Source organism: Podarcis gaigeae (assembly GCF_964106915.1).
Source record: "Podarcis gaigeae genome assembly, chromosome: Z".
NCBI lineage: Eukaryota > Metazoa > Chordata > Lepidosauria > Squamata > Lacertidae > Podarcis > Podarcis gaigeae.
Window position 1 is genome coordinate 886,045 of NC_139691.1, and position 117,500 is coordinate 1,003,544.

The 117,500-nt window shown below is 49.0% G+C and overlaps 2 protein-coding genes and 1 long non-coding RNA gene across 10 annotated transcripts in view; 1 reads left to right on the forward strand and 2 right to left on the reverse strand.

Moving 5' to 3' along the window:
* The window catches only part of SPTAN1 (spectrin alpha, non-erythrocytic 1), a 228,963-nt gene extending 217,894 nt beyond the window's left edge, over positions 1 to 11,069 (reverse strand). Inside the window, exons 1-2 of the mRNA XM_083723192.1 lie at positions 10,888 to 11,069; positions 633 to 872 (exon numbers count right to left, since the gene is read on the reverse strand). Of these exons, the coding sequence (XP_083579318.1) occupies positions 633 to 869 (237 nt within the window). The 5' untranslated portion in view covers positions 870 to 872; positions 10,888 to 11,069. The remainder of the gene's footprint in view (positions 1 to 632; positions 873 to 10,887) is intronic.
* Positions 5,685 to 6,431, reverse strand: LOC310836121. 2 transcript variants are annotated; one of them, XR_014559868.1, is made up of 4 exons: positions 6,329 to 6,431; positions 6,081 to 6,227; positions 5,801 to 5,979; positions 5,685 to 5,731 (listed from the first exon to the last, which is right to left on the reverse strand). It is a non-coding gene; the product is annotated as an uncharacterized lncRNA (long non-coding RNA). The 2 variants fall into 2 exon arrangements; XR_014559869.1 differs by having other exon boundaries at positions 6,081 to 6,391.
* A 23,587-nt stretch (positions 11,070 to 34,656) lies between the features above and the next one.
* On the forward strand, positions 34,657 to 100,269 carry NR6A1 (nuclear receptor subfamily 6 group A member 1). 7 transcript variants are annotated; one of them, XM_083721788.1, is made up of 14 exons: positions 34,657 to 34,747; positions 36,679 to 36,723; positions 44,983 to 45,024; positions 45,177 to 45,233; positions 60,630 to 60,860; positions 65,312 to 65,367; positions 67,845 to 68,002; positions 77,309 to 77,539; positions 77,942 to 78,196; positions 82,917 to 83,038; positions 90,067 to 90,219; positions 90,730 to 90,814; positions 97,517 to 97,570; positions 98,912 to 100,269. In XM_083721788.1, exons 2-13 carry the CDS (start codon positions 36,696 to 36,698, stop codon positions 97,539 to 97,541), a joined length of 1,443 nt encoding a protein of 480 aa, XP_083577914.1. In that variant the 5' UTR covers positions 34,657 to 34,747; positions 36,679 to 36,695; the 3' UTR covers positions 97,542 to 97,570; positions 98,912 to 100,269. The 7 variants fall into 7 exon arrangements, with proteins under 7 accessions (XP_083577914.1, XP_083577908.1, XP_083577912.1 ...); XM_083721783.1 differs by lacking the exon at positions 34,657 to 34,747 and adding an exon at positions 35,424 to 35,695; XM_083721784.1 differs by lacking the exon at positions 34,657 to 34,747 and adding an exon at positions 35,424 to 35,695 and having other exon boundaries at positions 77,312 to 77,539.
* The last annotated feature ends 17,231 nt before the right edge of the window (positions 100,270 to 117,500 follow it).

Consider the following 117,500-nt stretch of genomic DNA (forward strand, 5'->3'; position numbering starts at 1 on the left):
AGGTGCCATAATAGATCCCAGTCGAGATTCTCCAATTCTCGCTCGATTTCTGCATTCTGGTGGGTCAGACTAGATGACCCATGGATCCCTTCCAGCTCAAAGACTATAATTCTCTGTCCAGATCCCACAATTTGAGAATCAAGATCCCATAATAGGCCCCATAACCAAAATCCCATAATAGATCCCAGTCAAGATCCCATAAGCAAGATCTCATAATAGATCCCAGTCAAGATCCTTTAATTCTCGCTTGAGATTCCGGCATTCTGGTGGGTCAGACTAGATGACCCATGGATCCCTTCCAGCTCAAAGACTCTATAATCCTCTGTCCAGATCCCATAATTTGAGAGTCAAGATCCCATAATAGATCCCAGTCAAGATACCATAATAGATCCCAGTCGAGATCTTTGAATTCTCGCTCGAGATTCCGGTGGGTCAGACTAGATGACCCATGGATCCCTTCCATCTCAAGGACTCTCCAATTCTCTGTCCAGATCCCATAATTTGAGAATCAAGATCCCATAATAGATCCCAGTCAAGATCCCATAATAGATCCCAGTCAAGATTCTCGAATTCTCGCTCCTGATTCCGGCACTCTGGTGGGTCCGACTAAATGACCCCCGGGATCCCCTTACCTGCAGGTTGGTGGGATCCTTGTAGCTCTCGTCCGAAGCCACCTGGAGCTTCTCCTGGATCCACTTCTCCAACTCGTCGGCGTCGCGCTGGAAGAACTGGAAGCGGTAGGAGTCCTCCAGCTTCTGGCGCCGCAGGGTGGACAACTCCTTGAAGCGGTGGTAGCGATCCAGGACCTGCTGGCGCCGCTCCTGGATGTCCTCCGCCGTCTCCAGAACCTTCACCCCGGAGAGATCCATGGTCTAGAAGGGAAAGAGGGTCAGGGGTCAAAAGATGGAGGTCCTACCATGGATTTCCCATGGAAATCTGGAAACAAGAGGAAAAGCGAGGGCAAAGGAAAGGACGTGAGAGGGCAAATAAGAAGAAACGAGAGGAAACGAGAGGAAGTGAGAGGGGCAAAGGAAAGGAAATGAGAGGAAGTGAGAGGGCAAATGAAAGGAAGTGAGAGGAAAAAAGATGCCAAATGAAAGGAAAAAAGGGGAAGCGAGAGGGCAAATGAAAGGAAGTGAGAGGGCAAAGAAGAGGAAAAAAGAAGGAAAATGAAAGGAAGTAAGAAGTGAGAGGGCAAATGAAAGGAAGTGAGAGGGCAAAGAAGAGGAAAATGCCCTCTCTTTTCCTCTCACTTCCTCGTTTCCCCTCACGTCCTCTCGTTTGCCCTCTCTTTTCCTCTTATTTGCCCTCTCCCTCTCATTTGCCCTCTTTTTTCCTCTCACTTCCTTTCATTTGCCCTCGTTTCCTCTCATTTCCTTTCATTTGCCCTCGTTTCCTCTCATTTCCTTTCATTTGCCCTCTTTTTCCTCTTACATCCTTTCATTTGCCCTCTCCTTTGCACTCTCATTTCCTTTCCTTTGCCCTCTCGCTTCCTCCTGTTTCCCCTCACTTCCTCTCCAGAACCTTCACCCCGGAGAGGTCCATGGTCTGGAAGTCAAAGAGGTTCTCCTGTCAAAATATGGAGGTCCTACTATCGATTTCAAACGAGAGGAAGTGAGAGAGCAAAGGAAAGGAAAAGAGAGGAAATGAGGGGAAGTGAGAGGGGAAAATGAAAGGAAGTGAGTGCAAATAAGGGGAAAAGAGAGGGCAAAGAAAAGGAAAAGAGAGGAAATGAGGGGCCAAGAAAAGGAAAAGAGAGGAAGTGGGAGGGCAAAGGAAAGGAAATGAGAGGAGAAATAAGAGGAAACGAGCGGGAAAGAGAGGAAAATTAAAGGAAGTGAGAGGGGAAATGAGAGGAAGTGAGAGGGCAAAGGAAAGGAAATGAGAGGAGAAATAAGAGGAAACGAGCGGAAAGAGAGGAAAATTAAAGGAAGTGAGAGGGGAAATGAGAGGAAGTGAGAGGGCAAAGGAAAGGAAATGGTGGCGTTGCTGGATGTCCTCGGCCCTCTCCAGAACCTTCACGCCGGAGAGGTCCACGGTCTGGAAGGCAAGAGAGGGTCTGGGGTAAAAAAATGGAGGTCCTACCATGGATTTCTCCCTCAAAATATGGAGTTCCATCTGTCCTCTCTTGTCCTCTTATTCGCTCTCTCACTTCCTTTCATTTGTCCTCACTTTTCCTCTCATTTCCTTTCCTTTGCCCTCTTTTCCTCTCCTTTCCTTTCACTTCCTCGTTTCCCCTATTTTCCTTTCATTTGCCCTCTCACTTCCTTTTATTTGTCCCCACTTTTCCTCTCACTTCCTTTTAATTTCCCTTGTTTCCTCTCATTTCCTCACTTCCCCTCACTTCCTTTCATTTGCCCTCTCATTTCCTTTCATTTGCCTTCTCACTTCCTTTCATTTGCCCTCTTTTTCTCTCTTTTCCTTTCATTTGCCCTCTCATTTCCTCTTATTTGCACTCTCACTTCCTCTTATTTGCCCTCTTTTCCTCTCACTTCCTTTCATTTGCCCTCTTTTCCTCTCACTTCCTCTCATTTCCTCTTATTTGCCCTCTCACTTCCTTTCATTTTTCCTCGTTTCTTCTCATTTGCCCTCCCATTTCCTTTAATTTGCCCTCTCTTTTCCTCTTATTTGCCCTCTTACTTCCTCTCATTTGCCCTCTCTTCCTCTCACTTCCTCTTATTTGCCTTCTCTTTTCCTCTTATTTGCCCTCACATCTTCATTTGCCCTCTTTTCCTTTCACTTCCTCACTTCCTCTTATTTGCCCTCTCTTTTCATCTTTTCCTCTCACTTCCTCTCATTTGCCCTCTCTTTTCCTCTCACTTCCTCTCATTTGCCCTCTCTTTTCCCCTCACTTCCTCTCATTTGCCCTCTCTTTTCCTCTCACTTCCTCTCATTTGCCCTCTCTTTTCCTCTTACTTCCTCTCATTTGCCCTCTCTTCCTCTCACTTCCTCTTATTTGCCTTCTCTTTTCCTCTTATTTGCCCTCACTTCTTCATTTGCCCTCTTTTCCTTTCACTTCCTCATTTCCTCTTATTTGCCCTCTCTTTTCATCTTTTCCCCTCACTTCCTCTCATTTGCCCTCTCTTTTCCTCTCACTTCCTCTCATTTGCCCTCTTTTCCTCTCATTTGCTCATTTCCTCACTTCTTTCCATTTGCCCTCTTTTCCTCTCACTTCCTTTCATTTGCCCTCTCATTTCCTCTTATTTGCCCTCTGTTTTCCTCTTTCCCCCTCACTTCCTCGTTTCCCCTCACTTCCTCTCATTTGCCCTCTCTTTTCCTCTCACTTCCTCTCATTTGCCCTCTCTTTTCCTCTCACTTCCTCTCATTTGCCCTCTCTTTTCCTCTCACTTCCTCTCATTTGCCCTCTCTTTTCCTCTCACTTCCTCTCATTTGCCCTCTCTTTTCCCCTCACTTCCTCTCATTTGCCCTCTCTTTTCCCCTCACTTCCTCTCATTTGCCCTCTCTTTTCCCCTCACTTCCTCTCATTTGCCCTCTCTTTTCCCCTCACTTCCTCTCATTTGCCCTCTCTTCCCCTCACTTCCTCTCATTTGCCCTCTTTTCCTCTCACTTCCTCTCATTTGCCCTCTCTTTTCCTCTCACTTCCTCTCATTTGCCCTCTCTTTTCCCCTCACTTCCTCTCATTTGCCCTCTCTTTTCCCCTCACTTCCTCTCATTTGCCCTCTCTTTTCCCCTCACTTCCTCTCATTTGCCCTCTCTTTTCCCCTCACTTCCTCTCATTTGCCCTCTCTTTTCCCCTCACTTCCTCTCATTTGCCCTCTCTTCCCCTCACTTCCTCTCATTTGCCCTCTCTTTTCCTCTCACTTCCTCTCATTTGCCCTCTCTTTTCCCCTCACTTCCTCTCATTTGCCCTCTCTTTTCCTCTCACTTCCTCTCATTTGCCCTCTCTTTTCCTCTCACTTCCTCTCATTTGCCCTCTCTTTTCCTCTCACTTCCTCTCATTTGCCCTCTCTTTTCCTCTCACTTCCTCTCATTTGCCCTCTCTTTTCCCCTCACTTCCTCTCATTTGCCCTCTCTTTTCCCCTCACTTCCTCTCATTTGCCCTCTCTTTTCCCCTCACTTCCTCTCATTTGCCCTCTCTTTTCCCCTCACTTCCTCTCATTTGCCCTCTCTTCCCCTCACTTCCTCTCATTTGCCCTCTTTTCCTCTCACTTCCTCTCATTTGCCCTCTCTTTTCCTCTCACTTCCTCTCATTTGCCCTCTCTTTTCCCCTCACTTCCTCTCATTTGCCCTCTCTTTTCCCCTCACTTCCTCTCATTTGCCCTCTCTTTTCCCCTCACTTCCTCTCATTTGCCCTCTCTTTTCCCCTCACTTCCTCTCATTTGCCCTCTCTTTTCCCCTCACTTCCTCTCATTTGCCCTCTCTTTTCCCCTCACTTCCTCTCATTTGCCCTCTCTTCCCCTCACTTCCTCTCATTTGCCCTCTTTTCCTCTCACTTCCTCTCATTTGCCCTCTCTTTTCCTCTCACTTCCTCTCATTTGCCCTCTCTTTTCCCCTCACTTCCTCTCATTTGCCCTCTCTTTTCCCCTCACTTCCTCTCATTTGCCCTCTCTTTTCCCCTCACTTCCTCTCATTTGCCCTCTCTTTTCCCCTCACTTCCTCTCATTTGCCCTCTCTTTTCCCCTCACTTCCTCTCATTTGCCCTCTCTTTTCCCCTCACTTCCTCTCATTTGCCCTCTCTTCCCCTCACTTCCTCTCATTTGCCCTCTCTTTTCCTCTCACTTCCTCTCATTTGCCCTCTCTTTTCCCCTCACTTCCTCTCATTTGCCCTCTCTTCCCCTCACTTCCTCTCATTTGCCCTCTCTTTTCCCCTCACTTCCTCTCATTTGCCCTCTCTTCCCCTCACTTCCTCTCATTTGCCCTCTCTTTTCCCCTCACTTCCTCTCATTTGCCCTCTCTTCCCCTCACTTCCTCTCATTTGCCCTCTCTTTTCCTCTCACTTCCTCTCATTTGCCCTCTCTTTTCCCCTCACTTCCTCTCATTTGCCCTCTCTTCCCCTCACTTCCTCTCATTTGCCCTCTCTTTTCCCCTCACTTCCTCTCATTTGCCCTCTCTTCCCCTCACTTCCTCTCATTTGCCCTCTCTTTTCCCCTCACTTCCTCTCATTTGCCCTCTCTTCCCCTCACTTCCTCTCATTTGCCCTCTCTTTTCCTCTCACTTCCTCTCATTTGCCCTCTCTTTTCCCCTCACTTCCTCTCATTTGCCCTCTCTTTTCCCCTCACTTCCTCTCATTTGCCCTCTCTTTTCCCCTCACTTCCTCTCATTTGCCCTCTCTTTTCCCCTCACTTCCTCTCATTTGCCCTCTCTTCCCCTCACTTCCTCTCATTTGCCCTCTCTTTTCCTCTCACTTCCTCTCATTTGCCCTCTCTTTTCCCCTCACTTCCTCTCATTTGCCCTCTCTTCCCCTCACTTCCTCTCATTTGCCCTCTCTTTTCCCCTCACTTCCTCTCATTTGCCCTCTCTTCCCCTCACTTCCTCTCATTTGCCCTCTCTTTTCCCCTCACTTCCTCTCATTTGCCCTCTCTTCCCCTCACTTCCTCTCATTTGCCCTCTCTTTTCCTCTCACTTCCTCTCATTTGCCCTCTCTTTTCCCCTCACTTCCTTTCATTTGCCCTCTCTTTTCCTCTCACTTCCTCTCATTTGCCCTCTCACTTCCTTTCATTTGCCCTCTCACTTCCTTTCATTTGCCCTCTCACTTCCTCTCATTTGCCCTCTCTTTTCCCCTCACTTCCTTTCATTTGCCCTCTCTTTTCCTCTCACTTCCTCTCATTTGCCCTCTCACTTCCTTTCATTTGCCCTCTCACTTCCTCTCATTTGCCCTCTCTTTTCCCCTCACTTCCTCTCATTTGCCCTCTCTTTTCCCCTCACTTCCTTTCATTTGCCCTCTCTTTTCCTCTCACTTCCTCTCATTTGCCCTCTCACTTCCTTTCATTTGCCCTCTCACTTCCTCTCATTTGCCCTCTCTTTTCCCCTCACTTCCTCTCATTTGCCCTCTCTTTTCCCCTCACTTCCTTTCATTTGCCCTCTCTTTTCCTCTCACTTCCTCTCATTTGCCCTCTCACTTCCTTTCATTTGCCCTCTCACTTCCTCTCATTTGCCCTCTCTTTTCCCCTCACTTCCTTTCATTTGCCCTCTCTTTTCCTCTCACTTCCTCTCATTTGCCCTCTCACTTCCTTTCATTTGCCCTCTCACTTCCTCTCATTTGCCCTCTCTTTTCCCCTCACTTCCTCTCATTTGCCCTCTCTTTTCCCCTCACTTCCTTTCATTTGCCCTCTCTTTTCCTCTCACTTCCTCTCATTTGCCCTCTCACTTCCTTTCATTTGCCCTCTCACTTCCTCTCATTTGCCCTCTCTTTTCCCCTCACTTCCTCTCATTTGCCCTCTCTTTTCCCCTCACTTCCTCTCATTTGCCCTCTCTTTTCCTCTCACTTCCTCTTGTTCCCTTTTATTTGCCCTCTCCTTTGCTCTCTCACTTCTTTTCATTTCCACTCTCTTCCTCTTATTCTCACTTTCTCTCGTTTCTTCTCTTTTCCTCTCCTTGGCACTCTCATTTCCTTTCCTTTGCCCTCTCGCTTCCTCCTGTTTCCCCTCACTTCCTCTCCAGAACCTTCACCCCGGAGAGGTCCATGGCCTGGAAGGCAAAGAGGGTCTGGCGTCAAAATATGGAGGTCCTACCATCGATTTCTAACGTTCCTCCCAATGGAAATGTGGAGGGGAAACGAGAGGAAATGAGAGGGAAAATAAGAGGAAATGAGGGGAAAGAAGCGGAAAAGAGGGGAAAGGAAATGAGAGGGCAAATAAGAGGAAATGAGGGGAAACGAGAGGAAAAGATAGAGGAAAGGAAAGGAAAAGAGAGAGGAAAGGAAAGGAAATGAGAGGAAAAAAGAGGAAGTGAGAGGGCAAATGAAAGGAAATGAGAGGGGAAATAAGAGGAAATGAGGGGAAAGAAGTGGAAAAGAGGGGAAAGGAAAGGAAATGAGAGGGCAAAGGAAAGGAAATGAGGGGAATCGAGAGGAAATGAGAGAGGAAATGAGAGGGCAAATGAAAGGAAAAAAGGGGAAGTGAGAGGGCAAAGGAAAGGAAATGAGGAGAAGCGAGAGGAAGTGAGAGGGCAAAGGAAAGGAAATGAGGAGAAGCGAGAGGAAGTGAGAGAGCAAAGGAAAGGAAATGAGAGGGGCCCGATCCCTTGCCTTGAGCAAATTCCTGCAAAAAGATTTGGGAAAGGGCAGGTCCCCTGCAAAGGGCAGATCCCCTGGAGAAAAAGATTTGGGAAAGGGCAGGTCCCCTGCAAAAATCCTTTGGGAAAGGGCAGATCCCCTGCAAGGGGTAGATTCCTTGCCAAAAAAGGGAGGTGTGAGGAGGTCAGGGAAACAAGTAAATGAAAGATTTTTGCAGATTCCCTGCAAAAATCCTTTGGGAAAGGGTGGATCCCTTGCAGAGATCCACTGGGAAAGGGAGGATCCCTTGCAAAGCTTTGGGAAAGGAAGATTCCCTGCAAAACGCTTTGGGAAAAAGCAGATTCCTTGCAAAACTTTGGGAAGGGCCCGATCCCCTGCCCTGAGCAGATCCCCTGCAAAAATGCTTTGGGAGGGGGCAGATCCATTTCAAGGGGCAGTTTCCCCGGCAAAAATGTTTTGGGAAGATCCCCTGCCCTGAGCAGATCCCCTGCCAAAAAGCTTTGGGAGGGGCCCCGATCCCCTGCCATGAGCAGATTCCTGCAAAAAAAAGATTTGGGAAAGGGCAGATCCCCTGCAAAAACCCTTTGGGGAAGGACTGATTCCCTGCAGTAATCCTTTGGGAAAGGGCAGATCCCCTGCAGATCCCCTTGCAAAGCTTACGGTAAGGGCAGATTCCTTGCAAAGCTTTGTGAATGGCCCAATCCCCTGTCCTGAGCAGATTCCCTGCAAAAAAAGCTTTGGGAAGGGGCAGATTCTATGCAATGGGAAGATTCCTTGCACAGGGCAGATCCCCTGCAAAAAAGCTATAGAAATGTGTTGATTCCCTGCAAAAATCCTTTGGAAAATGGCCTGATCCCCTGCCCTGAGCAGATTCCCTGCCAAAAAAGCAAATTCCATGCAGAGCTTTGGGAAGGGGCAGATCCCCTGCAGTGACCAGATTCCCTGCAAAAATGCTTTGCAAAAGGTCAGATTCCTTGCAAAAAAGCTTTGGGAAGGGGCAGATTCCCTGCAAAAAAATAATATTTGGGAAAGAGCAGATTCCCTGCCAAAAAGGCTTTGGGAAAAAGCAGATCCTTGCAAAGCTTTGGGAAAGGGCAGATTCTCTGCAAGGGGCAGATCCCCTGCAAACAAGCTATAGGAATGTGTGGATTCCCTGCAAAAGTCCTTTGGAAAAGGGCAGATTCCCTGCCATAAAAAGCTTTGGGGAAAAGCAGATTCCGTGCAAGGATCCTTTGGGAAAGGGCAGATTGTCTGAAAGGGGCAGATTCCTTGTAATGGGCAGATGCCCTGTAAGAATGCTCTGGGAAAGGGCAGATTCCCTGCAAAGCTGTGGGAAAGGAAAGATTCCCAGTAAAAATCCTTTGGGAAGGGGCAGGTTCCCTACAAGGGGTAGATTCCTTGCAAAAAAGCTTTGGGAAAAATCAGATTCCTTGCAACGCTTCCGGAAAGGGTAGATTCCTTGCCAAAAAAGCTTTGGGGAGGGCCTGCAAGGGGCAGATTCCTTGCATGGGGCAGATCCCCTGCAAAAAGGCTTTGGGAAAAAGCAGCTTCCCTGCAAAGCTTTGGAAAGAGCCCGATCCCCTGCCATGAGTAGATCCCCTGCAAGAATGCTTTGGGAAGGGGCAGATCCATTTCAAGGGGCAGATTCCCTGCAAAACATGTGTTGGATCCCTGCAGAAATCCTTTGGGGAGGGGTAGATTCCTTGTCAAAAAGGCTTTGGGAAAGGGCAGATCCCCCGCAAGGGGCAGATTCCCTGCAGAAATCCCTTGGGAAATGGCCTGATACCCTGCCACGAGCAGATTACTTGCAATAATGCTTTGGGAAAGGGCAGATTCCTACAAGGGGCAGATCCCCTGCAAACAAGCTATAGGAATGTGTGGATTCCCTGCAAAAATACTGTGGGAAGCGGCTGATTTCCTGCAAAAAAAATGCTGTGGGAAGTGGCAGATTCCTTGCAAAGCTTTGTGAAGGGCCCGATCCCCTGCCCTGAGCAGATTCCCTGCAAAAAAAGCTTTGGGAAGGGCCCAATCCTTTGCAAAGGGCAGATTCCCTGGAAAAATGCTCTGTGGAGGGACAGGTCCCCTGGCAAAAAGCTTTGGGAAGGGCCCGATCCCCTGCCCTGAGCAGATCCCCTGCCCTGAGCAGATCCCCTGCAATAATGCTTTGGGAAGGGTCAGATCCCTTGCAAGGGGCAGATTCCCTACTAAAATCTTTGGGGAAAGTGCAGATTCCCTGCAGAAATAATTTGGGAAAGGGAAGATTCCCTGCAAAAACGCTTTGCGAAAGAGCAGATTCCCCGAAAGGGGCAGATTCCTTGCAATGGGCAGATTCCCTGCCAAGAGTAGATTCCCTGCAAAAATCTTTGCAAAAATCTTTTGCAAGGGGCAGATTCCCTGCAATGGACAAATTCCCTGCAAAGATCCTTTGGGAAGGGGCAGATTCCCTGCAAAAACCCTTTGGGAAAGGGCAGATCCCCTGCAAGGGGTAGATTCATTGCAAAAAAAGCTTTGGGAAGGGCCTGATCCCCTGCCATGAGCAGATCCCCTGGAAAAAGGCTTTGGGAAAAAGCAGATTCCTTGCCAAAAAAGCTTTGGGCAAAAGCAGATTCCTTGCAAAGCTTTGGGAAAGGGCAGATTCTGTGCAATGGGCTGGTTCCCTGCAAGGGGCAGATCCCCTGCCAAAAAGCTTTGGGAAGGGCCCAATCCCCTGCCATGAGCAGTTCCCCGCAAAAAGGCTTTGGGAAAAGCAGATTTTTTGCAAAAAGGCTTTGAGAAGGGCCAGATTCCCTAAAAGGGGTAGATTCCTTTCCAAAAAAAGCTTTGGGAAAGGGCAGATTCCCTGCAAGGGGCAGATTCTCTGCAAACAAGCTATAGGAATCTGTTGATTCCCTGCAAAAATCCTTTGGCAAAGGGCAGATTCCCTAGAAGGGGTAGATTCCTTGCCAAAAACGCTTTGGGCAAAAGCAGATTCCTTGCAAAGCTTTGGGAAAGGGCAGATTCTGTGCAATGGGCTGGTTCCCTGAAAGGGGCAGATTACCTGCCAAAAAGCTTTGGGAAGGGCCTGATCCCCTGCCATGAGCAGATCCCCTGCAAAAAGGCTTTGGGAAAGGGCAGATTCCCTGCCCAGCTGTCCACTTTCCCCTTTTCTTGCGAGGAATCCTATTCAGACTAAGGGAAATTCCCTTAACAAAAAGGCAAACGTTGCCAATAAAGCTTTTAGGAAGGGCCTGATCCCCTGCAATCAGCAGAACCCCTGCCGAAATCCTTTGGGAAGGGCCGATCCCCTGCCGAAAAAGCTTCGGGAGAAAGAAGATCCCTTGCCAAAAAATGCTTCGGGGAGGGCCCGGACCCCCCCCCCGGCCCGAGCAGATCCCCTACCTAGATCCTTTGGGAAAGAGCCCGAGTCTTTGCAATGGGCAGATTCCTTGCAAAAAACGCTCTGGGAAACGCCCGATTCCTCCCACGGGCCGATTCCCTGCGGAAATCCATTGGGAAGGGGCGGATTCCCTGCAAAAATGCTTTGGGAAACGCCCTACCCCCCTCCCGCCACGAGCAGATCCCCTGCCTAGGATCCTTCGGGAAAGGGCCCGATCCCCTGCCCTGGCCTCGCCCAGCCGGAAGACAAAGGGAAGCCATTGTTGGGGGATGGGGAGAGATGAAGAGGAGGAGGAGGAGGAGGAGGATTAGCTCACCTTTTCCGGGCTTCCCGCTCGGGATCTGCTGGGGATCCGGTCGGTTAGGTGAGAAGAAAAGGCAAGGAGGGGAAAAACAGGGGTTGAAATTCGTCGCAAGGGGGGATATCTTCTGCGCAGGGGCGTCTGCGGCTGGGAGATAAGCAGCTGCTGCAGAGGCGATCCCGGGCGAAGGGCGGATCCCGGCTGAGCTGACGTGGCGGCGCGGGATTGGCCGGCGGCGGGAGTCGCCCACCCCCCGCCCCCTCGGCCGGGTTGAGCTATTGCAGAGCTGTCATTCGGCTCTCATTGATTGCGCTGGGGAATATTCCTATTTTGCTGGGAAAAGGCAGACCGGCGGGGGGGGGGGGAGAGGGTGACTAGAGATTTCTGCATTGCAGGGGGAGGAATGATAACGTTAGTGCATTCGTAGTATTCTTATTATTTTTATTCTTATTATTTTCTGCATTGCAGGGGGAGGAATGATAACATTAGTGCATTCGTAGTATTCTTATTATTTTTCTTATTCTTATTTTCTGCATTGCAGGGGGAGAAATCGTAACATAACTGCATTCATATTATTATTATTATTATTATTATTATTATTATTATTATTATTTTCTGCATTGCAGGGGGAGGAATGATAACATTAGTGCATTCGTAGTATTCTTATTATTTTTCTTATTCTTATTTTCTGCATTGCAGGGGGAGAAATCGTAACATAACTGCATTCATATTATTATTATTATTATTATTATTATTATTATTATTTTCTGCATGGCAGGGGTAGAAATCATAACATTACTGCATTCATATTATTATTAATTTTCTTATTCTTTTTTCTGCATTATTTGGCTGGGAAAAGGCATATTATTATTATCATTCATATTATTATTATTATTATTGATTTCTGCATGGCAGGCGTCTAAATCATACATTATTATTATATTATTATAATATTAATAATAATGATGATGATGATAATAATGATAATGATAATGATAATGATAATAATAATAATAATAATAATAATAATAATAATAATAATAATAATAATAATAGAGATTTCTGCATGGCAGGTGTCTAAATCATAACATCATCATCATTATCATCGTTGTTGTTGTTGTTGTTGTGCTGGACAGCCCAGAGTAGCTGGGAAAAGGCAGATCGATGATGATGATTAGAGATTTCTGCACTGCACGGGGAGAAATGATAACATTACTGCATTCATATTATTACAAACTCAAACTCACCAAGATATCTATAACACAATAATTTGTTACAGAATTAGGGATAATAGTTTATGAGTAGAGGTAAGTTTGTACGTTTGAGACTCTCAAGAGTCTCCTCCAGCACCAGAATTCAAAAGCATCCATTCTTCGGCGATCAGCCTTCTTTGTGGTCCAGCTCTCACTTCCATACATCACTACTGGGAAAACCAGAGCTTGAACTATACGGACCTTTGTCAGCAAGGTGATGTCTCTGCTTTTTAAGATGCTGTCTAGGTTTGTCATTGCTTTTCTCCCAAGAAGCAGGCGTCTTTTAATTCCGTGACTGCTGTCACCATCTGCAGTGATCATGGAGCCCAAGAAAGTCAAATCTCTCACTGCCTCCATTTCTTCCCCTTCTATTTGCCATGTCACCCCCCCCATGACATCACCAATACATCAGGGTTACATCATGAAGGGGGAGGTCTGGTGGCCTTAATCTGAGCACCCTGGACCCTGCCCCATGGTTCCCCTTGCCCTACACCAAACACCCATCAAGTGTAACAAAAGTGACATTTAGGGAAGTTTTTAATATGTAATGCTGTATTGTTTTAAACACTTGATTGGACCACCCAGAGTGGCTGGGGAAACTCAGCCAGATGGGTGGGGTATTAATAATAATAATAATAATAATAATAATAATAATAATAATAATAATATTCACATTTCCCACCCTTTTGTCTTCATCCGGGTTTGTTCTTTCCGGAACGGCTACCTGTCCGGCACTCAGGTTATCAGGATGCCGGGAATTATCCCTCAGGCAGAGGGGCTGCTGAGTAGCTGAGCTCACATGTCTATAGGAATTTTGGAAGTTTCCCCAGTGAGCCAGTACATAGAGACATCAGTCAGCAAATTCTTACATTTGGTCTCGTGCAGCAGAGGCCCTTTGAATAGATAAGAAGAAACTGCTAGGAAGTGTTTTATGGGGACAAATCACCAAAGTCACAAAAGGTGATTGTGCTGGTTTTGGCAGTGGGCTGCACGTGCGTGATATCTGCCGGAGGGGCAACCCCCCCCCAACCTATACATAAATTCCTGCAGCAGCTGGAAAACAAATGCTTACCCAGCAGAAAATAAAACTCGTCCAGGCAATTGTCTCTAGCTTAGGCTGACCTCCCGCAAAACACATTGCTGCATCGTGGGACAGCGAAAATCTGAAATAGAAACGAGTGCCTGCACTCGTTTTGCTAACTGGGGGGGGGGGAATGTCAATATATGGACGGACACACCTTTGTTCAGGGTCCTCCTCCTTTCCTCCTGCTTGTGAAGGGAGCACCTTGTTGCAACAGATCAATAAATACCGTATTTTTTGCTCTATAGGATGCACTTTTTCCCTCCTAAAAAGCAAGGGAAAACGTGTGTGCGTCCTATGGGGCGAATGCAGGGGGGGGGGAGGCAGGCAGGAAAAGCCCCCAGGAGCCACATACAAGCTCCATGCGGCTCTTGCGGGCTTTTCCCCAGGAGGGAGAAGGGACTGACTGGCCGCATCAGTCCCTTCTCCCACCTCGTAGAAAAGCCCGCAGGAGACACGCAGCCCCTTTAAAGAGCGTGCAGCTTCTGCGGGTTCTCCGAGAGGTGGGGGATCCATGCAGCCGATTCCCTCCTCCCTGGCTCCCTTTGAAGCAGGAAAGTGGGAGGGGAGCAGCTTACACTTGTGGAAAGAGGGCAGGAAATAGATGCCGGGCAGGAAGACACAACCACACTTTGACCACTGGAAAGTCCACCTCAGCCTCCCCAGATTTCCACTGAGACGGCCAGGCTAATCTCGATGGCCATAAGTCAGGCTCACCATTATTAACTGGACTTCGATAAGCCATGGTTCCCCTTCCTACCTTCCTCTGAGGCTCACTTAAAGTAGCAAAGCGGACAGGAGCCACCCGCTTTGCTGCTTTAAATAGCTTAGTGCAACATTTGATTCAGAATATTTTTTTCCGTCTTTTCCTCCTCTAAAAACTAGGTGCGCCCTATGGAGCGAAAAATACGGTATCAGGCTTACTAGCAGCTTTGCTTCTCAATAATCTCTGCTTGGCCTCTGTGGTTTTCTCCAACCGATGGAGACCCTGCAAGGGACTCTAGAAGGGCTCTTGGGTCCCCCATACAACATTGATGCCGAAATCCAGCATCGCCTGAGCTCAGCGGCGTAGCGTGGGGGGTGCAGGGGGGGGCGGCCGCACCGGGCGCAACATCTGGGGGTTAGGGTTAGGGGGCGCAAATCCACGGGTTAGGGGGTGCAAATTACTTGCCTTGCCCCGGGTGCTGACAACCCACGCTACGCCACTGCCTGAGCTCTGCGAGTGTGGCTTTCTCCCAATGGAAGTGCAGAGTCCTCGTTGAAATCTGAAATTATACCTACTTTTCTCCATTATAGCTATATTCCGGAGCGAGTGCTACAAAGCGTCCAGGTTTATAGTTCCAGATCTCTGGGTTGTGACAATAGTCAAACTTGTTGCAAAACCTTTACCCACCCACCCCAATACCAATTTCTCCATAAATTCATTGGGCTGGTTTATATGTATTATTTGGTAATAACTGTACCAATTTTTCTCAATGTACTAAGATGTAGCAGGAGCAGTGCTTTTTTTCTGGGGGGGACACAGGGGTAGGCATACCCCTAAACATTTTGTGAAACTTCGTACTTTTGTCCATTTACTGTATTTATTTTCCCCGATTTGAACTATAAAATGGTGGTTTTATTGAGTTAAAATGAGAATACTCCTAAACATTTTTTTAGGGGGAGGAAAGCACCGAGTATTAGGACGTATGTCTCTACCCCTCCATTATTTCTTGTTATTATCTCAGAAGCAGTTATAAGGTTGAACACTATTTCTTTTCTTTTATTCTTGGAAATTTTATTCACAACATAACATAAACCCCCCACCCCCCCAATACAGAAATCCACCCTCATTAAACGTGAACATAACATTCAGTAAGCATAACATGCAACAATATAAACAATGCATATAAAAGACTTCCTTTATCCTGTATCTGGCCTCATTATTTACTTCTTATAAGCTGTTTCCTTTATGAATAATTACTAAGGTTTTTCTAATTATAACTTAAATATCCACAAAGTCTCCTGCAGACATTAATCAAAACAAGTCCAGGTATGTATTTTAGGACACTGTTTTGTGAAGTATTCTCTGCATTTTGCCCGTGCTTTTTGAAACTCTTGTCTAATGTGATCTCTAATTGCCTCTGTTAATCTAGCCAGTTCAATATATAGTGGTACCTTGGGTTAAGTACTTAATTTGTTCCGGAGGTCTGTACTTAACCTGAAACTGTTCTTTTTTATATATATAAAATATTTATTAAATTTTTTTAAAAAATAAAGCATAAACAATAAACAACATTACTTGTGTCGTAACAAAGTTTCATAACTTCTTTGGACTCCCTCACGTCTCCCGCTCCCACTTACACCGTTAAAGAGAAATTTTTTCAAACAAATTATCATCTTCTTTACATTCTTGTATCCGCTCATTTAAATATAATCTAACACTTCTCCAATAAGTTTATATTATCCTTAATCTCACTTAACATCAAATTTAAATCTAAATTAGTGGTGGTCAATTATTTATGATCTAGCATCCTTCTTAACATTCAACCAAATTACAGTATTTTTGTAGATAAATCTTAAATTTCTTCCAGTCTTCTTCCACCCTCTCTTCTCCCAGGTCTCGGATTCTGCCAGTCATCTCGGCCAGTTGCATGTAGTCCATCAGCTGCATCTGCCACTCTTCCAGTGTGGGTAAATCTTGTTTTCCAGTTCTTAGCAATGAGTATTCTTGCTGCCGCTGTTGCATACATAAAGAATGTTTGGTCCTTCTTTAACACCTTCTGGTCGACAATACCCAGGAGGAAAGCCTCTGGTTTCTTAGTGAAGGTATACTTAAATACCTTTTTCAGCTCGTTATATATCATTTCCCAGAAGACCTTCACTTTAGGGCAAGTCCACCAGAGGTGAAAGAATGTCCCTTCATTTTCTTTACATTTCCAACATTTATTATCAGACACATGGTATATTTTGGCAAGTTTAACTGGGGTCATGTACCATCTATATATCATTTTCATTACATTTTCCTTCAGAGCATTACATGCGGTGAAGTTCAGCCCAGTGGTCCGCAACCTTTCCCAGTCCTCAAACATAATGTTATGCCCAATATCCTGTGCCCATTTTATCATGGCCGATTTAACCATTTCATCTTGTGTGTTCCATTTCAACAGCAAGTTATACATTCTTGAAAGTACCTTAGTCTTTGGTTCTAACAGTTCTGTTTCCAACTTCGATTTCTCCACCTGGAACCCTAGATTTTTGTCATTTTTAAAGACTTCTTTAATCTGAGCGTAATGTAACCAGTCTCGCACTTTATCCTTCATTTTCTCCAAACTCTGCAATTTCCAATTGTCTCCATCTTTTTCTAGTATTTCCCAATACTTTGGCCATTTGGCCTCCATATTGGGTCTTTTTCGGGCCTTAGCCTCCAGAGGCGAGAGCCACCTTGGAGTTTTATTTTCCAATAAGTCTTTGTATTTTGTCCAGACATTGAATACTGCTTTTCTGACAATGTGGTTCTTAAAGGCCTTGTTGATCTTAACCTTATCATACCATAAATATGCGTGCCAACCAAAAGAGTTATTAAAACCTTCCAAATCCAGAACATCAGTGTCCTCAAGAAGTAGCCAGTCTTTTAGCCAGCAGAAAGCTGCGGCTTCATAGTACAACTTTAGGTCTGGCAGGGCAAAGCCCCCTCTTTCTTTCGCATCAGTTAATATCTTAAACTTAATTCTGGGCTTTTTGCCCTGCCAGACAAATTTAGAAATATCTCTCTGCCACTTCCGGAAACACTCCGTCTTGTCAACAATCTGTAAAGTTTGGAACAGAAACAACACCTGAAACTGTTCTTAACCTGAAGCACCACTTTAGCTAATGGGGCCTCCCGCTGCCGCCGCGCCGCCAGAGCACGATTTCTGTTCTCATCCTGAAGCAAAGTTCTTAACCTGAAGCACTATTTCTGGGTTAGCGGAGTCTCTAACCTGAAGCGTATGTAACCCGAGGTACCACTGTACTCTTAACAGTTTGTCTTGCCATTCCTTTTTTGTTGGCACAATATCTTTTTTCCAGTTTTTAGCAATTAGGATCCTTGCCACTCCTGTTTCTTGATCATTGTCTGTAATAACATATTTTGGACAACCAAGCGTAAACGATTTAGGTTCCAAGAGTATGCCATGTCCTAACCTGGCAGTTGCTCTCCCCCCTTGGCTTTCAGATGGCTTTGAAAGAGGATTAGACAAGGCTTATCAGTGGCTACCAGCCCTGGTGGCTCTGCTCTGCTTCTGTGGTGCTTGAAAGGCAGTAAGGATTCTGAATATCATAGCTGTCAAGTGTCCCTTATTTGGAGGGAAAGTCCCTTATCCCAGCGCCGTGTCCCGCTGCTGTCCCTTATTGATGATGTCCCTTGAATTTCCTGGGTTTCAAAGGAAGCAGCTCCTCTCCCTCCCTCCCTGCTGGCCAGGGAGGAGGGAGGCTCCAACTGGGTTGCTTGGCTGCCCGGCCCACCCCCCTCCGGCCTCCTCTCACCAGTCTCAGCCCCTGGGAGCCCCTCCCCACCGGGACTGGCGGGAGCCTCGGGCCCTTCCGCCGCCATCCTCCTTGCGGGCGCCGAACTGAGCGTCTCTGCCTGGGGCCTCCCCTCTGCCCATCGCTCCCATTAGGCCGTACTGCGGCTGTGCCGCCGAAGGACCCGAATGAGATGGGCAGCCTGGCATGGTCTATGAATTGATGAGAAGCCTTGAGAGGAGAGCGAGGGCAACCATAGAGAAAGCAGTTCAGAGAGAGGAGGAAGAGGAGGAGGCGGAGGCGTGGGCAGGTGTTCCAAGGGCTACAAGGGAAGGACCACAAACACTTCTCCCATAGATTTGTAGTGGTAGACTAGCATAGATGGTCTGATCTGCGGGTTTACTTCGGGCGCTATTTCCCCCCCCCCTTCCTCCAGCCCCACCTGATGGAATTGAGAGCTGCAGATGGAGCACGAGAGAAAAGATACAGAACTGCAGCAGCATCTTCGTAGCTTGGACTTTGTTTTGCGCGAAAAGTGGTTGCTGCTTGTAGTTATTTAATTGCAGTGTTTCACTGGCTGGTGTCTTGAGCAGCAACCTCTGGAAATGAAGGGCTAAAAACCGGCGCTGCTCTCCAAAATTATCTGGTCCCTTTTAACTGGTTGAGTAAAATCCCTTATTTTCAAGGCTGCTGGTCCCTTATTTTCAAATCTGTAAGTTGACAGCTATGCTGAATACCAGTTGCTGGAAGAAGCCACAGGAGGGGAGAGTCCTGTCTGTGGGTTTCCCACAAGCACCTCATTGGCCTCTGTGAGAACAGGATGCTAGCAGGGCTAGATGGGCCTTTGGCCTGATCCAGCAGACCCTTATGGTTCTTAAATGCAAGGCCAGGCAACGTCCATGCAAAGATCCTTAAGTAAGAAACTATAAATAAAACTGCCAATATCATAATGCAGTTATTCAAAGCTGTAGTGCGAACCAGATTTGGAATACAGTAATACCTCTGGTTGATGCGGGTGGCGCTGTGGGTTAAACCACAGAGCCTAGGACTTGCCGATCAGAAGGTCGGCGGTTAAAATCCCTGTGACGGGGTGAGCTCCTGTTGCTCGGTCCCTGCTCCTGCAAACCTAGCAGTTCGAAAGCACGTCACAGTGCAAGTACATCAATAGGGACCGCTCAGGCGGGAAGGTAAACGGCGCTTCCGTGTGCTGCTCTGGTTCTCCAGAAGTGGCTTAGTCCTGCTGGCCACATGACCCAGAAGCTGTATGCCTCAGCCAGTAAAGCGAGATGAGTTGGCCACGACTGAACCTAATGGTCAGGGGTCCCTTTACCTTTACCCAATACCTCTGGTTGCGAACAGGATCCGTTCCAGAGCCCCGTTCACAACCTGAGCAGAATGCAACCCACGTCTGCGCATGTGGCGATTTGCCGCTTCTGCGCATGTGTGTGATGTCATTTTGAGTGTCTGCACATGTGCGAGCAGCAAAACCTGGAAGTAACCCTTTCCGGTACTCCCAGGTCACAACCTGAAAAGATTTAACCTGAAGCAAACGTAACGAGGTATGACTGTCCTATGTTCAGTTATGTTCAGTCTTCCGTCAAAAAGGAAGGGTGTTGCAAAGGTTCAGAAAAAGAGTGAGCAGAATTGTCAATGGGATGGAGGAAGCCCCCTCTGCAGAAAGGTGTGGGGCCTTTTAATATACGGTAAAGACAAGGAAGAGGCTTTTTTTTTCTTAAAAAATAAATGTTTAGGGGTATTCTCATTTTGACCATTTTATAGTTCAAATCAGGGAAAATAAATACAGTAAATGGACAAAAGTACAAAGATACACAAAAGGTTTAGGGGTGTATGTACCCCTGCGTCCCCCCAGAAAAAAGCACTGGTAAGATGCAACACGACAGAAGTTGTTGTTTTTTTTTAATGCATGACGTGGAAAAAGTGAACAGAGGAAAGTTTTTCTCCCTCTTACTAGAACCCGTGAACATCGGACAAGCTGAATGTTGGAAGATAAAAGGGAGGGAGGGACACAACAGCTGATGAAGGCTTTGGGTCTCAGAATAGCATCTGGTTGGCCACTAGGGGTCAGAGGACACTGTCCCATATCACACGGTTCTTCCGATGTTGGCTTCTGGGTTAAGTCATTGGCCTTCAGGTGATAAGTTGCATAGGAGCCAAGTCCAGAGGGCCAGAGGTGCTTAAAGGTGAAGGGTGTTATGTAGTGAAGTTTCACCCTGGGACAGCAGGGGGATACTGTATATAGTTTTCACTCAGGTCTGTAGATAGTTTTCACTCAGGTCCACGTCAGTTATTTTAGGCGGGAACTCTGGGCTGTTGTTGCTACAATGTTGACAGCCGGCTGCCTATAAAAGCAGGCCGGCTGAGCTGTTTGCAGTCAGTTCTATTCCAGCTTACAAAATAAAGAGCTACTTGGAGAAATCGCTGTGCCGTCTGTTATGTCAACCCACAACTTAACACTGGCGACGAAGATGGGATCGATGGACATCAGAGCACAGCCAGATGCGGCCAGCCTCTGAACTGAGCTGAATCACTGAGCTGAATCACAGAGCGAAATCACTGAGCGAAATCACTGGACAGAACCAATTCAGAGCTGACTGTTCTGGCTAGAGCACTGTGTTCCATCCATCGCCCTTCACGCCGGCATTGGAATCATGGCTTCACTTGTGCCTCTACCGCCGTTTGCGCCAGCCTCTGAATCATGGGATTCCTACCTCGCTCGGTTCGACTGCTACCTCCAAGCCAACGAGCTGACAGCAGTATCAAAGGATCGTAACCGGGGCCTATTCCTCAGCCTCTGTGGGCCTGAGGTGTTTGAGACGGCCCGAGCATTGGTTGCGCCTGAAGCAGTCCAGGCAACACCATGGGACACGATCCAAGAGAAGCTCCGCAACCACTACGCGCCAAAGCCGTCCAAGATTGCTGCCCGCCATGCGTTCTACCACCGGAACCAGGCAGAGGGGGAGTCAATCAACAACTACACCACCGCCCTGCGACAGGCTGCAATGCACTGTGAGTTCCGAGACTTAGACGATGCCCTGATGGATCGAATCGTCTGCGGGGTCCGGGACATCCATCTGCAACGGCGTCTCCTCGCCAAGCCAGACCTCACGCTGCAGAAAGCCATTGAGGAGGCTGTGGCCTCAGAAGCTGCTGAACGCTCCGCCCAGGAGATCCGCAAGTCCAGCAGCCCGCGTCTTGCTAGGGAGCCAGTTCCGGTGCATCATTAAGAGGCCAGCAGTGATGAGGCATCCTCCAGTGAAGGCGATGACGTGCACCAGACAAAGCGGGAGCGCAGGAAGTTCCAACAGAAGTCCAAGGGCCAACCGGAATGTGCCGGCTGCGGAGGCAACCATTCCCGTGCCAAGTGTCGATTCAGAGACGCCATCTGTAGGAAGTGTTCCAGAAGGGGCCACATCGCTAAGGTCTGCCGATCGGCTCCATCTGACACCCCCCCCTTCATCGACTCGCAAGTCCAAGCCTTCACTCCAGTCTGCCAAGGAAAGTTGTTTCGCTCTCACCAACTGCCGCTGCCCGTCTGGAACCACGATTGGCCAAACCGACTCACCTACGCGACGCAAGCTGAACGTCACGGTGCTCATTGAAGGAGCTCCATGTGACATGGAGATCGACACCGGGTCTGCCCTGTCCATCGTGTCGTGGAGCACCATCAAAAGACTGGTACCCAGAGTGTCCAAAAGGCAACTCGACTCTCACCGCGTACACCTGAGAGACTACCAGGGAAACGACATTCCCGTGGTAGGTGTTGGCCGGTTCCGGATTGCCTTCAAGGATTTTTCGGGCCTGCTCCGGTTGGTGGTGGTCGAAGGTCAGCGGCCAAGCCTCCTAGGGCTAGACTGGTTTGATGCCCTCAGCCTGGAAGTCACCGGCATCAACTGTATCTCTAACGGAGAGACTGAGGGTCTGGTCAAAGACTTTGCCGAGGTTTTTGACGGCACCTTGGGGCAATATACAGGTACGCCCATCTCCTTTAGCCTTGATCCACAAGTCGCCCCCATCAAGCTAAAGCCACGCCGGGTTCCCTTTGCTCTCAAGGCTAAGGTGGACGAACAACTGGACAAACTGATCACCCAAGGAGTTTTGGAGCCGGTTGACCACGCCAAGTGGGAAACCCCCATCGTCACGCCTGTCAAGCCAGACGGGTCGGTGAGAATCTGCGCTGACTACAAGTGCACAATCAACAAGGCACTTCAGCAGCACGCTTATCCGGTTCCTGTTGTCCAACACCTGCTGCATTCCCTGGGTGAGGGTAAAGTCTTCGCTAAGCTGGACCTTGCCCAAGCCTATCAACAACTGCCCGTCGATGATGCCACTGCTGAAGCCCAGACGATCGTCACCCACCGGGGGGCATTCCGTTGCCGCCGGTTGCAGTTCGGGGTGAGTGTGGCTCCTGGCATCTTCCAAAGCCTTATGGAGCGTCTCCTGCAAGGGCTTCCGGGCATGGTACCATATTTTGATGACGTCTTGGTGTCTGCAGACTCACACCAGCAGCTGTTCGAGCGCCTCCATGCCGTGCTGACCAGGTTCCAAGAGGCCGGGTTCAAGGTAAAGAGGGAAAAGTGCCAGATCGCCGTTCCACAGGTAGAGTTCCTGGGCTATCTTATCGATGCCTCCGGCCTTCACCCGACCACGTCCAAGATCCGCGCTATCCAGCAGGCCCCCACCCCAAAGAACAAGACGGAGTTGCAGGCATTCCTGGGGCTGCTGAACTTTTATAACATGTTCCTGCCCCACAAAGCCACAGTGGCTGAGCCTCTTCACCAACTCCTTAGCACAAAGACGCTTTGGGCCTGGGGTCATCGGGAGACGGCGGCCTTCAACGCGGTCAAGGCTCTCCTTTCATCAGACAGTGTGCTGGTACAGTACAGTGAATCCAGGCCGCTGGTCCTCGCCTGCGACGCCTCACCTTTTGGCATCGGTGCTGTCCTTAGTCACCGTTTTCCAGACGGAAGAGAAGCACCACTCGCCTACTTTTCCAGGACGCTATCTCCGACGGAACGGAATTACAGCCAGCTCGACAAGGAGGCACTGGCACTTGTGGCTGGGGTGAAGAGGTTCCATGAATACCTCTATGGCAGGACTTTTGACCTCATCACTGACCACAAGCCACTCCTGGGCCTCCTCGCCGGTGATCGTCCAACTCCACCGGTCCTCTCGCCGCGCATACTGCGATGGACTGTTTTCCTGGCTTCCTACCACTACCGGCTCGTCCATCGCCCCGGGAAATCGATGGGCCATGCCGACGCCCTCAGCCGTTGCCCTCTTCCAGCATTTGTGGAAGACCCGGCTCCAGCTTCATCGCTCCTTCTGATTGAGGATCTTCCGGCAGCGCCTATATCGGCTGCCACTGTGGCCTCCGCGTCTGCCCAGGATCGCACCATCAGCCGGGTGCTCAACTGGGGTGGCCACAAGGGCCTTTTGCATCAGAGTTCCAGCCCTTCGCAACCAGACAACATGAACTCTCAGCTCATCGCGGCTGTCTGCTGTGGGGAGACCGCGTCGTGATTCCCCAGGGACTCCGTCAGCGCGTCCTGGAGGCTCTGCACGTTGGCCACCCGGGAATTGTCAAAATGAAGGCATTGGCTCGGTGTTACGTCTGGTGGCCTAATATGGACGGTGCCATCACTGCCTGGGTGTCCGCCTGTCAAGCGTGCCAAGAGTCAAGGCCTGCACCACCGGCAGCTAAGGGACACACCTGGGAGACGCCAAAGACACCCTGGTCGAGGGTGCACATCGATCTGGCTGGCCCCTTTCACGGCCGGACCTTTATGGTAGTGGTGGACGCCTATTCCAAATGGCTGGAGGTTGCCCTGATGCCCTCCACCGCTACAGAAGCCGTCATCCGGGTGCTGCGAGGCCTGTTTGCAACGCATGGGTGTCCTGATATCCTTGTCTCTGACAACGGACCGCAGTTCACGTCAGGCATGTTTGAGCGGTATCTTTTGGGACTGGGCATCCGCCATGCCCTAACGGCACCCTTTCATCCATCCAGGAACGGGCAAGCGGAAAGAATGGTGCGCTCGGCAAAAGAGGCACTGGCGCGCCTGGACCGGGGAGACTGGCATGAGCGGGTCGCCGAATACTTGTTCGTGCAACACATCACCCCTCATGCGGCCACAGGGCGGAGTCCTGCTGAACTGCTTATGGGCCGCCGCCTCAGGTCACCGCTCGACCGGCTACACCCGGACTTTGCCGTGGCTGAACCCCCAGGCTGTGCCAACGCGCCACGGTCATTTGTCCCAGGAAACCAGGTCTTTGCCCGGAACTATGTGGGGGACATTCCTTGGGTGCCAGCCACAGTAGTGGGAGTCACTGGACCTCGCTCGTACCAGGTGGCACTCGAAGACGGACGCTTGTGGCGACGGCACATAGACCAGCTTAGGCGCAGGGTTGGGGACTTGGACACTACCGAGGTGCCCCCAACTGCGCTTGCGGCTCCAGAAGAGACACGTACAGATGGCGAGGCCCCACCTACACCTCCCTCGCAAACTGCCAGCGTGGAGCCGAACCAAGCCGCTTCAGAGGGTCTGCCAGACTTACCACAGACTCAGACCACTCCACTTGCGGAGGCTCCACCCACAGCAGCGGATCCAGGGGAGTTTGTTCCAACGCCACCTAGGGTCGCACCACAGCCTCAGCAAGAACTGGGTGGCCCTCCGGACTTGGCTACCAGTCCCCGGCGGTCTGGCAGAGTTTCCAAGCGCCCAACTTATTTAAAGGACTATGTTGTTGGACAGGTATCACTGTTGGTCTAAGTATGGGAAATGTAACTGATATCCTTTTGTGCCTAATTGAACCATTACGCGTAGTGCTGTATATAAGGAAACCATTACGATTGTAACTAACGCCTTATCTCGGTGGGGAGGGGTGTTATGTAGTGAAGTTTCACCCTGGGCCAGCAGGGGGATACTGTATATAGTTTTCACTCAGGTCTGTAGATAGTTTTCACTCAGGTCCGCGTCAGTTATTTTAGGCGGGAACTCTGGGCTGTTGTTGTTACAATGTTGACAGCCGGCTGCCTATAAAAGCAGGCCGGCTGAGCTGTTTGCAGTCAGTTCTATTCCAGCTTACAAAATAAAGAGATACTTGGAGAAATCGCTGTGCCGTCTGTTATGTCAACCCACAACTTAACAAAGGGTAAAGGGACCCCTGACCTTTAGGTCCAGTCGTGACCGACTCTGGGGTTGGGGCACTCATCTCGCTTTATTGGCCGAGGGAGCCGGCGTACAGCTTCCGGGTCATGTGGCCAGCATGACGAAGCCGCTTCTGGAGAACCAGAGCAGCGCACGGAAACGCCGTTTACCTTCCCGCCGGAGCGGTCCCTATTGATCTACTTGCACTTGGACGTGCTTTCGAACTGCTAGGTTGGCAGGAGCAGGGACTGAACAACGGGAGCTCATCCCTTCGTGGGGATTCGATCCGCCGACCTTCTGATCGGTTTCCCACAAGCATCTAGTCAGCCACTGCGAGAACAGGACTAGATAGGTCATTGGCCTTGTTTCGGCTAAATCTGGGTGCGGGGCTACCCTGCCACCCAGCTCGTCGGACTAAGTGTCCGCGGGTCCCTGCGGAAGAAAAATGAGCTCAGCCGGACAGGAGCAAAATGCGGAGATCCAAGGTTTATTGCGCAACAGGTTCAAGACGAGATTGAACCCCGAGAAAGGAGTGACATGAACTTTTGAAACTCCCTCCATGTCCCAGAATACAGTGCAAAATACATCATGAATACATTAAAGAGAGGTTGGGTTACACAGATTACATCATGAATACATTAAGGAGAGGTTGGGTTACACCGGATTAACATAAGGAGGAGGGAGGGGGGAATATGCAGAGCTGGAGATATGCGCAGATAAGCGCTTCCTGAGTGTATGCATAGTCTGTCACCTGGCATTGCCCGGAGGAAAGGTTTGGCAGAGTGATTTGACAGGATTAGGGTCTTGACACCAGCTAATGGCTCTTTCCACCTTCATAAACTTCATCTGCCTGGATGAACAAGGACTGACCTTGCCAGCCTTATGCTTTGCGGATGAGCATCAGGCTGGTAAAGGCTATGCGAGAAAAACAAACTGTATCGGACAATCAGTTCTTCTTCTTGCATTATGATGTTCCCTAAACAAACCTTCACTTCAAAGCCGCTCTGTTGTGTTCCTCTCTAAACACCGGCTGGAGGGATTGGGGCTTAATCTGTTTGGCCTTCCCAGGTGACAGAAGGGCTCAGCTAACATGGAAACTGTGATCCAAGGTGAAGCAGCTCAGCCAAAAAGCAAGGGGTAGGAGGATGAGAGAGACAGGTGTGAAGGTCTTTCCTATTTGTTGTTTTTGTTCAGTCGTTTAGTCATGTCTGACTCTTTGTGACCCCCTGGACCAGAGCATGCCAGGCCCTCCTGTCTTCCACTGCCTCCCTCATGTTTGTAGCTTCGAGAACACTGTCCCACCATCTCGTCCTCTGTAGTCCCCTTCTCCTTGTGCCCTCCATATTTCCCAACATCAGGGTCTTTTCCAGGGAGTCTTCTCTTCTCCTGAGGTGGCCAAAGGATTGGAGCCTCAGCTTCAGGATCTGTCCTTCCAGTGATCACTCAGGGCTGATTTCCTTCAGAATGGAAAGGTTTGATCTTCTTGCAGTCCATGGACTCTCAAGAGTCTCCTCCAGCACCATAATTTAAAAGCATCAATTCTTCGGCGATCAGCCTTCTTTATGGTCCAGCTCTCACTTCCATACATCACTACTGGGAAAACCAAGGCTTTAACTATACAGACCTTTTTTGGCAAGGTGATGTCTCTGCTTTTTAAGGTCTTTCCTATAGAGACAGTCAAAGACTCTATTGCTGCAAGGTTCTTACAAGCAATTTGTCCTCAAATATGATGCCCGACTGCCCCTCAGTGGCCAAATGTGGATTTGCAGCATGTCCTAACCCTGCTCTGTCTCCCTGAGCTGTTCACACTGTGCTGTTGTCATACATAACGGGCCCGCTTTATCTTCTGCTTTCTGTGCTCGTATTTGTGCATTCCTCCCCACCCCCCCATGGCCCAAGCCAGTGTCATAAGGATGCGGTCTAGGACCCTTGTACCTACGGGACCGCCTCTCCTGGTATGCCTTAAGGTCCATAATTAGCAACACCCTGGAGGTCCCAGCCCTAAGGAAGTCAGATTAGCCTCAACCAGAGGCAGGGCCTTTTCAACTCTGGCTCCGTCCTGGTGGAACGCTCTGTCTCATGAGACCAGGGCCCTGCAGGATCTGATCTCTTTCCACAGGGCCTGTAAGACAGAGTTGTTCCGCCTGGCCTTTTCCTTGGAATCCTCTTGATCTCCTCCCCCTCTTTCCTTTCTCCTTCTGTGATGGAACTCCTATCTGGGGACTTCCCTGGCTTTTTTCTGGCCCACGTTGGTCCAGTCTGGAGAGTTGGCCTTGGTGAAGATTTGACGTTTTCTCCAGGTGGCGCTGTGGGTTAAAGCCTCAGCGCCTAGGACTTGCCGATCGAAAGGTCGGCGGTTCGAATCCCTGCGGCGGGGTGCGCTCCCGCTGCTCGGTCCCAGCGCCTGCCAACCTAGCAGTTCAAAAGCACCTCCGGGTGCAAGGAGATAAATAGGGACCGCTTACCAGCGGGAAGGTAAACGGCGTTTCCGTGTGCGGCTCTGGCTCGCCAGATGCAGCTTTGTCACGCTGGCCACGTGACCCGGAAGTGTCTCCGGACAGCGCTGGCCCCTGGCCTCTTGAGTGAGATGGGCGCACAACCCCAGAGTCTGGCAAGACTGGCCCGTACGGGCAGGGGTACCTTTACCTTTACCTTTACCCCCCAAAACAGTTTTTGATCTGGTTCCACTGAAATGAGGCCGCATTTTAAGTTGTATTTTAATCAATTGTTTTTATACCTGGTGTTAGCCGCCCTGAGCCCAATCTTGGCTGGGGAGGGCGGGGTATAAATAAAAATTATTGCTGTTGTTATTATTATTATTATCTCTTAAATATAGAATAAATATTCATAAATGTGTGCATATCTAAATATATAAAACATGTGTCTGAAATAGTACAGGAGAGCAGTCCTGAAGCCATTTTGACTCTCCCAGTGACCTCAAATATTCCTCTGCAGTAAGGGAGGCAAATGGGGAAAGCCTTCCCATTGTCTTTTCGCTTACAAATCCTGTCTTAAAGGTGTTCTGTATTTGTGTCTGAATAGGGTAAGCCTGTGAAGGATTCAGGAACCAAAGTATTAACCATCACAAAAGAATGGCCAGGCTGCTCAGGTAATGCAATCAGTGACCATTATCAGGTATCCTGGCAGACAAGATTTCTGCTGTAGACAGCCCCCTATGATGTATGTATGATGGTTTTGGGGTGGCTAAGAGGTCTTTGGCTAAGGGGGTTGGGCAATGTCAAAAGTCTTTAAAAGTTCCTGGACACTTTTGTTCAGGGTCTCTCCCTCCTTGGAAAATGAAGATTTGCCTTGCTTTCACTGCATCCTGCCTCCATCCATTCTTCTCTGGCCGATTATGGACTTAGGGGACTCAAAGTCCCATGGGGAGTTGGGCAGCAAAAGCAAAACCCCAATTTCTACATCACCAGCATGACCTACAATGGAACTCACTGCCACAATACATAGTCTTTTTGCTGCTGAAGTTTTGCTATCTCGCTGTGCCTGTTTGTGGGCAGCTGTAATGATTTTGTTTCTATGCAATACTTTCTGGCTGCTTTAAAAGGGGATTAGACACAGGGGGCAAGATGGCTGTGTGTGTGTAAAATTTTGGCTTCGCACAGGGTGCTGCTGAAATTTGAAAGACCAAAGTCCACCTCTGCTGCCTGGCATCTCCCAGAGGCATCTCGTTTGTTTGTTTGTTTGTTTGCTTGCTTGTTTGCTTGCTGTATTTATGATCCACCTTTTTCTCCAAGGAGCACAATGTGGCATGCATTAATTCTCCTCCTCCTCAATTAATCCCCACAAAAACCTTGTGAGGTGGGCTATGCTGAGAGGCAGTGACTGGCCCAAGGCCACCCAGGGAGCTTCATGGCCGAGGGGGGATTTGAACCCTGGTCCCCCACCTGGCACTCTAAGCGCTATACTACTGTGAGACCGTTCTCTTTAAGAGGCAGAGGATGAAATGTTATCCGCTAGGAAGGCAACACAGCTTACTTTGTTTGCAAAGAGTTAGAAGACCAAGCTGGCATCCTCCTTGAGACTCGCCTATCCTATCAGAAAGCTCTCAGCATTAGTCACCCCAGGGGTTTGGTTTTCCTGTTGCAACGAATCAAAGAATGTAAAGCTCATGAAAGGGGGCTGTGGAATTGAGAAGCAAGGCTGGGCCCAGGGAGGGTCCTTCTGGGTTAGGTAGAAGCAGAAGTTTGTGGGTGGCTATGGAGCTACTTTGCATTAGATTTCTCCACCTGGGTGATGTCAGCCCAGTCTCTTGCTTCACATTGTTTTACCACTGCTAAGGCTGGGGAGGGGAGACCTTTTGGCAGGAACAGTCTACCGTCAGGAAGGGCCATTTAAATGTGGAAGGGGAGGGAGGGAGAGAGACCCACTGGTCACACTAATCACAAGCAGCCCCATTGAACTGAACATAAACGGAGGTGGCACACCACTGTGGAGGGCAGCAGCTGGCTAGTGCCCACTGTGGTGCCACCAAGCACCAGGCTTGGTTCTCAGTGAACCTTCTAGACAGCATCTTAAAAAGCAGAGACATCACCTTGCCAACAAAGGTCCATATGGTTCAAGCTCTGGTTTTCCCAGTGGTGATGTATGGAAGTGAGAGCTGGACCATAAAGAAGGCTGATCGCTGAAGAATGGATGCTTTTGAATTCTGGTGCTGGAGGAGACTCTTGAGAATCCCATGGACTTCAAGAAGATCAAACCTCTCCATTCTGAAGGAAATCAGCCCTGAGTGCTCCCTGGAAGGACAGATCCTGAAGCTGAGGCTCCAAGACTTTGGCCACCTCATGAGAAGAGAAGACTCCCTGGAAAAGACCCCGATGATGGGAAAGATGGAGGGCACAAGGAGAAGGGGATGACAGAGGACGAGATGGTGGGACAGTGTTCTCGAAGCTACCAGCATGAGTTTGACCAAACTGCGGAAGGCAGTGGAAGACAGGAGTGCCTGGCGTGCTCTGGTCCAGGGGGTCACGAAGAGTCGGACACCACTAAATGACTAAACAACAACAACTGTGAGACCAGGATGCTGGACTAAATGGGCCTTTGGTCTGATCCAACAGGGCTCGCCTGGTGCCCTTAAAATAATGAAATAATTTGTTGAATCATGGCTTGGAGCTCCAGGCCTTTCCACACCCACTAGCCCCCTAACCCATTAGACCTCTCCCTCTCACAAGAGTACTGCTCAGAGTAGCTCACCCCATTCTCCCCATCTTTCACATGTAGAGAGAAAATGTTGACCACCTGCCGTAGAATATATTCAGGGTTCTTTGCAAATTCTTGGCAAATATTCAAAATAGCTTTCCCAACCTCATTTGTATAACCATGGAAAAAACATCAAATGGTTTATATACCAAAGGCCTTGGGGTATAAACCACCTGGCACATTTTGCAAACAGCATCCATCACAACCGCAAGAAAAGGCATTTCTAAAAAGCCTTTTAGAGGATCCCCTCCACTTCAGCTATATTTATTGCTGTAAGCACGACAGCAACTCCGTTAGGTACGTGAGGGTAAGCATTATATCTCAACAGTGCTCAATGGAGTGCTGGGAAAGTGATGTTTGAGGCAGCCCAGTTTATGAGGTCATGGCTAAGTCACTGAGCTGCAACAGCCCTCAATGCATTACATACATTGGATCCTATGCACTTTTTAAAATTTACTCTGAAGTAATGGGACCTGGGTGGCGCTGTGGGTTAAACCACAGAGCTTAGGACTTGCCGATCAGAAGGTCTGCGGTTTGAATCCCCGCAACGGGGTGAGCTCCCCTTGCTCAGTCCCTGCTCCTGCCAACCTAGCAGCTTGAAAGCACGTCGAAGTGCAAGTAGATAAATAGGTACCGCTCCGGCGGGAAGGTAAACGGCGTTTCCGTGCGCTGCTCTGGTTAGCCAGAAGCGGCTTAGTCATGCTGGCCACATGAACCGGAAAAAACTGAAAACTGTGGACAAACGCCAGCTTCCACGTCCAGTAAAGTGAGACGAGCGCCGCAACCCCAGAGTTGGCCACGACTGGACCTAATGGTCAGGTGTCCCTTTACCTTTTAAACCACATGAGAAGATTCCCTGGGAAAGACCCTGATGTTGGGAAAGATGGAGGGCACAAGGAGAAGGGGACGACATAGGACGAGATGGTGGGACAGTGTTCTCGAAGCTACCAGCATGAGTTTGACCAAACTGGAGTGCCTGGTGTGCTCTTGTTCAGGGGGTCACGAAGAGTCGGACACGACTAAACAACTAAACATCAACAAACCCCATTGAGTTTTATTTGGGCTGGTTCCTAAGAAACTATGCTGAGGTCTGCAGCCAGAGTCAGATTTTAGTCAGGAGGGAAGGGGCGACTCCATGTCATGAGACAAAGGTTATTGAGAGCAGAAGCAGTCAAGCCTACACAATATTCACGCCTAAGCCTGCTAACTGCTAAGTCACTGTGACTCATGACTCATCTTGGGTGACGACTCACTTTCCATATAAAAGTAGCCAGTCTCTCTATGGGCGTCAGTCAGAGAGGTGTATGGGTTGTGTATGGAGTAGTCTGTGGAATACAGTGGGACCTCTGGTTGCAAACGGGATCTGTTCCGGAGGCCCGTTCGCAACATGAAAAGAGCGCAACCCGCAGCTGCGTGTCTGTAAGCACGTGGGTTGCGATTCGCCACCTCTGCGCATGCGCGTGACGTCATTTCGCACTTCTGCGCATGTGCGAGTGGCAAAACCCGGAAGTAAGCCTTTCCGGTACTTCTGGGTCGCTACAGGACATAACCTGAAAGAACGTAACATGAGGTATGAAAGTATAGTCATACCTCCTTTTGCATCTGGGATCCATTCCGGAGCCCCGGATGCTCGACAAAGCGCCACTCTGTGCTTGCGCGAAGCACGATTTAATGTTTTTGTGTGAAGTGCAATTTAGCGCTTCTGCACACGTGCGAACAGCAAACCCGTTCCGGTACTTCTGGGTTTGCCGCAGACATTCAACGAAATGGACCCTAAACGGGACAGGCTCAAAATAAGGTAGCACTGTAGTGCTGTTGTTGCTGCTATGTAAAGCTAAGGCAGACAGAGCGGCTGTCAACTGTCCCTTATTTGGCGGGACAGTCCCTTATCCCAGCGCTGTGTCCCGCTGCTGTCCCTTATTGATGATGTACCTTGAATTTCCCAGGTTTCAAAGGAAGCAGCTTGTCTCCCTCCCTCCCTGCCGGCCAGGGAGGAGGGAGGCTCCAACTGGGTTGCTTGGCTGCGTTGCTCACCCAATAAGGTGTCTAAGAACAACTGGGGGGGTGGAGTTGCATGCCTTGTGCCGATCAAATCGGCCGCGTTGCCTGGGAACTCACCTTTGCTCAGCGCTTCCCAGCGGAGAGGTGACGGTGGTTTTCTTTCCTGCATCCCCTTTGCTGGGTTGCTGCGCTGTGGGAACCACCGCTTGAGGCTTCGTTTGGCTGCTGGCTGGGCTTTCTGCCTTTGGCTCGGAGGGGCTCAGAAGTCGAACATACCTGTGCCGGGAAAATCCCTTATTTTGGCTGCTGATCCCTTATTTTCGAGGCTGCTGGTCCTTTATTTTCAAATCTGTAAGTTGACAGCTATGCTCCAAAGGGTACTTCGCCCTGCCTGCTCTCTCCCCTTGCTTCTGTGTCTTCTGGAGAAAGCTACACCAGGCAAACTGAAAAGCAGAGCAGCCCTGGAGAGGGATTAAAGGTGACAGACAACCTGCAGAGAAAACACTAACAAAGTAAAACCGGAACAGAAGAGAAAACTGTAGCTGGTGGGTTTTTTTTAAGGTGAGAAATGTATCAACCTAGGAATGTTGTTTTCAAAGGATAAATGAAGAAGAAGAGTTTGGATTTGATATCCCGCCTTTCACTCCCCTTCAGGAGTCTCAAAGCGGCTGACATTCTCCTTTCCCTTCCTCCCCCACAACAAACACCCTGTGAGGTGAGTGGGGCTGAGAGACTTCAGAGAAGCGTGACTGGCCCAAGGTCACCCAGCAGCTGCAGGTGGAGGAGCGGGGAAGCGAACCCGGTTCCCCAGATTACGAGACTACTGCTCTTCACCACTGCACCACACTGGCTCACAGCTGTCCATGGAGGCACAGGTCAATTCTATGTCCAGGGCAGCTGTTTGCCAGCTCCATCTGGTACGCAGGATGAGACCCTCCCTGCCCACAGACTGCCTTGCTTGATGAATGCTCTGGTTATTTCCTGCGTGGACGACTGCAATGCGCTCTACGTGGGGCTACCTTTGAAGGTGACTCGGAAACTACAACTAATCCAGAATGCGGCCGCTAGACTGGTGACTGGGAGCGGCCGCCGAGACCACATAACACCGGTCTTGAAAGATCTTCATTGGCTCCTAGGACGTTTCCAGGCACAATTCAAAGTGTCGGTGTTGACCTTGAAAGCCTCAGTCCAGTATTCCTGAAGGAGCGTCTCCACCGCCATCATTTTGCCCAGACTTCTTTCTGGAGACTGAAGTGCAGCGCCGAGGGCCTTCTGGCGGTTCTCTCACTGCGAGAAGCAAAGCTACAGGGAACCAGGCAGAGGGCCCTCTCGGTGGTGGCACCCACCCTGTGGAATGCCCTCCCACCAGATGTCAAAGAGAAAAATAACTGCCAAACTTTTAGAAGACATCTGAAGGCAGCCCTCTTATTGTATTTTAGTGTTATTTAGGGTTATTGTATTTTAGTGTTCTGTTGGAAGCCGCCCAGAGTGACTAGAGAAACCCAGCCGGATGGGCAGGGTATATATAATAAATTATTATTGTTATTATTAGGTTGACAGATATGGCTAGGACAACAGCTTTCAACTTTCTGATTTGAAAAGAAGGGATCAACAGCCTCACCTGTCCCGGGGACAACAATCTGGGATAGCAGCGGGAAGCGGTGCTGGAAGAAGGGAATTTATCGCAAAAAAAGGGGGAAGGTTGACAGCTATGGCTAGGACCCCCTTGGGGAAGCAGGAAGTGCTATACCAACTGCGCTGGCTCCCGGTGGAGTACAGGATCAGGTTCAAGGTGCTGGTTTTAACCCTTGAAAGCCCTATACGGCCTAGGACCCTCATACCTACGGGACCGCCTCTTCTGGTACGTCCCTTGATCCTCAAACAAAAACATCTTGGAGGTCCCGGACCACAGGGAGGTTAGGCTGGCCTTGACCAGAGCCAGGGCTTTTTCAGCCTGCGGCTCCAATCTGGTGGAACGCTCCGTCACAAGAGACTAGGGCCCTGCGGGACTTGACATATTTCCGCAAGACAGAGCTGTTCCACCAGGCCTTTGGCCAGGGCACAGCCTGACCCCCTCCTTTGGCAATCCTCACAGAACTCTAGCCCAATGGTTGCCATCAATTTGATTTTAGAATGAACTGATTTTAGAATGCAGTATTGCTTTACTGTTGTTAGCCGCTCTGAGCCCGGCTTCGGCTGGGGAGGGTGGGATAGAAATATATTTTTTTAAATTTTATATACACACACACACACACACACACATATATATATATATATACACACACACATATTTATATATAAAAATACACACACACACACATATAATATAAAAAGGTCTCAATCCCTTGTTCCCAAGATCATAACCATCAATAATGACGCGGCAATAATGAATCCTTCATGTCCTATCTGAATGAAGCTTGTACATATTCATGAGGGGGGCGGGTCTATGAATATGTAAAGAGAGGGCGTGGCCTAGCGGGCAAGGAGGCCCATTTCGGGAGAGACCATTTTCCCCTAAGCGGGGGGGGGGTCGGAACTGCGAAACCGGGCCTAGCAGCTTCGCCCCCGGTGCCGTTGCCCTAAATTTCTCAAAAAACGGCGGTTCGGTTTGCTCCTCTCGTTCTCCGTCGCCGCCGCCCGTTTCGACAGTTGTTTCATCCCGAAGCGGCCCAGAAGTATGTGGAAGGGTCCGCGCGTGCGCAGAACGGCCCGCTCCGCCGGCCTGTCAGTTAAGGGGTGCGCGTGCGCCGTAGGGCCGGCTCGCTTTGTTTCTGCGCGTGCGCAGTCAGCCCGGCGAAGAGTCAATTTTGCGCATGCGCAGCCAGTCCTTCTAGGAGGGCAGGCGAGGAGGTGGTTTTGCGCGTGCGCAGTCAACCCGGCGTTGCTAAATTTGCGCGTGCGCAGCCAGTCCTAGGAGAGAAGGCGAGGTGGTTTTGCGCGTGCGCAGTCAGCCAGGCTAAGTTAATTTTACGCATGCGCAGCTAGAACCTGTAGTAGGACAGGCGAGGTGATTCTACGCGTGCGCAGTTAGCTCGGCGAAGAGTTGATTCTGCGCGTGCGCCGTCAGTCCATCGAGCAGGTTCGGCGGGGAGGTGATTCTGCGCGTGCGCAGTCAGCTCGCCGAAGAGTTGCCTCGAGCAGGTTCAGCGTGGAGGCGCTTTTGCGCGTGCGCCGATCCCCCGCGCGTGCGTACCGCCGCGTCTCTGGCCGGACAATGGTGTCGGTCGGGGCGCGGAGGCGGAGCCGCGCGTGCGCCCGGGCGGGCCCCTCCTCCTCCGGCCAATCCGCGCTGTCGCCACCACCGAGGGGGCGGGACGGCGCGTGCGCAGTGCGGAGCGGCGCGCTGGGACGGGGCGTGGGCGCTCGCGGTCCGTCAGTCAGGTCGAGTCGCTCGGTCCTGTCAGGTCGCTCGGGGAGCGGCGGCGATGGGCGCCGGGCGCGCCGGGGCGCCGCGGCTGCAGCTTCCGCCTCCGCCTCCCACGCCCGCCTGAGAGACATGGACGACGAGCCGCCCCCGCCGCCCGGAGCCGCCTCCGGACCAGGACGGAGGACGCCGGGAACCCCCAGGCCGCCCCCACCCCCGCCCCCTCCGCCGCCCCCTCCGCCACCGCCGCCTCAGAACGGTAAGCTTGAGGGGAGAAGGAAAAGCAAGGGGGGAGGGGGGAGGGATAAACAAAGGGGGGGGGAAAGAAGTACAAGGGAATAAAGGGGGGGCATGGTGGGGAAGCAAGGGGGAGGGGGGAAAGAAGGGGGAAGGGGAAAACAACGGAAAAGGGGAAAGGGAGAAATAAAGGGGCAAAGGGGGGGGGGAAAGAAGGAAAAGGGAATAATGGGGGGAAATGGGGAAAGGGAAAATCGAGGGTGAAGAAGAAAATGGGGGAGGGGAAAAGGAAGGAAAGGGAAAAACAAGGGGGGAGGGGAAAGCAAGGGGAGGGGGGAAGAAAAGGGGGAAGGGGAAAAACAAGGAAAAGAGGAAAGGAAAAAGGGATCAACAAAGGGGGGAAAGAAAAGGGAAATGGGGGGGACAAAAAGGGAAAAGGTGGAAAAGAAGCAGAAAAGGGGAAAAGAGAAAAGGGGGGGAAGGGAAATAATGGGGGAAAGGGGAAAAAGGGAATAACAAGTGGGGGAAAGGGGAAAAAGAAAAGAAAAAAGGGGAAGGGGGAAAGAAGAAAGGGAATAACGGGGGGGGTTAAAGGAAATAAAAGGGGAAAGAGAGAAAGTAAAGGGAAAAACAAGGGGAGGAAAAGGGAAAAAAGAAAAGGGGAAAAAGGGGGGGAGGTGGGGGTAAAAAGCGGGGAAGAAGAAAGGGAAAAGCAAAGGGGATAAAGGAAATAAAAGGGGGAAATGAAAAATGAAGGAGGGGGAAGATAAAAAGGGGAAGGGAAAAACAAGGGGGGAAATAATAAAGGGGGGATATGAAAAAAGGGGAAATAAAAAAATGGGGGGGGGAAGCTTTTATTTCAAGAAAAAGAAAAAGGAAAAAAAGTGTTCCCCTTTGTTTCTAATTGTCAGTGGTTACAGTATCATAGCATTATCTTGTTATTGTAACATTGTAATAATATTTGGTTGTCATAACATAACATTGTGAATTGTTTTATTTCTGCAGACCGCAAGCCAAGTGACATGCGATGGGATGATGTTGGGAAGGAGGGTATGGGAAGAATATTGTATTATTTGAATATTACAATACAGTGGTACCTTGGGTTACAGACGCTTCAGGTTACAGACTCCGCTAACCCAGAAATAGTACCTTAGGTTAAGAACTTTGCTTCAAGATGAGAACAGAGATTGCACAGCAGCGGCACGGCAGCAGCGGGAGGCCCCATTAGTTAAAGTGGTGCTTCAGGTTAAGAACAGTTTCAGGTTAAGAACGGACCTCCAGAACGAATTAAGTACTTAACCCGAGGTACCACTGTATTAGAATATTGTAAGGGATTTGGCTGGCTCCCCCTCCCCGAAAAAAAGATTGGCAGGTGGACCTTCATTCATAACAAGAAATCATGGTATTATAATAATAATAATAATAATAATAATAATAATAATAATAATAATACAGTGGTACCTCAGGTTACAGACACTTCAGGTTACAAACGCTTCAGGTTACAGACTCCACTAACCCAGAAATAGTGCTTCAGGTTAAGAACTTTGCTTCAAGATGAGAACAGAGATTGCACAGCAGCGGCACGGCAGCAGCGGGAGGCCCCATTAGCTAAAGTGGTGCTTCAGGTTAAGAACAGTTTCAGGTTAAGAACAGACCTCCGGAACAAATTAAGTACTTAACCCGAGGTACCACTATAATAATAATACTTTATTATTTGTACCCCACCCATCTTGCTGGGTTTTCCCAGCCACTCTGTGTAGCTTCCAACAAAGACCAAACATACACTAAAATGTCACACCTTAAAAACTTCCCTGAACAATATAATATAATTGAAGTAGAATTTGGAAATGTATAGAATTAGAATATCTTAATAGATTTGCCCCCCCCCCCAAAAAAAATTGGTCGGTGGGTGAAGAAAGGGGGACATTATAGTTACAATATCATAAAATTAATATGTTATTATTTTGTCATGATCCACTTCCTTTCTATACTGCTATATAAAAATGTCAAATAATTGAAGTATCACAATATAATTTAAAACTATCTTATTATTATATAATCTGTAATAATAGATAGATATTTTTGTATTATCATGTAATATAAAACTGTCTTATTATTATATAATCTACAATAATAGATGCGGGAGGCAGTGGAAGACAGAAGTGCCTGGCATGCTCTGGTCCATGGGGTCGCGAAGAGTCGGACACGACTAAACGACCCAACAACACAACAATAATAGATAGATATTGTATTATATAATCTATAATAATAGATATTTTTATATTTCAATTTAATCAATATGTAAACTGTACGCTATAGAATATCGTACTGCATAGATATGGCTTCCCCCCTTTATCATTAATAACAATACATAATTACAACACCCTAATTTTATTATTTTATTCCCGTTCGTTTCTAGACTGCTCTGTCTTTTTAATTAAAAATCTCAAGGTGGTTTACGGTGCATGGAAATGTTGACACTGCAGGAAGGTGTCAGTGTTCCTAATGAGAAATTTTATAATTTATAATTAATTATACAGAGAATGAGAATATCATAATAATAGATCTGGCTCCCGCATCAATCAGCTCCATGTATAATTGTCATTTTATAAAATAAGCCTACATTTGCATATCCTCCATCCTTTCTCTTATGAATATCGAGATGTCCTGTTCAATAATAATAATAACAATAATAATTATAATAATAAGTTTTATAAAATAGGTTTACTGCCACAGACCCTCCAGCCTTTCTCGGATGAAAATTGGGACGCCCTGTTCCATAATAATAATAATAATTTCCATAAAATAGGTTTACTGCCACAGAGCCTCCGACCGTTCTCTGATAAAAATTGGGATGGTCTCTCCTTTTATAGGACCAGATCCAGAAAAGGGGGGCACTTGGAGGGTCTTCCTTATGCCCCCTTCTTGTGTGTGTGTGTGTGTGTGTAAATTCACTTGAAACCTACCGCATCTCCCCCTATTTTCTCTTCCTTCACTCTTCCCACCAATACATGTGTGTGTGTGTGTATATATACAGTCATACCTCGGGTTAAATATGCTTCGAGTTGAGCGCGTTTGAGTTGCACTCCTCGGCAGCCCTAAGTAACGGAGCGCATTACGACCGGGTTTCGCTGCTTGCGCATGCGCAGACGCTCAAAATGACGTCACACGTGCGTGTGCAGACGTGGCCGTCGCTAGTTACGTTTACCTCTAGATGTGAACGGGGCTCCCATTCGTATCTAGAGGTACCACTGTGTGTGTGTGTGTGTGTGTGTGTATATATACACACACACATACATATATACATATATATGTCTCTATGTGTATATTTTTTTTAAATTTTTTATTAAAAATTTTGTTAATACAGTAGAGAAAAGACAGAATAAACAGATAATAGACAGAAAAAAGAACAGACATAAAATTTAACATCTTATAGTACCCATCTTTTCTTCATCCTTTGGACTTCCTCACATCTTCCGCTCTTGCGTTCCAAATTTATAAAACTTTAGCCAGCAACTTATCACCTTGTTTCAATTCTTATTATACACATTTCCAATGTTTTACCCCTAACTTTGAATATTTTTATCTAGGTCTTAAATACCTAATTTTAACACAATATTTATTCAAAATTTATTTTCCTCATAAAATTCACTCATTCTCATAATCTTGTCAACTAACTTTATGGGCCCTGTTGTTTTCAAATCTCTCATCCTTCTTAGCACTCATATAGTTTACAATGTTTTTGTAGATAGTCCTTAAATTTCTTCCAATCCTCTTCCACGGCTTCCTCTCCCAGGTCTCGGATTCTGCCAGTCATTTCCGCAAGTTCCATGTAGTCCATCAGTTGCATCTGCCATTCTTCCAGCGTGGGCAAATCTTGAGTTTTCCAATACTTAGCGATGAGTATCCTTGCTGCTGTTGTTGCATACATAAAGAATGTTCGATCATTCTTTAACACCCTCTGGTCAACAATGCCCAAAAGGAAGGCCTCTGGTACTCTGTGTGTGTGTATATCAATTCACTCGAAATCTATCGCATCTCCCCCTATTTTCCTTCACTCTTCCTGACCTCAAATATATATGTGTGTGTGTGTGTGTGTGTGTGTGTGTATAAATCCACTTGAAATCTATCCTCTTCTCCCCCATTTTCTCAGCCTTCACTCTTCCCCCTGAAAATGTGTATATATGTGTGTGTGTGTGTGTATATATATATGTATGTATGTATATGTGTGTGTGTGTGTGTGTATATATATATATATATATATATATATATATATATATATATATATATATATGTGTATATGTGTGTGCGTATATATATATATGTATATGTGTATGTGTGTGTATAAATTCACTCGAAATCGACCCCATCTCTTCCTATTTTCTCTTCCTTCACCCTTCCTCCCCCCCCCAAAAAAACCGGCTGGCATCAACCCCTTTCCCCCTTCCCAGGATGCCCCCCCGACCATTCTCTTTTCTTTTCCTCCCCCCCCCCCATAAATCATGCAGGGCGTGTTTGGACAGGGGGCCAATTCCACTATAAATGGTTCATTTTCCTCCCTTTGAAGGATCCTTCCTTCCTCCTTGGCCGCTTCCTCCCCCCCCCAATCAATAATCCCCCCCCCCAGTTTCAGTGCCCGCCTTGAATATTTTACAACCCCCAGGATCAATCGAAAGAGCCCCATGCAAATGCAAAGCCGGCCTTTTATATTGCGGTGGGAAAACCCAAAACAAATAATACCCCCCCCCCCATTGCAACCCCTTTATTCTCCTTTTTCTTCCTTCTATCCGGCTTCCCCCCTCCATTCGAAGGTCACCCGAAGGTCCTTCTTAATAATAATATTAATTTTTTACTTATAGCCCACCCTCCCCAGCCAAAGCCAGGCTCAGAGCGGCTAACAACAATAGAACAACATGAGATAGGCATAGGATTTAAATATGTAAGAATAGGAAGTAAGATGCTTAAAGCCAGATTAGAAAGAATGAAAGATGTTAAGTGATCAAGATAATTTGAGAAGATTGATTTTGGAAAACTGTTAAAATGATATATAAAACTGTTAAAATGATATATAATGAAATTCAACCAGGGGGATTTGAGGAAGTCACTTAACAATGTTATCAAGATTGGTTTAATTACAAATAGGATGTATGTTTGTTTGTTTCAATTTTGAAAATTAATTGAAATACTTGGGAAAAAAACCCATAAACAATAAAATAACGAAGCGTTCTAAAATCAATTCATTCTAAAATCAGTTCAAAATCAAATTAATGGCAAAGATTGGGCTAGAGTTCGGTGAGGTATTAGAGGGGATCAGGCTGTGCCTTGGCCAAATGTTGCAATTGCACCCAAACCAGATTTTTTGGGTTTGCAACCCTCGTTCTTATCCCTTAGGAAGCAGGCGGCTGCAAAACTGGTCCCCCGCTCCATGCAAGGAGCAAAGCAATCAGAAGTGTTGCAAAAAAAGCCCCATTGCAAACCAGGCTGATCCTCCAATTTTTTTGCAAAAAAGAAAAGAAAAAGAGAATGGCGCTGGAGATTCTATCCCTTTGCTAATCGACATTTAATAATAACAATAACAACAACAATAACTCCTTTCTCTTCCTTCTATCCCGCTCCCCCCCCCCACTTCCAAAGGTCATTCGAAGGTCCTCCTTGAGTCGCAATTGCACCCAAACCGGATTTTTGGGTTTGCAGCCCTCTTATTATTCCCTCAGGAAGCGGGCGGCTGCAAAACTGGTCCCCCCTCCTCCATGCAAGGAGCAAAGCAACGGGGACATGTTTGCAGTAACCCCCCCCCCCCATTGCAAACCATTTCAAGTTGAATTACTGAAAGAAAGGAACTTTTCAGTGGTATTCAAATTTTTCAAGTTTCACCTGTATTCCAAATTAGTCATGAAATTATTCTGTCCCTTTGCAAATTGATGTTTGCAGACCTTGAGACACAAGCAATCGGAATTGTTGCAAAAAAACCCCAAACCCCATTGCAAACCAGCCTCCAAATTTACATGCTTTCTGTCGTTTGCAAAAAAGAGAGAGAGAGAGAAACAGCGATGGAGATGCAGCCACCATCGAAATTTTTCCTTTTTTTAAAAAAAAAATCATTTTTGTTAAGTTTTCCATTTTAACAGTCCAATATAATCACATGAAGTATTCCAAATTAGACCTGAAATTATTCTATCCCTTTGCAAATTGACATTCAATAATAGTAATAATATTTTTTATGTGTACCCTGCCCTCCCCAGCCAAGAGCAGGCTCAGGGCGGCTAACGCCCGATAGAAAAACCAATGAATTAAAATGCAACTTAAAAACAAGATTAAAATACAACATCAAAACATTCAAATACGGTCTCGTTTCAATGGAAATTCAAATAAAAAACAAGTACTGTAGAAATTCTTTTTTTAAAAAAATCATTTTTGTTCAGTTTTTCATTTTCACAATCCAATCCAATCACATTAAGTATTCCAAGTTATACATGAAATTATTCTATCCCTTTGCAAATCGACGTTTGCAGACCTTGAGTGGTCCCCCACCCCCAACGCAACTCCCGAGTAGGGCCGGGGGAGGCCGGGTGGCTTGCGTTTCCGGCTGAATTTCACCCAATTTGCGGGGGGGGGGGGTTTCCGTTGCAACTGGACTCACTTGAACCTGGACCCTGTGGTCATCTGGGGTCCCTCCTTTGGTCTCCTCCGCTAGTGGTCCAGAGCGGCGGGGGGGGGGGGAGGCAGGAGAATGAAGCTGCTGTTGCGGCAACAGGAGAACAAGACTTTTTTATTGTTGTGGCAACACTGAGCCTTTTCTTTTTCCTCCTCTTCTTCCCCTTCCTCTTCTTCTTCCTCCTCTTCTTCTTCTCCTTCCTCCTCCTCCTCCTCTTCTTCCTCTTGCCCTTCTTCCTCCTCTTCTTGCCCTTCTTCCTCTTCTTCCCCTTCTTCCCCTTCCTTCTCTTCATCTTTTTCTTAGTCTTGCAGCAACACGAGAACAAATCTTTTCTTTTTCTGTTGTTGTGGCAACGCTGAGCCTTTTCCCTTCTTCCTCCTCCTCCTTTTTCCCTTTTCTTCTTCCTCTTTCTCTTCTTCTTCCTCCTCCTTTTTCCCTTTTCTTCTTCCTCTTTCTCTTCTTCCTCCTCCTTTTTCCCTTTTCTTCTTCCTCTTTCTCTTCTTCTTCCTCCTCCTTTTTCCCTTTTCTTCTTCCTCTTTCTCTTCTTCTTCCTCTTCCTCCTCCTCCTCCTCCTCCTCCTCTTCTTGCAGCAACACGAGAACCAACCTTTTACTGTTTTTGTGGCAGCACAAGATGACTTTTCTGTTGTTGTAGCAACACCGAGCCTTTTGCCTTCTTCCTCTTCCTCCTCCTCCTCCTCCTCCTCTTCTTCGTCTTTCTCTTCTTCCTCCTCTTCTTATTGCCGCCCTGAGCCTGGTCTTGGCTGGGGAGGGTGGGGTATAAATATAAATTTATTATTGTTATTTATTATTGCAGCAGCACAAGAATGAACCTTTTCTTTTACTGTTGTTGTGGTAGCACCGAGCCTTTTCTCCTCCTCTTCTTCTTCTTCTTCCCCTTCTTCCCCTTCCGCCTCCTCTTCTTCTTCTTCCTCCTCCTTCTCCTCTTCTTCTTCTTCTTCCTCCACTTCTTCTTCCTCTTCTTCTTCTTCCTCTTCTTCTTCTCCCTCCTCTTCTTCTTCCCCTGCTTCCCCTTCCTCCTCCTCCTCCTCCTCTTCTTCTTCTTCCTCCTCCTCCTCCTCTTCCCCTTCTTCTTCTTCTTCTTCTTCCTCCTCTTCTTCTTCTTCATCTTGCAGCAACATGAGAACAAACCTTTTCTTTTACTGTTGTTGTGGCAACACGAGATGACATTTAATAATAATAGTAACAACAACAATAACTCCTTTCTCTTCCTTCTATACCGCTTCTCTCCCCCCCCCCCCACTTCCATTCGAAGGTCCTCCTTGAGTCGCAATTGCACCCAAACCGGATTTTTGGGTTTGCAGCCCTCTTATTATTCCCTCAGGAAGCGGGCGGCTGCAAAACTGGTCCCCCCTCCTCCGTGCAAGGAGCAAAGCAACGGGGACACGTTTGCAGTAACCCCCCCCCCCCCATTGCAAACCATTTCAAGTTGAACTACTGAAAGGAACTTTTCCGTGGTATTCAAATTTTTCGAGTTTCATCTGCATTCCAAATTAGACGTGAAATTATTCTGTCCCTTTGCAAATTGACGTTTGCAGACCTTGAGACACAACACAGACTTTTCTGTTGTTGTGGCAACACCAAGCCTTTTCTCGTCGTCCTCCTCCTCTTCTTCTTCTTTTTCTTCGTCCTCCTTGTCTTCCTCTTCCTCTAACACAAGAAGAAGCCTTTTCTTTTATTGTGGTGGTTGTTTTGCTGTTGTTATTTTACTTTCGTTGCTTAAATTATTATTCCTGTTCTTGAATTTAAATACAGTGGTACCTCGGGTTACATACGCTTCAGGTTGCATACGCTTCAGGTTACATACAGCCTCCGCTAACCAAGAAATAGTGCTTCAAGTTAAGAACTTTGCTTCAGGATGGGAACAGAAATCGTGTTCCAGCAGTGCGGCGGCAGCAGGAGGCCCCATTAGCTAAAGTGTTGGTTCAGGTTAAGAACAATTTCAGGTTAAGAACGGACCTCTGGAACGAATTAAGTACTTAACCCAAGGTACCACTGTACTGCCATCTAGCAGGAGTTCTCAGGGCACTTCACAGAACAAAACAAAAAAAATAAAACCACAAAATACACAAAATATAAACAGCAACCCCCCCCAAACCCCTCACATTTTAAAAGGGCATGGGATGTGGGATGTTTTATATTGCCAACCGCCTGTGATTTTCGGTAAGGGTGGTAAGGAATTTTAATTAATCGACATCATTGGGGCTTTTTACCCCCCCCCCTGAAAAAGAGGTGAGGGGGTTTTTACAGGAAGTCGGCAAACGTCGGAAGCGGGCAAGAATAATTGGGAATGCAACTTGGACAATGGGGGTGGGGCTAATAATAATAATAATAGTAATAAATTTAAGCAGCGGTCTTCTCAGTAGGGTCTTCTCGGTGGTGGCTTCTGCCCTGTGGAACTCCCTCCCACTAGATGTCCAAGAGAAAAACAACTACCAGACTTTTAGAAGACATTTGAAGCCAGCCCTGTTTAGGGAAGCTTTGAATGTCTGACAGACTATTGTATTTTAATCTTTTGTTGGAAGCCGCCCAGATGGACGGAGTATAAATTATTATTATTATTATTATTATTATTATTATTATTATCGTTGCTTATAGCACCAACCCATGACGCATCTCTTTCCTGCCCCCTAGGTTTCTACCGGGAGCCACCTAATGAACACGACCCACCTCCCAGTAAGTGTGGATACGTCTTATTTTAGGGAAAATGTTTAGGGAAGCTTTTAATGTTTGATGCATTACTGTGTTTTAATATTGTGTATAAATATATTGTTGTTGTTATTATTATTGGAACAGCATTTCAAACCCTGCCTCCCTTCTCTTCCTAGCTACGGATGTTGAACCGATGAACTCCCCTTCCTCTGTGCTCCCCTTGAACGCCAGCAGTGAGTATATTCCTTTCTCTCTCTTGCCCAGGAGAACCAGGGATTTCCACACACAAACATACATATACACGTGTGTGTGTGTGTGTATATATATATATACGTATATATATTATATATGTGTGTGTGTATACAGTGGTACCTTGGGTTACATACGCTTCAGGTTACAGACGCTTAGGGTTACAGACTCCGCTGACCCAGAAATAGTACCTTGGGTTAAGAACTTTGCTTCAGGATGAGAACAGAAATCGTGCTCTGGCGGCGCGGCAGCAGCAGGAGGCCCCATTAGCTAAAGTGGTGCTTCAGGTTAAGAACAGTTTCAGGTTAAGTACAGACCTCCGGAACGAATTAAGTACTTAACCCAAGGTACCACTGTGTGTGTGTGTGTGTGTGTGTGTATGTATGTATGTATGTGTATATATATATATATATGTATATGTCTGTGTGTGTATTTGTGTCGTGTGTCTGTATATATGTCTCTGTGTGTATCTATATGTGTGTGTGTATGTATGTGTTTGTGTGTGTGTGGTGTGTGTGTGTGTGTGTGTGTATATATATATATATACACATATTTGCTTTCGTAGATTTTCACGGGTACAGGAATGCAGGTTTTGGTGTCCTCGGGTGTCTTCCCGTGTAAAAGTTGGGGTGTCTAGGCGACGTTTCGACGAGGTCTCTGAAGATGACGAGTGAGACCTCGTCGAAACGTCGCCTAGACACCCCAACTTTTACACGGGAAGACACCCGAGGACACCAAAACCTGCATATACACATATATATATATACGTATATATGTGTGTGTGTGTATATATATATATATATATATATGTATGTACTGTGTGTATGTGTGTGTGTGTGTGTATATATATACACACACACACACACACACACACACATACATATAGACACACACACACACACACACACACATACACACACACACACACACACACACACACACACATATATACACCCCCCCCCGTATTTTTCGCTCTATAGGACGCACTGGACCACAAGATGCACCTAGTTTTTAGAGGGGGTAATCAAGCTTCTCCCAGAGCTTCTGAGGAGCCCCCCCAGCCCCAAAGAGCAAATAAGCCAAGACAGAGAGCGGCATCCATCACGCTGGCTGTCTTGGCGTCTGCCATAGCCGCGCACAGCCTGAGCTTGTTGGGGCTTTAGGGGGAAGCCCGGGGTTTCCCCAGCCAGCCCCAGGACCACACATTCGCTCCATAAGACGCACAGACATTTCCCCTTAGTTTTTAAGAGGAAAAAAGTGTATCCTGTGGAGCAAAAAATACGGTGTGTGTGTGTATATATACTGTATATGTGCTTTCGTAGATTTTCACGGGTACAGGAATGCAGGTTTTTGTGTCCTCGGGTGTCTTCCCGTGTAAAAGTTGGGGTGTCTAGGCGACGTTTCGACGAGGTCTCACTCGTCATCTTCAGGCTGGTGCTTTCGGCTTCTTGTTACTGGAACAGAGCGGGATCTCAATCTCACTCAAGAAATCACTCAAGGTATCTCTCAAGTAATTAAGGACCAAAAGAAGAAAAGGCACACTAGCCTGGGAACTTCCTCTCTGCCCAGAACATTGGAGGCTAGACACCACACCCCCTCTACAGTATTTATAGGAACTCAAACATTGAGATCCCGCTCTGTTCCAGTAACAAGAAGCCGAAAGCACCAGCCTGAAGATGACGAGTGAGACCTCGTCGAAACGTCGCCTAGACACCCCAACTTTTACACGGGAAGACACCCGAGGACACCAAAACCTGCATACTGTATATGTATATATATGGTGTGGTGCCGGGGTTATTGGGTTGCTGCCGTCACAGTTTTTCGATTATGCGTTTTGCGGATTCATCTTTCAAGATTCTTATTCTGTGAACCACCCAGAGAGCTGCAGGTTGACGGCGGTACGCAATTCAAATAATCTACACACACTGGGGGGGGGGGGGCTGCCATTAACAAGCCATAAATTCATTCGTTTTAACAAAAGGGGGAAAGGGCTATGTAAAATTGCACAGAAAAAATAAACCATTAATTTGTTTTAAGAAAAGAAAAGAAAACCCACCGCTATGTAAAATCGCATAGAAAAAATTTCATTAAATTGTTTTAAGGAAAAATCCCACAGCAATGTAAACTCACCTGGAAAAGTTTTGTGCTCTATGGCGCCATCTATTGTCGCATGTTTATAATGCATTCAAAGGGTTGGTGGGTTGTTTTTGTACTAAGGTAGCAGAGTTCCGGCTGTCCATTTAATGTTGACGATAGTGATGTCCTCGAATCCCTCCGACATTTCTCCCATGAAAACAGAGGTGTCTTCCATGTGACATTTTAATGTGTTTTTAATCATTGTTGGAAGCTGCCCAGAGTGGTTGGGGAAATAATAAATCTGGCTGGTTACAAATAATAAATTATTATTATTAGTATTATTATTCCCTCTGACATTTCTCTTCTAAAAACACGGGCCTTTTAGCGTACACGTTGACATTTCTTCCGCAAAAACATGGTGATGGGTGGGGTATAAATAAATTATTATTATTATTATTATTATTCCGTATCATCCCACCCTGGCATTTGTTCCGTGAAAACATGGACGCTCTATCACCTCCGATGTTTCTCCAACGAAAATACTGGTGTCTTTTCATTCCCCCTGAAATTTATTGCATGAAAATAGGGGGATGCTGCCGTCCTGTGCGACATTTCCCCCTTAAAAATACAGTGGTACCTCGGGTTACATACGCTTCAGGTTACATACGCTTCAGACTCCGCTAACCCAGAAATATTACCTCGGGTTAAGAAATTTGCTTCAGGATGAGAACAGAAATCGGGCAGCGGTGGCGTGGCAGCAGCGGGAGGCCCCATTAGCTAAAGTGGTGCTTCAGGTTAAGAACAGTTCAGGTTAAGAACGGACCTCCGGAACGAATTAAGTACTTAACCTGAGGTAGGGTAAATGGGCCCCTGACTGTTAGGTCCAGTCACGGATGATTCTGGGGTTGCAGCGCTCATCTTGCTTTCTTGGCTGAGGGAGCCGGCGTACAGCTTCCGGGTCATGTGGTCAGCAGGACTAAGCCGCGAACCAGAGCAGCGCACGGAAACGCCATTTACCTTCCCGCTGGAGTGGTACCTATTGATCTACTTGCACTTGGACGTGCTTTCGAACTGCTAGGTTGGCAGGAGCTGGGACCGAGCAACGGGAGCTCACTCCGTCGCAGAGATTCGAACCGCCGACCTTCTGATCGGCAAGTCCTAGGCTCTGTGGTTTAACCCACAGCGCCACCCGCGTTCCTACCTAACCTGAGGTACCACTATATAAAAAATCCTCTTAAGGACAGCTTTGCTGGCATCCCAAACAATCTTTAAGTCAGTCTCCTTATTTAAATTGAGATCGAAAAATTCTTTTAAAGTCTTCATTTTATGGATGAATGGTCTAGACAGTAAAATGTGTGTTAAATTGCTGTTTTAGGGGGTGTTTTTCATCGTCTGGAATGGGTCAATACACTTTCCATTACTTTCAATGGGAAAGTCCGCTTCAGGATAAGAATGCTTCAGGTTAAGAACGGACTTCCGGAACCAATTAAGTACTTAACCTGAGGTACCACTGTAGGGAAATTTTTCCTTTTTTGTAAAAATAAATTATTAACTGTTTTCACATAACAGATCATTCCAACAATTGTATTCCCCCCCCATTTCCCCCTCCCATCTCCCCCACATAACCCTATTACTCAGTTCCTCTTTCTGATTTATTAGCACACATTATTCTTTGAGTGTGATAAAAATGTAAAAATCTCCAAGTTATCCGTCTGTTATATTAACAAATAAATTAGTCTCTCTTGATTCCAAACCTGCCAAGGAGTCCCAATTCATTTTAACGTTCTACCATTCCCTCCGATGTTTCTCCCGTGAAAATAGGGGCATCCTATGACTGTCCCCTCCGAAGTTTCTCCCACGTAAATAGGGAGATCCTATGACCGTCCCCTCCAACATTTCCCCCATGAAAATAGGGACAGTTTCCATCCCCTCCAACATTTCTCCCATTAAAATACAGATAACATTTCTTCCGACGTTTCTCCCGTGAAAATAGATCCCTACCTACCCTCCAACGTTTTCCCCATCAAAATAGGGATGGGCTCCATCCCTTCCGACATTTATCCCATGAAAATAGGGGTGTCCTCTATCTCCTTTGACATTTCTCCCTGGGGAATATGGACGTTCAACTATGGGGTAAAATCCACAAGAAAAGGTCAACAACTTTGGGGTAAAATGGTAAAAAAAGTTCCACAACATCAACCCTAAAAAAAAGGCCCTCACACATGTTCCTGTCATCAAATTTGGCTCTCTTGCAAAAAAGTTTGGGGACCCCTGTTCTGGGACAATGTACCCAGACCATCATCCCCTCTGATGTTTCTCCTATGAAAATAGGGACGTTCTGCCTTCCCCTCCGACGTTTCTCCTATGAAAATAGGGACATTCTGCCATCCCCTCCGACGTTTCTCCTATGAAAATAGGGATGTTCTGCCTTCCGCTCCGACGTTTCTCCTGTGAAAATAGGGGCGCGTTGCCATCCCCTCTGACGTTTCTCCCATGAAAATAGGGGCGCGTTGCCATCCCCTCCGACGTTTCTCCCATGAAAATAGGGACGTTCTGCCATCCCCTCCGACGTTCCTCCCATGAAAAAGGACGTTCTGCCATCCCCTCCGACGTTCCTCCCATGAAAATAGGGACGTTCTGCCTTCCCCTCTGACGTTTCTCCCATGAAAATAGGGATGTTCTGCCATCCCCTCCGACGTTTCTCCTGTGGAAATAGGGGCGCGTTGCCATCCCCTCCGGCGTTTCTCCCATGAAAATAGGGACGTTCTGCCATCCCCTCCGACGTTTCTCCTGTGGAAATAGGGGCGCGTTGCCATCCCCTCCGGCGTTTCTCCCATGAAAATAGGGATGTTCTGCCATCCCCTCCGACGTTTCTTCTGTGAAAATAGGGGCGCGTTGCCATCCCCTCCGACGTTTCTCCCATGAAAATAGGGACGTTCTGCCTTCCCCTCCGGCGTTTTTCCTGTGAAAATAGGGACGTTCTGCCTTCCCCTCTGACGTTTCTCCTATGAAAATAGGGACGTTCTGCCTTCCCCTCTGACGTTTCTCCTATGAAAATAGGGACGTTCTGCCTTCCCCTCTGACGTTTCTCCTATGAAAATAGGGACGTTCTGCCTTCCCCTCTGACGTTTCTCCTGTGAAAATAGGGATGTTCTGCCTTCCGCTCCGACGTTTCTCCTGTGAAAATAGGGGCACGTTGCCATCCCCTCTGACGTTTCTCCCATGAAAATAGGGGCGCGTTGCCATCCCCTCCGACGTTTCTCCCATGAAAATAGGGACGTTCTGCCATCCCCTCCGACGTTCCTCCCATGAAAAAAGGGACGTTCTGCCATCCCCTCCGACGTTCCTCCCATGAAAATAGGGACGTTCTGCCTTCCCCTCTGACGTTTCTCCTATGAAAATAGGGACGTTCTGCCTTCCCCTCCGGCGTTTTTCCTGTGAAAATAGGGACGTTCTGCCTTCCCCTCTGACGTTTCTCCCATGAAAATAGGGATGTTCTGCCATCCCCTCCGACGTTTCTCCTGTGGAAATAGGGGCGCGTTGCCATCCCCTCCGGCGTTTCTCCCATGAAAATAGGGACGTTCTGCCATCCCCTCCGACGTTTCTCCTGTGGAAATAGGGGCGCGTTGCCATCCCCTCCGGCGTTTCTCCCATGAAAATAGGGATGTTCTGCCATCCCCTCCGACGTTTCTTCTGTGAAAATAGGGGCGCGTTGCCATCCCCTCCGACGTTTCTCCCATGAAAATAGGGACGTTCTGCCTTCCCCTCCGACGTTTCTCCTATGAAAATAGGGACGTTCTGCCTTCCCCTCCGGCGTTTTTCCTGTGAAAATAGGGACGTTCTGCCTTCCCCTCTGACGTTTCTCCTATGAAAATAGGGACGTTCTGCCTTCCCCTCTGACGATTCTCCTGTGAAAATAGGGACGTTCTGCCTTCCCCTCTGACGTTTCTCCTATGAAAATAGGGACGTTCTGCCTTCCCCTCTGACGTTTCTCCTATGAAAATAGGGACGTTCTGCCTTCCCCTCTGACGTTTCTCCTATGAAAGTAGGGACGTTCTGCCTTCCGCTCCGACGTTTCTCCTATGAAAATAGGGACGTTCTGCCCTCCGCTCTGACGTTTCTCCCACGAAAATAGGGACGTTCTGCCATCCCCTCCGACGTTTCTCCCATGAAAATAGGGACGTTCTGCCATCCCCTCCGACGTTTCTCCTGTGAAAATAGGGGCGCGTTGCCATCCCCTCCGACGTTTCTCCCATGAAAATAGGGACGTTCTGCCATCCCCTCCGACGTTCCTCCCATGAAAAAAGGGACGTTCTGCCATCCCCTCCGACGTTCCTCCCATGAAAATAGGGACGTTCTGCCTTCCCCTCTGACGTTTCTCCCATGAAAATAGGGATGTTCTGCCATCCCCTCCGACGTTTCTCCTGTGGAAATAGGGGCGCGTTGCCATCCCCTCCGGCGTTTCTCCCATGAAAATAGGGACGTTCTGCCTTCCCCTCCGACGTTTCTCCTATGAAAAAGGGACGTTCTGCCTTCCCCTCCGGCGTTTTTCCTGTGAAAATAGGGACGTTCTGCCTTCCCCTCTGACGTTTCTCCTATGAAAATAGGGACGTTCTGCCTTCCCCTCCGACGTTTCTCCTATGAAAATAGGGACGTTCTGCCTTCCCCTCTGACGTTTCTCCTATGAAAATAGGGACGTTCTGCCTTCCCCTCCGGCGTTTTTCCTGTGAAAATAGGGACGTTCTGCCTTCCCCTCCGACGTTTCTCCCATGAAAATAGGGACGTTCTGCCTTCCCCTCCGACGTTTCTCCTATGAAAAAGGGACGTTCTGCCTTCCCCTCCGGCGTTTTTCCTGTGAAAATAGGGACGTTCTGCCTTCCCCTCTGACGTTTCTCCTATGAAAATAGGGACGTTCTGCCTTCCCCTCTGACGTTTCTCCTGTGAAAATAGGGACGTTCTGCCTTCCCCTCTGACGTTTCTCCTATGAAAATAGGGACGTTCTGCCTTCCCCTCTGACGTTTCTCCTATGAAAATAGGGACGTTCTGCCTTCCCCTCTGACGTTTCTCCTGTGAAAATAGGGATGTTCTGCCTTCCGCTCCGACGTTTCTCCTGTGAAAATAGGGGCACGTTGCCATCCCCTCTGACGTTTCTCCCATGAAAATAGGGGCGCGTTGCCATCCCCTCCGACGTTTCTCCCATGAAAATAGGGACGTTCTGCCATCCCCTCCGACGTTCCTCCCATGAAAAAAGGGACGTTCTGCCATCCCCTCCGACGTTCCTCCCATGAAAATAGGGACGTTCTGCCTTCCCCTCTGACGTTTCTCCTATGAAAATAGGGACGTTCTGCCTTCCCCTCCGGCGTTTTTCCTGTGAAAATAGGGACGTTCTGCCTTCCCCTCTGACGTTTCTCCCATGAAAATAGGGATGTTCTGCCATCCCCTCCGACGTTTCTCCTGTGGAAATAGGGGCGCGTTGCCATCCCCTCCGGCGTTTCTCCCATGAAAATAGGGACGTTCTGCCATCCCCTCCGACATTTCTCCTGTGGAAATAGGGGCGCGTTGCCATCCCCTCCGGCGTTTCTCCCATGAAAATAGGGATGTTCTGCCATCCCCTCCGACGTTTCTTCTGTGAAAATAGGGGCGCGTTGCCATCCCCTCCGACGTTTCTCCCATGAAAATAGGGACGTTCTGCCTTCCCCTCCGACGTTTCTCCTATGAAAATAGGGACGTTCTGCCTTCCCCTCCGGCGTTTTTCCTGTGAAAATAGGGACGTTCTGCCTTCCCCTCTGACGTTTCTCCTATGAAAATAGGGACGTTCTGCCTTCCCCTCTGACGATTCTCCTGTGAAAATAGGGACGTTCTGCCTTCCCCTCTGACGTTTCTCCTATGAAAATAGGGACGTTCTGCCTTCCCCTCTGACGTTTCTCCTATGAAAATAGGGACGTTCTGCCTTCCCCTCTGACGTTTCTCCTATGAAAGTAGGGACGTTCTGCCTTCCGCTCCGACGTTTCTCCTATGAAAATAGGGACGTTCTGCCTTCCGCTCTGACGTTTCTCCCACGAAAATAGGGACGTTCTGCCATCCCCTCCGACGTTTCTCCCATGAAAATAGGGACGTTCTGCCATCCCCTCCGACGTTCCTCCCATGAAAAAAGGGACGTTCTGCCATCCCCTCCGACGTTCCTCCCATGAAAATAGGGACGTTCTGCCTTCCCCTCTGACGTTTCTCCCATGAAAATAGGGATGTTCTGCCATCCCCTCCGACGTTTCTCCTGTGGAAATAGGGGCGCGTTGCCATCCCCTCCGGCGTTTCTCCCATGAAAATAGGGACGTTCTGCCATCCCCTCCGACGTTTCTCCTGTGGAAATAGGGGCGCGTTGCCATCCCCTCCGGCGTTTCTCCCATGAAAATAGGGATGTTCTGCCATCCCCTCCGACGTTTCTTCTGTGAAAATAGGGGCGCGTTGCCATCCCCTCCGACGTTTCTCCCATGAAAATAGGGACGTTCTGCCATCCCCTCCGACGTTTCTCCTATGAAAATAGGGACGTTCTGCCTTCCCCTCTGACGTTTCTCCTGTGAAAATAGGGACGTTCTGCCTTCCCCTCTGACGTTTCTCCTATGAAAATAGGGACGTTCTGCCTTCCCCTCTGACGTTTCTCCTATGAAAGTAGGGACGTTCTGCCTTCCGCTCCGACGTTTCTCCTATGAAAATAGGGACGTTCTGCCTTCCGCTCTGACGTTTCTCCCATGAAAATAGGGACGTTCTGCCATCCCCTCCGACGTTTCTCCCATGAAAATAGGGACGTTCTGCCATCCCCTCCGACGTTTCTCCTGTGAAAATAGGGGCGCGTTGCCATCCCCTCCGACGTTTCTCCCGTGAAAATAGGGACGTTCTGCCTTCCCCTCCGACGTTTCTCCCATGAAAATAGGGACGTTCTGCCATCCCCTCCGACGTTTCTCCTGTGAAAATAGGGACGTTCTGCCTTCCCCTCTGACGTTTCTCCTGTGAAAATAGGGACGTTCTGCCTTCCCCTCTGACGTTTCTCCTATGAAAATAGGGACGTTCTGCCTTCCCCTCTGACGTTTCTCCTATGAAAATAGGGACGTTCTGCCTTCCCCTCTGACGTTTCTCCTGTGAAAATAGGGATGTTCTGCCTTCCGCTCCGACGTTTCTCCTGTGAAAATAGGGGCACGTTGCCATCCCCTCTGACGTTTCTCCCATGAAAATAGGGGCGCGTTGCCATCCCCTCCGACGTTTCTCCCATGAAAATAGGGACGTTCTGCCATCCCCTCCGACGTTCCTCCCATGAAAAAAGGGACGTTCTGCCATCCCCTCCGACGTTCCTCCCATGAAAATAGGGACGTTCTGCCTTCCCCTCTGACGTTTCTCCTATGAAAATAGGGACGTTCTGCCTTCCCCTCCGGCGTTTTTCCTGTGAAAATAGGGACGTTCTGCCTTCCCCTCTGACGTTTCTCCCATGAAAATAGGGATGTTCTGCCATCCCCTCCGACGTTTCTCCTGTGGAAATAGGGGCGCGTTGCCATCCCCTCCGGCGTTTCTCCCATGAAAATAGGGACGTTCTGCCATCCCCTCCGACGTTTCTCCTGTGGAAATAGGGGCGCGTTGCCATCCCCTCCGGCGTTTCTCCCATGAAAATAGGGATGTTCTGCCATCCCCTCCGACGTTTCTTCTGTGAAAATAGGGGCGCGTTGCCATCCCCTCCGACGTTTCTCCCATGAAAATAGGGACGTTCTGCCATCCCCTCCGACGTTTCTCCTATGAAAATAGGGACGTTCTGCCTTCCCCTCTGACGTTTCTCCTGTGAAAATAGGGACGTTCTGCCTTCCCCTCTGACGTTTCTCCTATGAAAATAGGGACGTTCTGCCTTCCCCTCTGACGTTTCTCCTATGAAAGTAGGGACGTTCTGCCTTCCGCTCCGACGTTTCTCCTATGAAAATAGGGACGTTCTGCCTTCCGCTCTGACGTTTCTCCCATGAAAATAGGGACGTTCTGCCATCCCCTCCGACGTTTCTCCCATGAAAATAGGGACGTTCTGCCATCCCCTCCGACGTTTCTCCTGTGAAAATAGGGGCGCGTTGCCATCCCCTCCGACGTTTCTCCCGTGAAAATAGGGACGTTCTGCCTTCCCCTCCGACGTTTCTCCCATGAAAATAGGGACGTTCTGCCATCCCCTCCGACGTTTCTCCTGTGAAAATAGGGACGTTCTGCCTTCCCCTCTGACGTTTCTCCTGTGAAAATAGGGACGTTCTGCCTTCCCCTCTGACGTTTCTCCTATGAAAATAGGGACGTTCTGCCTTCCCCTCTGACGTTTCTCCTATGAAAATAGGGACGTTCTGCCTTCCCCTCTGACGTTTCTCCTGTGAAAATAGGGATGTTCTGCCTTCCGCTCCGACGTTTCTCCTGTGAAAATAGGGGCACGTTGCCATCCCCTCTGACGTTTCTCCCATGAAAATAGGGGCGCGTTGCCATCCCCTCCGACGTTTCTCCCATGAAAATAGGGACGTTCTGCCATCCCCTCCGACGTTCCTCCCATGAAAAAAGGGACGTTCTGCCATCCCCTCCGACGTTCCTCCCATGAAAATAGGGACGTTCTGCCTTCCCCTCTGACGTTTCTCCTATGAAAATAGGGACGTTCTGCCTTCCCCTCCGGCGTTTTTCCTGTGAAAATAGGGACGTTCTGCCTTCCCCTCTGACGTTTCTCCCATGAAAATAGGGATGTTCTGCCATCCCCTCCGACGTTTCTCCTGTGGAAATAGGGGCGCGTTGCCATCCCCTCCGGCGTTTCTCCCATGAAAATAGGGACGTTCTGCCATCCCCTCCGACGTTTCTCCTGTGGAAATAGGGGCGCGTTGCCATCCCCTCCGGCGTTTCTCCCATGAAAATAGGGATGTTCTGCCATCCCCTCCGACGTTTCTTCTGTGAAAATAGGGGCGCGTTGCCATCCCCTCCGACGTTTCTCCCATGAAAATAGGGACGTTCTGCCTTCCCCTCTGACGTTTCTCCTATGAAAATAGGGACGTTCTGCCTTCCCCTCTGACGATTCTCCTGTGAAAATAGGGACGTTCTGCCTTCCCCTCTGACGTTTCTCCTATGAAAATAGGGACGTTCTGCCTTCCCCTCTGACGTTTCTCCTATGAAAGTAGGGACGTTCTGCCTTCCGCTCCGACGTTTCTCCTATGAAAATAGGGACGTTCTGCCTTCCCCTCTGACGTTTCTCCTATGAAAGTAGGGACGTTCTGCCTTCCCCTCTGACGTTTCTCCTATGAAAATAGGGACGTTCTGCCTTCCCCTCTGACGTTTCTCCTATGAAAGTAGGGACGTTCTGCCTTCCGCTCCGACGTTTCTCCTATGAAAATAGGGACGTTCTGCCTTCCGCTCTGACGTTTCTCCCACGAAAATAGGGACGTTCTGCCATCCCCTCCGACGTTTCTCCCATGAAAATAGGGACGTTCTGCCATCCCCTCCGACGTTTCTCCTGTGAAAATAGGGGCGCGTTGCCATCCCCTCCGACGTTTCTCCCATGAAAATAGGGACGTTCTGCCATCCCCTCCGACGTTCCTCCCATGAAAAAAGGGACGTTCTGCCATCCCCTCCGACGTTCCTTCCATGAAAATAGGGACGTTCTGCCTTCCCCTCTGACGTTTCTCCCATGAAAATAGGGATGTTCTGCCATCCCCTCCGACGTTTCTCCTGTGGAAATAGGGGCGCGTTGCCATCCCCTCCGGCGTTTCTCCCATGAAAATAGGGACGTTCTGCCATCCCCTCCGACGTTTCTCCTGTGGAAATAGGGGCGCGTTGCCATCCCCTCCGGCGTTTCTCCCATGAAAATAGGGATGTTCTGCCATCCCCTCCGACGTTTCTTCTGTGAAAATAGGGGCGCGTTGCCATCCCCTCCGACGTTTCTCCCATGAAAATAGGGACGTTCTGCCATCCCCTCCGACGTTTCTCCTATGAAAATAGGGACGTTCTGCCTTCCCCTCTGACGTTTCTCCTGTGAAAATAGGGACGTTCTGCCTTCCCCTCTGACGTTTCTCCTATGAAAATAGGGACGTTCTGCCTTCCCCTCTGACGTTTCTCCTATGAAAGTAGGGACGTTCTGCCTTCCGCTCCGACGTTTCTCCTATGAAAATAGGGACGTTCTGCCTTCCGCTCTGACGTTTCTCCCATGAAAATAGGGACGTTCTGCCATCCCCTCCGACGTTTCTCCCATGAAAATAGGGACGTTCTGCCATCCCCTCCGACGTTTCTCCTGTGAAAATAGGGGCGCGTTGCCATCCCCTCCGACGTTTCTCCCGTGAAAATAGGGACGTTCTGCCTTCCCCTCCGACGTTTCTCCCATGAAAATAGGGACGTTCTGCCATCCCCTCCGACGTTTCTCCTGTGAAAATAGGGACGTTCTGCCTTCCCCTCTGACGTTTCTCCTGTGAAAATAGGGACGTTCTGCCTTCCCCTCTGACGTTTCTCCTATGAAAATAGGGACGTTCTGCCTTCCCCTCTGACGTTTCCCCTATGAAAATAGGGACGTTCTGCCTTCCGCGCCGACGTTTCTCCTATGAAAATAGGGACGTTCTGCCTTCCGCTCCGACGTTTCTCCTATGAAAATAGGGACGTTCTGCCTTCCGCTCCAACGTTTCTCCTATGAAAATAGGGACGTTCTGCCTTCCGCTCTGACGTTTCTCCCATGAAAATAGGGACGTTCTGCCTTCCGCTCCAACGTTTCTCCTATGAAAATAGGGACGTTCTGCCTTCCGCTCCGACGTTTCTCCTATGAAAATAGGGATGTTCTGCCTTCCGCTCCAACGTTTCTCCTATGAAAATAGGGACGTTCTGCCTTCCGCTCTGACGTTTCTCCTATGAAAATAGGGACATTCTCATTCCACATGCTCCCGTGTGTCTTAGGTGGTTTAAATGCATGTTCTTTCTTTGATGCATATGTAATAAAGGAGGACCACGTTATGTAAAAGTTACATAGTTTCTCACATCGTTTTCTTTGACCTACTCTCTCTGTTAACTTTTCCATAAAAATTAATTCCTTAAATTAAAATTATGGTTCACGTTTAATGTTCTCCGGTGTCCAGCAGTGGCAAGATGCACAATGAAGTCTTTTGTCTCTTACGATTTTGTGCTTCGTTTGCAGATAGAGAAAGCTATGCTATTTCGGGATCTTGATTGATCAATTGAGATGGAATTGGTTCCATTTCCTGGGCAGTATCTTTAGGAAAGGAAAGGGAGTCATTTCTGCTGTTTCCGGACATTTTTTTTAAAAAAATCATTTTTATTAAGTTTTCATTTAAAATACAGCAACACCAACAAAATACATAGATATTTCAAATCTTTTTACATTTGTCCAGACATAATCTAATCAGCCGGTCATGTGTCGCCCGGAAGAACACAGCATCCATCTGCAGAAAATTCAGCAATGGAGACCTGGGCAAGGGCAGCAATCGACCCCACATTCGCTCCATAAGATGCACAGACATTTCCCCTTTTTAGGAGGAAATAAACAAATCGGAACACACCTATCTGTGCTGAAATAGCGAAGGCGAAAGCAACAGCTCGCCATATTAAATCTTATTTTTTCCCCTCCTCCTGTAGGAAATAAATATATCCCACCTGTATTGCGAGCGAGCGATACGAAACTTTGTGTCGTGTGTTGATGATGATAATAATAACAACAACAACAACAACAATAATAATAATAATTATTATTTATGACTTGTACCCTGCCCATCTGGCTGGCTTTCCCCAGCCACTCTGGGCGGCTTCCAATAAACACCAAAATCACATGAAAATGTCATGCATGAAAAACGTCCCTGAACAAGGCTGCCTTCATATGTCTTCCAGATGTCATACAGTTGTTTATTTCTTTAACATCTGATGGGAGGGCGCCACCACCGAGAAGGCGCCTGGTTTCCTGTAACTACGACCTTTAGTGGGGGGTGTGTGTTGGAATTTTATTTAAAAATAACACGAATTGCGACACACCTACCTGTGTGCTGCAATAGCAAAGGCTAAAGCGAGCAGCTCGCCATATTAGATCTTTTCCCCCCTCCTCCTCCTGTAGGAAATAGATATATCCCAGACATGTTGCAAGCGATTGATAGGAAGCTTGGTGCTGTGCGATTCCAGATACGACCTTGGGGGGGGGGGAGAAAAACATTCAACAATGGAGGCCTGGGCAAGGGGCCGGGGGCCAGAAAGGGAGCCAACGACTGACCTCACATTCGCTCCATAAGACGCACAGACCTCTCCCCTTCCTTTTTAGGAGGAAAAAGTGTCTTACGGAGCGAAAAATACAATAGTTGCTCTCGAAGGCACTGCTGGACCGTTTGCCTATCCCTGCCCTGAACCGAATCTCCCTGCCCGTTTTGAACCTGCGCCCGGGTCCCTTCCCCAGGCGGTGGCACCGAGGTCCCCTGGGCCACCTCCCCCAGTCTGCCCCACGGAGGACCTCAAGGTCCATGAAGAGCAACACCCTAGAGGTCCCGGGCCCTAAGGAGGTCTGATTAGCCTCTATTGCTGCAATGTTCTTACAATCAATTTGTTCTCAAATATGATTTGATACTACAAGAAACTACAAGAAAGAAGATTCTTTCTTGTAGAACATTCTTGTAGTTCTTGTCGCAGCTGCACTGGTAGACCCTCTTGTTGCAGATGCTGTGCTTGAAGAAGCCCTTGCAGCCCTCGCAGGATCCAAACTACAAGAAAGAAGATTCCACCTAAACATTAGGAAGAACTTCCTGACAGTAGGAGCTGTTCGACAGTGGAATTTGCTGCCAAGGAGTGTGGTGGAGTCTCCTTCTTTGGAGGTCTTGAAGCAGAGGCTTGACAACTATATGTCAGGAGTGCTCTGATGGTGTTTCCTGCTTGGCAGGGGGTTGGGACTCGCTCTTGTGGTCTCTTCCAACTCTATTCTATGATTCTGTGATGCTCGACTGCCCCTCAGTGGCCGAATGTGGATTTGCAGCATGTCCTAATCCTGCTCTGTCTCCCTGAGCTGTTCACACTGTGCTGTGCTCCTGTGATGAGGCTGCATTTTAACGTTGTGTTTGAATCTTGTTTTTTAAGTTGCATTTCAATCAACTTGCTTTTTATTGCTTGTTAGCCGCCCTGAGCCCGGTTTTGGTTGGGGACAGCCGGGTAGAAATAAAATTTATAATAATAATAATAATAATTATTATTATTATTATTAAAACTGCCCCATGTCCCCTTCGTTTCTCTGCGTCCTTGCCCCCGCATCTCACCCGCTGCTGTTTCCTCGCCCCCCCCACCCCGCTTTGCAGGCGACCGGGCAGAGCAGCGCACCTGCCTGATTTGTGGCGACCGCGCCACCGGCCTCCACTACGGCATCATCTCCTGCGAGGGCTGCAAGGGCTTCTTCAAGCGCAGCATCTGCAACAAGAGGGTCTACCGGTGCAGCCGCGACAAGAACTGTGTCATGTCCCGCAAGCAGCGCAACCGCTGCCAGTACTGCCGCCTGCTCAAGTGCCTGCAGATGGGCATGAATCGGAAAGGTACCTTGTGTGTTATTGCGGGGGGCCGGGCTGGGGGCCGAGGTGGTAATAATAATAATAATAATAATAATAATAATAATAATAATAAAATTTCATTTACCCTATTTTTTGCTAAAAAGTAAGGGGAAATGTCTGTGCGTCTTAGGGTCCCTGGAGCCGAATTGCCCAGGGGTGAAAAGCAGATCATGTTTTTTGTTGTTGTTGTTTTTTGAAAGAGGGAAGTGGGTGTTGAAACAAAGCCGCTGATGGCAAGCGATCGGAAGCGAGATAAGGGACGCTAGCAACAAAGGAGGCTGCCTGGGAGGCGGGGAGGTATAGACAGCAAAATTTCAAGGAGAGGAGACAGGAAGACTAAATCAATGAGGAAAGAAATTAGAAAAAAAGAGGAGCAAAAAACTGCTCCAGCTAAGGAAAAGACACTAAGGCAAAGGAGGGGAGAAGGGAGTGTTGAAAGGAAGCAGCTGATCAGTGGGATCGGGAGAGAGATAAGGGAGCTAGATGAAGGAGGCTGCCTGGGAGGGGGGAGGTGAAAGCCCATGGACCCTCAGGAGTTTTACATTGGGTGACCCCAAATTCACCGTCAGATCACATAGCATGTCCATGTCTACAGCCTGCACCAAAACTTTTTGCATTGGGCTACCCCAAACTCACCGTCAAATCACATGTCTGTGGCCTGAGCATGAACCACCAAAATCATAACCTGCTGTTTCGTTTAGAATATTTCCCCCCCCCCCCTTGTTTTCTTCCTCTAAAAACTAGGTGCTGCTTATGGTCAGGTACATTTTATGGAGCGAAAAACACGGAATATCCCACCCTCCCCAGCCGAAGCCGGGCTCAGAGCGGCTAACAACAGTAAAGCAATACTGCATTCTAAAATCAGTTCATTCTAAAATCAAATTGATGGCAACCATTGGGCTAGAGTTCTGTGAGGATTGCCAAAGGAGGGGGTCAGGCTGTGCCCTGGCCAAAGGCCTGGTGGAACAGCTCTGTCTTGCGGAAATATGTCAAGTCCCGCAGGGCCCTAGTCTCTTGTGACGGAGCGTTCCACCAGATTGGAGCCGCAGCTGAAAAAGCCCTGGCTCTGGTCAAGGCCAGCCTAACCTCCCTGTGGTCCGGGACCTCCAAGATGTTTTTGTTTGAGGATCAAGGGACGTACCAGAAGAGGCGGTCCCGTAGGTATGAGGGTCCTAGGCCGTATAGGGCTTTCAAGGGTTAAAACCAGCACCTTGAACCTGATCCTGTACTCCACCGGGAGCCAGCGCAGTTGGTATAGCACTGGGTGAATGTGATCTTGCAGTGAGGACCCCGTAAGGAGTCTCGCCGTGGCATTCTGCACCCGCTGGAGTTTCTGGGTCAGTCTCAAGAGCAGCCCCACGTGGAGCGCGTTGCAATAATCCAGTCTGGAGGCGACCATCGCGTGGAGGTAGTTCAGCACACGTCCTCCGAGTTTCCTAATGGAGCCCTCTGTGGGCGACTCGCCCCAGAGCTTTAGGGGAGCCCCTTGCTCTCGTGCCCGCCCCCAGAGGCTGGCCTCCAGAAGGTGCTGAGATCTCTCAGCCCATGTTCTCCAATAATAATAATAATAATAATAATAATTTATTATTTATACCCCACCCATCTGGCTGGGGTTCCCCAGCCACTATGGGCGGCTTCCAACAAAAGATTAAAATATCATAACCGATCAAACGTTCAAAGCTTCCCTAAACGTGGCTGCCTTCAGATGTCTTCTCAAAGTCTGGTAGTTGTTGTTCTCTTGGACATCCAGCGGAAGGGCATTCCACAGGGCGGGCACCACCACCGAGAAGGCCCTCCGCCTGGTTCCCTGTAACTTGGCTTCTCACAGCGAGGGAGCAGCCAGAAGCCCTTGGTGCTAGACATCCAGGCAGAATGATGGGGGTGGAGATGCTCCTTCTGATACACTTGACCGAGGCCTCAAATTAAGAAATCTGTATTTTTCAGGTCACCAGAGCTGCCAAGCTCTTCCTTGGGGCGATTTCAAAGTTGTTGAGGCTTCTTTTGGTGGGGCAGTGGGCCTCAAATTTGCCTACGGAAACTGCGTAGGAGACTAACCCCCCCTTTTTTTGCTCAAAAAATTCAGGAGAGAACATCATGCTTAACGGGACCGCCCTTCCTGGTATGTCCCCCAGAGGATCCTAAGGTCCATGAATAAGAATAGCTTAAAGGTCCCGGGCCCTAAGGAAGTCAGATTATCCTCCACCAGGGCCTTTTTAGGGGTGGCTCCGACCTGCTGGAACGCTCTGTCCCACGAGACTAGGGCCTGTAAGACAGAGCTATTACACCTGGCCTTCAGTTTGAATTGGCCTGATCCTCTATTCCCTTTCCCCCTTCCCCTTCTATGAATAAACCCTTTCTGGGACCCCACAGTTAAATTCTTCCCTGGTCTCCTTGCTGGCCCTAGTAGGACCAACTTGGCCAGTTAGCCCTGGCGATCATTTGATGTCTATGGACTGGGATTCCCCCCCACCAAAAAAATGACCCCCGGATTTTTGAATTGATATTGATGCTGCATTTATGTTGTATTATATGCTGTTTTTAAGTCACATTTTAATCAGTGTTTTGTATTTGTTGTTAGCCACCCTGAGCCTGGTTTTTAAACCGGGAAGGGCAGGGTATAAATAAATTATTATTATTATTATTAATTACGCATGGGAGAAAACGGTACATATTTGCTGTGTTTGACGTCGCCATGTTGCTTCCTTTTTTCCTTCTCCCCCCCTTTTCCAACGTTATTTCCTGACACTGATCCTTTGGTTTTATCTGGCCGGGCTGGAGTGTGAAGTGGATTTTTAACGTGCTGCCGAGGGGGTTCTGTTGTTGAGAAGTTAGAGGAAGGAAGCAAGCAAGGAAGGAAGATTCCCCAGAAACTCTTTTAGCACGGGTCTTCCTAGGTCCTAAGGGAAAAAAAAAAAGATTCCCCCAGACCCTTTTAGCAGGTCATTCCAGGTGCAAAGAAATAAAGATAGTGGCATCTAGGCACAATTTTTTTTTTAAAAAAGGTCTGAAATGTTTTGAAAAAGAAGTTGAGTTTTGTATAGCTCTAGCTCTAGTGATTAAAACATTAATGTGTTAACATTGCATTTCAGTCTTGTTTTTTCAGTTGCATTTCAATCCACTTGCTTTGATTATTGGTTGTTAGCCGCCCTGAGCCCGGCCTTGGCTGGGGAGGGCGGGGTATAAATAAAATGTTTTATTATCATTATTATTATTAGTGCCCCCTTTGTATATTGTGCTTTAAAACCCTTGCCTTGCAGCCGAGTCCTAGATGTGAACCCAGAGGCCCTTGCTCGTTTCGCAGGGAGTGGCGTGGAAGCGAAACCCACGCGTTCTTTTGTCGTCGCGCTTCCCCCCCCCCCCCGCAAAAAAGGGGCAGGGGATCGGGAGCTGCGTGCGAAAGGCTGCGAAGCGGATTGTCTCCCCTCCCGGGGCACCGGGCTTTTTTGGGCGGGGTCGTTTGCCGCTGCGGCTGAGACCGAAGGGCTGTGCTGGCCAAGACCGAAGGGCGAGGGGCGCAGGATTGGGGGGCAGCGGCGGCCAGGGAGAGAGCAGCCGCAGTCCTAGAGCACAACCACTAGGGGGAGCCTGCTTGGATCACTGGCCCACAGGCAGAGGCCAAACCGCCCCCACTTTCTCTCCTGAGGATCTGTTGGCCGGATCGCCCAAAATCTGAGAGTTATGGGCACCATTCTTTCGCTCCAATTTTATCTCGGGGATCTGTTGGGCGGATCCCCGGAATCCGAGAGTTTCGGGCATCATTCTTCCGTTCTGCTTTCTCTCCCAAGGATCTGTTGGCCGGATCCCCCGGAATCTGAGAGTTATGGGCATCATTCTTTCTCTCCTGAGTATCCGTTGGCTGGATCCCTGGAATCTGAGAGTTATGGGCATCATTCTTTCGCTCTGATTTCTCTCGAATTTCAGGTGATCCGGCCAACAGATCCTCAGGAGAGAAACCGGCGTGAAAGAATGGTGCCCATAACTCTCGGATTTCGGAAATCTGAAAGTTACAGGCACCATTCTTTTCCTCCGCTTTCTCTTCCAAGGATCCGTTGGCTGGATCAACTGAAATCTGGGAATTACGGGCCCTGTGCCACGGAGACGATCCTTGCCTGCTGCCCGGTCTTTCCTCTCCTGCTTCAGCCCGGCTTGTTGGCCTTTCCCTTCGGCACCTCTGAGCGCCATTTCGACTTCTTTACAATATATATAAATTTATTTTCCGTTTTTGTTGCGGTCACAGACTTCCAATGCTAATGCGTATTAGGCTTCCCTCCCCCCCCCCTTGTGGTTCCTTATCCATTTTAATCAGGCACCTCCAACCTTCAGTTCCCGGGTGGCCCACCCCGCCCACCCCTCCCGTGGCAACGGGCGGGGGGAGGCCGGGGCGCCCGTGGGCCAGTCCCTAACCATCTGCTCTCGCTGCCTTCTTGTTTTTCAAGCAATTCGTGAAGATGGCATGCCCGGAGGCAGGAACAAGAGCATCGGACCTGTCCAGGTGAGCGGCCGTTGGGTTTCTCTCAAGTAGGCACCCCCCAAAACCTTCGGCCCTCCCGATGTTCGCGTGCTGCCAAATAGAGCAGTTCTTTTCAAGGATTATCGGGACAAAAGGAACGAGGAGGCGGAAGGGGAAGCGAAGCAGTTTTATTAACAAATAAAACCTACCCGACAGGGGCTACCCAATCTCCCCTTCAGCTGCCCAGAGCCCCCCAGGTAGAGCAGCAGGAGAGAGACCCCAGCCGTCGGGTCTCCCACCATCGGGTCCTTTGATTTGGGTAGAAGCCCCTCCCACCTCATGGCTTTTATAGCCTGCCTTGATGTCATCCAGGGCACCTGGCGTCACTCATGGTCAGCCCCGGACCCCAAGACAGAATTAACGACGAAGACTGTTCCTGGGCACCCAGTACGGGCGCGTGAACAGAACCGGGCAAGGGATAAAAATGTCCAGAAGAGGTGGAAGACCATCACCCGAAGGATTGGGTTCTTCTGTGTTGCAAGTGCCGGCTGCAGGGAGATTCTCAGCCGCTCTGTCTTAATTCCATCTCAGGGTCCTGGGCTAATCATGAGTCACACCAGGTGCCCTTGATGACGTCCAGGAAGAAAAGCAAATCAATACTCGATAGGAAAAAAAAACTAATCCATTCAAAAGTACGCATTCTGACAAGGATTACAAACTTCAGTGGAGATTGCAAACTCAAACTCATAAAAATACGTAGAACACAATAATTCGTTACAGAATTATGAAAGTTTATGAGTTGAGATAAATTAACATAATCCATATTCGTCGTGGATGTCTTCGTTTCAATCATTTAGCAAAAGTCGGAAGTCAATTATGGATTAGAAACCAGGACAACGTTCTCAACTCTTGCCGGTTCCGTTCATGTGCTTGTCCTGGGTGCCCGGGAGCCATCGTCTTTGGGAGAAGATCGGTTGTTCATCCTTAATTCCATCTTCCATTTATTTGTTAATAAAACTGTTTCCGGTTCCTCTTCCACCTCCTCATCCCTTTTGTCCTGATCTCCTTGGAAAAACTGCTGTATTTGGCAGCACAGTTTGGGACTACAATTCCCATCCTCCCTCGCCGCCGCTCCCGTTAGCTAGGGATCCTGGGAGTTGTAGGCCCCAACATCGGGAGGGCCACAGGAGAGCACCGAGCCTACCCCGGTTGGCACATTTTCTCACTGCCTCCCTCCGTTTTTGTGTGTGCTTGGGTCGGGGAGGGGGCCGTTTTTCAGAACGCTGCTGGTGGCCAGATCTTGGGCCGCGTCGGCGCTCCTGCCTCCCAGTCCTGCCGCCCTCGCCCGCCCCAGCCAGCCCTCCGGGAGCTGCTCCTCCCGAAGCCAGCACCAGCCCTTTGGTCCGTGCCAAGCCCTCCGAAAAGCTGGCTGCGCCCCAGTTTCCAAAGCTGCCCGGGGAATGTCCGCTTGGTGGGTGGGATGGCTCGCCCGGAGAGGTCTTGCGAAACTCCGTGCAGTTTAGGTCCTGGCCAAGAAAAGGCGCCCAACGGCTCTCGCCAGGCTGCGGTGTTTCTCCGGGGACGGGGGCCACAGTGGGAATGCGCAATGGCACCTTTGGGGAGTCTCTGGCCTCGCCCTCCGGCAAGCTGTGCCGCGGATTCTCCCCACAAGTCATGGCTGGAGAATCCAGGTAACTGGGGTCCCCAGAGAGTTGGCCTGGCTGCCCCCTTTTTCCTGGGAAACGTCTGAGCTGAGGGGGGCCTGTGATTTTTGGAGCGATCAGGGGAGAGAATTCATTTCCATGAAAGGGGTCTGAGGTAATTTCCGTTCTGTGTTTTTAGCCACACGCTAGCAGGAAAGCATCGTTTAAAAATCTGCAAGAAATGTTATTTGTAGATAAGCAGCCCAAAAAAGCAGAAAAAACTCATGCCGTTACCCTCGGGACATTGTAAGGCTGTTGCAGCAAAAGAATATATATATTGTGATCCGTTCTGGCTTCTGAAATTCAGAATATTTTTTTTCTTGTTTTCCTCCTCCAAAAACTAGGTGCTATAAATATATATATAGTTTTGCTGCAGCAGCCTTACAGCGTCTAAAGGACGTTGCTAAGGCCCTTGCAAGGCCGTTGCTGGAATAAAAACCCACTTGAGCCGACAGGTGAAAGAACAGGAGGAGCCTTCTGGCAGAGAATGTCCTCGGACGTTGCTAAGGCCCTTTCAAGGCTGTTGCTGGAATAAAAACCCACTTGAGCCAATTGGTGAAAGAGCAGGAGGAGCCTTCTGGCAGAGGCTGAGCGCTGAGCGCATTTCGCTCCACCACCAGCAAAGGGTAGCAGCTCAAAGGCTGGCAGGGAGCTGGCGTGGCACAGCAGGGGGGGTCTGAGAACTGCCCTGAGAACCCCTTCTTCCCTTCGGCTCGCTGTCTGCAGAGGGGGCCGCTCGACCCTTGGAGGGGGGCGGCTTGAGTAAAGGCCGGGGTCTGTGCGTGTCCCTCCTCTCCTTCTCCCCGCTCCCCGCAGATCTCTGAGGAGGAGATTGAGAGGATCATGTCCGGGCAGGAATTCGAAGGCGAGGCCAACATCTCGTGGAGCAACAACGGAGACAGCGACAACAGCTCCCCCGGGAATGGGGTCTCGGAGAGCAACCAGCCCTCGCCCGTCTCAACGCCTTCGTCAAGGTGGGACGCTGGGGGGGGGGGGCGGGGAAAGGTTCTCAGGCCAGACGAGAATGGGGGTCGGGAGGCGATTCTCGCACTCGGGCCCGGTACCCTGCTGAGGTGCAATCAGCTTGTTGATTTATTAAATATATATACCCGGGGGTCTCGACATGGGGGTGGGGAAAGTTCTCAGGCTGCATGAGACGGGGTGTGTGTGTGTGTGTGTGTGTGTGTGTGTGTGTGTCGGGAGGCGGTTCTCACATTTGGGTCTGGTGGCTCACCGGGGTGCACATTGATATTACTTACTAATTTTGTTATTATTAAATTTATATACCTGGGGGTCTTGACTCCATCTTCAAGGTGGGGGGTGATGAAAAGATCTTGGGCCAGATCAGAACGGGGGTCGGGAGGGGGGTCAGGAGGCAGTTCTGGCACTCAGGCCCAGTAGCCTACTGGGGTGCAATCGGCACGTTGATTATTAACATTATTTATTGAATTTATGTACCTGGGGGGGTCTCAATTACCGTCTTCAAGGTGGGGGGCTGGGGGAAGATGCTCAGACTTTTGGGGGGGCTATTGGGTCGTTTTTATTTTGATTAGGTATTTTGTGGTTTTATAATAATTAATAAAGTGGGGTTTTTGGGTGGTTTTCGTGTTGATTATATGTTTTCAGGTTGATTATATGGGGCTGCCCAGAGTGGCTGGGGAAATAACAATTTACGGCGATAACATTTTGGGTTTATAATATATAAACCCAATAATGAATATAATAATAATTATATTTATAATAATAAATAATAAATTCTTATTTATGCCCCGGCTGAGACTGGGTTTAGGGTGGCTAACACCGAATATAAATGTGCTTTTATATTTTGATTGTGTTTCGTGAACCGTATAAGGCAGTGTGGGCCAGGGGCCAGGTGCCCTCCAGCTCTTTTCTGGACTACAACTCCCATCACCCCTCTCTCGCAGGACCAGTGGGTCAGGGATGATGGGAATTCATATTCACAACATTGACAGGTTGGGGTTTTTTTGTATGTGTTCCTGTCAGCTTTGCTTTACTCAAGTAAGGCATTGTTTTCGGCATCAAGGCTTTAGATTCCGTTTCAAAAGGAGGGAGGGGCTCTTTCACCCTCTGAGTTGCAGGGGGTCCCGACTGCTGCAGTCAATTTTTTGATGAACAACTTCAGCCTTTAATTAAATAAAATTTTACAACAGGTTTGGTTTTAATGTATACCTTTTCTTTGGAGATTTAACTGCTAAACTGAAAGAGAATCTACAAAAACAACCACTCTAGAAACAGGATTCCTCCTGCCAATGTGAAACGCACACTTTTCAGTGGTGTCTCTCTGGTTCACGACCTGCACAAGGAATATAATTGCACTTCCATGATAAGTTACGTAACAGTCAACTTCCACTCTGCAGTAACTAAAAGGCATTGATTTCTACGTGGACCATAATCCATTTAGAACTCCATACACCAACCCCCCTCCTTTTTTAAACAAAAAATAGCCTTTAGTAATTGCAGCTGCATTTTGCTTGTTGCTAGGGTGAAAAAAAAATACAAAAATAAGCATCTATTCTTTTCTACACTTACAAAAAATTCCTAAAAAGGTACCTGGTTTTAGAAAGTACAGTCCCTTTGCACTGTGCCCACCTACAAGCCCCCTTTTGAACCTAGTGAAGGCATTGCATGCAGCAGAGGGGCTGGTGAAGCCTGGCAGTCAGTTCATAGCCCTTTAGATATGCAATGGGACTTGCTGCAATTGACCTCGGGGTTTTGTGAAGGTTTAAATGTCTGCTCGCTACCCAGAAGGGGAGTCACCTGTCTTCCACCCTGCCCTGTGGGGCCGCTGCATCAAGAAACGTGGGTAGCCACTCCCAGCCCACCTCAGTCAAACCCCAAACAGCTGGAGGGCCAAGAGATCAGGCATGGCCCAAGTTGGCCCTCCAGCTCTTTTCTGGACTACAACTCCCATCATCCCTTGCTCGCAGGACCAGTGTTTAAGGATGATGGGAATTGTAGTCCCCAAACGGCTGGAGGGCCACGTTTGACTCCCAATCATCCCTAGCTCCCAGGACCAGTGGTCAGGGATGATGGGAATTGTAGTCCCTAAACTTTGCAGGACAAGTGGGTCAGGGATGATGGGAACTGTAGTCCCTAAACCTTGTAGGACCAGTGGTCAGGGATGGGAATTGTAGTCTCCAAAACCTGGAGGGCCGGGGATGATGGGAATTGTAGTCCCCCAACTGCTGGAGGGCCACGTTTGACTCCCAATCATCCCTAGCTCCCAGGAGCAGTGGTCAGAGATGATGGGAACTGTAGTCCCTAAACTTTGCAGGACAAGTGGGTCAGGGATGATGGGAACTATAGTCCCTTAACCTTGTAGGACCAGTGGTCAGGGATGGGAATTGTAGTCTCCAAAAACTGGAGGGCCGGGGATGATAGGAATTGTAGTCCCCCAACTGCTGGAGGGCCACGTTTGACTCCCATCATCCCTAGCTCCCAGGGGCAGTGGTCAGGGATGATGGGAATTGTAGTCTCCAAACTGCTGGAGGGCCATGTTTGACTCCCATCATCCCTAGCTCCCAGGAGCAGTGGTCAGGGATGATGGGAATTGTAGTCCCCCAACTGCTGGAGGGCCACGTTTGACTCCCATCATCCCTAGCTCCCAGGAGCAGTGGTCAGGGATGATGGGAATTGTAGTCCCCCAACTGCTGCAGGGCCACGTTTGACTCCCATCATCCCTAGCTCCCAGGAGCAGTGGTCAGGGATGATGGGAATTGTAGTCCCCCAACTGCTGGAGGGCCACGTTTGACTCCCATCATCCCTAGCTCCCAGGACCAGTGGGTCAGGGATGATGGGAACTGTAGTCCCTAAACCTTGCAGGACAAGTGGGTCAGGGATGGGAATTGTAGTCTCCAAAAACTGGAGGGCCGGGGATGATGGGAATTGTAGTCTCCAAACTGCTGGAGGGCCACGTTTGACTCCCATCATCCCTAGCTCCCAGAAGCAGTGGTCAGGGATGATGGGAACTGTAGTCCCTAAACCTTACAGGACAAGTGGGTCAGGGATGATGGGAACTATAGTCCCTAAACCTTGTAGGACCAGTGGTCAGGGATGGGAATTGTAGTCTCCAAAAACTGGAGGGCCGGGGATGATGGGAATTGTAGTCCCCCAACTGCTGGAGGGCCACGTTTGACTCCCAATCATCCCTAGCTCCCAGGAGCAGTGGTCAGGGATGATGGGAATTGTAGTCCCCCAAAGGCTGGAGGGCCACGTTTGACTCCCATCATCCTTAGCTCCCAGGAGCAGTGGTCAGAGATGATGGGAACTGTAGTCCCTAAACTTTGCAGGACAAGTGGGTCAGGGATGATGGGAACTATAGTCCCTTAACCTTGTAGGACCAGTGGTCAGGGATGGGAATTGTAGTCTCCAAAAACTGGAGGGCCGGGGATGATGGGAAGTGTAGTCCCCCAACTGCTGGAGGACCACATTTGACTCCCATCATCCCTAGCTCCCAGGAGCAGTGGTCAGGGATGATGGGAATTGTAGTCCCTAAACTTTGCAGGACAAGTGGGTCAGGGATGATGGGAACTATAGTCCCTTAACCTTGTAGGACCAGTGGTCAGGGATGGGAATTGTAGTCTCCAAAAACTGGAGGGCCGGGGATGATAGGAATTGTAGTCCCCCAACTGCTGGAGGGCCACGTTTGACTCCCATCATCCCTAGCTCCCAGGAGCAGTGGTCAGGGATGATGGGAATTGTAGTCTCCAAACTGCTGGAGGGCCATGTTTGACTCCCATCATCCCTAGCTCCCAGGAGCAGTGGTCAGGGATGATGGGAATTGTAGTCCCCCAACTGCTGGAGGGCCACGTTTGACTCCCATCATCCCTAGCTCCCAGGAGCAGTGGTCAGGGATGATGGGAATTGTAGTCCCCCAACTGCTGCAGGGCCACGTTTGACTCCCATCATCCCTAGCTCCCAGGAGCAGTGGTCAGGGATGATGGGAATTGTAGTCCCCCAACTGCTGGAGGGCCACGTTTGACTCCCATCATCCCTAGCTCCCAGGACCAGTGGGTCAGGGATGATGGGAACTGTAGTCCCTAAACCTTGCAGGACAAGTGGGTCAGGGATGGGAATTGTAGTCTCCAAAAACTGGAGGGCCGGGGATGATGGGAATTGTAGTCTCCAAACTGCTGGAGGGCCACGTTTGACTCCCATCATCCCTAGCTCCCAGAAGCAGTGGTCAGGGATGATGGGAACTGTAGTCCCTAAACCTTACAGGACAAGTGGGTCAGGGATGATGGGAACTATAGTCCCTAAACCTTGTAGGACCAGTGGTCAGGGATGGGAATTGTAGTCTCCAAAAACTGGAGGGCCGGGGATGATGGGAATTGTAGTCCCCCAACTGCTGGAGGGCCACGTTTGACTCCCAATCATCCCTAGCTCCCAGGAGCAGTGGTCAGGGATGATGGGAATTGTAGTCCCCCAAAGGCTGGAGGGCCACGTTTGACTCCCATCATCCTTAGCTCCCAGGAGCAGTGGTCAGAGATGATGGGAACTGTAGTCCCTAAACTTTGCAGGACAAGTGGGTCAGGGATGATGGGAACTATAGTCCCTTAACCTTGTAGGACCAGTGGTCAGGGATGGGAATTGTAGTCTCCAAAAACTGGAGGGCCGGGGATGATGGGAAGTGTAGTCCCCCAACTGCTGGAGGACCACATTTGACTCCCATCATCCCTAGCTCCCAGGAGCAGTGGTCAGGGATGATGGGAATTGTAGTCCCCCAACTGCTGGAGGGCCACGTTTGACTCCCATCATCCCTAGCTCCCAGGAGCAGTGGTCAGGGATGATGGGAATTGTAGTCCCCCAACTGCTGGAGGGCCATGTTTGACTCCCATCATCCCTAGCTCACAGGAGCAGTGGGTCAGGGATGATGGGAAGTATAGTCCCTAAACCTTGCAGGACAAGTGGGTCAGGGATGATGGGAACTATAGTCCCTAAACCTTGTAGGACCAGTGGTCAGGGATGGGAATTGTAGTCTCCAAAAACTGGAGGGCCGGGGATGATGGGAATTGTAGTCTCCAAACTGCTGGAGGGCCACGTTTGACTCCCATCATCCCTAGCTCCCAGGACCAGTGGGTCAGGGATGATGGGAAGTATAGTCCCTAAACCTTGTAGGACCACATTTGACTCCCATCATCCCTAGCTCACAGGACCAGTGGTCAGGGATGATGGGAACTGTAGTCCCTAAACTTTGCAGGACAAGTGGGTCAGGGATGATGGGAACTATAGTCCCTTAACCTTGTAGGACCAGTGGTCAGGGATGGGAATTGTAGTCTCCAAAAACTGGAGGGCCGGGGATGATGGGAATTGTAGTCCCCCAACTGCTGGAGGGCCACGTTTGACTCCCATCATCCCTAGCTCCCAGGACCAGTGGGTCAGGGATGATGGGAATTGTAGTCCCCCAACTGCTGCAGGGCCACGTTTGACTCCCATCATCCCTAGCTCCCAGGAGCAGTGGTCAGGGATGATGGGAATTGTAGTCCCCCAACTGCTGGAGGGCCACGTTTGACTCCCATCATCCCTAGCTCCCAGGAGCAGTGGGTCAGGGATGATGGGAACTATAGTCCCTAAACCTTGTAGGACCAGTGGTCAGGGATGGGAATTGTAGTCTCCAAAAACTGGAGGGCCGGGGATGATGGGAATTGTAGTCTCCAAACTGCTGGAGGGCCACGTTTGACTCCCATCATCCCTAGCTCCCAGAAGCAGTGGTCAGGGATGATGGGAACTGTAGTCCCTAAACCTTACAGGACAAGTGGGTCAGGGATGATGGGAACTATAGTCCCTAAACCTTGTAGGACCAGTGGTCAGGGATGGGAATTGTAGTCTCCAAAACCTGGAGGGCCGGGGATGATGGGAATTGTAGTCCCCCAACTGCTGGAGGGCCACGTTTGACTCCCAATCATCCCTAGCTCCCAGGAGCAGTGGTCAGGGATGATGGGAATTGTAGTCCCCCAAAGGCTGGAGGGCCACGTTTGACTCCCATCATCCTTAGCTCCCAGGAGCAGTGGTCAGAGATGATGGGAACTGTAGTCCCTAAACTTTGCAGGACAAGTGGGTCAGGGATGATGGGAACTATAGTCCCTTAACCTTGTAGGACCAGTGGTCAGGGATGGGAATTGTAGTCTCCAAAAACTGGAGGGCCGGGGATGATGGGAATTGTAGTCCCCCAACTGCTGGAGGGCCACGTTTGACTCCCATCATCCCTAGCTCCCAGGAGCAGTGGTCAGGGATGATGGGAATTGTAGTCCCCCAACTGCTGGAGGGCCACGTTTGACTCCCATCATCCCTAGCTCCCAGGAGCAGTGGTCAGAGATGATGGGAACTGTAGTCCCTAAACCTTGCAGGACAAGTGGGTCAGGGATGATGGGAACTATAGTCCCTAAACCTTGTAGGACCAGTGGTCAGGGATGGGAATTGTAGTCTCCAAAAACTGGAGGGCCGGGGATGATGGGAATTGTAGTCTCCAAACTGCTGGAGGGCCACGTTTGACTCCCATCATCCCTAGCTCCCAGAAGCAGTGGTCAGGGATGATGGGAATTGTAGTCTCCAAACTGCTGGAGGGCCACGTTTGACTCCCATCATCCCTAGCTCCCAGGACCAGTGGTCAGGGATGATGGGAACTGTAGTCCCTAAACTTTGCAGGACAAGTGGGTCAGGGATGATGGGAACTATAGTCCCTTAACCTTGTAGGACCAGTGGTCAGGGATGGGAATTGTAGTCTCCAAAAACTGGAGGGCCGGGGATGATGGGAAGTGTAGTCCCCCAACTGCTGGAGGACCACATTTGACTCCCAATCATCCCCAGCTCCCAGGAGCAGTGGTCAGGGATGATGGGAATTGTAGTCCCCCAACTGCTGCAGGGCCACGTTTGACTCCCATCATCCCTAGCTCCCAGGACCAGTGGGTCAGGTATGATGGGAATTGTAGTCCCCAATCTCCTGGAGGGCCACGTTTGACTCCCAACATCCTTAGCTACCAGGAGCAGTGGTCAGGGATGATGGGAACTGTAGTCCCTAAACCTTGTAGGACCAGTGGTCAGGGATGGGAATTGTAGTCTCCAAAAACTGGAGGGCCGGGGATGATGGGAATTGTAGTCCCCAAACTGCTGGAGGGCCACGTTTGACTCCCATCATCCCTAGCTCCCAGGAGCAGTGGTCAGGGATGATGGGAACTGTAGTCCCCCAACTGCTGGAGGGCCATGTTTGACTGCCATCATCCTTAGCTTACAGGAGCAGTGGTCAGGGATGATGGGAATTGTAGTCCCTCAACTGCTGGAGGGCCATGTTTGACTCCCATCATCCCCAGCTCCCAGGACCAGTGGGTCAGGGATGATGGGAAGTATAGTCCCTAAACCTTGTAGGACAAGTGGGTCGGGGATGATGGGAACTATAGTCCCTAAACCTTGTAGGACCAGTGGTCAGGGATGGGAATTGTAGTCTCCAAAAACTGGAGGGCCGGGGATGATAGGAATTGTAGTCCCCCAACTGCTGGAGGGCCACGTTTGACTCCCATCATCCCTAGCTCCCAGGAGCAGTGGTCAGGGATGATGGGAATTGTAGTCTCCAAACTGCTGGAGGGCCACGTTTGACTCCCATCATCCCTAGCTCCCAGGAGCAGTGGTCAGGGATGATGGGAATTGTAGTCTCCAAACTGCTGGAGGGCCACGTTTGACTCCCATCATCCCTAGCTCCCAGGAGCAGTGGTCAGGGATGATGGGAATTGTAGTCTCCAAACTGCTGGAGGGCCACGTTTGACTCCCATCATCCCTAGCTCCCAGGAGCAGTGGTCAGGGATGATGGGAAGTGTAGTCCCCCAACTGCTGCAGGGCCACGTTTGACTCCCATCATCCCTAGCTCCCAGGAGCAGTGGTCAGGGATGATGGGAAGTGTAGTCCCCCAACTGCTGCAGGGCCACGTTTGACTCCCATCATCCCTAGCTCCCAGGAGCAGTGGTCAGGGATGATGGGAATTGTAGTCTCCAAACTGCTGGAGGGCCACGTTTGACTCCCATCATCCCTAGCTCACAGGAGCAGTGGTCAGGGATGATGGGAAGTGTAGTCCCCAAACTGCTGCAGGGCCACGTTTGACTCCCATCATCCCTAGCTCACAGGAGCAGTGGTCAGGGATGATGGGAACTGTAGTCCCTAAACCTTGCAGGACAAGTGGGTCAGGGATGATGGGAACTATAGTCCCTAAACCTTGTAGGACCAGTGGTCAGGGATGGGAATTGTAGTCTCCAAAAACTGGAGGGCCGGGGATGATGGGAATTGTAGTCCCCAAACGGCTGGAGGGCCACGTTTGACTCCCATCATCCCTACCTCCCAGGACCAGTGGGTTAGGGATGATGGGAATTGTAGTCTCCAAACTGCTGCAGGGCCACGTTTGACTCCCATCATCCCTAGCTCCCAGGAGCAGTGGTCAGGGATGATGGGAATTGTAGTCCCCCAACTGCTGGAGGGCCATGTTTGACTCCCATCATCCTTAGCTCCCAGGACCAGTGGGTCAGGTATGATGGGAATTGTAGTCCCCCAACTGCTGGAGGGCCACGTTTAACTGCCATCATCCCTAGCTCCCAGGAGCAGTGGTCAGGTATGATGGGAATTGTTGTCCCCCAACTGCTGGAGGGCCATGTTTGACTCCCATCATCCTTAGCTCCCAGGAGCAGTGGTCAGGGATGATGGGAATTGTAGTCCCCCAACTGCTGGAGGGCCACGTTTAACTGCCATCATCCCTAGCTCACAGGAGAAGTGGTCAGGGATGATGGGAATTGTAGTCTCCAAACTGCTGCAGAGCCACGTTTGACTGCCATCATCCCTAGCTCACAGGAGCAGTGGTCAGGGATGATGGGAACTGTAGTCCCTAAACCTTGCAGGACCAGTGGTCAGGGATGGGAATTGTAGTCTCCAAAAACTGGAGGGCCGGGGATGATGGGAATTGTAGTCTCCAAACTGCTGGAGGGCCACGTTTGACTCCCATCATCCCTAGCTCCCAGGGGCAGTGGTCAGGGATGATGGGAATTGTAGTCTCCAAACTGCTGGAGGGCCACGTTTGACTCCCATCATCCCTAGCTCCCAGGACAGGGATGATGGGAATTGTAGTCCCAAAACATCCCCAAGTCTGGCCATCATTGGTATAGGGTTATATATTGATTCAATCAAACAATCAATCATGGCATGGAATGGTGGAAGGTCTGGACCCCCCCCTTCCATTTCCTGTGCCCCCTTCCCCTCCCTCTTAACCCCCGCCTTGCCTCTTCCAGCAGATCTGTCGAGCTGAACGGATTTGCCGCACTCAGGGATCCATACCTGGGGGGCCCTGGGCCCGCCCCCTACCAATACCTCCCGCACCTTCAGAGCTGCCCGGCGCACTCGGCCCTGCTGCCCCCGCCCCCTCGGAGCCTCGACCCCCAGGCCCCCGCTCTCCTCATCAGCCAGCTGGTCTCGGCCGAGGACCTGGACCCCCTCGGCACCCCCATGCTCATCGAAGACGGGTGAGTGACACCCCCCTTTCTGCCTGCTGGTGGCCCCCTCATAGCGGCACAATGGGGAGCCTTGCCACACGGGGCGAGGGGGCAAAGCCGCTTCTGGCGAACCAGAGCAGTGCACGGAAACGCCATTTACCTTCCCTCCGTAGCGGGACCTATCGATCCACTTTGAATGTGCTTTAAAACCGCTAGGTTGGTGGAAGCAGGGACTGAGCGACGGACGCTTGCCCCGTGACGGGGATTCGAACTGACCGCCCTAGGCTCAGTGGTTTAAGCCACAGTGCCACCCGCGTCCTTTAAAAAATGCAAAGCAGACCCGTGAAAAAGAAACCCATGGAGGGGTGGTATTAAACGGTGCGAAGGCAACCGGCACTCGCTTTGGTCCTCTATCCACTCTCCCTCCCGCAGGTACAAAGTGACCCAGTCGGAGCTCTTTGCGCTGCTGTGCCGCCTGGCCGATGAGCTCCTTTTCCGCCAGATCGCCTGGGTCAAGAAGTTGCCCTTCTTTGGCGAGCTGTCCATCAAGGACTACACCTGTCTCCTGGGCTCCACCTGGCAGGAGCTGGCCCTCCTCTCCTCGCTGACCGTCTATGGCAACCAGATTTTCGGAGACCTGGCTGACGTCACTGCCAAGTACTCCCCGTCCGACGAGGAGCTCCACAGGTGAGGCTGATGGGGGGGGGGGGGGAAGACAGTCGTGGAACTGAGAAATGTCACAGAAACATTACCTTTACAGAACGTTACGTTACGGAAGCACCTCTTACATCTCACTTCTTAGAAGCTAAATGTAAGGCAGTGGATTTCAAATGTTTGATCATTTATAAACCTCAAACTCCTGAGATAAATGCAGATATTTTGAGAAAGAAATTGCTACAGAAAGAAACATATTGGATTTTTAGATTTGGTTCCTTAATTCCGTCAGGTCTCAATTCTTATATCGACTTTCGTTCCTTCTTGTAATAATTTCTTACAGCTCTATTTAATATTATTCTGGTTATTCTTTACAAATCTTAGCAATCCCACCCTTTGTTTGAACTAGATGGTCTGTCCCTTTAAAAATTCTTTTGCCTTACAGTATAAAAACCTGTGATTGGAAACTCTCTTTATCAGTCTTTAACATCAGCAGCCAGGAGCTTTTCATCCCTGTTTTTGAGTTTGTTTGAAACTTACAGCTTATCTCTTATTCTTTTGTAAGTTTTTATTAAAACCCTTTTGTAAAGGCAATACTAGAATTTTTATAACCGAGTCCTCAATTTCTTATTACTACTGCTTGGCTCTCTAAAATGGGGCTATGTATAAAACTTGTCACTGAGGTTTTCCTACCTTTTTTGTAAACTCAGGGAAGCATTTCAGCCCTGCTCTTTGTATGAAATCATTTAAGGTTTATAATTTCTTTATATCCTTCTGAGGAAACTGATTAGTTCAGTGAAATGAGTTTTTGTAGCCGGCATCTCATTAAGTCTTTGTTTAATTCTAGGTTATTTTTTCCCTTTAACTTGATTTTTGTTATTTAATCTAACTTCATAGTCGGCTACTTCTAGTTTCAGGGATTTTCACGGCATTTCATTTGTTTTTTTGCGGAACTGAGAAATGGCACAAAACAAACGAAATGCCGTGAAAAACCCCAAAACGAGAAGTGACCTGCTAGAAACATTGCCTTGCAGAAATAAACTAAATAATAAAAAAATTGGGCAAAATTAGAAAAACCCTAAAATTGAACAAAGCCTTAACGGGATACCGGCTACAAAACCTCGTTTCGCTGAATGATTCCGTTTCCTCAGAAGGAAAAGGAAAAATCATAAACTTTTAAGTGACCCAAATTCAAAAAAAGGGGTAAACCCCCCCCCAAACTCTGAAGTATTATAATCCTAGTTCGACCTAGGTAAAGCAAAACACAGTAATAAAGGATTGAGGACTCAAAAAGTACGGTTTCCAATACTGAATTTACAGAAAAGCTGAATGGCAAGTTTTAAGCAAAGCCCAGCTTGAAGAAAGCACAGTACAGTAATAAAGGTTAATTCTAGTGCTGCTTTTAAAAACCCCCGAAATGGCACAAATTCAAAGAAAGGAATACAAGATAAAGCCGTTTTAGATTTTAAACAGACTCAAGAACGGGGCTGAAACGCTCCTATGGTCTAGATGTTACTGCTGATATTGAAGACTAATATCGGGTGTTTCCTATCACAGGTTTATATAATATAGGGTGGAATTTTTTTTTTAACAAGACAGGCCATATTGTTGAAACAATGGGTGGGATTAGTAAAAATTTGAAAAATAATAATAACAAAAATGATATTGAATGGAGTTGTAGAAAATTATAGGTTCAAAAATACAAGAATAGTTTTGACTTGGTGCTGGCATTCGAGTGATAAAGGAACTAAAGGTGGACAACAATTAAGGATTTATTATGTTTTCAGAACGGTTTGGAAAATTGATATAGAAAGGTTTATTGTTTGGTGTACATACGGTTGTGAGATAAAATATACACAAAGGGACTTGATGGGAAGTCATAGTTGAAGAAAGGGTTTTGTAAAATAAAAGGGGGGAAATATTTCCTTTCGTTGTTATCATTGTGTGTGTGTGTGTGTGTGTACGTGTACATATGTGTGTTTTCGTATGGAAGGTTTCGTATGGAAGGTTGGGAGGTAGATAACAAGATAAATGGTGTTTCTTGCTTGGCAGGGGGTTGGACTCGATGGCCCTTGTGGTCTCTTCCAACTCTATGATTCTATGATTCTAAGTAGGCAACTCAATATTGATGTACGTCATTTTTATTTCTTAAATTATATTTAGTGGTGGTATGGTTGTCTTGTTTTTGGTAACAGAAAATCATTTGATAGAAATTATTTTTTTTAAAAGAAAAAATTATAAAAACGAACTAAAGTCAGTCTAAGCATTGAGACCTGCCCCGTCTCGTTTTGGGTCCGGCGTCGCGTCAGGACGCCTCCCGGAAAAGTCTCGCCAATAATCCGAAAATAGCCCCCTGTGTTGTAATATGGACGAGCCAAACAAAATAATGCAACGTGATGGCTAATAACAACGGCGCTAAACGCTATTTATAGGCAGAAATTGCAAATGGCAAAGTCTCTAAATCTTCTTCACCAACGTGAGTATTTTCGGCGGTCAGTTTTCTTTATGGTCCAGCTCTCACTTCCATACATCACTACTGGGAAAACCATAGTTTTAACTATACGGACCTTTGTTGGCAAGGTGATGTCTCTGCTTTTAAAGATGCTGTCTAGGTTTGTCATTGTTTTTCTCCCAAGAAGCAGGCATCTTTTAATTTCGTGACTGCTGTCACCATTTGCAGTGATCATGGAGCCCAAGAAAGTCAAATCTCTCACTGCCTCCATTTCTTCCCCTTCTATTTGCCAGGAGGTGATGGGCCCAGTGGCCGGGATCTTAGTATTTTTGATGTTGAACTTCAGACCATATTTTGCGCTTTCCTCTTTCACCCTCATTAAAAGGTTCTTTAACTCCTCCTCACTTTCTGCCATCAAAGTTGTGTCATCTGCATACCTGAGGTTGTTGATATTTCTTCCGGCTTGGGCTTCTTCCAGTCCAGCCTTTGCGTGATGAATTCTGTATATAACTTAAATAAGCAGGGAGACAATGTACAGCCTGGTTGTACTCCTTTTCCAATTTTTTTTTATTTTTTAAAATCATTTTTATTAAGTTCCCCATTTTAACCATCCAATCAAATTGTGTTGTTCTTGTTCTTGTTGTTGAGTCGTGTCTGACTCTTTGTGACCCCCTGGACCAGAGCACACCAGGCACTCCTGTCTTCCACTGCCTCCTGCAGTTTGGTCAAACTCATGCTGGTAGCCTCGAGAACACTGTCCCACCATCTCCTCCTCTGTCGTCCCCTTCTCCTTGCGCCCTCCATCATTCCCAACATCAGGGTCTTTTCCAGGGAGTCTTCTCTTCTCCTGAGGTGAGAGAAGGGAGAGGTGCTGCGCAGAGAGGGAGAAGGTGCAGCGCTCTTCAACGAAGCTGGAGAAGGAACAGAAGGAGACCCTTCTGTTCCTCCTCCGGCTTTCAGGACAGGCGTGTCGCTGCGAAGCCAAGGAGCCTGCATTCGCTCCATAGGACGCACACACATTTCCCCTTCATTTTTGGAGGGAAAAAAGTGCGTCCTATAGAGCGAAAAATACGGTATCTCTCGCTTGGACTACTGCAATTTGCTCTATGTGGGGCTACCTTTGAAGATGACCCAGAAACTACAACTAATCCAGAATGCGGCAGCCACATTGGTGACTGGGAGTGGCCACCGAGACCACATAACACCGGTCTTGAAAGACCTTCATTGGTTCCTGGTACATTTCCAAGCACAATTCAAAGTGTTGGTGCTGACCTTTAAAGCCCTAAACGGTCTCAGTCCTGTATACCTGAAGGAGCGTCTCCACCCCCATCGTTTAGCCGAACACTAAGGTCCAGCTCTGAAGGCTTTCTGGCAGTTCCCTCACTGCACTCTCATCAGATGTCCAAGAGAAAAATAACTGCCAGTCTTTTAGAAGACATCTGAAGGCAGCCCTGTTTAGGGAAGCTTTTAACGTTCAATCGGTTATTATATTTTAGTGTTTTGTTGGAAGCCGCCCAGAGTGGCTGGGGAAACCCAGCCAGATGGGTGGGGTGTAAATAATAAATTATTATTATATTATTATTATTCAAATCAATCTTGATTACATTCTGAGACCTGACAAATGGTTACAAAGTGATGCACAATTCAGACAGCTTGCCTCCAGGTTAAACAAGCGTTTTGTTCAAAAGATTGAGACCATTGGTTCTTGCAACCACCGATAAAAACTTTGCCACTGCTAATGTTCTAGCGTTTGTCCGGTCTTCCAATAGGAACCTGACATAGTGAGCCTCTGATTTTCCCGGGAAAGGTACCAGCAAGGGTGATATCAGTTCAGCTTGCTCATATTTCGCACAGTGCAGCAAAATATGTTTCATAGAGTTGATGTCTTGAGCACACGAGCAAAGTCTGTCCTGGTAGGGAACTCCTCTCAACCTGCCATCCAAACACTGCAGAAGGAAAGATGTTTAATCTGGCTTTGGTGAAAAGCCTACTGTAATTTGGGTACTGTCAGGTTTTTAATGCAAGATGTTAACTTAAAGACATGACCATCTTGTACTCCTACTGCCAGCAGACTACAGACGGCGTGTGATCGAGATCGCCTGTCACTGTGTGCATGATCCCATAAGCTTTGCTTTAACGTCTTTAGGGTGCCTTTATAACCCAGATGATGATGATGATTTATTTGTTGAATTTAATGCCGTCCTATACCTGGAGGTCTCATGGTGGTCCTGGAACGGATAGTTCCTGGAGGGCTCGCCTGATGCCAAACGCCCTCCCTCCCTGCCCGCCTCCCCTCTACAGGTTCAGCGAAGAAGGGATGGAGGTGATGGAACGGCTTATCTACCTGTACCGCAAGTTTAGCCAGCTCAAGGTCAGCAAGGAGGAATACGCCTGCATGAAAGCCATCAATTTCCTCAACCAAGGTGAGCCTCCACAGGAGAGACGCCCTGCCTCTTTTTTTATTTGCATTTTCAAAAAACAGGAATAGTGTTTTTTTTTTTTTTTTTTTATTATTATTATTATTATTATTATTATTAATATTATTATTATTATTATTATTATTATTGTACTTCAGGTTACATACACTTCAGGTTACAGACGTTCAGGTTACAGACTCTGCTAACCCAAAAATAGTGCTTCAGGTTAAGAACTTTGCTTCAGGATGAGAACAGAAATTGTGCTCCGGCGGCAGCGGGATGCCCCATTAGCTAAAGTGGCGCTTCAGGTTAAGAACAGTTTCAGGTTAAGAATGTACCTCCGGAATGAATTAAGTACTTAACCCGAGGTACCACTGTATTATTATTATTATTATTATTATTATTATTATTATTATCATCATCATCAACGGAATTTATATACCGCCTTACACCCAGCGGTCTAAGGGTGGTTCACAGAAAACTCCCCTCCCTCTGCCCCACTTCCAAGTTCCTACCAGGTAAGCCCCGTAGAGTGCAGTGGGGCTTACCTGTGGGTAAGTGTGCGTATGATTTGAAGCATGGCCTCCCATTAGTCCACTTTGCCTGTGCAGAAGGGATCTGCTTCATCCCATACTTTGGGGTCCCAGGCGGAACAACAGACCCACATGGACTGTCTCCCTCCTGAACCTTACGGAAGGGCAGGTGTGCGCGTGAGAGTGGAGCCACTTCTGTGCTCAGCCCTCAGCTGAGAGTTGATCCGGGACCTCACTTGGGCTGGGGAATCCGAGTTCGAATCCCTTTCCAAAAGGTAAAGGGACCCCTGACCATTCGGTCCAGTCACGGACAACTGGGGTTGCGTGCTGATCTTGCTCTATAGGCCATGGGAGCCAGCATACAGCTTCCGGGTATGTGGCCAGAAGGACTAAGCCGCTTCTGGCGAACCGGAGCAGGGCACGGAAACACCGTTTACCTTCCCACCAGAGTGGTACCTACTCATCTACTTGCACTTTTGACGTGCTTTTGAACCTCTAGGTTGGCAGGAGCAGGGACCGAGCAACAGGAGCTCACCCCGTCGCGGGGATTCGAACCACCGACCTTCTGAGCAGCAAGCCCTAGGCTCAGTGGTTTAGACCAGGCATAGGCAAACTTGGCCCTCCAGATGTTTGGAGACTACAATTCCCATTATCCCTGACCACTGGTCCAGCTAGTTAGGGGTGATGGGAGTTTAGTCCCAAAACATCTGGAAGGCCGAGTTTGCCTATGCCTGGTTTAGACCACGGCGTCACCCGCGTCCCTACAACTTCCCTTCCACACTTTTCCTGTTCTCTTTCCGACCATCCCATTTGTTACCGAATCAATATTATCAATTTCAACTTGGCTGGATATACACAAAGCCTGCTAAGCTACGTTATTTGTCTGTGCTGGTTCTTGAAATAGTACATGAACATTATCCATTCCTTCTTAGATTCCTTGTCTTCGTTTTCTATTACCCTGTTCATCAACAGGTTCAAACATTTTACACTGCCATTCCTCCTTAGTGGGTACTAGATTTGTGCCAATCTTCTCTTCCTCTTCTTCTTTGGTGATCCCTCGTAGCCGAGTAAGATTGTCTTCCGTAAACATTGTTTTAACAATGAGTCCGTAAGTGACTGTGGAGGCCAGTTCTGGATCCACACCTCCTTCCACAGTGGGGACATAGGTTTCCGGGCGGGAGTTGATCCCGGTGAGGGTTTGCCAGGCGTGCCTTCCTCTTAGCATGTTTCTCCCTTGTGTCCTGAGTTCGAGTTTCTTCAAAGCCCATGACACCTTTGGTAAAGGCTGTTCTCCAACTGGAGCGCTCGCAGGCCAGTGTTTCTTAATTGTCAGTGTTTATACTACATTTTTTTAGATTGGCCTTGAGACAGTCTTTGGACCTCTTTTGTTGACCACCAGCTTTACGCTTTCCATTAGTTTGGAATAGATTAGTTGCTTTGGAAGACAATCATTAGGCGTCCTCACAACAAGACCGGTCCAACGAAGTTGATGTTGAAAAATCATTGCTTCAACTCTGGTGATATTTGCTTCTTCTAGTACATCAATATTAATTTGCCTGTCTTCCCAAGTGATGTGTAAACATTTTTGGAGACACTGTTTATGGAATCTTTTTTTTTTAAAATGAATATTTATTAGCATTTTCAAAAACCACACAAAAACAAAAATAGACAAAAAATAACAAAAATACAAAAATACAAAACTTAAAAACAATTAAAAACACATAAAATTTCAATTACTTATTTTCTTTTAACTTGTTTCTCAGACCTCCTCACACCTCCCCTTCTTGTATTCCAATTTAAATTATCAGCTCAGCAAGTCCTTAACTTATTTCTCCACTTTAACCTAATGATTTATTCTAACATGTTGTTATTTTACTTTTCTTCTTTCTTCCATTTCCTCAATTTATTTTGCAAACCTTATTTTCATTTAATTTAGACCATTTTAAAAACCAGTTTTAACTTATCCAAACTTCAACATCAATACTTATACCTCATTATTCATTCTTAAATATTTTTCCTAAAGTCGACCAAAATTTCCCTTCCACGACTTTCCCAATTTCCGTACAAATAGCAGAACCAAATAAAACCAGAACAAATTATAATTATATACCCTTTGGATTCCCAGGCTCCACCCCCCCTTTTCCCGGTTTCAGTCCCCAACAAATGTCCATCAGTCTCAATATACTGTTTAGCCTGGAGATCTCACATCCGAGGCTCTTAATTCTCTCTCAATTCCTCTCTGCCGGTCTTTTTGATTGTCCTTAATGTTAAACCCCAAATCTCGGAGAGGCTCCGGCCCAACAGGATCCATGTTTCTTCCAGCCAGACCTCCATATTTAAAGATAAAGCCTATGGGGTACTCCACATCTTGTTTCATACTCCTTTCAAGTCCAAATGTCCCCAGAGCTCCAACTTCCACCTTAATCAAATTTATAATCCTTCGATCTTCAGATCTCCACATAAGGAGATCTCTCAGTTCTCCACTCTCCAATTCAGGCCAGACTTTCCACATCAGATTTTTATTTTCCTTTATTGCCATCATGTCAGGCCTCAAAGTACAACTCTCCTTTAACATCTGCAAAATTACAGCTCCTCCTTCCTTTTCTTTAGGGGCAACATATGTCTCCTTCTCCATATTCTCAAAACTCTCAAGTTTCTCTATTTGTCCAATTGAATAGGCTTCCTGTTTCAAATCCTTATCAGATTCAACAATGTTATTTACTGTTAAGTCCAGAGTTGTAACATTTGTAGCCAAAACATCGATTTGGTCTTGTAACTTTCCCAAGAGAACAAATACTCTGTCCAATTCAGCCTGGATTTTCCCTCCTCCAGCCATTCCTGTAATGTCACTAAACCCCTCTAGGGGGATTTTAGTTCTTTAATATTCCTTTCAGCTCAAGTCCAAAAATCAAGTTATTTTGTATCAGCCCTTCCTTATTTTCAACAAATTGTAACAAATATAACCAGCAGAAGCAACAAAAGCAGGGTTCTCTTTTCCTGTCTTGACAGCTAACTTGACAGCTGTCAAACTCTTCAGTATTTCATCAACAGGCTCTCTCACGGGACGCTCCCGGGTCCGGGGGGTGGGTGTGAAACTTCAGCTCCCAAAATTAATATTTTATCCTCCAATAAGAATTCTTGTAATGTCAAACTGTGAAGTTAAGGTCTTTTACAAAAAAGAAAGAAAAAATTCTCTCGACCTTAGCTAGCAGGTCCTTTGCTTTAAGTTATTTACAAAGAGGGGGGGAACTTCCTTTTCAACCCTTCCCCGCTCGTTCCTAATTCAGCAAATTTTTCCTTTAAAGTTCCAATTTTCGTACTACTCACGGGTTGTTGCTTTAGAGTCCAATTGTTCAAAGGAAAAAGTCAGCGCTCTCTGACAATAGCTTGCGGCTTCACTCCGCAGAAGAAGCAGTACTCTCAGCACCGCGCCGCACCCCGTCCCCGTTCCGAAGCCTTTAAAAAAGGCTCCTTCGCAGATTGGGGGGGTGCAAATGGTGCCCGCCGAGTCACCACGCTCACACGCTTCCGCGCCTGTGATTTTTAAGGGTCCCCGCGTCGCCGCAGCGGCAAGACCCGATCCTGCAGAGCCGACTCCCTCCGGAGCTCGGAGGGAATCCGCCATTAATCGATGGCGCTAACCCGGAAGTCTCCACTGTTTATGGAATCTTTCAAGGAGTTGGAGATGGTGTTTATAGGTGGTCCATGTTTCACAAGCATTTGGTAAGGTTGGTAGTACAATAGCTTTGTAAACAAGCATTTTGGTTTCCCTGCGAATGTCTCAGTCCTGAAACACTCTGCACTTCAATCGGGAGAAAGCCGTACTTGCAGAGCTCAAGCGATTCTGGATTTTGCCATCAATGTTGGCCCTTGTGGAAAGATAACTGCCTAGGTAGGAGAAGTGATCAACATTTTCCAATGTTACACCATTGAGTTGGATTTGTGGCACTGCAGAGGGGTTATTTTGTTCTTGTTGGTGCAGCACTTTGGTTTTTTGGATGTTGAGTGATAGGCCAAGCCTTTCGTAAGCTTCTGCAAAGATATTTAGGATCGTTTGGAGGTCATCCTCTGAGCGTGCACACACTACGTTCTAGCTGCAGCAGAGGCATATAGTAGTACAGTAAACCCTTTCGGTTTTTTTTGGGGGGGGGCCTCCATTGTTACTGTCCCCCATCTCAAAGTCTTTTGGGGAAAGTATCTTTTTCAATTCATTATTGCAAACTCACACCTGCCAGCCAAAGTCACTGGCTGCTGCCAAAAGAAAGCAGATCTTCAAACGAGGTAAAACTTAATCCAAAACTTGAGAACATTAAATTAGGATTAATTAAAAATTGGGGAGGAAATGGAAGGTGAAAAAAGGAAGTCAACTTCCGTTCTCTGAGGACAAGCGCTGCAGATTGCAGTTTGTGAACAGGAGAGGGAAATTAATTACGGACTCTGGGTGGCTCTTTTTAGTTACAGGTAGGTAGCCGTGCTGGGCTGCCGTAGTCGAAACAAAATAAAAAAATTCCTTCCGGGAGCACGTTAGAGACCAGCTAAGTTTGTTATTGGCATGAGCTTTCGTGTGCATGCACACTTCTTCAAAAACATTCTTCAGGGGTTTTTTTTGTTAATCTTTTTGCTGCATGTTCTGATGTTTAAAAACTTTCCAGCTCAGTGGGTTTAATGGACTTAATCTGAACTTCATTTTTATTCTCCTTTGAGACATATTTACTAACCGATTAGTTCAATCGGAGGAGGAGAGAGAGACAATAGAACATATTTTTTTTGACATTTCTGCGAATCTGGTGGGTGTTAAAGACCATCTGGGATCTGCCCCGAGACCTCCAGGCATAGGGTGGCAAATGAAAAAAATAATCTGTGGGCCGTTGTTGTGTTTTCTTTGATCGCGTAACAAGGCGTAAAATTCATATCCCCCCCTCCCATAATTCATAAACAATATTGTGACCTCCTCTCCCTCGCTCAGCCTGTGCGCCCGGTGTCTCTGGAACGGACATTGTAGGAACTGCAGCCCCTGTTCCCTTCGAGCGGAGCTGGGACCGGCCCTTGGCAGCTGGAATTGGGAACGCCCCACCACAAACTTCTCTTTCTCTTTTTAATGTGATTTTAATAAAATTTTCTGTTACACATTTTCAGCTAAACATTTTACATACTTAAGATCTCAGTGACTTCTCTTCTTTGCTTTCAGTGTTTCATTCCATATCTTAGATCCCTGCATATTTTACAGAAAATATACCCATCAGTTTTCCATTATTTACATCCATCCAAACTTATTTACACTGTTGAATTTATCTTAATGCAGACAGCATTTTCAGCTACACACCGTTATTTTCCGTATATTTCCCATATATTCAGTAAATGTTGTCCAATCTTCTTTAAGTATAAACTCTTTCTGTTCCCTTATTCTATATGTTAAGTCTACAAGTTGTGCATATTCTGTCAACTGAAGTTGCCAATCTCCTTTGGTTGGCATCTTGCTCATTTTCCATTTTTGGGCTAACAAAACATGGGCCGCAGCAGTAGCATATGTAAATATCCTTTTCTGACACCTGGGAATTTCAGTCTGAATTATCCCCAACAGAAAGGACTCTGGTTTTGGGGGTTAAAGTAATTTTAAACATGTTTTTCAATTAATTATAAATCATTTCCCAATACCCTTTTATGGCCTCGTACTTTTCGCTCCTTCTGTGGGACTATGGGCCAACTCCTTTCGCTGTCCGCACAGACAGGAGAAAACAGGATTATCAGCCCTCTTGCTCTCCTCCTGCCAGCTGGAGACATTGTGGGGCTGGCCAGACACGTCCATAAAGGTGTGGGGGTCTGTTGGGAGCACCTGCTCTTGGCTCTGGGGGGAGGCAGGGGGTTTCCTTTCCTCCCTCCCACCTACTGCTGCTGCTGCTACTACTTGCCCTTACTCTCCTGCGTTCGGCGCAGCCTGGCCCATGGGGGATTTCCGCAGAGTCAGATTTGCTTCACGGCCTCGCATACAAAGCCAGCGGACAGGCGGCGTTTCAGCAGCCGCACAGTGGGAAGGGCTGCCTGCCTGGGCCCAGCGAAGCGGCTGCCAGTTGGGTTCCTCCTCTTTGCCTCCAGCTTGCGAGTGGAGCCCCGGGTTTCCTTTGTGGTGGATTCAGAATACAAGACCCGCATATCGACTTTACTTGGCCCCTCCCAAGGTCTCTCTTCCCCCTTTAGCTGGGCTCCAGATCCCAGCATCTGCTGGCTACACTGGCTGGTGCTCAGGGGAGTCAGGAGTCCGGCAGCCGTTGAAGGTCCCAGGCTCCTCTGGTCCAGGCTGTCCGCGATTTGGTCTCAGCTCCTGGAGGAGCTGCCCCATGGCCAACCAAGAGAAACTGCTCTTGGGACTTGCTTCTGGGGCCCTTCCTCTCCTCTTCGGCCCCTGCACCTTTTATCGGCATCGTGGCAGTTGGTGGGGAGTGGGGACAGGACGGGGCGGTTGTTCCTGCCCCACTCGTCACAAGCGTGGTTTCTTCTGCTCAGATATCCGAGGCCTGACAAACACCTCCCAGCTGGAGCAGCTGAACAAGAGGTGTTGGTACGTCTGCCAAGATTTCATGGAGTACAAGTACCCGCACCAGCCGAACCGGTTCCCAGATCTGATGATGTGTTTGCCGGAGATCCGATACATTGCAGGTGACACTCTCTCGGTGGTTGTTCTGGTTCCACTCCTCGTGAAGCTTGGAGGGAGACGCTTCTCTGCCTCTCTCTGGCTGCGTTGCCAGCGTGTGGGAGCCTCCTTCCCACCTTCAGAAGTGCAGTCCAGGACAGCTGGGGGGCAGCTCCAAGGGAGGCAGGGAGGTTGCTGAAACAGACTAGTAGCTCACCTAGTCCCTCATCCTGGAGGCCGTGGGGCCAACTAGATGCACACCATGGGAAACCCAGAAGCAGGAGTGCAAGAGCCCTCTCCCCCTGGGGGCAGAGGTGGAGCATAGCCACCCTGAAGGCAGCAGTGTTTCTGAATAGCAGCTGCTGGGAGCTGCGGGAGGAGAGAGTGCTGTGGGTTTGCCTTTGGGGTGTCTGCTTGGCCCCTGGGAGAGCAACCTGCTGGACTCTGGTGGGCCCCGTGAGGCTGACCTGGCAGGGCTCTTTCATGCCGCCTTCGACACGGGGCAGCTAACCAAGATTGTGTTCTTGTCTTGACAGGGAAAATGGTGAACGTCCCGTTGGAGCAGCTGCCTCTCCTCTTTAAGGCTGTTCTGCACTCCTGCAAGGCCAGCGTGAGCAAAGAGTGAGCAGCCACCTCTTCCCCCCTCCCTCAGGAGTAAGAGGAGGAGGAGGAGGAGGAGGCACATGCAGTTGATGGAATGGCTGCAGCTGGGCAGTGGGTAGCCTTGCTATTGCGGCAGGAATCTTTGTGGGGTTGGTCGCTTGGTTTCCTCTATTCTTCTTGTTCTTTTTACTATTTTCCTATGATATTTATTTCACGACAAAGTTGAATGTATGATCTTCAACCCCGTGCACAGCATTCCGTCCGAATGCAGCCATTGAGTCCTCTCACAGTTTACAGAATGTGAAGATGTGTGTTAACCGTGTTTTTTAGGCTTAGACCTCTTTTATTTTACCAGGGCTGGAGGCTGGGGCCGATGACTTAAGACTACCTCAAGGAGAAGGTGCTGGGCTCCTCTCTTTCTGTGGGACCTGCACCCAAAGTGTTTGTTCTGTTGGGGCAGTCGGCCGTTCCTTGGAGGCTGGAATCTGCTCTCCCCTAGAGAAGTGCCAAGTGCTGTGGCTGCCCCCCTCCTCCCCCCCTCAATTGGCTGCCCACAGAGCACCTCAAATACACACCCCACCTGCTTGAGGTCCCTCTTGGCACTCCAGACCCATTAACCCCTCACTTTACCACAAAAAGGCAAGGTTGCAAGGATGATGGCTGAGTCTCAGCGGGTGAGATGGCAGCCCCTTCCTCACGCAGTCTGAGGGGTCTGCTCTAGACTTTCCCTCTCCCTGCCCGCCACCTGTGAAAGAAAGCTGGGACAAGCAGGGAGGCAGCCTTCAAAGGGGAAATGAGTTTCCGGTTCCCTCTGGACACCCCTTCAAACTCTCATTCTTAGCCTTCAGAAAGGGGCCCTGGCAAGACTCTCCAGGTTGTGATTGGTCTTTGCATGGTGGGAGGCTCTCTCCCCTATTCACACTCAGTGGGCTCTCCAGTTCCCAGAGGCCCCTCCTCCTCCTCCTCCTCCACCCATGTCACACTCCTTCTTAGCTCCATGCTTCACAGATGCTCACAGCAAGAGAGGCTTCTCTGTGAGTGTCTTCCTCTAAGGCCTTCAGGCTGGGGGTGGGAGCCCCACACACTGGCTAATGGCTGCAGTTGGCAGACACAATCAGAGGCTGCAAAGGACTGGCCTGAATTAGCCCATCTCACCTGTTCAGCCCGTCTCATAAGCACACGCAGAGGCAGTCCCAGTGTTGCTGCCACTGTCAACGCCCCCCCAACCTTGCAGTTTGCTGCCCCCCACTGCACCCTGTTTAAATTTGGAGGCTTGGCATATTTCTAGGGGAGATCCTGATCCAGGTTGGCCTGGGAAGCGCAAGTGGGAAATGCGACTGCAGACTGAGCATCAGGGAAACTCGCAGGCCCCTCCCCACTGCCAGCCCCGCCTAGAGCTCCTTTGGACCATTGGCATTTGCTTTGTGGGTGGGGGGGAATGTCACCCACAGGGCTCGCTCTCTTTGCTTAACTTCCCCATACTCAACGCTGCTGTTGCTGGTTCCAGCAAGGTGAAACGGGTAAAGGGCCCTGCTGCAGCCAGCGCTCTGTGGCTTTTTGTGCATCACAGACCGGTGTCACTGCCCTTTTGCTTTTCCCATTGGTCCAAGTAGCATTTGTAACCCCCCCTCCCCGCCACTTTGGAAAGCCTTCTGCTTTGACACGATATACCTCAAGGGGCGGTGGGGGCGTGCAAGTGCTGCGTTCCCTATCTGCCCTTCTGTCTGTCTGCCTGTATGTTGTCTGTGTCGCAAAACTAGAAAGTGCTGCCTGCCAGGACATTGGTGTTATTTTTGTGTTTTGTGTTTTGTGTTTTGTTTCGGGGGGGGGGGGGGAGAGCTGTCCACAATACCTCTGATTGACCCATTCATTACCTTCTGGTTTGCTCCTTTTACGTAGCAGAGATTCTATACATTGCACAAGACTGCGGAGTCTCTGACTCGACATTTCATAGAAACCTCACAGATCTGTGGCCATGGGATTTTTCAGCTCTGCTGCCCCCACACCCCCTCCCCTCCTGCATATATTTCAAAGGTGACTTGACTCAGGAAGGAGAGAGGCATTGCAGCCTGTGCAGGAGGGGGGGCTGTGTGAGAGGACGCTCCGCTGGCCATTGTGTAAGCCCCCCCCCCCCATTTTGCCTCCGCATTCACAGCATCCCTCCATTGAGACACAAAAGCCTCTGCTGATCTCTGGGAGCAGGGAGAGCCAGGCTGAATCCGGGCGCAAGCCAAAGGCTAATGCAGTGAGCCAGAAGGTAACTCATTGGGCTGTCATTAATGCCTCCCGCAACCAAGCCCGCTGACGGCTTGTTTGGTTTTGAAACAGGGTAAAGTGAATGTAATGCTTTGCGGACTCAGGTATTATGTGAAGAAAATAGGAACTGTAGCTTAGAGACGTAGGGACCGTAGGTCACTCACTTAGATGGATTTGTGAATTTGGTTTGAAGGACACTGTACAAAGGTTGGAATTCTCTTTTTGTGCTATCTTTTGTTCAATGGTCATTTTGCAAAAACAAAAGACGGAACTGTATAATAACGTGCTCAATGCTGTGTGGGAGAGGAGGGGGAGAGGAGAGCTCTGCTATTTCTGGTTTCTCCCCTGCTGGGGCCCAGCAGCCCACCTGCCACAGGGAGATCTCTGCTGCAGTTTCTCTGGGCTTTTTTTTTTAGCATGATTGATTGGTTGAGTTTATTTGTTTGCTGCTTTTCCGCAGCGAACTGAGCCCAAAGCGGCCTACAGTATACCAAATATACTGAAATAAAGAGCATATCAGTAAAGAACCCAAAATGACAATAGTCCCAGCAATTTGGCAAACGCAGAATAAATTCAATATTACTCCCCCCCCCCCCCAATACCTAGGCTTATTAAGTACACAAAGACAAAATAGAAATGGAAGTTTACTGGCAGTAAAGTTTCTTACTGCTCTTCCAAGAAGCCTGGCTTAATGCAGTCTGGAGGTGAGGGGCAGATTGCATAGAGCTGGCTCCCACCACCTTACTCCAGAGGAGGCTGGCAGCAGCAAAGGCCAAATGTCAGGGAGGGCAGTGATGGCAAGTCTCTCCCCCGGCTTCCTGGAAGTACCAGTTGCTGGTGCAGGTCTCCCTGCATGTTTCCAGCCTATTGCCACTCATTTGGAAATAGAGAGTGGACTATTAAGTCCCTCCCCCCCTCCTGTACATGAGCACCCCAAGAAAAGCCACCAGGGGCCACAGCAGCTGCTGCAGAACCAGGCTGACCGCAGCACAAGCTTCTTGGGCCCACTGTGGCCAGGAAGACCCCCCAAAGGCCGCCCAGTTGCTGTTCTCCTCCTCCTCTCCCCCTTCTTTCCCCAGCTGAGCAGGGAGGCTTGGAATTCCCCTTTTGCCATTCAGTGGCAGTCCTTCAAACCAACCTTTCATTTTGTTTTTGCTTTGTTGCTGTTTATAAACTTGAACTACTTTTTACCTTAAAAAAATTATTTTATTTCTAAATAGGAAAACAACCAAAAAAAGGGGTGGGGTGGAGGGGGACCCATCAACGCCCCCCACCCCCCACCCATCACTGCGCTGCCACCGCCTGCTCCCCGCCCCTTGCCTCTGCAGCGGTGACTCTGGGGAGACCCAGGTGGCAGTGGCCTTGCCCTCTTCCTCAGGCTTGGACATGGCGGGAGGGGAAGAGGGTGGGGGTGGCAGCTGAAGTCCAGCGCGGATATTTTTGTATCTCAGATGATACCAGTCCAAAGCGATGCTCCATCTTGCAGCAGCAGCAGCAGCAGCCTGAGGGGCTTCTCTGGGTTCTCTGTGCGCCCTTTGTGCCGCACGCAGAAGCTCAGGGATATGTATTTAAACTGAACCCAGGGAAACCCCCCTGCTGCCCCTGCCCCAGCAGGAGGGGGCTCTCTTTGCCCAGGCCTGCTTGGGGCCTTGCGCCCCCCTGGCATCGCCTGGGGAAGGAGCCCCCGTCTGGACTTGAACCCGCCACGCTCGGGGCACCCATTGACCTCAACTGAGCCGCCTTTGCGATAGATGCATTCTTTCTTTCTTTCTTTCTTTAAGTATGAAAATGTTTTGTACTAGTTTGTTGATAACATTATTGACTCAGTTTCCATAACAAAACTACCTCTTGTGTGACATCCTGTTTATCATCTCAAAGGGATTGTGCTGGGGAAAAGAAACAAAAAGAAAAGAAATCCCCCCTCCCCCACTTTGGAAAAAACCTAAAATAACCCTGCTTCCTCTTTGTACATGTTTCTGAGTGGAGATGCAACAGCGTTTTTTTTTTTGGGTGGGGGGAGATGCTGCTTTGTCAACTTCTCTAGAGATTCTCCATTCCTCATTGCTGCTGCAGGAGAATTATTTGCCCCCCTCCCCCCTTGGGGCTGCGTGAGAAGGAGGTAGCAGGATGCATGGGGGGGGGGGAATGAAGGGAAGGGACACCTGGAATCTGGAGCAGAGTTGTTAGAGAAGAGGCCATGCGGTGCCCCCAGACGCAAGACCACCCTGCCCTCTGCAGCAGCACGTGGAGAGGGGGTGCTCTTGCCCAAGGCTGCAGGCCCCCCTCCCACCCTACACACCCATGGCTCCTGCCACCTCCTTCTCCCTACCCTGCTGACGTTTAGACCTGCATCACCATTCCCCCCCCCCCGCCATGGGCATCCTGGGACTCTCCCAGCCGGAGGGAGGGAGGGAGGGGCTGCGATGCCTGCAGCCGTTCTCCCTACAATCCCGTGTAATAAATCGGGGGAGCAGGGTGTCACTGCAACATAACAAATAGTGAATGTTTAGCTGTTATGTTTCAACATGCCTGGAGCTGGAGCATCTGCACTGCAGGGACGCCACTTGCCCGGCGGCGCCTCCTGCCTCAGGAGGTGTTGACAGCAACAGTGTTCTGACCGGGTGTAGTTTTGGCCATGTGGCAGGTGGGGCCCTGGCGCCCCTCGCTTTCACCCAGCAGCCTCGGCTCCAAAGTTCTACTCTGTGACTTGACTACCTGTGGAAATGTGACCAATAAGTGTTAAACGCATGTTTAGCAAGTGTTAGATCTTTGAACTAATAAATGTGAAACGGTTCTGCACTGCTTGACTCTTGAGTGTCCTTTCTTTTGCTTGCTTGCTTGCTTCCGTGTCCCACAGGTGCTCTCTCCACACGCGCGCGCACACACACCTCTACCTGGCAGTCAGTGTATTAGGGGAGGGGGTGCTTGGAGCAGGGGGTCTCTGCAGGCGTGAGGCTGAAGGAGCTTCCACCAGTGCTGGCAGGACGCATCTCTGGCAAGCTGCCTTTGCCCCTGGCGGTGCCTGCACAGCGGAGCACAGCAGGGTAAGGGGAGGCCAGAGAAAGGGAAGCATGCCTTCCACCCAGTCCCTTTGGACGGGGCTGGCCCCCCTTTCTCCTGGCTATCCAGATCTCAGCCCAGGCTTTGATGGCAAGGTGTTAGGAATGAGCAGCAGGTGAAAGAAGGAGCGGGCTATTTTAGCCCCTCTTGCCTTGATAGCTGCCAAGCAGCCAGAAATCCCCCCCCCCCTTTTACAAAAAGCCCAATGTGCAAGCAAACCTAACTGAAAAAAACAGCCTTGACTGCAGAGGGAAAGGAGAGATCAGTTAAAGATATCTTGTTTTTGATGAGAGAGCGGCAAGCCGTGAGGAGGAACGTGGTATTTTTAGATTTCTATGCATCCTGGAGTGCGTACATCAGGGCCCGTTCAGCCGGGAACAGGCGGCACACTCACAAAGCCATTGTGTGCCTCTGTGTGTGCGTCTGCCTGCCACGCTGAGATGGTGTGGCAGCGTCACCGAAGTGAGCAGCTGCTGCTCTCCCCCCCCCCCTGTGTCCGTGGGCTGCGCTGCCTCTCTGTGCCTTTCCCTGTTGCTTAGCGCTTCTGGATTGGCCTAGTTAATGGACCACATAAATGCATTTGGGCTCCCTTTATTCCTTTCAAAGCAGCCAGAGTATGAAAATCCCTGCTTGCTGCCAGCTGGGTCTGTGGCCCTACCCAGGAATTAAATGTGCCTTTGTTTTGCTAACACTCCAGGCCTCACATTCCCTCCACCCTGCTCTTTGGAATTAAGTTTAGCCTCAGCACATAGGAAGCTGCCGTTGCACCTTCTGTGCTGACTTGCGGCAGGCAAGGTAGTTAAGCAGGTGCCTCTCCCTGTCCTGCACGCAGAGGCTTCTGACTAGGTGAGCAACACACTCCCCTCCTGTGGCTTCCAGCAACTTGTAGTCAGAGGCATCGCTGCCTCCAACCGGTGGTAGAGGAGAGCCATTCTGGCTAGGAGCCATTGATGGCCCCCTCCTCCTCCGTGAATTTTTCTGTTCTTCCTTAAAGCTTCCCCAAGTTGATGGCCATTGCCGCCTCCTGTAGGAGCAAATTCCATAATTCCCATGCAAGTCTGTGGTCCTAAGTCAGACTTCCATGGTTTCACAGCACATACTCCCTCCCAGAAGACCAGCCAGCAATCTTCAGGCCAACCCCAGGCTACAAATCGGCAGCCTGGCCTCCAGGTTGAGGGTGGTTGTGCTGTGACGCCACAGCCTGTTCTCCCCAGAGATCCTTGAGGAGTCTGCATGGGTCTGATCCAGCTGCAGTAGTGACAGGAGGCTGATGGTAGTGGCTTGATGTTTGCTTTCTCAAGCTTTCCTGCTGCACCCGCTCCAGCAAAAGCCAAGCTATGCAGAGGAGGGAGGACTTGGGTGGTGCGCAAGAGGTGTTAACACTCTTTGGCTTGATCTCTTTAGGTTCCAGAGCGGCTCTTGGATGTAGAAACCTGTTCTTGACTCCTCCAGGAAATGGTAATTCAGCAAAGCCGGATCTGCCCCCAGCAGACGGATCTTTCAGAAATTGTTCCCCTGACAACAAGGTCCCCATCAGAGCCATCGCCATGGAGATACCAGACCTGCATCTCCTTTCTCCATTGTGTGTGTCTGGCCCTCCACTCGGTGGAGGCGCCCCAAGTGTATCACATACTTGGCAACCATGTTAGCAGAGGCTCCTAGTCTGTCCTCAGAGGCAGACCTTCCTCCTCCCTTGCCCTCCTTCCCAGGAGCCCTGTATAAAATGCTTTGTGCCCTCTTCCCTTTGAAGACCTGAGGTGCTGGTGTCCTGGACCACCTCAGCAAAGTTTTGAATTGAAGCAGGTAGAATCTAGGTGGCCTAAAACTGGAATTGGGGGCCAGTGGCTTTTGAGCCTTTAAGCAAAGCTTGCCTTTCACCCAGCTGCTTTCTATTGTGATGTGTTTGGACAGCAGCTGGACCCAAGAGACCATGTTCTGCTTGCGTAATGTGGGTGAAAAGGAGGCTGCTCCCCCCGCCCCCCCCGGTAGGCAAGGAGCCATGTGGCTTCCGTATTTCCAGGGGGTCCTTCCTTGACCCATGTGCTTACGTGTAGAGGAATGTTGTGGTTTTGCTTGCAATAAGCATATTTCTACCAGCTGCAGTGACTGAGGACATCTGAGGTTTTCCCCCTTGAGAATGGTTTCTTTCCTGTATCCTGCCTTCTCAGTTGTTTTGGGCTACAAGTCCCATCAACTGGGGCTGGTGGGAGTTTTAGCCCAAACCACCTGAGTTACAAATTCGGGAAAGCTGAGTGAGATAGCTAGGAATCCCACCACCTTCAAATCCCTCTTCAAAACTCACCTGTGCAGCAGCACCTTTGTTAGGTGAGAAAGGCTTTGGGAGGAGAAAACCCACTGCCTTGCAAGACATCTTTGGGAGAAGAAAAGACTTTAAGGAGCAAACCCCATGACGGTTTGATGGCGTTTTGTCTGCCTCATTCAGGCAACTCTTAAACTTAAGCTGGCACCAAGCGTCTTGCTCTGCTTTCCTTTAGACCATGTCAGTGAGGTTGAGAGGCAGGTAGTGGAGCCAGGGCAGCCCAGGACCTCCAGACACGCTGCCCAGGCTTTGCTAACCCAGCAAAGACAACCTGGGAAGCAGCAGTACAAGTCACCGGTCTCCAGGGGGCGCTTAGATTCCATCAGTTTGATTTCACCCACAGAGATGCACTTCCTCCTCTCTTGAGACAGATTGGAGCCAACAGGTAGCAGTCCAGTTTGCCTCAGGCATTTTGCAGAACCCAAGCCCTTCCCCTGCTTTTTTCAGGAATTATTAATATTCCGCTTTTCTGCTTGCAGCTGACACGCTGTAGAGCTCTGTGCTGGCCCCACCCACCGTGATGTCTGCTGGAAATCCACAAGCATGATTCAAGAACAGACTTTCCCCTCCTGTGGTTTCCAGAAACTGAGATTCAAGAGTGTCACTGCCTCTAACTGTGGAGCCAGGCCAGAGCCATCGCAGGAAGTAGCCATCAATAGTTCGCCTCGCCTTTTAAAGTCATTGTGTCACAGTGCTGTAGCTGCTTTAAAAACATAGCAAGCCTTCGGATGCAGCTCCTTTGTCCTCAAGTCCTCAAGTAACTCAGATTGACTGTGGGTTTCTCCCAGATCCGCTCCCTGCATTGGAACTCAGGTGGGTACCTTTGAAGGAAGTCGGGATCGGAGGAAGACGGACAACCTGTGTTTTTCTTGTTACCTTGCCTCCTTGAGCCCAGCCAGGACAAGGGCATATTCGCTGTGCCTTGGGTGGGGTGGGAGTGTACATGTCTCTGGATGTGAGTAACGGGGTGGGTGGGGTGGGGGGCTATATTTAACTAATCTGAGGGTCTTTTGGGGATCTGTGCTAGTTCCATGAGCTGCCCCTCCCTGATCTTTGGACCCACAGAAGTGGAGGAGGCACCAACCTGTCTTAATTGCCACGTTTCCCTCGCTTGCTCATCTGGCCAGTGACAGCAGCTGTTGTGCGGAGGGCCTGGCATGATGGTTTACTGCCGAAGGCCGCATGGCCTGTGATTTGGCCGGGGAGGATGGCAGCGAACAAATCACACTGTCACCAGCGTCAGCCTCATTAACCTGATCTTTGGTGGATCACCAAATGTCAACATTGCCTGGAACATCCATTATCAGGCCCAAGGACTCGGCGCAAGGCATTTTGTCAGGCATTTCTGTCACTGGCTCATGCTCTGACCTTCACAGAGGGAAAGGCAGCCTGGGGTGTGTGTGTGTGTGTGGAGGGGGCTGTTTGCCCACTAGCCTGCCCCCACAACCCTCACACAGCCCGGCCATATTTGTTCACATTCAGGCCCTATTTCTAGCTAGTGCCTCATGCCACGTTGACTGGATTGAAACGGCAAGTGCAGGCTGCAGTTACACGCAGTGCCACCAGCCATTGTTCTGCAGCAGCTTAACAGCCTCAGCACTGGCCGTGGGAGGAGAGGGAGACAAGAAGAGGGACAGACAAGCCCCACAGGACCAACTTTCCTGAAGTGGCTCCTGAGACCAGTCGTGTATGCACAGATCAAGATCCAAAAGGAAGTTCTCCACCAGGGGGTGCCAACTTGAATAAAAGGTTGATGGGGGCAGGTAAGCCCTGCCCCACATAATAGATCACAAGGCACGATGCACGCGCATTGTTTAAATGACAGTGCTCATCAGCTTTCTGAATGCCAGTTGCTGAAAACAGCAGGAGGGAGGAGGGCTCTCACGCCTGGGTCCCGTGTGAGGAATTCCCATAATGGGCATCTGGTCAGGCGCTGGGAGAACAGGAACCTGGACCTGATGGGCTTCATCCAGCAGGCTCTTCTGATGTTCTTAGGTTGACCCATAAGCCCTGTGATGGGTTTGAGACCCCACGCCCTTCAGACTACAGCTTCCCTCCCTCCTAATGTTTTTTTGGGGGGGGGGGCTGGTAGCTGTGGAAGCACTTGTGAAAGCTGTTTGAGGACCAAATTCCACAGGGACAGCACCAATGTCACATACGAGCCAAAGCTTTTTACATCCCAGAGGGAATATACGCATAAGAGGCCAGTGGTTTTCTACCAGTGTGTCGTGGCCCCCTGGGGTGCCTTGAAGGATGGTCAGGGGTGCGGTGGGCAACCCTGGCCTCTTTCCTTCCCTCCTTCCCTCCCTCCTCTGATGCCCTCCTCTATCTCTGCCTCCCCAAGGCTTGCGCAGCTGTTCGTTGCAGCAGCCCTGGCTTCAAGCTCCCCAGGCGAGCTCTGGGGCTGGCCAGGGGTTGCTTCCCCAGCCCCTGTGGGGCAGTGTGAGGAGGCATCTCTCTTTGGGGCAGGGGGGGCAGCTCAGAGACCAGAGGCAGCAGCTACCCAGAGGATTCCCAGGGAGAGGGGAGAGGAGGCTGAGGGAACACATGCGCTCCCACTCTCTGGCAACCAATAATAATAATAATTTATTTATACCCCGCCCACCTGGCTGGGTTTCCCTAACCACTCTGGGCGGCTCTCAACAGAATATTAAAAACATGATAAAACATCAAAACACGTTAAAACATCATATAGTGTCCGACTTAATACTGGGAACACCTTCCAACCTCTGCTTTAAAATCCCAAGGGAGTCCATTCCACTGCTGAACAGCTCTTGCCATCGTACACTTAGCAAGTCCCAACACTGTTTCCAGTGGCCAATTACCAGCTATGTCTGGAAAATTCCAGATGTATGGCAACCGTAGATGGGCGGGGAACCTCTGTCCCTCCAGGTGTGCTTGGACTCCTCCAGCTCCCAGCAGCTGCCATGGCCAACGGTCAGCTCTGGTGAGAGTTGAGAGTCCAGAACTATCTGGAGGAACCAGATTTCCCACTCCTAGAAATAAGAACATGAAAGGAGCTCTGCTGGATCAGGTCTGTGTCCATCTAGTCATGCACCCTGTTTTCACAATTGCCAGGTAGAGGCCCCAATGGGAAACCCATGAGCAGAATCCAACCACAAGAGCCTGCTGTTTCCAGCAACTGGTATTTGGGGGGGGGGGAATTGCTGTCTCCATCGATAGTCCTCTCCTCCTCCGTGAATTTGTGCAGTCCTCTTTTATAACCATCGAGGTTAGTTGCCATCCCTGCCTCCAGTGGGAGTGAGTTCCATAGTCCAACTATGCACTGTGTGAATTAATCTCTCCCCCACTAGAGACAAGGTCACAGTACTGCTGCATAAAAAGCTTGGAACACAAGAGGCCGTTGATCTGGTTGCAGGCAGCGTTGCGCCAAGAGAGGATGAGCTCAGCTATGCAGCCCACCGGCCCCTGAGAGGAAGACCACCAGCACCAACCGGGCCCAGGGCCCAAGTAGTGGAGCGACCTCCTGGCCCAAGTTTGTGAGACCTGGAGTGCTTCATGCAGCTCCTGCCTTATCGCTGGGAGGTCTTGCAGTCAGGGACCCAGGCTTTGACAGGCAAGGGTGAAGACGTTTTGCAACCGCTCTCATAGGCCACACCTGCAGCGAGCGCATTCCAGGAACGTGGCAGGGGGAAGAGGCACAGCAAGGCTGCAGATAACCAAGAGAGGGTGGGGACTGGCCATATTTATCTCCCTCCTGGGACGTTGTGGAATATCAAGGATAGGAATAAACGAGGAGATCCTGGCAGTTTCTCCTCATTGCTCACGGGAGCCTTGTGGCGGCTGCTGAGCTGCTTTTGAGCTCAGCTGAGGGATTCTCAGTGCATTGGGGCATGTGCAGAGTGTGCTCTCCTCCCACTTCTAAGGGTCCAGTTGCAGATCAGCAGCGGAGCTTTGCATGCATAACTACTGTTCAGTCCTTGGAAGCACAAGTGGCACTTTCATTGCTTTCGGGTGACGGGTGGAAGCATCCCTCGTTGCTCAGGCTTTGGGTCGTTAACGGGGGTCTTACTGGGGTGGGGGGAGATTTATTGTCTGTTTTGTGGGGTTTTGTGTATGTGTCTTGTTTTGTGTATCTGTGATTCCTTCCCCTTTTAACAGTAATTGTTGTGTGAAAACTTTCAGGAATTTTGTTGTGCTGTGTTATCATCGTCCCCACCCCCACCGCCCATATATTTGGTTTTACTGAATGTCAAGATGTTTTATATTTTTTTTTATGGATTTGTAAACAGCTTTGGAGCATTTTCTTGTTGGAAGCAATGGATAAATAAATAAATATTTTAAACTCTAGAGGTTGCAACCTTCAGCCCTTGGTCCAGTTTCAAAAGAGAGGGACACACATTACACCAAAGTCAGACCACTGGTCCACCTGCTTTCTCATTGCTTTCTACCCTGACTGACATCAATAGCTCCTCAGGGTTTCAGAGAGTGAGCCTCCTCCAACTTCACTTGGAGATGATGAAAATTGTACCTGAGATCTTCTGCATTCACAACAGATGCTCTCTCACTGAGCCTATCAGCTCACAGCCCTGGCAAGAGACACCTGCCGCTCCTCTAACATCCCACGGAGCAAGGGTGGAAGAGAGCAGACAGAAATAAGGGTGGCCCCACCCACTTTTATATGGCCCCACCCACTGCCAGAATGCAGTCCCCTCCCATTTTGCATAACCAGCTTCCTTACGCCAGAAGGGCAGCTTTTCAGGCAGGCTGGCAGGCTGAAGAGTCCGAGCAGACAAGGGAAAATAAACTTTTTCCTGCAGCACAGCGTTAAACCATGGATTTTTCTCCCCAGGGGGCAATGTTGGCCACCAACTTAGAGGGCTTTCAAAGAGGATGGGGCAAATTCATGGCTGATAATGCTGTCAATGGCTGCCAACCGAAACAGTCATATTGCTGGGAACTGTGGGGGGGGGGGTAGAGGTGCCCTCATGCCCAGGTCCTGTTTGTGGGCTTCCTGTAACGGGCACCTGGCCACTGCAAAGACAGGATGCTGCACTAGATGGCCTGATCCAGCAGGACTGGATAGCTCAGTTGTGCTGATCACAATCCCCATCTGGGACAGCTGCATATTCCTGCATTGTAGGGGGTTAGACTAGATATGGGGTCAGCAAACCTTTTCAGCAGGGGGCCGGGTCCACTGTCCCTCAGACCTTGTGGGGGGCCAGACTATATTTTTTTTGGGGGGGGAGAGCAAATTCCTATGCCCCACAAAGAACCCAGAGATGCATTTTAAATAAAAGGACACATTCCACTCATGTAAAAACACGCAGATTCCCTGACTGTCCGTGGGCCGGATTGAGAAGGCCTTAGTTTGCCTACCCATGGACTAGATCAGCGGTTCTCAACCTGTGGGTCCCCAGATGTTGTTGGACTACAACTCCCATCATCCCTGAGCTCTGGCCTTGCTAGCTAGGGGTGATGGGAGTTGTAGTCCAACAACATCTGGGGACCCACCGGTTGAGAAAGGCTGTACTAGATCAGTGTTTCCCAACCTTGGGCCTCCAGCTGTTTTTGGACTACAACTCCCATCATCCCTAGCTAGCAAGACCAGTGGTCAGGGATGATGGGAATTGTAGTTCAAAAACAGCTGGAGGCCCAAGGTTGGGAAACACTGGACTAGATGATCCTCAGCCTCCCTCCCAACTCCACCATTCCATGCTTCATTCTAAGACTCTTCTTATGTTCTGCACCCTCTGTGGGAGGAAGGAGGCCTCTGACTACCAGTTCCTGGAAGCCACAGAAGGGGAACCCACCCACCCCCAGGAGCTCAAGCCAGCCAGCCAGGTGATGTGCAGGTGTGGGGATGCAAATGACACCTGGAGAATGAGGGCTTCACAAGCCATCCAGCAGGCTCTCAAGTACAGTGGTTCCCATACTTAATCCATTCCAGAAGTCCATTCCAAAACCAAAGCGTTCTAAAACCAAGGCGTGCTTTCCTACAGAAAGTAATACAAAGTGGATTCATCCGTTCCAGATTTTTTTAAAAAAAAACCATAAAACACCAATTTAACATGAATTTTACTATGTAACGAGATCATTGATCCATAAAATGAAAGCAATAACCAATGTACTTTACTATAAAATAAATAAGACCGTATTGTGGATGTTAAAAAACAAACTTTTTTTTCTTACGTGCTCTGATGATAGTCATTGTTTGTATGGGTTTTTATTATTATTATTATTCATTTCTGCAGTCACACAATCAATCATTCAGTAGCTGAATGTTTAGTCTCTGAGCATGGGCAGACTGTCATTCTCCCAACACTCAAGCCAACCAATCAAAAGCAGCTCCTCACAACATTGGGAGCCACTCTCCAGGTGGCTTGAGCCCCCCTACCTAATATCTCCCCCCTTAGTCCCAGTAGGCATGAACTGAAGAGCCCAAGCCCTGCGGGCAGAGGGGACTTTTTCACTATAACTTCATCACCAGCCAAGTCCTTGGGAAGAGGAGAAAGCGCCCAAGGATGTTGATGCCCCCCCCCCGCAAACCCCCTCCTTGCCCAAAATAGCCGGCCACTTAGCAGCCTGCCCAAGGAAGTAGCCACTTTGCCCAGGAGCTTCTTTGCTCTCTGCTGAGCAGCCGAGGCAGCTCTGCCCACACAGCCAAGGCCTTGAACCCGCTCAGGATTTATTTGCCACGACATTGGCACCAGCTCCGAACATCTGGCATTCAGCTGATAAGGGCCTGCGGTGCAGCGGAAGCAACACTTTCTCTTTTCTGCGTTCTTCTCAGCGGGGCAGCAAGCGAGAAGCCTCCAGGCAGGATAGGCTTTCTGGCTGGTGTGCAAAAACATCTCTGCTCTGCTCTGGTGGGAACTGGCTGCAGCACTCTGCACGCGCTCAGAGGCACCCTGCATCCCAGCAAGCATGGAGATGCAAAGCAAAGCAGTAAAACACACAAAAAATCTCCAGGCCAGAGTGTTCCTATCTTCAGTTCTTGTAAAACGGGGAGCTGCAGTTCCCAAACGAAATCCTTCAGGAGAAGCAAGTTCACAAAATCTTGACAAAATCATCACCTGCTGTTGGGGCCACCAAGCCAGGACACAGGGATTTTTGGGGGGTGGGTGGGGCGTCCCAGGGATGCAGTAATGGCACCCCAGTCCAAAAGGGTTGCGGAGGGCAGTCAAGTGCTGCTCTACATTTTGTGCAGAAGGAAAATCATGACCGACCCCCCCCCATCCTGTGTCTGTAGCCTCACGGAGGAAAAAGAGAAGCTGCTTCCCCAGATGGTGCTACTGTTTGAACCTTGAACTGTCACCCAGGAACATGGATGCTACGTAATGGTTGCTTAGCGACAAATTCATTTCCTGGGCTGCTGGTGTTGGGGTAGAGGGAAGGTCCCCGGGGGTGTCTTTCTGCCCCCGACCATTTCTGCCTGCACCACCAGCACCATCCTGCCATCACAAAGGCGGCGCTGCTAAGAACCACCAGTGACATCCTGGAGGTGAAGTTTTGACTCCCGGGGGGGGCTGCATCCCCCCTCCTCCCCTGACCGCTCACCCCATCATTCACAGCTCTTTTATCAGCAGAGCCTCCTCTTGAGACATTTCTTCCTGCAGTTGCACAATTCACACGCACGCCATGCAATGCGCTGTTTCTCTCCCTAGTGCATTCCAGATGTTGGTGGGCTCCAGCTGCAGGCTGGCCAGGGCTGGGGGGAGTTGCAGCCTCTGACGCTATGGGTTCCCCATTCCTGATTTGCTCTCTAATCTTCTCCTATTCACATTCACCTCCAGGCTCCCCTGTGCTCTCCCAGGTCCTGCCCCCACAAAGCTCCCATCCTTGTGCACATTCCATGGCTGCCCTTCCTCAGCAGGGGTTCGAGAGCTGTGTGAGCAACCATAGTGGGAGGGAGCAGCCGGTTTAACATCCTTTTTAACAGGCACAATGACTTTCTGTCACCATTTTGCTTGTAACTGCTGGTTATAACACCCTGGAGAATTGCACCGTTCATGCTGCGTGTGACTTAACTGGTGCAAGGCTTGCATGGGGAATCTGGCAGAGCAGAGTGAGGCCTCAGAGGGGTGCAGAGCCCTCATTCTCATGTGCCAAGTTCTCTTGGTCCCAAACACTGGGAGGGCATGCAGGGTTCTAGGGACACAGGTGGCATTGCACTGAAATACATATGTCATGGACAGAAATGTTTTTACTTGGGAGATCACCTTGCCCCATAAATGCCCACTCAACACCTTCAATTGGCGGAACTGGCACTGTTACAAGCATGACATAACATGCTTTCCACACTTGTAAGAAATTGGGATTTTAGTGTGGCAGCACCTACACTTTGGAACTCCCTACCGATTGATATCAGGCAGGAGACTTCCAGTCTACTTTTTTAAAAGGTAAAGGTAAAGGGACCCCTGACCATTAGGTCCAGTCGTGGCCGACTCTGGGGTTGCGGCGCTCATCTCGCTTTATTGGCCGAGGGAGCCAGCGTACAGCTTCCGGGTCATGTGGCCTGCAGGACTAAGCCGCTTCTGGCGAACCAGAGCAGCGCATGGAAACGCCGTTTACCTTCCCACCGGAGTGGTACCTATTGATCTACATGCACTTGGATGTGCTTTCAAACTGCTAGCTTGGCACGAGCGACAGGAGCTCACCCTGTTGCAGGGATTTGAACCACCGACCTTCTGATCGGCAAGTCCTAGGCTCTGTGGTTTAACCCACAACGCCACCCACATCTACATTTTTAGGCACCCTCTAAAAACATTCCTGTTTGGACAAGCCTACCCAGATGTTTAGAAAGTTGCTGCAAGTTCTCATCTGTTTGAGTCTATTGTTATTTTTACTTTTCCAAAGTCTCGAATTACTCTTGTTAATTCTTCTAATTGATAATTGTATTGTTTTATTATTATTTTTAAACTGCTTTGAGGTTTTGTTTTGGGCTTCTTTAAAAAAACAACATCAAGCAGTGTATAAATCGTACAAAATTAATAACAAGCAAATAACAAGTATATTAAGTGTACAAATCTGTCAATTGACTCAGGGCATGTCTGTATCTGGACTGCTGGGCTAGCAGGAAAACGATGTGTTGATTCCATGCTGTCAAAGAGAAAGGATACCCACCCAATGTTTTGTCTGTGCAGACTGACAACCCTACATAGGAAGGATAAAACCCAGAGACCCCTTATGTGAAGAAGACAACATTCATTCTCCCTTTCCCCTTTCATGACTTGGACTCTATGACTTAGCTAACTTTACTTATTCTACATGCCTATTTCAGGGTCCTATAAGGACCTCCTCCCACCCCCAGGCCATCTGCTTCAACCCCTTGCCATTCAAGAATCGCAGCTAAAGAATTCCTAACAAACTGATAGCCAACCTCTGCTTAAAATCCTCCAATGAAGGGAAATCCACCCGCTTTCCCAGGTGGTCTGTTCCACTGCTGAGCGACTCTTGCTGACAGAAAGTTCTTCCTAGTGATTAGTAATATTCTCTTTTCTTTTCATTTGAAGCCATTGGTTCAGCTCCCACCCTCTGGAGTAGCAAAAAACAAGCTTGCTCCATCCAATATGGGAAAGCTCTTCAGATATTTGATTATGGCTACCATATCTCCAGGGATTCGGGTGGTGCTGTGGGTTAAACCACAGAGCCTAGGATTTGCTGATCAGAAGGTCGACGGTTCGAATGCCCGTGACGGGGTGAGCTCCTGTTGCTCGGTCCCTGCTCCTGCCAACCTAGCAGTTCAAAAGCACGTCCAAGTGGAAGTAGATCAATAGGTACCACTCCGGCGGGAAGGTAAATGGCGTTTCCGTGCGCTGCTCTGGTTCGCGGCTTAGTCCTGCTGACCACATGACCCGGAAGCTGAACGCCGCAGCCAAGAAAGCAAGATGAGCGCTGCAACCCCAGAGTCAGTCACAACTGGACCTAATGGTCAGGGGTCCCTTTACCTTTACCTGCCATATCTCCTCTCAGTCTCCTCTTCTCCAAATTGAACATACCCAACTCCCACAACAGTTCATCAAAAAAGTTTGTAAGAAGCTGTGCAAGGGGCTGGTAAAGATTCAGAAATATTTAATTCTGACCATAAACATACTGCAAAAGTTTTTTTTTAATTGTTTTGTTTTTTCATCTTTCAATTTTCACCTGTTGCTTTAATTGTTCTCTTACATACATTAAAAAAATATTTCCCAAAATGCCAACCACACCCCTAACCCCAAAGACTTCTACAAACACGTGGAAACCTTCAGAGAGACTTGCTAGAGTGAAACTGTTCGGATCTTCCATGTGACATGATCATAGAATTGTAGAGTTGGAACAGGGGGGGCACAAGGATCATCTAGTCCAACCCCCTGCAATGCGCTTGAACCCACAGCCCTGAGGTCAAGAGTCTCATGCTCTGCTGACTAAGCTGTCCCTTCCCCATGTCTGAAGCCACCTCTATTATTCCTTGTAACTTCATGGGTGAACCTCCATGTTATATTCTGTTGTTTGTTCATTAAGTTTTGACAATTTAATAAAAATATTTGGTGTGTTTTTTTTAAGGTGGAAAGATTTATGAACCCGAAACGTTCATGTCTTTGACTCTTCCTTAGGGCTTTCATAAATAATGTAATTCCAATCTCTTAACAAAACTCAGTTAATGACATTCGTCAAAACTAACGAGGGTAGCCATGTGCCCTACTATACAGAAAGTTCTGTTTTGAAGGACAGCCCTCTGTTCTGCAGGGCCCCTGGCTCCAAGTCCTAATTAAGAACGATCAGAAGGCACTTTTGCAGAGCTTCTGCAGCTGCTGACCAACAAACTGAGCAGGCAGCCACACAGGCCGCCCCCTTCTGTGATATTTATTATACCTCTGTTGAAATTGCAGTCATTATTTCTAAATTTGCATTGATGCTATCAATTGACATACACAAATTTTATGCAGACCTCTTTCTCCTTCCTTCTGGTGCCGATAACACCAAGGTTGCAGCTTTGATCCCCCAAAGGGGCAGCTGCCTATTCCTACATGGCAGGGGGTTGGACTAGATGATCCTCAGGGACCCTTCCAACCCTAGGATTCTCTCTCTCTCTCTCTTGGGCAATGTGTGAGCCCCCACCCTAAAACCAACCTTTCTTTTCTTCAAATAATCTTTATTAGTTTTTCAATTAGATACTCCACACACACACATTGTATTACATTTTACATTTATACTTGCTCTTCAAAACTGACTTTCCTCCTTCTGGTTTTTTATATCACATACAATTTTATTGCATTATTTTCTTCCATTTTATATATTGTGATTCATTTTCCATATTTGTCCATAGTGTATCCATAAACAAATAAGTCCTCGTGTTTATACAATTCTTGTGGTCTCTCTGTATTCATTTACCACTGCTCTTAGTTATATTGGTTTCCTTATACATTTCCCTTCTTCTTTTCATTATCCATCACTGTTCTTAATCTTTCCTGTTATGAGGTTTGTTTCCAAGTCTACTGGTTTTACTATTTCATCTTATCTTTCCTATATACAACATAAATTTTCCCCATTCTTTTTGAAATGTTTCCTCGCCTTTTGTCGAATTTCCCCTGTTAGTTTGGCTATTTTTGCATCTTCCATTACCTTCTGTCGCCATTCTTCTACTGTTGGTATTTGCTGCTGTTTCCAAACCTGGGCTGGCAGTAGCCTTGCTGCTGTTGCTGCATATAAAAACAGTTTCTGATCGTTCTTAACTCTTATCTTCTCCTACCATTCCTAACAAGAATGCCTCCGGTTTTTTCAAAAACGTATATCTAAAGATCTTCTTTAGCTCAGTGTATATATTTTTGATTTAGATTGTATCTTACCAGCCCAGTGGTTTTTCCTACTTTCTTCAGTTTAAGCTTGAATTTTGCTATAAGAAGCTGATGATCTGAGCCACAGTCAGCTCCAGGTCTTGTTTTTGCTGACTGTATAGAGCTTCTCCATCTTTGGCTGCAGAGAATATAATCAATCTGATTTCGATGCTGCCCATCTGGTGATGTCCATGTGTAGAGTCGTCTCTTGTGTTGTTGGAAAAGAGTGTTTGTGATGACCAGCTTGTTCTCTCAGCCCTGAGTGCTCACTGGAAGGTCAGATCCTGAAGCTGAGGCTCCAATACTTTGGCCACCTCATGAGAAGAGAAGACTCGCTGGAAAAGACCCCGATGTTGGGAAAGATGGAGGGCGCAAGGAGAAGGGGACGACAGAGGACGAGATGGTGGGACAGTGTTCTAGAAGCTACCAGGATTTGACCAAACTGTGGGGGTCAGTGGAAGACAGGAGGGCCTGACGTGCTCTGGTCCAGGGGGTCACGAAGAGGCGGACACGACTAAATGACTAAGCAACCACAACAACATATATTTTTGGGGAAAGAAACCTTTCTTGTTGGTGGGCTGTGTCTCCTTAATGTTACTTGAAGTGCTACCTCATATGTCTACTCAGAAATGAGCCCCAGATACTTCAAGGCTGCCTATTTCCAAGCAAGCGGGCCCAGGACAGGTGAGTTAGCGCCACAGCTCAAGAAGGCACATGACCCGCATTCAGAAGGCCACGGGTTTGATCAGCCACATTGATTATTTGTTAAATTTATACGCTGCCTTTCCATGTATGGTAGGAATGTTTACAGATGCCAGGAGATAATATTTATTAGATCTTATCCTCCCTCCCTCATGTTTGTGAGTTCAGCAGAGTTCATCCCTTTGCATCTTAAAAGGGAAGCCTAGATATCATTGTCCAGTTTTAGCCTTTTACTTTAAGTAATCCAGGATGCTTTAAAGCAGGCTGGATTTTCCTGATGTTTCCTCCTTTTCTCCCACTTAAAACAGTAATCACACAAGCAGTCTTGCAAAAGATAAAAATAACATTTACTCACTCAGGATAGTTGTTGAAGAGTAACAGATACAGCAGCTTTGTTCAGGCTTAACATGGCAATTCAGTTACAAAGAAATACCTAAATCCCGCTTAAGATGGGAGTCTGAGCAATGGAGCTCAGACATGCAGGTTGTTCTCACCTTTCTGGCTTGGTGATGAGATGAAGGACTAAGAGTAGTGAGGGGCCAAAAGGAGCCCAGAGGAAGACCCCAGCCAGGTGAGGAGGTTGCCTGTGGCTGCACCCTTCCGCTGTCAGGACTCAGAGGGAGTGGCTCTCTCAGAGGTCTCTCTGGCAAACTTTCAGGAAAACTTAGTAAAACATAACTATACAGCTTTTAGAAGACATCTGAAGGCAGCTCTGTACAGGGAAGTTTTTAATGCTTTACTGTCAGACCTCGGGTTACAGCCGCTTCAGGCTTCGTTTTTTCAGGTTGCGGACTGCCGAAACCCAGAAGTACCGGAATGGGTTACTTCCAGGTTTTGGCGCTTGTGCATGTGCAGAAGCACTAAACTGCACTTTGCACATGTGCAGAAGCGCTGAATCGCAACCCGCACGTGCACAGACGCGCCGCTGCGGGTTGCGGATGCTGCAGGTTGCGAATGTGCATCCTGCACGGATCACGTTTGCAACCCAAGCATCCACTATATTATGTTTTGCCAGATGGGCAGGGTATAAATAATGAAATTATTATTATTATTATTTAAATAAGAATAGCTGAGAACATAGAAAACAATAAGTAAAAAAACAAACATTGATAAAAATTGATATATGTTATATATATATATATCTTCATAGAATTGTAGAGTTGGAAGAGACTGTGTGGGCCATATATTTGTATGTGTTAAAAACATACAGATAATACACTAAAAACAGCACAGCAACAGTCCTTTCCTTAAAAACAGTCAGCCAAAAGTCTGTTGGAATGAAACAGTCTGCCAGCAGAACGACAGCAAGGAAGGAGCTATCCTGGCTTCTCCAGGGAGGGAATTCCAAAGTTGCCTGGGAGGAGCCACCACTGAGAAGGCCCTCTCCTGCATCCCCACCAAAGGTCCTGGGGGCCAAGAGAAGGTCCTGAAGACCTCAGAGCCTGGGCAGGTTCTTTTGGGGTCATGTGGTCTTTTAGGCACACCTAAGCTGTGTTGCTTTTTGGGTTTAGCTTCTGTTGGTTTTTAGTGGCATCCTCGCATACATGTGAAAATATAAAAGTTTATTATTTATGTGGCGATTCTGTCGGGGCTTTTAAACTTCACATAGCTTAGGGCCTCAGCATGTCTTAAACTAGCCATCCAAGTCACCCTCACCTGGTGGAGCCTTCACAGCGTCCAAACTGGCCCCTACAAATCAACCTGGAATGTCAAGTACCTTTCATAAGGTCAAGGTCAAGGGAGCCCTGACCATTAGGTCCAGTCGTGGCCGACTCTGGGGTTGCGGCGCTCATCTCGCTCTATAGGCCGAAGGAGCCGGCGTACAGCTTCTGGGTCACGTGGCCAGCAGGACTAAGCCGCTTCTGGCGAACCAGAGCAGCGCACGGAAACGCCGTTTACCTTCCCGCCAGAGTGGTACCTCTTTATCTACTTACACTTTGATGTGCTTTTGAACTGCTAGGTGGGCAGGAGCAGGGACCGAGCAACGGGAGCTCACCCTGTTGCGGGGATTCAAACCGCCGACCTTCTGATCGGCAAGTCCTAGGCTCTGGTTTAACCCACAGCGCCACCCGTGTCCCTAGTACCTTTCATACATATTTGTAAAAAGAGCCGTATCAAAAGCAAAAAAAAAAAAAAAAAACCATAAGAAGGCAGTTTGTGTCTGTCAAAAGGATCTGTGATGGTCTGCTGTGGGCCAACTGCTGTGGTTTGACCAGTCCAGAAGAAGCCAGACCACAGTGCACAGTTAAACTAGGGAACTCCTTGCCACAGGAGGAGAGGGCTATGGGAGACTCTTGGCTGCAATGACTGTTCTCTGCCTCCACAGTTGGAAGCCGCAGGAGGGGAGAGGGCTCCTGGGTTCAGGTTGTGATTGAGGGCTTCCCATTGAGGATGTGGTTGGCCACTGGGCTAAAGAGGCTCCTTTGGCCTGATCCTGCAGGCTCTCATGGCACCAGCCTCCATCTCAGCAGAGTGCCTGGCTTGGCAGGGCATCTCTCTGCCCCGGGGGAGACCTTGCTAGGGCCCAGCACGGCTGAGCAATAAATCAGGCTGAGTTCCTCTCCCTCCCTCATTTTTTTAATGAGCTTCTTCTCTGGCCATGAAAGCCCCCACGAGCATCCTTTAGCAACTTCCTTTCCCCTCCTGCTTGAGCTATGGCAAAGGTCCCAGTTTATCTTCCTGGCTGCCACATTCTGATGCTGGTTTATGAGGCGTGTTTATATCACAATTTCTTTTCTTTTCTTAACAGAAACCACGTGGCCATGGAGAAAGCCAAGGAGGCAACTAATCTGTGTCCACCTTGGCCACCATTTGGAGGCGGGAAGTGAACTGGATGAAGGTCCAGTAGCGGCTGGGACTCCTGACCCGGGGGTGCCCACATTGTGCGGGTGAGGGGAACCCCAGTCAATCCTTTCCAGACTGAAACCTAAGCCCAAGGATCTGGCTGTTTCCACTCCTGGAGACTCACGCAAGGGAGCTTGCCTTCTCCTGCTCAGCGAACAACGCAGAGCAAGAAGGCTTTCCCAATTAAGTGATTTAAAGCAGACTATGCCAAGGCCATCTGCAACAGCCGCAACTCCTCCACTCCTGAAACCATCCCTCGCCTGTGTCATGGGATGAGGTAGGCTGGCACCACCAGTTGAACCGTCCATCCTGCACTATCTGTGCATTGGTCGCTAGGAAGATTTAAACCCCAGTAAGGTACGTGGGTGGCGCTGTGGATTAAACCACAGAGCCTAGGGCTTGCTGATCAGAAGGTCGGCGGTTCGAATCCCCGCAACGGGGTGAGCTCCTGTTACTCGGTCCCTGCTCCTGCCAACCAAGCAGTTCGAAAGCACGTCAAAGTGCAAGTAGATAAATAGGGACTGCTCCAGCGGGAAGGTAAATGGCGTTTCTGTGCGCTGCTCTGGTTCGCGGCTTAGTCCTGCTGGCCACATGACCCAGAAGCTGCACGCCGGCTCCCTCGGCCAAGAAACCGGGATGAGTGCCACAACCCCAGAGTCGGCCACGACTGGACCTAATGGTCAGGGGTCCCTTTACCTTTACCTAAGGTACTGAACTGGGCCTAGGTTTCTGCATTGGCTTCCTGCTTCCTGCACAGATCCTCTTTTTCATGGTGTTGCCTTTGCAACTCCAGCAAATCTGTGCCTGTTAGACCAGGAGGTGGGAAGTGGGAAGTGGGGCGGGGGCGGGCGGGGGGGGAGAGGCTGAGCTGCCTGCCTGCTTGCTCCCCACACAAGGAGGGCCAGTGCTACTCTCTTCCCCAGTGGGCAGGGTGGACGCTAAGCTACAATTCAGGACAGTTTTTGCAGGATCCGTCTCAGCACCAACCTGGACTTAACATGAGTCCATACGTAGCCCCTCCCCTTTAGGTCGCAAGCTCTGTTCTGGAACTCACGTGTGAAGGAAAGAGGTTTCTTTGTGGATAAACAATAGTGCCTGATATATAACCACAGCCTTCTCATACCTGGATGCCTGGAAGCCACCATGTTTCCGTTTAGGAAGTTAGTGCCTCAAAGGGAGTGGAGAATGGCTCAAAATGCTGTAAATCCAGACACCAAGCGAATCTTCTGGGGTGGGGCTCTTTTGTGCTTGACTTATCTTTAAGTGTTAGTTGTGCATCTTATTATAGCTATAGTGTTGCACCACAATTTTTTGTGTGATTCTACTGTAAGCTTAAGACTTTTGCAATAAAAATATACAGCAAGGAGGGGGAGAGATGATGATGATGATGATGATGATGATGATAATAATAATAATAATAATAATAATAATAATAGTTGTTGTTTTTGCTGTTTGTACCCTGACCATCTGACTGGGTTGCCCTAGCCATTCTGGGTGGTTTCCAAGACATGAAAACTTAATAAAACATCAAACATTAAAAACTTCCCAATACAGGGCTGCCTTCAGATGTCTTCTAATAGTTGTGTAGTTCTCTATTTCCTTGACATCTGATGGGATGATGTTCCACATGGCAGGCACCACCACCGAGAAGGCCCTCTGCCTACTTCCCTGTTACTCACTTGTCACAGTGAGGAAACCACCAGAAGACCCTCAGAGCTGGACCTCGGTGGAGGTGGAGATGATCCTTCAGGTACATTGGGCTGAGGCCATTTAGGGCTTTAAAGGTCAGCACCAACACTTTGAATTGTGTCAGAAACATGTTGTTGCTTTGTTGTTTAGTCATTTAGTCGTATCCTACTGTTTGTGACCCCATGGACCAGAGCACACCAGGCACTCTTGTCTTCCACTGCCTCCCGCAGTTTATTCAAACTTATGTTTGACCAAACTCATGCTTGGAAATATACTGGGAACCAATGCAGATCTCTCAGGACTGGTGTTCTATGGTCTTGCTGGCCGCTCCCAGTCACCAGTCTAGCCGCCACATTCTGGATTAGTTGTAGTTTCCGGGTCACCTTCAAAGGTAGCCCCATGTAGAGTGCATGGCAGTAGTCCAAGCGGGAGATAACAAGAGCATTCACCACTCTGGCAAGACAGTCTGCAGTCGAGGAGGGTCTCATGCTGCATACCAGATGGAGCTGGTGAACAGCTGCCCTGGGCACAGAATTGACCTGCGCCTCCAGGGACAGCTGTGAGTCCAAAATGACTCCCAGGCTGTTCACCTGGTCCTTCAGGGGCGCAGTTACCCCATTCAGCGGCGGAGCAAACTGACGGGGTGCCTGGGGCGGCACGCGTGCCCTGTGCCCAGGGATGGGGCCAGCCGCCCGTGGGGCGGGGCAAGCCGGGGCAGGACGCTCCGCGGGGCCTCCAAGGAGTGTGCCTGCCTCCTCCTACTCAGCCGCCCTACAGATGAGGGGGAGCTGGTGGGTGGAGCATTTGGGGCAGGCAGAGCCTGCAGGCGCCCAAGCCACCATGTCGCTCCCAGAAGAGATGTGTGGCTTGGGCGCATTGCAGACCCCACCAAAGCTCACTATGGCCAATGGCAGGACTCTTCTGGCAGATGATAACAACAACAACAACAACAACAACAACAACAACAACAACAACAATAATTTTTTATTTATACCCCGCCTCCCAAGCCAAGATCAGGCTCAGGGGGGGCTAACAACCAATAATAAAAACAATTTGATTAAAATACAACATTAAAACATTAGGATGCAGCCTCATCACAGGAGGAGAAAGGAAAAAGAAAGAGGGGGAGGGAATTAAACTAGTTCTAAGCCAAAGGCCAGGCAGAACAACTCTGGCTTACAGGCCCTGCGGAAAGAAATCAGATCCACAGGGCCCTGGTCTCATGAGGCAGAGTGTTCCACCAGGCTGGAGCCATCACTGAGAAGGCCCTGGCTCTCTTTGAGGCTAATCTGATTTCCTTAGGGCCCGGGACCCCTAGGGTGTTGCTATTTATGGACCTTAAGGTCCTCCATGGGGCAGACCGGGAGAGGCGGTCCTGTAGGTAAAAGGGTCTTAGGCTGTGATCCACCATATCCGTCTGAAGCACATTGAAAGTGCAACTAAAGCAGTTGGTGGAAGGTGCCAGGACCTGTAACTCACAGTCAGGGGGAAACCAAATTTCCCAGAATTCTTTGGTCATGTATGCTGAATAGGCTTTCAATGTCTGGTGTGTAGATGGGCCTGAAGTCTCCAAAATAAGCCTTTCTCCACTTTGCAGGAAACCTGTGGTCAGGGATGATGGGAGCTACAGCCACCGAGATTGGCAGGTGGGAGGAGAGGCTCCCCATCCCGGCATGAAATGAACCCCTCAGCAAGCCCCCCTGCCTGGGCTTGGGATGCTCCAGATTAGTGGGATGGCCTCATAAACCATTGGTGCAATACCTTTAAAGCGCATTTGAACACTGTGTCCACACACTATCCCTCTGAAGCACGTTCCAGACACAGCCTTTCCCTTAGAGAATTCTGGGCACTGGACATATTCCCAGCAACCCTGAACTGAATCCAGTGCCCAGAATTTATTTGCAGAGTGGAGCTGAGGAGAAGAAGGGCTCCAGACCTGGATTAGAAATATCCTGTGTGTATGAAGTCTAGTAGCTTTGCTTTTTGACCCTCCAGCAGAGAATATCACTGTTTGTTCATGTGCCAGCATAACAAACAGTGCCGGATTTATGTATAA

Excerpts from the sequence above, each read along its gene's own strand:
- NR6A1 (XM_083721782.1), top strand. The coding sequence starts at position 35,287 with ATGGTGTCGGTCGGGGCGCGGAGGCGGAGCCGCGCGTGCGCCCGGGCG. Across the intron at positions 77,540-77,941 it reads CCCATGCTCATCGAAGACGG|GTACAAAGTGACCCAGTCGG; the intron begins GTGAGTGACACC and ends TCCCTCCCGCAG. Across the intron at positions 83,039-90,066 it reads CATCAATTTCCTCAACCAAG|ATATCCGAGGCCTGACAAAC; the intron begins GTGAGCCTCCAC and ends TCTTCTGCTCAG.